Here is a 144179-nt window from a genome sequence, read left to right as displayed (position 1 = left end):
GTGGCACAACTCTAGACATAGACCGTTGAACAACTCTAGGCATGTACCGTGGCACAACTCTAGACATAGACCGTTTAACAACTCTAGGCATGTACCGTGGCACAACTCTAGACATAGACCGTTGAACAACTCTAGGCATGTACCGTGGCACAACTCTAGACATAGACCGTTGAACAACTCTAGGCATGTACCGTGGCACAACTCTAGACATAGACCGTTGAACAACTCTAGGCATGTACCGTGGCACAACTCTAGAAATAGACCGTTGAACAACTCTAGGCATGTACCGTGGCACAACTCTAGAAATAGACCGTTGAACAACTCTAGGCATGTACCGTGGCACAACTCTAGACATAGACCGTTGAACAACTCTAGGCATGCGCCGTGGCACAACTCTAGAAATAGACCGTTGAACAACTCCAGGCATGTACCGTGGCACAACTCTAGACATAGACCGTTGAACAACTCTAGACATGTACCGTGGCACAACTCTAGACATAGACCGTTGAACAACTCTAGGCATGAACCGTGGCATACTTCTAGGCATGCACCGTGGCACAACTCTAGAAATAGACCGTTGAACAACTCTAGGCATGTACCGTGGCACAACTCTAGAAATAGACCGTTGAACAACTCTAGGCATGCGCCGTGGCACAACTCTAGAAATAGACCGTTGAACAACTCTAGGCATGTACCGTGGCACAACTCTAGGCATGTACCGTTGAACAACTCTAGAAATAGACCGTTGAACAACTCTAGGCATGCGCCGTGGCACAACTCTAGGCATGCACCATGGCACAACTCTAGACATAGACCGTTGAACAACTCTAGGCATTTACCGTGGCACAACTCTAGACATAGACCGCTGAACAACTCTAGGCATGTACCGTGGCCCAACTCTAGGCATGTACCGTGGCACAACTCTAGACATAGACCGTTGAACAACTCTAGGCATGTACCGTGGCACAACTCTAGAAATAGACCATTGAACAACTCTATGCATGTACCGTGGCACAACTCTAGACATAGACCGTTGAACAACTCTAGGCATGTACCGTGGCACAACTCTAGACATAGACCGTTTAACAACTCTAGGCATGTACCGTGGCACAACTCTAGACATAGACCGTTGAACAACTCTAGGCATGTACCGTGGCACAACTCTAGACATAGACCGTTGAACAACTCTAGGCATGTACCGTGGCACAACTCTAGACATAGACCGTTGAACAACTCTAGGCATGTACCGTGGCACAACTCTAGAAATAGACCGTTGAACAACTCTAGGCATGTACCGTGGCACAACTCTAGAAATAGACCGTTGAACAACTCTAGGCATGTACCGTGGCACAACTCTAGACATAGACCGTTGAACAACTCTAGGCATGCGCCGTGGCACAACTCTAGAAATAGACCGTTGAACAACTCCAGGCATGTACCGTGGCACAACTCTAGACATAGACCGTTGAACAACTCTAGACATGTACCGTGGCACAACTCTAGACATAGACCGTTGAACAACTCTAGGCATGAACCGTGGCATACTTCTAGGCATGCACCGTGGCACAACTCTAGAAATAGACCGTTGAACAACTCTAGGCATGTACCGTGGCACAACTCTAGAAATAGACCGTTGAACAACTCTAGGCATGCGCCGTGGCACAACTCTAGAAATAGACCGTTGAACAACTCTAGGCATGTACCGTGGCACAACTCTAGGCATGTACCGTTGAACAACTCTAGAAATAGACCGTTGAACAACTCTAGGCATGTGCCGTGGCACAACTCTAGGCATGTACCGTGGCACAACTCTAGAAAAAAACCGTTGAACAACTCTAGGCATGCGCCGTGGCACAACTCTAGGACTGTACCGTGGCACAACTCTAGACATAGACCGTTGAACAACTCTAGGCATGCGCCGTGGCACAACTCTAGGCATGCGCCGTGGCACAACTCTAGGCATGTGCCGTTGCACAAATGTAGGCATGAGCCGTGGCACAACTCTAGGCATGTACCGTGGCACAAATGTAGGCATAAGCCGTGGCACAACTCTAGGCATGTACCGTGGCACAACTCTAGACATAGACCGTTGAACAACTCTAGGCATGCGCCGTGGCACAACTCTAGGCATGTGCCGTGGCATAAATGTAGGCATAAGCCGTGGCACAACTCTAGGCATGTACCGTGGCACAACTCTAGAAATAGACCGTTGAACAACTCTAGGCATGTACCGTGGCACAACTCTAGGCATGTGCCGTGGCACAAATGTAGGCATGAGCCGTGGCACAACTCTAGGCATATGCCGTGGCACAACTCTAGGCATGTGCCGTGGCACAAATGTAGGCATGAGCCGTGGCACAACTCTAGGCATGTGCCGTGGCACAACTCTAGAAATAGACCGTTGAACAACTCTAGGCATGCGCCGTGGCACAACTCTAGGTATATACCGTGGCACAACTCTAGAAATAGACCGTTGAACAACTCTAGGCATGCGCCGTGGCACAACTCTAGGCATGTACCTTTACAACTCTAGAAAAAAACCGTTGAACAACTCTAGGCATGCGCCGTGGCACAACTCTAGGCATGCACCGTGGCACAACTCTAGAAAAAAACCGTTGAACAACTCTAGGCATGCGCCGTGGCACAACTCTAGGCATGTACCGTGGCACAACTCTAGGCATGTACCGTGGCACAACTCTAGGCATGTACCGTGGCACAACTCTAGAAATAGACCGTTGAACAACTCTAGGCATGCGCCGTGGCACAACTCTAGGCATGCACCGTGGCACAACTCTAGAAAAAAACCGTTGAAAAACTCTAGGCATGCGCCGTGGCACAACTCTAGGCATGTACCGTGGCACAATTCTAGGCATGTACCGTGGCACAACTCTAGGCATGTACCGTGGCACAACTCTAGAAATAGACCGTTGAACAACTCTAGGCATGCGCCGTGGCACAACTCTAGGCATGTACCGTGGCACAACTCTAGAAAAAAACCGTTGAACAACTCTAGGCATGCGCCGTGGCACAACTCTATGCATGTACCGTGGCACAACTCTAGACATAGACCGTTGAACAACTCTAGGCATGCGGCGTGGCACAACTCTAGGCATGTACCGAGGCACAACTCTAGAAATTGACCGTTGAACAACTCTAGGCATGCGCCGTGGCACAACTCTAGGCATGTATCGTGGCACAACTCTAGAAATAGACCGTTGAACAACTCTAGGCATGCGCCGTGGCACAACTCTAGGCATGTGCCGTTGCACAAATGTAGGCATGAGCCGTGGCACAACTCAAGGCATGTACCGTGGCACAACTCTAGACATAGACCGTTGAACAACTCTAGGCATGCACCGTGGCACAACTCTAGGCATGTGCCGTGGCACAAATGTGGGCATGAGCCGTGGCACAACTCTAGGCATGTACCGTGGCACAACTCTAGAAATAGACCGTTGAACAACTCTAGGCATGCGCCGTGGCACAACTCTAGGCATGTGCCGTGGCACAAATGTAGGCATGCACCGTGGCACAACTCTAGGCATGTACCGTAGCACGACTCTAGAAATAGACCGTTGAACAACTCTAGACATGCACCGTGGCACAAATGTAGGCATGAGCCGTGGCAGAACACTAGACATGTGCCGTGGTACAACTCTAGGCATGCGCTGTGGCACAACTCTAGGCATGTGCCCTGGCACAACTCTAAGCATGCGCTGTGGCACAAATGTAGGCATGCATCGTGGCACAACTCTAGACATAGCCGTGGCACAACTCTAGGCATGTACCGTGGCACAACTCTAGGCATGTGCCGTGGCACAACTCTAGGCATGCACCGTGGCACAAATGTAGGCATTAACCGTGGCACAACTCTTGGCATGCACCGTGGCACAATTTTAGGCATGTGCTGAAGCACAACTCTAGGCATTTGCCATGGCACAACTCTAGGCATGCGCCATGGCACAACTCTAGGCATGCGCCATGGCACAACTCTAGGAATGCGCCATGGCACAACTCTAGGCATGCGCCTTGGTACAACAACTCTAGGAATGCGCCATGGCACAACTCTCGGCATGCGCCATGGCACAACTCTAGGAATGCGCCATGGCACAACTCTAGGAATGCGCCATGGCACAACTCTAGGCATGCGCCTTGGCACAACTCTAGACGTGCGCCTTGGCACAACTCTAGGCATGCGCCTTGGTACAACAACTCTAGGCATGCGCCTTGGCACAACTCTAGGCATGCGCCTTGGCACAACTCTAGGCATGCGCCATGGCACAACTCTAGGCATGCGCCTTGGTACAACTCTAAGCGTGCCGTGTTACAACTCTAGGAATGCGCCGTGGCACAACTCTAGGCATGCGCCGTGGTACAACTCTAGGCATGCGTCGTGGTACAATTGTATGCATTTGCCGTTGAACAACTCTAGGCATGCGTCGTGGTACAGTTGTATGCATTTGCCGTTGAACAACTGTAGGCATGCGCTGTTCAAAGTACAACTCTAGGCATGCGCCGTGGAGCAACTCTAGGCTTGCGCTGTGGCACAAATGTAGGAATGCGCCGTGGAACAACTCTAGGCATTCGCCGTGGAACAACTCCATGCATTCACCATATAACAACTCTAGGCATGCCCGTTGTACAACTCTAGGCATGCGCCTAGGCACAAATGTAGGCATGCGCCGTGCCATAAATGTAAGCGACTCTTGGGTTAGAGTTCACGAGTTTTGACTTCTTCAATGTTTTAATAAATAGTGTTGTTTTTTTTACGTTCGTACGGGCTCCTGTTTCAATGAAAATGAAACCAAATAAAGTTTCACTTTCTTATTTACATATATTATAATTGTGACTACGTGATCGTATATTTGTTCTATTTGATCAAGAATTCCATTCTTTAGGCTTTTTGATTTTCATATTACTAGTACTCTGGCAGATGTTATATGGGTGAATCCGTAATAAAGCCAGTAGGCACGGTATGAGATAAATCATGGCAGTTAGGTGTTAGGTATCCCTACCCGAGTGCTTGATAATTTACTGTACATGTTCATTATCCCAAAACAAGGTTTGGATACAAGTATATTCCACGACGGCCCATGGGATCCCTTTTCACTCGCCATAAATATGTAATCTTTGTACGCACTCTTTGGGCACCGACGTGCGTAGTAATACACGTCTAAACCTTGTCTGGCTCCCTGCGCTCTAATACTTCGACAACGAAAATGTATTAAGGAACTCCAGACAAGTCTAAAACAAGGTCAATTCGGAACTCCTCTTCTTTTTTCGATCGAAATCAGGCTCGTATGTATATGGACGGTTTACATATCAGAAATGTTTACAATTAACTTCTCTGCAAGTAGATCGCGTAGTAATTTCAATTTAGCAGTCAAACTGACTGTATACATGGGAATGATAACTAAGTACATGTAGTATAAAAACTTGTTCAAAACGGGTACCTTTTTATCTTTGCACGTGGGCAGGATAAGGATTTCCAGCATGGCCAAGTAGTTTAATCTTCTTTCCTCCCACCCCAAATAAAGCAAAATCTTACGCAATCGACCATGGAAAGTAGTGGGAGAAATCCAGGTCCGGAGATTGAAAATGTGTTAGTCTACCGCCCGCATCTTGGTAGCCGGACTACAATACTTGATATAATAACGCGAAAGAAAATCAAGCTGAATTTCCTTAGAAATAGTGTAGGTGTCGGCAAAGTGCTCCTTCGGAATAATAGGAAAAGAAAGGACGGATTTTAACAATGCATTTATCCACCATTCCGTTTCAATTTTAGCCTATAGACTACTAATAACACCATTGAAATGTTCCGTGAGTGTTGCAAAGAGCTTTATTTGGCTTGGGTGACGACACGCGGCTTGTGAATGCCGGTTAACAAAGCCTCATCAACGGCCCTTGTACGACACAAAATGGAACATAATGGAGTCTCTTAGAGCTACAGAATTCGCTAATGAATCTTTAGAATTTGAAGACGGAATCACAGCCTCCTTTGTGGAGAGTGAATAAGGGGTTGAAATTCAGGCTTGAGACATCTAGCCCTGTCAATTAGTCTATTATTTCCTGCCATACGTAGCCGGCGGACGTCGGGAAAGGAGTCATTCTCGACATTCCAATGTTGTTCCGGTGATTAATGAAGTCTCAAAATGACCTAAAGCTTTGTTAAACGAAGTGCTAGTGATTTTTTGTCGTATAAAACATTAGAGAATAGTATATATGTTATTTAAATCACGCTGCGTCACTCAAGTGTTTACTGTATTATTTCGTATATCTAATTATTAACATTAATATGGTAACCCTGTTACGCCGTATTTTGTTAGTTACGACTTAAATCTAAAGTAGCCCAAATTTTGGTATTTATTTATAATGATATATACTTAATATAAGAAATTTATGACAATGGAGCAAAGGAGCAAGAATACTAATAATTCTTTTTCAATTTCACAATTCTTTTGGCTAGTATGCTTCAATATCACTCGAATTTCGCGAATTAGATGGTTCCGGATCGCCCATGATGTCACCATCGCCTTAACCTTTGATCTATTGATCTAAAAATGCAAAGAGTCATCTTCCGACCATGAGCATTATGCACACAAGGTTTGAAGACTCTACACAAGTTGTTCTAAGGTTGATAGGAGGCGAAAGTGTGACGACGAGAATGACGACGGACCCGAAAATAGTAGTCCCTATTTGTCAGCCATGCTTTGCAGGCGACACACATACATCGTTTTATTAGTTTAATCATTATATAATTTACAGCGATTGTGAAGAAAAATAGGATAACTTATACCATGTCTAATTTTCTCAGTGGTTTCTGGTTTCCTTCACAACACAAGACCACACTCTCGCGCAATACTTTTCAATGAGAGTGAGTGAACGATGTTGCGCAAAAAAGCGAGTGCGCTAACCACAGCGCTTACCGGACACCCTTTCATTACAGAAGCATGCGAATGGACGCGGTGCTATATTGTAATAAATAATGATTAACTTACGTACACGAAAATTCTGATTACAATTCCAGGAATATACCAGAAATTTAAACATCTGTTCATTCATGGAACCCGTTTAAAACACATTTTCTTGATTCAGAATTTATTCAACCAAAATGACCCTGGTAAACTCGAATCATTTGGATCTTAGGCTGTGTTTTCGCTTAAGAGACGTGGTATTTAATGAATTTACGTATCAAAAAAGGGTTAAGAATCCGTCAGAAAACTAGGAACTTGAGCACTAGGGGGAACAACAGGTTACTGTTACCATATATTAAGTTATACAAATAAAGTGCATCCATATAAATATATAGACTTACGCAGGCTTTCACTAATTCACGATCATTCAAAAATCAAAATACATCTGTTATTAAGTGTAATAGAATAATCTCCGCATCTCGATGTTCCCATTATGATGCTATAAAGCACTCAACAATTTGCAGGGAATATTGCCTACTTTGCTCTGGGAAAAGAATTGGAGATGAGTATCATTTCACTGTTGCCATTCCCTAAAGGTGAACAAATCCAGTCGCCACTCCTCCTCATTGAATTTCAAGAAATGGCATTTAGGATAATTCTTTGTTCTTTGAATTATCTCTGATCAAGACTCGTACAACACGCTTGTAGATTTTAGATTATAGAATTGTATTTCAGTATCATTACGAAATATTATTTCTTTTCAGCCTGTGGGCATTGCAAAAGTAGTTACTGTATTCGAGGTTTTATAATTTGTTTGTGATATATATTAGTTTTATATTATTTCGTCTTTGTTGGTCCACAATAATGGGTTATGTATTTTACAGATTTACACGTTTCTTTCGTTTGATGTCTGTCCTTGACGTACAGTTCCAGAAATATACATTTATTTTCTCTGCTTAAATAGTATTCCCTATGGCCCCATATTACCAATACCATGTAATACATGTACATGACTTGTAGAAATTTAATGAATTCCAAAACTTGCCCATTCTCAAAGCTTATCAGCACAAACTCATTAATGAGACCACCCCGTTATTAAGACCATTTTCCCATAGGTGGTCTGAATATAGGGGTTATACTGTAGATTATTTGATTGAGATGGATGCATATCTTTTTAAAAAAGGAGAAAGCTTTTTAATATGTATTACTGTCAAGCTTGAAAAATAAAAAAAAATATAAAAAAAAACATAAAAAAGATGCATATCCGAATATGATAAAATAAACACTGTAATCGGTTACTATATAACTTATTTTATGCAGATTAGAACACGACCAATCTTTGTTCGTAATAATGTATATAAATTATATATAAACATATTTTATTGCATGACTATACATTTACACAATATATGATGATGATAACAACAAAGAAACAAAAACAGTGCAATGTAACAAAGCTTGCGTTCATATAAAAAGGACATGCAAAGGGATTGGGCCACGAGTTTTTCCAACATCAGTTACGGCCCTTTTCCAAGTGATGGCCCTTTCCGAAATATATAAAAATTATATGTATGCACACCGGGGATATTATAGCTGTTTTCACACAATTTCTTTCAGCAATTGAAAATGTCGTGCATTGCAAAAAGAAAGTAAAATTAAAAAAAAAACAAAAAAAAACAGCGGACAGTAATCGTTTTCGTGAGAGAGTAAATTTAAACAGAAATAAATTATTTTGACTTGGTTTTCACCTACCATGTTTTGTAAAAATCAAACGAATAAATATGATTTATCACCTGCCCATTCTTCAATATTTGTTTAAAGTTGTGGGCGATCCTGTCAAAATATTATCTGAATTAGTTTTCAATAAATCTTTTTATTTTTCTAATTTGATTTAAAATAGGCAAATATCAGTCGCTTATGGGCACATAAAGACGGTATAAAAGCGATTTATGTTGACTGAAATTAAGTTTTGAGTACCCAGAATTTTATTGAAACCTAATGAACAAAGCGACTTAATAAATTTGTCGTTTTATGAATTCATTTCGATTTAAAGGCCATTAATATATAAAAGGTTGTTTTATTCATACAATTGAGCCGTTGTGAGGTTTTTTTTATGGCCCACAAAAGATTGTTAAAAGTAGTGATTCTAAATGAATTTGAACAAAACGCATTCAGCGTCAATTTATAAAAAACGGAATGATTATTTGCAAAGCTGTAATATCAACAGTGAGAACTAAATTAAGGCTTATCGACCTGTCACAAGTCAGTTCTTTTTTTTCCAGCACCTTTTAGTCATTACAAAGGTGTCATCATTTGAACGGATGCAAAAAGTCAACGCTACATCGGCATTTCTGCCTGAATCAATGCATTACCGACAACCACATATCGCAAACAATAACAATATATGCAAATTATACACATATGCAACACATTAAAACTAAATGTACGTACGTACAAGTGAATGTATACGTAAATGTACGTGTAAATGTAGATGAACTTACGTGTTGATGTATACGTAAATGTACGTGTATATCTACGTGTAAATGTCATGTAAATATACGTGTAAATATACGTGTACATATATGTGTAAATGTACTTGTTATAAAGGTACGTGTAAATATACGTGTAAATATACGTGTAAATGTACGTGTAAATATACGTGTAAATATACGTGTAAGTATACGTGTAAATATACGTGTAAATGTACGTGTAAATATACGTGTAAATATACGTGTAAATGTACGTGTTAATGTATGCGTAAATATACGTGTAAGTATATGGTTAATATACGTGTAAATGTACGTGTAAATATACGTGTAAATATACGTGTAAGTATACGTGTAAATGTATGCGTAAATATATGTGTAAATGTACGTGTAAATGTACGTGTTAATGTATGCGTAAATATATGTGTAAATGTACGTGTAATAAAGGTACGTGTTAAATATACGTGTAAATATACGTGTAAATATACGTGTAAATATACGTGTATGTATACGTGTAAATATACGTGTAAATGTACGTGTAAATATACGTGTAAGTATACGTGTAAATATACGTGTAAATGTACGTGTAAATGTACGTGTAAGTATACGTGTAAATATACGTGTAAATGTACGTGTAAATATACGTGTAAATATACGTGTAAACATACGTGTAAATGTACGTGTAAATATACGTGTAAGTATACGTGTAAATATACGTGTAAATGTACGTGTAAATATACGTGTAAATATACGTGTAAATATACGTGTAAATGTACGTGTAAATATATGTGTAAATGTACGTGTTATAAAGGTACGTGTAAATATACGTGTAAATATGCGTATAAATGTACGTGTAAATATACGTGTAAATATACGTGTAAATGTACGTGTTAATGTATGCGTAAATATATGTGTAAATGTACGTGTAATAAAGGTATGTGTTAAATATACGTGTAAATATACGTGTAAATGTACGTGTTAATATACGTGTAAGTATACGTGTAAATATACGTGTAAATATACGTGTAAATGTACGTGTAAATATACGTGTAAATATACGTGTAAATGTACGTGTAAATATACGTGTAAATGTACGTGTAAATGTACGTGTAAATGTACGTGTAAATATACGTGTAAATATACGTGTAAGTATACGTGTAAATATACGTGTAAATGTACGTGTAAATATACGTGTAAGTATACGTGTAAATATACGTGTAAATGTACTTGTAAATGTACGTGTAAATATACGTGTAAATGTACGTGTAAATATACGTGTAAATGTACGTGTAAATGTACGTGTAAATGTACGTGTAAATGTACGTGTAAATATACGTGTAAATGTACGTGTAAATATACGTGTAAATGTACGTGTAAATATACGTGTAAATATACGCGTAAATGTACGTGTAAATATACGTGTAAACATACGTGTAAATGTACGTGTAAACATACGTGTACGTATACGTGTAAATATACGTGTAAATGTACGTGTAAGTAAACGTGTAAATATACGTGTAAATATACGTGTAAATGTACGTGTAAATATACGTGTAAATATATGTGTAAATGTACGTGTTATAAAGGTACGTGTAAATATACGTGTAAATATGCGTATAAATGTACGTGTAAATGTACGTGTAAACATACGTGTAAATGTACGTGTAAACATACGTGTACGTATACGTGTAAATATACGTGTAAATGTACGTGTAAGTAAACGTGTAAATATACGTGTAAATATACGTGTAAATGTACGTGTAAATATACGTGTAAATATATGTGTAAATGTACGTGTTATAAAGGTACGTGTAAATATACGTGTAAATATGCGTATAAATGTACGTGTAAATGTACGTGTAAATATACGTGTAAATATACGTGTAAATGTACGTGTTAATGTATGCGTAAATATATGTGTAAATGTACGTGTAATAAAGGTATGTGTTAAATATACGTGTAAATATACGTGTAAATGTACGTGTTAATATACGTGTAAGTATACGTGTAAATATACGTGTAAATATACGTGTAAATGTACGTGTAAATATACGTGTAAATGTACGTGTAAATGTACGTGTAAATGTACGTGTAAATATACGTGTAAATATACGTGTAAATGTACGTGTTAATGTACGCGTAAATATATGTGTAAATGTACGTGTAAATATACGTGTAAATGTACGCGTAAATATACGTGTAAATATACGTGTAAATATACGTGTAAATATACGTGTAAATATACGTGTAAATATACGTGTAAATGTACGTGTAAATATACGTGTAAATGTACGTGTAAATATACGTGTAAATATACGTGTAAATGTACGTGTAAATATACGTGTAAATGTACGTGTAAATATACGTGTAAATGTACGTGTAAACATACGTGTAAGTATACGTGTAAATATACGTGTAAATGTACGTGTAAATATACGTGTAAGTATACGTGTAAATATACGTGTAAATGTACGTGTAAATATACGTGTAAGTATACGTGTAAATATACGTGTAAATGTACGTGTAAATGTACGTGTAAATATACGTGTAAATGTACGTGTAAATATACGTGTAAATGTACGTGTAAATGTACGTGTAAATATACGTGTAAATGTACGTGTAAATATACGTGTAAATGTACGTGTAAATATACGTGTAAATATACGCGTAAATGTACGTGTAAACATACGTGTAAATATACGCGTAAATGTACGTGTAAACATACGTGTAAGTATACGTGTAAATATACGTGTAAATGTACGTGTAAATATACGTGTAAATGTACGTGTAAACATACGTGTACGTATACGTGTAAATGTACGTGTAAATGTACGTGTAAACATACGTGTACGTATACGTGTAAATATACGTGTAAATATACGTGTAAGTATACGTGTAAATATACGTGTAAATGTACGTGTAAACATACGTGTAAGTATACGTGTAAATGTACGTGTAAATGTACGTGTAAATATACGTGTAAGTATACGTGTAAATATACGTGTAAATGTACGTGTAAATATACGTGTAAATATACGTGTAAATGTACGTGTAAATATACGTGTAAGTATACGCGTAAATGTACGTGTAAATATACGTGTAAGTATACGTGTAAATATACGTGTAAATGTACGTGTAAATATACGTGTAAATATACGTGTAAATGTACGTGTAAATATACGTGTAAGTATACGTGTAAGTATACGTGTAAATATACGTGTAAATGTACGTGTAAATATACGTGTAAATATACGTGTAAATGTACGTGTAAATATACGTGTAAATATACGTGTAAGTATACGTGTAAATATACTCGTAAATGTACATGTAAATATACGTGTAAATATACGTGAAAATGTGCGTTTAAAGTGGTTTCAATATGTACGTGTATATATATACGTGTCTATATAATAATGCAATATGTACGTGTAAATATGCGCGTAATTGTACGTGTAAATGAATGTGTCAATATGTATGTGTCAATATGTAAGTGTAATTGTACGTGTAAATGTTTGTGTCAATATGTTCGTGTCAATATGCATGACTTAGTGTAATTATTAGTGTATGTAATAGTGGTTTAATTAATCGATTCCTGTTAAAATGGGGGTCCCGTGTGACAGTGCTATACACTGGTGCACGTTAAAGAACCAGTGTAGCTTTAATTAGGGCTAAATTCTGTTTGCGCACTATGCTCCCAAAACCTAAAATGACTAACAAATTTTAACGGAGCACTCGCCGAATGGTCCTTGTCCGAATGCAAGCTCAAATAAACTTACACACCATGGATGTAATGCAATACCTCAGGACCGCGCAATCTCCACATTGTCAACGAGTGTATGACCAGATATCGTCGTTAGATCAATAAATTTAGTTAAGGCTGCTTAAGGTGTAATTAGGAAAATAAACTTAGGTGTTTCTTACTTGACAAATAATACCATTTTATTTATAAATAAACAACATAACTACAGTCAAAACTCGTTGGCTCGATATCGTTTGACTCGATATCCTTTTTTTGCTCGAAATCTATTAAAGGGACCTACCTAGTTGTATTTACTAGTTCGACAAAGTGACCGTGCGATACGATAAAAGTTAATAAAAGAGTCCCAATGAGTTCATCCAGTTGCCCTTTGAAATGTTCAACGATCCGGTGAGGTAACGGTAATTGATGGTCGAATGTTTGAGCAAACACTTTATGGTCATATTCAGTACTATCACGAGTGTCTAAGAACAGGTCAGAAGAAATGAGAAGTGAACAAATCTGCGCGCGCATCAGGACGTAACGTCGATCTGCATTGATTTCAAAATAATTGTTTTATTTCCAGATAATTGTTATTGGTTAAGTCATATTGTGACACATTTTCATTAAATTATTCAGGTTTGGTTAAATTCTTATACTTTGCCAGATGGTAGATATGGCATTTTTTTGGCCAAATTGGACTGATCCTGTATTTTTTAAATCATATTCTGAACAACATGGTTTGCATGCATGCCAAGTTTCAAAATTGCAATGTTATGTGCAAATATTTTCTTCACAACATGACCTGACTTCATGGTCATACCCATTATTATCACGACTGTCTAAGGTAAACCCAGAAGAAATGATACTGTGTTGAGCAGGTTGAGAAGTAAACAAACCCAGCGGGCCTAACAGTACGTGAAATCGATCTATATTGTTTGCAAAGAAGTCTGAAGCTGTTTAATTGACAGACAATATTTTGTCAAGTAATATCATGACGAAATTTCACTAAATTGTGCACCAGGGTTAGATTATAATAGCTTGCCAGATGGTTCATACATGTATGTATGGTAAGTTGGCGTGCACATTGGATGAATTCAGAATTGGTCCTGGACTCTCCGAATAACATGTTCTACAAGTATACCAAGTTTCAAAATGTTAACCGAATATGAACATTTTTCACAATACAACCTGGACCTGTTTCAATTAACGATTTGAGTCTAAGTTTGGGACTCAGACTCAGAAAAGCAAAATCGTAATTGATTGTAAACATATTATTGCAAGAGCCAAGATGGTACAAATTGCTCTATCTGTCACAAGTAATATGTTTTACAATCAAGTAGATCTTTTGTCAAATATTGGTTACATCATAGTTATATTTTTTTTTTAAATGTTTAGTTTTCTGAGCGTGTCATAAATTCTGAGAGACACTGTCCTGAAATGATGACATCGCATGGCCCCAGGATCCCATGCCCAACTGAATATTTGAATCATGTGTATCCATTCTTTCGTAATATTTTAACGATTTTCGTGACAGTCCACATAAAAAATACACTACTTTTTATTGGAAATCCGGACCCCTGGTCAAGCACTCGCTTACACCAAGGTGACCCGGGTTCGACACCCGGCCTTGGCGCATGAGAGTTTGGTTTGTGGTGGGTTTCCTCCGGGTACTCCGGTTTCCACCACAACACAAGAGCACGCACTGGTGATCTTACGTAACTTCGTGCCAACGAGAGTGATTAGTATAATGTTGTAATAACTTGTTTAACAATCGTTGTAAAATTAATAAGTTTAAAATAATACGTAGGGAAACATTTTTAAGATGAAATGGTGGGTCCGTTTCGCAGTAATTCTCTACAAGGATTGCTTTGATTTGATTGTTCATTGTAAGCAGTATGTTATGGCAACAAAACCGCTACATACGACTTCCTCACAATATAGTTGTCGGCTCCATAAAGGTATAATTGTTGCTCATAAAAAACTGTATCCCTCTCATTAATGTCCTATTTGTATCTTAAACGACTCATTATACGGCGTCGCGTTTTATGCGAGTGAATGGCTTAGGCATAAAGTTGTAAATAAGTATTATATGCATTTAAGACGCACGTATTTTGTAAAAATAATTTTTTGTCACTAATTCTATCATTTTCAAAGATTTATACATCAATTTAAAAGATTCATTTTGAAAATTATGGTAATTTGCATCTATGTAAATATTTATTTTACCACATGTTTTGTGCAGGAGTTTCAAGTTATGTAATTTTGTTATGTTTTCTTTGAGTTGAATATCATTATATGTTTTACATCTATTTTATACGCCATTCTAAAGAAATGAACCCCTTAGATTGCATGGTTATCGTCTGCTGTATACGTCTATGACGATGAAAACTGTATATTGTCAATAGTAAACAAAACATTTTATTTTGTAAAGGTGATAAGCGGGTATAAAGGCAGTTAACTCTTTTGAAAATCTTTTAACCTTTTGTAGACCAAACAAACATAGCAGAAATAATTTTTTGACTTGTATTGTGAAAAAAAGGCAATTTCAGGCATTTAGAAATCATATCGTATTCACATTTTCAAAGCAAATATGACTTTCTGCTTTTTGTAATACTAATAATTTTAGCGGTGAATAGCGTAATTATTTCACTTCATAATAATCACACTCCTGTCGTGTTTCGCGCTGAATGGCCAGCCACGCCCACAACGTGAGGAGATGAATAAAATTAATAACTTTCGGAAATCTGTAGAAAACATTGATATTTTGATGTTTATTCAGTTTATTTCGATGATTATATGGTATTTTATTCAACTCACTCAAAAGTTAAATACAAATTGGCACTTTAGATTTTAAGCGTTTTGTGTTCAAAACAAAACGACTGTTTTGACACAAATAACGCCATTGTAAAACCTGTTATTAGGTAAAAAGCAATTTGAAGTCAAAGTTTTCACATTAAAGCTTTTATATTTTGACAGGAAAGGCTAATTATACAGCCGTCTAAAGGTCTACATAATAACAACAGGAAATCTGTCAGCAAATGTATTGTTAACGAACAGGACATACAGACGTGGTCGTGTTCGCTTTCAAAAGGGAGCCGGGGGTATGCCATGATATATAATTGTCAATATTGTTATTCAGGAATTGAGGAATTGAGAAGACTGTATTCAGTCTAATAGTGTTTGTAGATACAAAATAACAAACTGCATCATCACACGTATTTATTCAAATAAACCAGGTTTATGCTTGCTTTGACTGAAATATACCAGCGAGGAAAGAGGACAAAACTAAACATGTAAAAATAAACCAGTTCTGAAATAAACGCAGTATTTTTTAAGATGATTTAATTCTCAATATTGTCACAATCCTTCATGTAGTAAATGAGGGAGCTGGACAAAACATCACTTGGGGGAAACCTCCCACATAATTTTGACATGGTGGACAAAACATCCCAGATTATTTTGACTAGATGGACAAAATCTCCGACCATCCCAGAACATTTTGACGGGGTGGACAAAACATCCCATGTTTTTTTGACTAGATGGACAAAACCTCCGACATTATTTTGACATGGTGGACAAAACAACCCAGATCATTGCACATGTTACAATGACCAGGAATGTTTTGTTCTTCATGTCGAAATGTTCTGGGATGTTTTGTCCATCATGTCAAAATGATCTGGAAGCTTTTGTCCATCATGTCAAAATGACTTGGGATGTTTTGTCCACCATGTCGAAATGACCTGGGAGGTTTTGTCCACCTAGTCAAAATGACCTGGGATGTTTTGTCCACCTAGTCAAAATGATCTGGGAGGTTTTGTCCACCTAGTCAAAATGATCTGGGATGTTTTGTCCACCTAGTCGAAATGATCTGGGAGGTTTTGTCCACCTAGTCAAAATGATCTGGGAGGTTTTGTCCACCTTGTCGAAATGATCTGGGAGGTTTTGTCCACCTAGTCAAAATGACCTGGGATGTTTTGTCCACCATGTCGAAATGACCTGGGAGGTTTTGTCCACCATGTCAAAATGATCTCGGATGTTTTGTCCACCCACCATGTCGAAATGTTCTGGGATGTTTTGTCCATCATGTCAAAATGATCTGGGAGCTTTTGTCCACCATGTCAAAATGACTTGGGATGTTTTGTCTACCATGTCGAAATGATCTGGGAGGTTTGGTCCACCTAGTCAAAATGACCTGGGAGGTTTTGTCCACCATGTCGAAATGATCTGGGATGTTTTGTCCACCTAGTCGAAATGACCTGGGAGGTTTTGTCCACCTAGTCGAAATGACCTGGGAGGTTTTGTCCACCTAGTCGAAATGATCTGGGAGGTTTTGTCCACCTAGTCGAAATGATCTGGGATGTTTTGTCCACCTAGTCGAAATGGACTGGGAGGTTGTGTCCACCTATTCGTAATAAACTGGGATGTTTTGTCCAACATGTCGAAATGATCTGGGATTTTTTTTTCACCGTGTCAAAATGATCTGGCAGGTTTTGTCTACCATGTCGAAATGTTCTTGGAGGTTTTGTCAACCATGCCGAAATGATCTTGGAGGTTTTGTCCACCATGTCGAAATGATCTTGGAGGTTTTGTCCACCATGCCGAAATGTTCTTGGAGGTTTTGTCAACCATGTCGAAATGATCTTGGAGGTTTTGTCCACCATGTCGAAATGATCTTGGAGGTTTTGTCTACCATGTCGAAATGGTCTGGAATGTTTTGTTCACCATGGCAAAATGACCTGGGAGGTTTGGTTCACCATGTCGAAATGATCTGGGAGGTTTTGTCCACCTTGTCGAAATGACCTGGGAGGTTTTGTCCACCTAGTCGAAATGATCTGGGAGGTTTTGTCCACCTAGTCGAAATGATCTGGGAGGTTTTGTCCACCTAGTCGAAATGATCTGGGAGGTTTTGTCAACCTAGTCGAAATGATCTGGGAGGTTTTGTCCACCTAGTCGAAATGATCTGGGAGGTTTTGTCCACCTAGTCGAAATGATCTGGGAGGTTTTGTCCACCTAGTCGAAATGATGTGGGAGGTATTGTCAACCTAGTCGAAATGATCTGGGAGGTTTTGTCCACCTAGTCGAAATGACCTGGGAGGTTTTGTCCACCTAGTCGAAATGATCTGGGAGGTTTTGTCCACCTAGTCGAAATGATCTGGGAGGTTTTGTCAACCTAGTCGAAATGACCTGGGAGGTTTTGTCCACCTAGTCGAAATGACCTGGGAGGTTTTGTCCACCTAGTCGAAATGACCTGGGAGGTATTGTCCACCTAGTCAAAATGATCTGGGAGGTTTTGTCCACCTAGTCGAAATGATCTGGGAGGTTTTGTCCACCTAGTCGAAATGACCTGGGAGGTTTTGTCCACCTAGTCGAAATGACCTGGGAGGTTTTGTCCTCCTAGTCGAAATGATCTGGGAGGTTTTGTCCACCTAGTCGAAATGACCTGGGAGGTTTTGTCCACCTAGTCGAAATGATCTGGGAGGTTTTGTCCACCTAGTCGAAATGATCTGGGAGGTTTTGTCAACCTAGTCGAAATGATCTGGGAGGTTTTGTCCACCTAGTCGAAATGACCTGGGAGGTTTTGTCCACCTAGTCGAAATGATCTGGGAGGTTTTGTCCTCCTAGTCGAAATGATCTGGGAGGTTTTGTCCACCTAGTCGAAATGATCTGGGAGGTTTTGTCCACCTAGTCGAAATGACCTGGGAGGTTTTGTCCACCTAGTCGAAATGGACTGGGAGGTTTTGTCCACCTATTCGTAATAAACTGGGATGATTTTTTTCACCATGTCGAAATGATCTTGAGGTTTTGTCCACCTATTTGCAATAAACTGGGATGTTTTGTCCACCATGTCGAAATGATCTTGGAGGTTTTGTCCACCATGTCGAAATGATCTGGGCGGTTTTGTCAACCATGTCGAAATTATCTGGGATGTTTTGTCAACCCAGTCAAAATGACATTGTGAGTTTTGTCAATTGGATGTTTTGTCCATTGGATGTTTGTCCTACATTCAGTAAAACACAGGATGGTGATTTTGTTTTAGACAGATTTTGTATCATGCACAGTTTCTTTTTACTCTTAGACTAGTATATGCACTACGCCTGTAACATAAGTGATATATGTTTCGGCCCTTTCCATAAGATAGGATATTTTTTTAGATTCAGCATATAGGCACTTTTTGCATTAAAGATATATGCGAGCATTGCTTTGATCATATACGCCGGATGTTCTTTTTTAAATTTTCCCGAACTGACGGGTTGAAACTATCTATTAAAACAGTTGTTAAATTTGTCTTATGAAAGGTTTTGGTCCTGCATATGTAACTATTTGATTACTATATTAATCTTATCAGTAAAATTGTTGTTGATAAAATATATATGGTGTTTATCAAAGTTTACACTGAGGCCAGAATCGGGTCACAAATGTGCCTGGACACATTTAAGGAATACATTTGCATAGTTGATATCATTATCGGTGTATGAACGCAGTTGGGCGGGTTAAGTGTGTGGAGTCCGAAATGCATCGTCACACCTTCTTGACTAGCTTATATTATACATGTACATTTTAAGAAGCAACTGCAGCATGTATAAAACGTTAAAATGTCCAACACCAGCCAGAAAGGTAAGTCCCCCGTCATAAGGCATATAGGGGGACACGAAAACTGCAACAAGTTTAAGCACTTAGTGGTCTACACTATATTCCCCCCTAAGAAGGCAATATTTTTCGAGTTCACTATGATTTCAGTTAATCAGCGATCAGCGATTTGAATCAGATGAAGCGGTAGTAATTACCAGTGGCTGGTCCAGTAGGTGGGAGTTAATATGCGTTGCATTAAAATATTCATTTTGGTAAGTCCATACTTAATATTTGGAAATTACTATCATACTTTTTCTGAATAGTTTTTGTTTTGCTTATATTTCACATCGCTTATGTTCTAGTTAAAATACAATTAGCTCATTTAAAGAAACTTGAAACAATGCTTGTCAAAATGCATGCAGCTCAGATGCCCAAACGAGGTTAAACTGTTATCAGCACACATTAGGTGGTTAAACCAAGACAATTTTACCATGAAAGTTTTATATAGCAAAGAAAGCGTCAGGAAATTAAAATACCACATTTGAATAATGCTGAAGAAGAAGCCATTGCAAAAAGGTGTGTATTTTGAGCAAAAATTACCCCAAAATCTCGCTTCCACATTTGGAATTGTCATCGGAATTGTCGAAGGATTTCCTTCAATAACTTTTTTATTCCGCTCTCTTATAACTTGAAATAAAAAGCCGACAAAAACACGAACATTGTAGAGCCGAATGCGCCTCATGATAAATTTTAAATAAAGAATTATACAACTTACCAGAAAAAACAGGTTCCAAAAATCCTATTTTTTAACGTTTCGCCGCCATCTTGCAGCTCATATTCAAAACCCTCACTTAAACCGCTGCAGATTCAAAATACGTGTACCTACCTGTTACAAGTAGCTAGTGTTTAACATGGAACAAATGACAAATTATTAAAACAGTACAGATACTTAGATTTCAACACAACATTATACTTATACATCGATCAATTTAACGTAATATAATTAAACACAATTCTAATAGACTACTATATAACTACAAAAACGGGAATACTAGGAAGTTGAATAAAAGTTAAGGTGTTACTAAAAAGCCAGCCATAAAATAATAATTATCATTTAAAGGGGTACACTATAGGTTTACATTTGATTTGTGTTTTTTTTATTATACTTTAAATATGCACTCTTACTCAAAAATAAGATGTACTACAATAAATACAATTGTTTTAATTTACCAGAAAGGATGAATAAATATCGAAAACAATGGTTCTTATGAAGGATACCGAGTTTAATTTGATAGAACGGTACAGAAAACACGATATTTATACCTAATGCCACAACAGTAGATCACAGTAAATCTTTTAGCACTCACCAATCTTTCAATATTTTTGCGGTTTCAGCTATAAAATACACGGTTACAATCTTGTTATCAGTAATCAATATTTTTCATAGATGCTTTATTTAGTAAGTAGTTAAAGGTTTATTACTCAACATGTATGCTTGTTATAAATATGTATGTATTCATTTGGAATAAGAGTGTCACTTTAAATGTTATGATCAAAACAAAAAGCATAAAGTTGTGTGCAAAATAGCCTTTGTAAAAAGGATTTTCAATACAAAAAACTACATGGCCTCAAAATCCACAGTTTAAAAGCGCCAAAATATAGTTCATATTGTTTATCTCGCTTATATACGTTTATCTCGCGTATATTCGTGTATCTCGCTTATATTCGTTTTACTGTAAATATGGCCACACATTATAATTTTTGTTATGATCATAAAAGTCAAATGAATAAAACATGAACATCATAAAGATTAAATAAAAGTTAAAGTGTTCCCCTTTATTCATAAATAAAGACTAGGAAATACAAATTAAAGTTTTACTGAAGAACCAGTCCCCAATTTCTCGAAACTTTTTAAGTCACAGGATTAAGCTTAGCTCACTATTTTTGTAATCAAAATTTGCGAAATATTTACCTCTTTGATAGTGTGTATGCTTTAGATAGAACAAATAATTATGATTATCACAATACACCGTTTTTCATTTATCAAAATCCAATTAAATTATGTATTTTGGCTAATTGAAATAAGCAGTTTAAGCCGGTTAGTTAGAAATTGGGGCCAGCCAAACATATGTTTGTACCGTTTAAGGGCTAAAAAAAACAACGTGGTGGAAATGGATAAAATAGTACTATATACTTAGTTAGAGAAATAGAAAGCTTTTATTTTTATTTTTCTTCTCCCGAGATAAATTAAAACCCAATCTTCTAAGCATGCGGTTTAAGCCGATTTGTCAGAATCCCCGCATGCATGCTGAGCCTTTTGTAATTTTATTAAATATTCAGGAGATTGAATAAATGCCATCAATGGCCGCAAAATAGGATAAAATGAGATTTTATTACATTAATAGTGAAACTAGAAGCTTGTAAACACGTCTAATGATTTTGTACAGAGGCATTTACAAAGGCGTTTTACAAACCTAAAACCTCGAGTGTAACTTCTATTATGCTTCTTTTGTACCGGATTTCAATAAAGGCAAATTACTTATAAAGCGCCCCATAGAATTCTCAATGAAATTATCCCTCGTTTTTACACCTTAATTCTTTCGTGTTTTCAAACACAGCGTGACTTTTGTGCCCGTTAAATGAAACCTTCCTTATCCGTATTGTAGAGTGACAAAACCTTATTTGAAGCTATGCTTTCACCTATAATGCGTCTTTTATCCGAGGACACAAGGGTCCAAAAACTGCAGCTGAGCTCTATTTTCCTCATTCCCCAGTCAAACAGTGTTTACCACGGTGCTTTTATGTTGTTTCTATACATTAGAAGATTTTTCAACCCAAAGAGAATAATAAGACAAGAAGTTAATATCGAATGACTTTTTTCTTTCCGCTCAATAGGGAGTCACTTTTGGTGCTGTCGTTTCTTTAGGCTGATTTGCCGTGGAGGTCATAACCTCGTCAAGAGCAGATAATTCAAACCAATTTACAGCAAACAGCGCGAAATGATATGTGTCTGCAACAATAGGCACAGTGAATGGCCATCTTTGATCAAATTGCAATCCAGTGAAAGGCAGTATGATAACTTTAACGGTATGGGGCCTGCGAGAGCATTTCGTCTGACAAAAGGCCATTTTCAGAGGATGAAAGACGGGATGTGGGATGCATTGACGGTCTCACCATGGTTGTGTTTGTTCTCAACAGTACTGAGAAGGTTGGTTTGACTGTGAAATAATAAAACATTCGCAGGTGTGCAAATAGCTTTGCCCAAACAAGAGGTTTGTGAGTTTAACTCTGATTTCTTTTCTTGCACCAAAGTCGTTTAAGTCCTTAATGATCCTGAACAATTTAGGTTATTCCTACGTCAAAAATATTTTCTTTTTTTTTGAACTTTTTGTCTGTATATTGATCATCAGTCCACTTAAATTTGTTATTAGTGACACTCGTATTTAAAATCAATATATACACATGTATGGTAAACATAATTTTTGAGTGAAAACACTTTTAACTATTTCCTAATTCATGCATCTAAGCAAAATAATAATCACTGATAAAAAAAATTGTAACTGTATAATTAATAGCTGAAAACGCACAAATATTAAATGACTGGTGGGTCCTAAAATTGTTACAGTGATCAACAACCGTCTCATAAGGTAGGCATACCGTGTTTTCAGCACCTTTCGTTCAAATTAAACACGGTATCCTTCATAAGAACCATCATGATTGTTTTCTATATTATTCATCCTTTTCGGTAAATTAAAACAATTGTATATATTATTAACTGTGGTACTTCTTATTTGGAGTAAGAGTGCATCTTAAAGGAAGTTTCTTGTTGACTTAAAATTGCCTCTGTTAACTTCATATTTTGTGCAAATGTGTCATATAGATTTGAATGAGTGTGAATTTAGTTAGACCGATTGAATTACACTATAAAATTTAAATGTCTTCCTTATAGGTATCTTTTTTGTTCCTATAACAATACCTTGATTATTTTCTACGTGAAATAGACGAGTTTGATACGAGAAAACCAGCAAAAGATTATTTTATGCGTTTAACATCCATCAAGGATTTTCGGCAGATATTTTTCACTCGAAAAATTATCAAAATTTGCTGAGATATGTGAAATGTAGAAAAATATTAGATCTACTTTTAATTATGAATGTTGATGCTGTGGTCCTTTATACTAAAATTATTTGCCGGCGGACATCATTGATTGCTTTCCCTTTCCTCAACTATGTCTTCAGCTTCAAGAACAAAATTGCCAAGAACCGAGTGCTTGACACTAAAATAATTTCATCTTTGGTTTGAGGGATTTGTTGGTATAAGTAAGTTGGCCTAATTCGGAACACCTCGGCCAGTTTCCATCGGAAACAACCTCCAGCCTGCCAGCGTAGCCTTTGACTAGCATGGTCTTGTGAATACATGGGGAAAACTTAGCATGTCCGACACTTTAACAGTCCACACATCTTAGACCCCTCTTCACTCAATTCGGAACACCTCGGCCATTTTCTAATGAAAACAACTTCGGATGTATACCGGTTCATCAGTAGAAGTAGTTCGTAAAATTTTGAATAATAACTTTATCTAATTGTAGTGTTTCAACGTGTATTTTATATAATTTAGTTTAAATTGATTGCCAATGATGTGAATTATTATATAAATAATTAAGATTTCCAAGAAAAAGTTACTAAGTTTGGCTGCTAAATTGAAATTACCATGCGCTCTACTTGCAGCGGATATACATGTAAAGATTTCTGACATTGTAAAACGTCCATAATTATGCATAAACATCAGAAGTTGTACTCGATGGAAAATGTCCGAGGGGTTCCGAATACCCCCTCGTTTGCCAAAATAAAATAAAAAAAAGTACGATGCGGGCAGTTCTTAACAAATCTCACTGTGGTGGAATGGGGAGGCGAGCGATCTGAAATATGAGTGTAAAAATTGTTGCTATTAGTAAGCTGGTCTCGTCGTTTGCCCGAATAGTGTAAAAATGTACGATGCAGGCAGTTTTAAAATGACAAATCTCATTGTGTAGGAATGAGGAGGCGTTCCATCTGCATTATAAGATTCCGTGTTACGGTATTACGTTTTTATGAGATGGCATGTGTCATAGCTTTTCAAAACAAAAACAAAAAAATTACCCACACGGTAAAGTGCTTTAGACATCCAATAAAGCTAAAATCATCGCCTAGAAATGATCTAAATAATCGTTAATATTGATACAATTACTTTCTCTATCCGAGATTCTACTTTGGTGGCTTTTGAGCCGCCATATTACCGGAAGTTGATCCGTTCTCTCAAAATGTCACTTTTTGATTGGTGTTCAATAAGCCAATGAAATACACTTCCGGTGTCGGGGTCATCTCTTTTGATTCCATTAGCAACATATTCGGATTTAAAACGACATTGCAGATTATTGTTTATAGCATAATACCTGATTCATTTCAGCGCTAAAGGCTTTATTCTACTAGCGGAAATTCAATATCAATGAGTGAGCTTAGACAATGCGTTGCACTGAATGTTTCTATTGATGATCATACGCAAATCTAAATCCGATTGTGAAATATAAATTATATCATGATTGAGAAATTAGAATCAGATTGACACACGTGTCCATGCTTAACTAGTATTAAATTGCCCAACACCATCCCTTGTCTCAGACCCTTTTGATGGCTGAAATCAAGTTAAGCTCTGTAAGCCTTTGGGTGAGCTAATGTTTAATGGCGGATTATTATATCACACGATTTGATGTACTTACTAGCATCGATGGAAAAGGACCCCTTTTACCTTATTATTCCATGTAATGATTACGATTAAAGATGGCTACAGGGGCAGTGCCAGGATATGAGATTGCGAGGGGGAGGGGTACGGATTTGAGGTGGGGTTCGCTGTAACTTACAAGAAGGGTACGAAGTAACTGAACCCAAATTTCGCTGTAATTAATAAGGGAAAGAAGCAACTAATTATAAGAGTTCGCGGTAAGTTTTCATAAGGGTTTGCAGTAACTTACAATAAGTCTACGAAGAAGTAAATTATATTTAGTTCGCATCAACTTATCATAAGGGTTAGCGGCAGCTAAATATAAGAGTTTGCGAAAGCTTATCATAAGGGTTCGGGGTAGCTTATCATAAGTGTTCGGGGTAGCTTATCATAAGGGTTCGGGGTAGCTTATAAGGATTCTGGGTAGGCTATCATAAGGGTTCTGGGTAGCTTATCATAAGGGTTCGGGGTAGGCTATCATAAGGGTTCGGGGTAGCTTATCATACGGGTTTCCGGTAGCTTATCATAAGGGTTCGGGGTAGCTTATCATAAGGGTTCGGGGTAGCTTATTATTAAGGTTCGGGGTAGCTTATCATTAGGGTTCGGGGAAGTTTATCATGAGGGTGGTTCGCGGTAGCTTATCATAAGGGTTCGGGGTAGCTAATCATAAGGGTTCGGGGTAGCTTATCATAAGGGTTCGGGGTAGCTAATCATAAGGGTTCGGGGTAGCTAATCATAAGGGTTCGGGGTAGCTTATCATAAGGGTTCGCGGTAGCTTATCATAAGGGTTCGGGCTAGCTTAAGCTTATCATGAGGGTTCGGGGTAGCTTATCACAAGGGTTCGCGGTAGCTTATCATAAGGGTTCGCGGTAGCTTATCATAAGGGTTCGCGGTAGCTTATCAGAAGGGTTCGGGCAGCTTATCATAAGGGTTCGGGGTAGCTTATCATAAGGGTTCGCGGTAGCTTATCATAAGGGTTCGCGGAAGCTTATCATAAGGGTTCGTGGTAGCTTATCATAAGGGTTCGCGGTAGCTTATCATAAGGGTTCAGGGTAGCTTATCATAAGGGTACGTGTTAGCCTATCATAAGGATTTGCGGTAGCTTATCATGAGGGTTCGGGGTAGCTTTTCTTAAAGGTTCGGGGTAGCTTATCATAGGGGTTCGCGATAGCTTATTTAAGGGTTCGGAGTAGCTTATCATAAGGGTTCGTGGTAGCTTATCATAAGGGTTCGAGGTAGCTAATCATAAGGGTTCGGTGTAGCTTTTCATAAAGGTTCGGGGTAGCTTATCATAAGGGTTCGCGATAGCTTATTTAAGGGTTCGGAGTAGCTTATCATAGGGGTTCGCGGTAGCTTATCATAAGGGTTCGGGGTAGTTATCATAAGGGTTCGGGGTAGCTTATCATAAAGGTTCGGGGTGGCTTATCATAAGGGTTCGCGATAGCTTTTTTAATGGTTCGGAGTAGCTTATCATAGGGGTTCGCGGTAGCTTATCATAAGGGTTCGTGGTAGTTTATCATAAGGGTCGGGGTAGCTTATCATAAGGGTTCGGGGCAGTTTATCATAAGGGTTCGGGGCAGCTTATCATAAGGGTTCGGGGTAGGCTATCATAAGGGTTCGGGGTAGCTTATCATACGGGTTTCCGGTAGCTTATCATAAGGGTTCGGGGTAGCTTATCATAAGGGTTCGGGGTAGCTTATTATTAAGGTTCGGGGTAGCTTATCATTAGGGTTCGGGGAAGTTTATCATGAGGGTGGTTCGCGGTAGCTTATCATAAGGGTTCGGGGTAGCTAATCATAAGGGTTCGGGGTAGCTTATCATAAGGGTTCGGGGTAGCTAATCATAAGGGTTCGGGGTAGCTAATCATAAGGGTTCGGGGTAGCTTATCATAAGGGTTCGCGGTAGCTTATCATAAGGGTTCGGGCTAGCTTAAGCTTATCATGAGGGTTCGGGGTAGCTTATCACAAGGGTTCGCGGTAGCTTATCATAAGGGTTCGGGGTAGCTTATCATAAGGGTTCGCGGTAGCTTATCAGAAGGGTTCGGGCAGTTTTTCATAGGAGTTCGGGGTAGCTTATCATAAAGGTTCGGGGTAGCTTATCATAAGGGTTCGGGGTAGCTTATCATAAAGGTTCGGAGTAGCTTATCATAAGGGTTCGGGGTAGCTTATCATAAAGGTTCGGAGTAGCTTATCATAAGGGTTCGGGGTAGCCTATCATAAGGATTTGCGGTAGCTTATCATGAGGGTTCGGGGTACCTTTTCTTAAAGGTTCGGGGTAGCTTATCATAGGGGTTCGCGGTAGTTTATCATAAAGGTTCGGGGTAGCTTATCATAAGGGTTAGCGGTAGTTTATCATAAGGGTTCGAGGTAGCTAATCATAAGGGTTCGGTGTAGCTTTTCATAAAGGTTCGGGGTAGCTTATCATAAGGGTTCGGGGTAGCTTATCATAAGGGTTAGCGGTAGCTTATCATAGGGGTTCGCGGTAGCTTATCATAAGGGTTCGGGGTAGTTATCATAAGGGTTCGGGGTAGCTTATCATAAAGGTTCGGGGTGGCTTATCATAAGGGTTCGCGATAGCTTTTTTAATGGTTCGGAGTAGCTTATCATAGGGGTTCGCGGTAGCTTATCATAAGGGTTCGTGGTAGTTTATCATAAGGGTCGGGGTAGCTTATCATAAGGGTTCGGGGCAGTTTATCATAAGGGTTCGGGGCAGCTTATCATAAAGGTTCGGGGTAGTTTATCATAAGGGTTCGGGATAGCTTATCATAAGGGTTCGGGATAGTTTGTCATAAGGGTTCGAGGTAGCTTATCATAAGGGTTCGGGGTAGTTTATCATAAGGGTTTGGGGTAGCTTATCATAAGGGTTCGGGGTAGCTTATCATAAGGGTTCGGGGTAGCTTATCATAAGGGTTCGGGGTAGTTTATCATAAGGGTTCGGGGTAGTTTATCATAAGGGTTCGGGGTAGCTTATCATAAGGTTTCGGGGTAGCTTATCATAAGGGTTCGGGGTAGCTTATCATAAGGGTTCGGGGTAGCTTATCATAAGGGTTTGGGGTAGTTTATCATAAGGGTTCGGGGTAGCTTATCATAAGGGTTCGGGGTAGTTTATCATAAGGGTTCGGGGTAGCTTATCATAAGGGTTCGGGGTAGTTTATCATAAGGGTTCGGGGTAGTTTTTCATAGGAGTTCGGGGTAGCTTATCATAAAGGTTCGGGGTAGCTTATCATAAGGGTTCGGGGTAGCTTATCATAAAGGTTCGGAGTAGCTTATCATAAGGGTTCGGGGTAGCTTATCATAAAGGTTCGGGGTAGCTTATCATAAGGGTTCGGGGTAGCTTATCATAAAGGTTCGGGGTAGCTTATCATAAGGGTTCGCGATAGCTTTTTTAATGGTTCGGAGTAGCTTATCATAGGGGTTCGCGGTAGTTTATCATAAAGGTTCGGGGTAGCTTATCATAAGGGTTAGCGGTAGTTTATCATAAGGGTTCGGGGCAGCTTATCATAAGGGTTCGGGGTAGTTTATCATAAGGGTTAGAGGTAGCTTATCATGAGGGTTCGGGGTAGCTTATCATAAGGGTTAGCGGTAGCTTATCATAAGGGTTCGGGGTAGCTTATCATAAGGGTTAGCGGTAGCTTATCATAAGGGTTCGGGGCAGCTTATCATAAGGGTTCGGGGTAGCTTGTCATAAGGGTTCGGGGTAGCTTATCATAAGGGTTAGCGGTAGCTAAATATTCGGGTTTGGGGTAGCTAATCATAAGGACCTTGTGCGCATAGTTCTCAAGCACCCATAGATGAATAAAATAAATAAATAAATAAATAATAGTAATGGGCCAATAAAGATGGCAATAGAGTTTTTTGGGTTGCCCAAATGAAATTGTTGGATAGTTTAGTTCACAAACGTGCATTTTTAATGTAAAAGTGCTTATTGGTTCTACCATATTCAAATGAAAAGTTTACTTGGACAATTAAAGGAGGTGGTGTAGGGGTGCTGGATCTGAAAACTCGATCATTTGACTGACAGAAAAAGGATATGATGAATTTCATACCTTAAATTTCATAATACCGTTTGTATAATTTGTTAAACATCTTCGAGGCATCCACACGTGAAAAGGGCACCGCTTTCTTGTTGTGAAAACACATAATGACTATAATCTTATTGAATAATTGTATGACAATTTTTCTAGCCTTTTGCCTCGAGATTCTTTGAACTCGACGTGTTTGTGATCAGAGGGGAGAAAAATAATTGGAATAAATATTCAAGTAAGTGACAAGAATTATTTTGGGCTCAAGTGACTTTCACTTCTCGAACAAAACCAGTAATTTCACTCTTAAGGTATAATTTCGAATGTTTAAGCTAACGTAGTTAAGGAATGACTTGCCCCAAAGAAACACGAGTAAAATTAGTATTCCAAAAAAGACAACACTTTCATTTATTGAATTACAAGGCATTTATTGGCAGTTTTGAGACATTCGCCTCAAGAGATCTTCCGCTCAATTGATTCAAATTGCGACTCCACTCGCCGTAATTCTATCCAATCAGGAAAAAGTGCGTTCTATTATTTGGCATTCTTCGGCTTTCTTGCTAAATGGCTATCTAGCTGTCATTTCTTTTTTACGTTTAATTTTCCAGTTCATTTTATTCACCATCTTAAGACGGGGAACGTTGTTGATAGAAGAAAAGCGATAGTTATTATACAAAGACTGAGTACATGAGTCAATATATTTGCTTTTGCAACAGTACACAGTACAGGCAATTATTATACCATTTTACTCATTTTACTAGTATATCAATAAAATCATCGCCATCAAATATGTTACATATTTTATGTTTTTATCACAATAAATTGACCCTAAAATATGTTGAAAAAATCCTTTCTGAAGACGCCGTTTCCATGATGTCTTTTATGTACTAGTATTTCTAGCCTGGCGAATTTCTGTCATAAAAAGATCACGCCAAAGGGCAATAATCTGTAGCAGCTCATAATGTTATTTCTACAGATTTTATTTCCGCACAACTTGTGCCTGTGTCCATGTAGCACAGTGTTAGGTTAAACAGACATTGACCGGGTCTCTGTGTTTTCTTTGACAAGAGACAATGCGGTTACCAACGATTTGTTTTATCACTGATAATTTATACATGTGATTCATAATATGTTACACATACATGTGTGTCCTCTTTGTCCTAATACCACGTTTATTGTTGACCACTCTACGTTGGTCGGTGTCCGAAAACATGTTGCGATAAATGTGGGGTTAAATGTCCAAAAGGTATCAAGTTAACTAACCGTTAAAAGGAGGTTACAACTTCTTAAAATATACAAATTGTTGCATTAATGTGAAATGCTTTTACTGACAGTTTCAATACTCTTACAAATAAATCTATAAATGTACAAATTGTTGCATTTTTAAAGCGATTTTATTGACCGTTCCGAGGCGCTTACAAAAATGTATTTTATTATGAGTAATATCTATAGAATTACAAATGGTTTCATTCGTGTGATTATATTCACCGAGATATTATTATATTGCCAGTAATTGAAATTATGGCGTCATTTTAATAAATACATCGTCGGATACCCCCGATATTAAAACACTTCGCTGTTTCGTTGTGTATTAAGTATAACAGAAGAAAGTACCGTGGTTGCCGACGATGGATTATAAGTATCTTCCATGGCCGAGAGTGTAAGATAGGTTCATTCCGACCCGAGCGTAGGGTGTTTTGCGGAAACGAGGTTTACCGAGCACCATGCGCGAGGGTCGGAATGAACCTATCTTACACGAGCGGCTATGGTAGATGCTTTTTCTCCCACTTCAGTTAAACAAAATTAAGTAAAAATGTTGTTTTTTTGGCTGGAACTCTTTTGTGCTTAGTGAAAATAATTGCGTACGGATATGCGATAATTCGCGGTTGTCATGGATATTCGCGCAGTGATTCAGAGTATGTAAATGGTCTGATCGGTCTTTCACTTGTTCACCTCTTTTGCTTATTGTAATGATTTCACCGTTTTTATTTGTTTAGCTATTACTGCATAAAGAACACATCCATATTATTACGCCTTTTTTTCTATTTTGCCCACCATCTTGGCGCCAGGTTATTTCCAGCTATTTTTGCAATGAAAACAATGAAAGATTTATAAGTAAATATAACAAATCATCAAAACAATAACCTTTATAAAGAAAATTCTGATAAGGCCAAAAAAAATTGTTTGTTTAGGGTAACCTTCCCAAAATTTCTAGGTAGGGTAGGTAGGGATTTTTTTTCAAAATCTGTCGTAAGTTTAGAGTGTTTTCTTGCACATGGCAGTCTTTCCTACATTACTGTCATTGCCTGACTTTGTTTTATCATATAAACAATAATTCTGATTTAAATCTGCATTTATCCGCCCTTCGTAACTCTCTATTCGCTAACGAATATTTTTTTGCTCAGAAACGGAAAAAATAGTTAGGGTCGGCGCATTTTATAGGTAGGGTCGGGTTACCCGAAACAGACATATTTTTTTTAGGCCTAAGTTACATCTGAGGTTATCATTTTGATTTGTTGGCTTTAATGCCTCATCAACACATAAATGCAATATTTTTTTTATTATATTAAAGCCTTTGTGTGGTACAGAGCGTTTTCCGGAACTACTTTCATTATGATTATTATAACAATTGATCTCAATTTCTCCATTTTTAATTTGAGCGAACGTGAGTTTTGTTTAAACCAAAACCTTTCACCCCCAGGTTTTCAAAGGATTTATAATTTCCCTTTCAAGTTTTAACAATTGTAGTATTTTCAACAAAACCTGCCGTAACATTTTTTCAAAATATCTGAACAAAAATTATTTAAGTTTATTGCTTTTATATATCTTTTTTTGAACACCTGTTTGAATTAAACATGAATTACCATCTTTGAGTGACATTACAATTGCTTTTATGTATTTTAACTCAAACCTCATTCAACTAAAATGATTTCATATTTTGCAATAAAAAACCTAATAGTGGTATCATCTTTTGAGAAAAAAAATCACTTTAACAATGGATTTCTTTTATCGACCAAAACTGAAAATTGTTCCAGGTGTAATACCAATTGTTCAGACTATAAAGTTAAAGTATAATTCATATTATTTAACTGAAATATAATAACATAGGATGGACCAATTCATTGCTTCGGTACATTCAAATAGGGAGCTTTGAACCATTTTTGATATGCGTGTAGGCGAGGCGTGTGTAGATGTTTTGTCATCGAACACATGCATGATGTGTTCATTTGTGACACTCGGGTTAAATATCATTTATGAATAAACTGTTTATGATGTTAAATGTCTATCATACAGAAACGATATCTCAATCGGAGTATCTCGGCCATTTTCCATAGAAAACAAAATCGGATGTATTTCCTGGGCATTAGTAGAAGTAGTTCATACATGATAATGTATATTATTCATAGTTAATTCATCATCATCATCATCATCATCATCATCATCATCATCATCATCATCATCATAACAATAAAAACAACAACAACAACAACAACAACAACAATAATAATGATAATAATAATAATTAATAATATTGGTAAAATAATAATAATAATAATAATAATAATAATAATAATGATGATGATGATCATGATGATGATGATGATGATGATGATGATAATAATAATAATAATAATAATAATAATAATAATAATGATAATAATCATAATTAATTGTAACTTAATTTGTATTAATGCTATATTATATATTGTATTATCATTGTTATTAATGTGTATTACTTACGACCGTAATTTTCAGTCGATTCCCCTTCCAAATCAATACCGCCTTATAAGTAACCTCTTGTATTCATTTCTACTTTTTGGGGGGTGGGGGTGTTTTTGAATAATTTCTGAAAAAAGCTATATATATATATATATATCAAAATACTACAGAAATCATTTAACACACATTATAATGTATTTAAGTATGTATTGCTTTATTGTCTGTATGTGTATTTTATATTTGTATTTTTTATATTTGTTTAATGTAACGATGCTCTGTTTATGCTTAAGTCAAAATATTTTTTAAGTCATATTCTATTCTGTTCTGTTCTATTACAAACGCAATATACGTTCTGGTACTAATTACTTAATTAGTCCCAAGAATGACATGAATATGGGTACGAACATGCATAGTTATTCAAATAATTATCGTAGTTTAATAATACTCTTTTAGTGAAACATTAATAATTGATTTTGTAAACTGACGCTTCAGTCTTTGGACAACAACTGCCGCGGTACGACACATTTTTATCTCACCCCTCATTCGAAATCCTTAGGCCTGATTTAATTATATCAATACTTTTGACAAAAATAAAAAAAATAAAAAAATATTATTAACATATCTAAATAAAGCTAATTTTAATATCAAGTCAATTACATTTTACGATATCAGCTCATTTGTATTACTGGACCATAGAAAGTAAACATTATTTCCATTACCATTTTTACATTCTGCTTAATACATAACAAAAGCGTAAATCTGTTTTTAACGATTACAATATTATTAATGACAATGATAATCTAAGATAATAAATTAATGTCTAAAATATGACGCAAATTAATAAATTATAAAAAAAAAACTGAAGCCTGCACGTCGAAGCCATACAAATTATACATCCATCGACTTTTCGTTGCATTGTTAAGTGCATTTTGCACATGATATCTGAAGTAATAATTTAATAGGTGTCATGCAATTTCATAAACCAATTAATTATGTTTTAACTTACCTTGTCTTGGTGTATTTGAAGCGGAGACAAATGTGCCATAGTTTCCATTAAATTTGCCGTGGAGGTACCCTCTATACTTGGAAGAAAAAGGTCACGTCGTTTTAGACGTGGGATCAAGGTCGCGTGTTAACAGTGTTTTGTGAACAATTATGCATTCCATATGCATTGAATAATTACCATATATAATATGTAAAAAAATAAGTAGGCGTAATGATTTTTGTTTGTGCCCTACGTTCGTCCAACCAGTGGGTGAAAAAGACTTAAGTTTGTTGCACTGTGACGTAATAACAGACGTTATTAAAGAATACGGTTATCAACGATGGACCAAAGACATCAACGGTATCAACGATGGACCAATGCATCAACGGTATCAATGATGGACCAAGGGCATCAACGATGGACCAAGGGCATCAACGGGCACCAACGTTGGACCAAGGGTACCAACGATGGATCGAGGGCATCAACGACACCAACGATGGATCTAGGGCATCAACAACACCAATGATGGACAAAGGGTATCAACGACACCAATGATGGACAAAGGGTATCAACGGGCACCAACGATGGACAAAGGGCATCAACGGGCACCAATGATGGACAAAGGGCATTAGCGGGCACCACTGATGGACAAAAGGCATCAACATGCACCAACGATGGACAAAGGGCATCGATGGTTATAAACAATGGACAAAGGGCATCAACGGGCACCAACGATGGACAAAGGGCATCAACGACACAAATGATGGACAAAGGGCATCAACGGGCACCAAATGATGGACAAAGGGCATCAACGGGCACCAATGATGTACAAAGGGCATCAACGGGCACCAACGATGGATAAAGGGCATCAATGGCACCAATTATGGACAAAGGGCATCAACGAAACCAAAGATGGACAAAGGGTATCAACGACACCAATGATGGACAAAGGGCATCAAATGGCACCAACGATGGACAAAGGGCATCAACGGGCACCAACGATGGACAAAGGGCATCAACGACACCAATGATGGACCAAGGGCATCAACGAAACCGATGATTGACAAAGGGCATCAATGGCACCAATGATGGACCAAGTGCATCGATGGCACCAACGATAAAAAAGGGCATCAACGGGCATCAACGATGGACCAATGGCATCAGCTGGCATCTGCTGGTATCAGCGGCACACCGAGGTTAACAAAGGGCTTTAACGTTGAACTAAGTGCAAAAAAAGGCATCAACGGCGGACCTGGGCATCGACGGGCGTCAACGGACATCAACGATGGATCTAGGGCATCAACTGGTATCAACAATGTACCAAAGGCATCGACGGGTACCAACGATGTATCATGGGCATCGACTGGTATCAACGATGTACCAAAGGCATCGACGGCTACCAACGATGTATCAAGGGCATCAACTGCTATCAACGATGTACCGAAGGCTTCGACGGCTACCAACGATGTATCAAGGGCATCAACTGGTATCAACGATGTACCGAAGGCTTCGACGGCTACCAACGATGTATCAAGGGCATCAACTGCTATCAACGATGTACCGAAGGCTTCGACGGGTACCAACAATGTATCAAGGAATCAACGGGTATCAACGATGGACAAAGGGCATCAACGGGTTTCAACGACGGACCAAGGACACCAACGGGTACCTATGATGGACAATGGGAATCAACGGGTATCATCGATGGACGAAGGGCATCAACTGTTATCAACGATAGACCAAGGGCATCAACGGGTACCAATCATGAACAATGGTCATCAACAGGAACCAACGATGGACAAAGGGCATCGACGTTTATTAACGTTGGACCAAGGGCATTAACGGGTACCAGCGATGAACAAAGGGCCTCAACGGGTACCAACGATGGATCAAGGGGCTCAACGAATATAAACGATGGATCAAGGGCACCAACGGGTATCAATGATGGATAAATGGCCTCAACTGGTATCAACGATGGATCAATGGCCTCAACGGGTATCAACGATGGATCCAGGGCCTCAACGGGTATCAACGACGGACCAAATGTGTTTAAATGTATCTTTATTATTACATGTCGGGGTAACCGACTTAGTACGGTCATCGAAACACGAAAAGCTTATTTAGGATAAATCCAACCTCACATTGTTCCATCATTTTCCCACAAGCTTCGCGTATTGTGTTCTATAATGTCCCACTTATCATCTTTCTACGGGGAAATTATATTATATTACATTATGTAAATGCTTAATAAAAGTGCGTTTTTCTTTCAGTTAGTATAATTCATTATCATTTATAGAAATTCCATTTTTAACGATGTCTGATGGCTGATGCTTCCGCACGACTTGCTCTAACCTCTCTAGCTTATAAGCCTCACATCATTCACTCCGTGTGGGACCTCCTTGCCTTACGCCTTCACAGCCGGTCTTATGTCTGCGCACTGCTGTATGAAAAGGTATCTGAAGTGCGCTATTCAACGATTGAAATGACTTTGACAAATACGAATTTTAATAACTTCTGAAAGATGAATTGTGAACAACAATAGGAGTTATTTACGCCAGCCTATTTTAGATCATCTTGAAAGGAACTGATACACGGCGTTCTGATCTGGTGTCATGTCACCTTTCATTCAAATATCTAAACATTTATATTCAACTAGACGCAACTATTCAATCCATTATGAAACGTTTATTAATTTTTTGATAAAGGGAAATAAAAGAGTTCTTCAAATATCAATAAGTGAGATAAAGCTCTATTATTTAAGTATTACCATACAATATTGTCGAAAACTTAAAGACAGCTTTTTGTGAAAGATGACAAGTTATTTGACTGTATATGACCTTCGACTCACGCGGATAAATTTGATTGCTGTTTAACAAGTAAACACCCAAATTATTGTTGAGTATTGTGCAACATATAATGATGATATGGTTAACGTTTTTTTCTTAGCTGTTTATTCGCACCTGAATGCAACTTGACATATACCCTTTGTAAAAAGTAGTTATTATGATAGCGTTTGATGGTTCTGTATCGTGGTTTTGTATTCACACAATGCAATGGTTTGTTATGGCTGTAATTATACGCTTTAGAAATCACACGTAGAATGCAGCGCCATCCCGATAACATCTTAAATGCAGTTCATTTCGCTAATGATGTAAAACGCTTGTCAAACTCATTCTTGATGCGTCCAATTCGTTCTTGATACGTCCAATTTTCATTGTATCTAGCAATCTGAATCTACATTCGGGTGTGCATATATACTTCACCACAAATCATCCGGTGAACAACAGAAATTGGTCTCAGTTAACATTTTTGAACCAAAGTAAGTTTTTATATGTCTTTATCAATTTTGATGAAATATGGCGCGGCCTACAACACACTCCCAGTCTCTACCAAAGTTTGATATTTGAGCTAGTTTCTTCGAACACTTTGACGAAGAGAAGACAAAAATCAGCGTGGCATGTTTGTACTTTTATTTTAGATGTCAACTTTTTGCATTTTCTGTTTGTCGAGTTCTTCTCTTGTGGTATTAAGATTGTCAAAATATGATCGTGTTTAAATCAGACAAATGGCAGTATTCATAAACGTTTTGATCCCGAGTTTGACACACAGATTCGTGAATTCATTTTTTAAATGTATTAAAGATCAATCTGGAACAGTTAACACTGGTTTGTTTCAATTTTTGACAAGTAAAGGAAATTATCGTCCCTTTCATAGGTTGTTACACTTTCACAACGAAATACAAATCTGCCCTTTACTGTCTCTACTTATGGGATTTCATTCTTTACCTCAGACTCGGGGCATGAGCGAATATTCATCATGGAAAAGTCTCTACTTATGGGACTTCATTCTTTACCTCAGACTCGGGGCATGAGCGAATGTTCATCTTGGGAAAGTCTCTACTTATGCACTTCATTCTTTACCTCAGACTCCGGGCATGAGCGAATATTCATTTTGGGAAAGTCTCTACTTATGCACATTATTCTTTACCTCAGACTCCGGGCATGAGCGAATATTCATCTTGGGAAAGTCTCTCTTATTGGCCTTCATTCTTTACCTCAGACCCCGGTAATGAGAGAATATTCATCTTGGGAAAGTCTCTACTTATGCACTTCATTTTTTACCTCAGACTCCGGGCATGAGCGAATATTGATCTTGGGAAAGTCTCTACTTATTGGCCTTCAATCTTTACCTCAGGCCCCGGCAATGAGCGAATATTCATCTTGGGAAAGTCTCTACTTATGGACTTCATTCTTTACCTCAGACTCCGGGCAATGAGCGAATATTCATCTTGGGAAAGTCTCTACTTATGCACTTCATTCTTTACCTCAGACTCCGGGCATGAGCGAATATTCATCTTGGGAAAGTCTCTACTTATTGGCCTTCATTCTTTACCTCAGATTCCGGGCATGAGCGAATATTCATCTTGGGAAAGTCTCTACTTATTGGCCTTCATTCTTTACCTCAGACTCCGGGCATGAGCGAATATTCATCTTTGGAAAGTCTCTACTTATTGGCCTTCATTCTTTACCTAAGACTCCGGGCATGAGCGAATATTCATCTTGGGGAAGTCTCTACTTATGCACTTCATTCTTTACCTCAGACTCCGGGCATGAGCGAATATTCATCTTGGGAAAGTCTCTACTTATGCACTTCATTCTTTACCTCAGACTCCGGGCATGAGCGAATATTCATCTTGGGAAAGTCTCTACTTATTGGCCTTCATTCTTTACCTCAGACTCCGGGCATGAGCGAATATTCATCTTGGGAAAGTCTCTACTTATGCACTTCATTCTTTACCTCAGACTCCGGGCATGAGCTAATATTCATCTTGGGAAAGTCTCTACTTATTGGCCTTCATTCTTTACCTAAGACTCCGGGCATGAGCGAATATTCATCTTGGGAAAGTCTCTACTTATTGGCCTTCATTCTTTACCTCAGACTCCGGGCATGAGCGAATATTCATCTTGGGAAAGTCTCTACTTATGCACTTCATTCTTTACCTCAGACTCCGGGCATGAGCGAATATTCATCTTGGGAAAGTCTCTACTTATGCACTTCATTCTTTACCTCAGACTCCGGGCATGAGCGAATATTCATCTTGGGAAAGTCTCTACTTATGGACTTCATTCTTTACCTCAGACCCCGGCAATGAGCGAATTTTCATCTTGGGAAAGTCTCTACTTATTGGCCTTCATTCTTTGCCAGACTCGGGGCATGAGCGAATATTACCCTTGGGAATATCTCTACTTATGAGACGTCATTTTTTACCTCAGACTAGGGGCATGGGCGAATATTCACCCTGGGAATATCTCTACTTATGGGACTTCATTCTTTACCTCAAACTCGGGGTATGAGCGAATATTCAACCTGGAAAGGTGTCTACTTATGAAACTTCATTCTAAACCTCTGTCTACTGTCTTCAGTCAATACCTCTTCCTCGGGGCATGAGCGAATATTCACACTGGGAACGTGTCTACTATTGAGTCTTCAGTCAATACCTCTTCCTCGGGGCATGAGCGAATATTCACACTGGGAAGGTCTCTACTATTGAGTCTTCGTTCTTAACATCTGCCTCGGAGCATGAGCGAATATTCACACTGGGGAGGTCTCTACTATTGAGTCTTCGTTCTTAACATCTGCCTCGGGGCATGAGCGAATATTCACGCTGGGAAGGTCTCTACTATTGAGTCTTCAGTCTATACCTCAGACTCGGGGCATAAGCGAATATTCACACTGGGAAGGTCTCTACTATTGAGTCTTCGTTTTTAACATCTGCCTTGGGGCATGAGAGAATATTCACACTGGGAAGGTCTCTACTATTAAGTCTTCAGTCTATACCTCAGACTCGGGGCATGAGCGAATATTCACACTGGGAAGGTGTCTACTATTGAGTCTTCGTTCTTTACATCTGCCTTGGGGCATGAGCGAATATTCACACTGGGAAAGGCTCTACTATTGAGTCTTCGTTCTTAACATCTGCCTTGGGGCATGAGCGAATATTCACACTGGGAAAGGCTCTACTATTGAGTCTTCGTTCTTAACACCTACCTCGGGGCATGAGCGAATATTCACGCTGGGAAGGTTTCTACTATTGAGTCTTCAGTCTAAACCTCAGACTCAGGGCATGAGCGGATATTCACACTGGGAAGGTCTCTTCTATTGAGTCTCCAGTCTATACTCTGCCTCGGAGCATGAGCGAATATTCACACTGGGAATGTGTCTACTATTGAGTCTTCGTTTTTAACATCTGCCTTGGGGCATGAGCGAATATTCACACTGGTAAGGTCTCTACTATTGAGTCTTCAGTCTATAATTTACCTCGGGGCATGAGCTAATGTTCACCTTGGGAAGGTCTCTATGTTTGAGGCTTCAGTCTAAATACACGAACATGAATATATAACCTGTGAAAGTAATGTGTCTGTCAATGCATAGTGTGTGTAAATCAAATAAACTAAATCTGCATCACGTTTGGAAGATGTTATACGTTAACAAAACATGCTTGAAGGGCAACTTGTCGGCTCATTGTAAAAACTGGCACACGGTAATAAGGAGTCCATACTGTTGTGGCATTTCGAAGGTGGTGTGAGAGAGAAGAGAGGTTTCAACTATCCTGTAACACACATATCTACTTACATTCACGTTCTAATCTACTTCTGGTGGGGTGGGGGGAGTGTTGAATTGGGTTCCCGTGAGACATTGCTATACAGTGCTGAACCAGCGTCCGTGCAGCATTACCTCCTTTACAGAACAGCAAATCACTGCCACCAAGCTTATCACATGATAAGGATAGATATTCAACTTGAATAATAGAAATGTTATAAAACTATCGAAAACATCTGAATTCCAGCTATACTCGCTCATGGTGGCAGAGATCTATTCTGGTTGTCAGGGGAGATCACTGCGTAGATTTGTCGTTTACGTGACAGTAACAGGAACCCTCTAACCAGGGTAAGGGTATATCAATGCACAACTTAACAACAAGACCGATACTTTTACACGGAGTAAGAAGATCATGGATAGGCCAGTGACGGCGTTCAATAAATGTACACACCGAGCTCCCCGAGCTCCAACTACATACACACGCACGCACGCACGCAAGCCAGCACACACGCACACACATATCAACTGGATACAGGTATAGCTACATGAGCTTCTGTAGTCTGGATTTTGACCCATGGTTCAAAACTGATGACAATATGTATGGACTTTCTTTCTATAAATTACAGAACAAAAATAATGTACTCCATGCTAACTTATGTACGTGTAGCTTTTGTTAATTTTCGACGACCCTTTCGCTCATTAATAACTGAGACTTTAATATTCAATGGTTAAGTGATTAATCCATTTCACCACCCCATTGTTAGCAAACACGTTTTCAGCACAATAGTCACATTTTGTAGAGATGTACGACACGTCTTATGCTCGGCGTCGTTAAAAATATTAATAATAGATTCAATAGCAGCATTTTCATGCCAGTAGCACAACGTTATGGCACGTTATATTCCCTGTGAGCCCACATGTCAAATCAACTATGCCCGTGCAAACCCCGTAACGCACCTGATTTGATTAACTTAAATAACATTGAGTGCGAATAATGATTCAGACGACAATGAACTCACTTACCAGTATTGTTGGGAAATCACCAGAATCTAACCGTGATAGAGCGGAGATACCCGAATACTCGACGGACCGGCTGTATTGACAAAACAGGTAACGTGCCAATTATCCGCAATCTTCTTCATCCTAGCGTCACTCAACCGTGACGTCAAGTGAGCGAATAAGAGCGAATAGAGCGATGCAGGCGAAAATGTACTATCTGAGTCTATATTTAATATAAATTATACACTTTTTGCTTTCGTCCCGCGAATGATGTTAGCTTATCTGCGCAGGAAAGATATGATAGTGAAAGGCAGTGGCCCACACACATATACATGTAACTATTCTGGAAAGTTCTAGCAACCTGTTAGCACCTATTGTAGGTACATTCGGTACTTCTTTCAAAGGGTAAGGACAAACTGGTGAACTTTTCCATCAAAGGAAACAAAATACGAGTATAGGTTCCGATAACTCTGTGGTAGAACCTTTTCCGTTTTTGTGGTGGGTGATCCAAGGTTCAGTCCGCGACCGCGTCATACTCAAGGCGATTATTTAAATGGTACTCCAGTCGAAACCTGTTGGCTCGATATGGCTTGGCTCGATTTCCTCCTTTGCTCGAACTGGGTGTTATAGACCGATTTTGTTTCACTCAGCATTTCCGCTTGGCTCGATATTCGCGAGACTCGAAGTATTTTGCTCGCTACATGGTATGTCAAGCCAACGGGTTTCGACTGTAGTGGCTCCATCGCCTGGTGCTCAACTGAGGATAGTGCCCAGAAATGTTGTCTCCCGTGTATTGGTGCTTTACACTTTTATCACTTCCGCTCTGCTGTCTCTTCAGTAAAATGAGATTCCAAGATCTGAAAACTAAGTACCTACAAGGTTATGACGTACTATTTGGGTCGAAAGTCTATTAAAATCGACAATATAGCCGAAACAGTCGGGCACATTAAAAAGTTTAATAAAAGAGCTGCACCTCTATTCAAATTGAAGATGCATCTCCATTAAAGAATTAGCTCCTCCACTTTAAGTATGAAGTAGAGATGAACCTTCATCTTTAAACCTGTTTTCCCCTTATTTTTGACGTCTTTGATCGATAAAAAGTGGTTCAAAGGTAAAGAAAATCAGCAGCTTCTAATATGGTAGAAATAAGAAGCTATTTTTTGTTTCAATATAAGATCGTAATATATAAGAATATAAGCACCAAAAATAAGTCTTGTTAAAGGTTAATCGTTATTTTTTTCTGTCGCTTTTCTTAAAATGAATGAGTAGGGAGGATGGATTGTTTTTTATGTTACTTTTTACATTTTTAATATTCATGCATGCCAAAACGTATTCATTTCTTTATAAGTTGCCACCGTGTTAAAAGTTAAGTTACACTTTCTGAACTGCCAGTCTATTTAATATATTATCATTTTTCTTTCTTCGAAAGTATTCAATTTTCAATAAATTGTCACTGTGTTAAAAGTTAAGTTCCACTTTCTGAACTGCCAGTCTATTTAATAAATTTATCTTTCTTCTTTCGTCGAAAGTATTCAATTATTAATAAACTGCCACCTTCATAGGATGCTAAAAGCATTAAAAATGTTTAAAAACTAACCTACACTTTCTGAAATACCATTCTAATAATTAAATTTAATCATTTATATTTCTTTCGCCAATAGAATTCATTTACTAATAAACTGCCACCTTCATGATATGTCAAAATCACTTGAAATGTTATAAAACTTATCTGAACTGCCACTCTAATAAATAAGTTGATCATGAAATACGGAACAATTCCAGTCTGACCACTGTCACTATCCTGACCACTGTCACTATCCTGACCATTGTCACTATCCTGACCACTGTCACTATCCTGACCACTGTCACTATCCTGACCACTGTCACTATCCTGACCACTGTCACTGTCCTGACCACTGTCACTATCCTGACCACTGTCACTGTCCTGACCACTGTCACTATCCTGACCACTGTCACTATCCTGACCACTGTCTGACCACTGTCGCTATCCTGACCACTGTCTGACCACTGTCACTATCCTGACCACTGTCACTGTCCTGACCACTGTCACTATCCTGACCACTGTCACTATCCTGACCACTGTCACTGTCCTGACCACTGTCACTATCCTGACCACTGTCACTGTCCTGACCACTGACACTATCCTGACCACTGTCACTGTCCTGACCACTGACACTATCCTGACCACTGTCACTGTCCTGACCACTGTCACTATCCTGGCCACTGTCACTGTCCTGACCACTGTCACTATCCTGACCACTGTCACTATCCTGACCACTGTCACTGTCCTGACCACTGTCACTATCCTGACCACTGTCACTGTCCTGACCACTGTCACTATCCTGACCACTGTCACTGTCCTGACCACTGTCACTGTCCTGACCACTGTCACTATCCTGACCACTGTCACTGTCCTGACCACTGTCACTATCCTGACCACTGTCACTATCCTGACCACTGTCACTATCCTGGCCACTGTCACTATCCTGACCACTGTCACTATCCTGACCACTGTCACTATCCTGACCACTCTCACTATCCTGACCACTGTCACTATCCTGACTTTCACACTCATAATTATACAGTCAAACCACTGGCGCCGGATTTTCATACTCAATTATTTCTAAAAAAAATTAAGAAAGTCTTAGAATTGCAAACTTAAATTATGTTGCCCAAACTGTGAAAAAAAACATTGACAAATTTTCTTTTTTATAAATATGTTTTTTTTTAATGATTGAGTTAGAAAATCCGGTGCCAGTGCGCCGAACCCCGTTGGCTCGCACTCCAAGGGGACGGCGAGCCTTGAGCCTCGAAAACTTCGAGCCAGGCGGGAATTATTTATTCAGTGCAGATGAAACTGTCCTTAAAATTCATTTCGAGCCAATGAGAAATCGAGTCAAACGAGTTCGAGCCAACAGGGTTAGAGTGTACTTTTTTTGTCTCCACACCTTCTTTATCTCTTTCAAATGTATATCTTTCTTAACCACTCTTCTTCCCGCTCAAGTTAATCAAAATGCATTAAAAAGGTAAACAACTATGTTTAGACACAGGGTAGCTACTCACCCGGTTTTAATTTTTTGTCCCCGTATTTTACAGCTGAGATGTTTTCTCCAATTTCATAATGCATTTTACATTCTAATATCTTTAGAAACGCAAACAGCACGTGTAAATTGACCTCACCCGTTTGATGTTGAAAAGGAGTCTAGTAATTCTGGCAATTCTGGCGTAACGGTGTTTGTTTTACCATGTCGAGAGTTAACTTATCCTGCAGGACTCGTAAGTTAACATTATTCCTAGGAATAAGGGTGCGTGAATAGAATCAATTGGATTCGGAACACCTCGGCTATTTCCGATCGAAGAAAACCTCGGGTGTATGCCGGTACATATGCAAAAGTTGTTCTTAAAAAATAAGTAATAGTATTAATTAATTTTAGTGTTTCAACGTGTATTTTGTATATCATAGTTTAAATTTATAGCTTGTAACAGAAGTGTGAAATGTGAACAAAATGTTGGTAGCACAAAACGGTTAATTGTGAACAATAAGCTAGTAGCAATGATAGAACATCTATAAAATTGTGAAATGTGAACTATATGTTTGTAACAATGATAAAACAGCTGAAAATCACTCGCTTCTCGGCCATTATCAATCGAAAACAACCTTAGATGTCTGCCGGTACATCAGTAGAAGTTATGAAGTTCGTAAAATTTAAATGATAGTATCATTTAGCTGTAGTGTTTTCACGTGTATTTTGTATATCTAAGTTTAAATTGATTGCCAGTTAGGTGTATTATTGCATAAATAATAAAGATTTCCATGAGTAAAGAAATTAAGTTTAATTGATAAATTGAAATTACTACGCGATCTACTTGCAGCGTAGTTAAAGGTAAAGGTTTCTGACATTGTAAACCGTCCATATACATCCGAGGTTGTTTTCGATGTAAAATAGCCGAGGAGTTCCGAGTGTGCGTTTATAGTGTAGATTAGTGTACATTTCACTCGAGGCCTCTAATTACAAGCCTTTTATCTTTTGTACAACAATGACAATGGGAGGTACTCAACCTTCGGGAACGAGCTCCAGTATGTGGGGTGACTGTCTTTAACTCAATCAATGGACAATATTTATAAAGGTAATTGTGTGTTTTTACACAGAAACACTGCTAAACAACTACAAAAAGTAACCATCCTATTCCCACTTGTAACATAATGGTAACAAAACATATCTTTGCTACGTCAATACACGTCTGAATTAGCCATTGTTATTAAGCTAATTTGAAATTCACACTACCATTGATAAAAGTTTCATCTTGAAATGTTGAGAAAATTAAATGTAAATAGTGAACTTGAGTGTTCAGAATAGATATTGACAGCGTTTATTCTTTTCACTAGAGTTCAATTACATTTCAATAAGCGAAAAGTAATCTTCTTTTCAGGACTGAAAAAAGGTTTTTCAGATTAAACGAGGCCGTAACAGCTTGTTCCATATATGTTAAGTGCCCAGATAATTCCTTTCATGTTTTGAAACTGTTCACAATAAAGTGAATATTTTGTAAATTAGATGAATTCTCGAGGAACATCAAGTGAATGTTTTCAATAGCAACAAGGTATTATTACAACCTGACCCTACGACACTGGAGCAAAGCCATCCCGCTGTCAAGATGCTAAATTTGCTCCCCGAGTGATTGTGCTTCAATTGGAAGATCCTTCAACCATACTGAGGTCTTTCAAAAGTTTGGCTATCATTTTCCTCTTCACTTGTGCTTCTTTTGTGTAACTTTAGACACGTAAAAAGATAGATTTGCCTCTTGTAAACATTATAACACAATGGGCCTTTTTGCCCCTGTCCATTCGACATTTTTGCAGTTTCAATGTCCTTCTCGGTTGAAGTAAAATTTGATGCGCGCAAAAGGTCTAGGGATGTTTTACATGTTGATATTTTGTCTCAGCTTGAAAAATCCTTTTAAGATAAAAATTTACGATGTGCAAGTGTGTGAAAAAATATATCCAAAGGCTTACGATTAATAGTATTAAATCATTTTAAAATAAACACAATTTTTATCCTTGTTGTCCTATTTCTTCTTCTTCTTTTGCTTCTTTTTTGCTTATTGCTTACTCCTTCTTTTGCTCCTTCTGTCGCTCCCTTTTTGCTCCTTCTTTTCTCCTTCTTTTGCTCCTTATTTTGCCCCTTCCTTTGCTCCTTCCTTTTCTCCATCTTTTGCTCATTCTTTTTCTCCTTCCTCTTCTCCTTCTTTCTCCTTCTTTTTCACCTTCTTCTTCTTCTTCTTCTTCTTCTTCTTCTTCTTCTTCTTCTTCTTCTTCTTCTTCTTCTTCTTCTTCTTCTTTTTCTCCTTCTTTTGCTCCAACATTTGCTCCTTCTTGGCCACTTTGAGGCAAACAAAATAACAAGAATAAAAACATTTATCACAAGCAAAAGAGATCTGGGGTGGTATTCAATATTTTCATTCATTGAGAATTGGTGTAGCTAATCGGATTGCGTTGTATAAAAAAAATTCCACCATTACACAGAATGAAATTGTATGACCATAAGATTGATTTATGTTGCATATTGAATACAAACCAAGTATTTTAATACATTTTACCAATAAATGGCAACCCAAACACAGATCCGAAAAGAAACACATAACTGCATCATCGGCAGAATTCTGTTTGGATAAAACAGTAATTTAAGTTGCGGTTACCATATTCCTACGAAAACAGCTTTTTAGCTTGCGGTAAGCCAAGTCGTACGATTGAAACAAAATTGACGTGAAAAGCATTTCATAGAAGCCATACCTATCAGTTTCTTTCAAAGACTTTGAATGGGCGTGAAGCGATGTTATTATATTCCCATCAAGATTACTCATTATTCTGTCAAGTCTCAGAAAGGCTTGACTATCCTTTTAACAATTTATTGCTGTTGATAAGTTTTGTATTTCTCCTTAAGTATGTGAAAGGAGAAGTAATTCGTATGTCACATTTCATTGTGTTTGCTATTTATTATAATGCTATATGCATCAAAATATGTTAAAATATATCTTTGAAGCAGATTTTATAAAGAAGTAATATAATATCATGAAGTTTCAGTATTTAATTTGAATACTATTCAATGACATTATCTTATGAGTAATGGTTAAAAACTAAACCTAATTATAATTTAACGAATACTATTATGTCAAGCTGTTCAGGGGTTATCGTTTGGGGAATTTTGCATCTAAAGCAAGTGGATTGGTCAATATTACTTATGGGATACAGAACAGAACAGAACATTTTTATTACACGTTAACATTTTTTGTGATATATTCACATATTAACATTTCAACTGCAGTCGAACCCCGTTTGCTCGAACTCGCTTGGCTCGAATTCCTCGTTTGCTCGAACTCGCTTGGCTCGAATTCCTCGTTTGCTCGAACTCGCTTGGCTCGGATTCCTCATTGGCTCGAACTCGCTTGGCTCGAATTCCTCGCTTGGCTCGAACTCGCTTGGCTCGAATTCCTCGTTGGCTCGAACTCGCTTGGCTCGAATTTCTCATTGGCTCGAACTCGCTTGGCTCGAATTCCTCGTTGGCTCGAACTGTATGTAAACGACCGATTTCTGAATTCTGAAGGTAATACATCCCGCTTGGATATAATTTTTGGAGGCTCGAGGAATTTTCACTGGTCCCTCAAAGTTCGAGCATCGGGTTTCGACTCATATGCAGTGCGCGACTTATATTATTGAAATATAAAGGATACATATTGACTAAGCAATAAAGATTTTGGCTCACTTTAACAAACATTTATTTGAAAACTAAAGAAACAAGTCTAGTAGTCGATCGTTAAAACGTAAACCCCGTTTAATGGCACAGGGTCAACGACAATAACATAGAACAATAAAACAAACAATCACAAACCAGAAACATGGAACAACAACACAAAACTCCACGGACACCACACTACATATATAACACTAGGTGTGTTTATAAAGGATTGTTACGTACCGCATTGGAACAGTCAGTAAAATGTAAATTTATTGGAGGTTGCAACCAGTTTGTGCACACAGCCTCACTATCATCTCAACAATCCCGAATGAGGTACACAAAAACGTAAATGGCAAATCTTATCAAAGTAAGCATCAATTTGAGAAACTTAAGAATAAACCAATACTTAAGAAATAATCAGTTTTATACAATTAGAGAGAGTGGACTAAGTTGTGATATCAGGAGCTGGTCCCAGTATCGGGAACATACTTAAGCCATTTCTCAATCTCAAGCCTAGTTCATTTGTTTTTCAAGTTACAGTAAACATAGTATGGTGTGTTTTCAAAATCACTTATGATTATTCACTTTTAAACAGCATATATTCTCTTCTTTATTATGTTGATAAACATCCTTGCTCAATTATACAAATTTTGTATTTAAATTTAAAAATGTACTTGAATAATAACTAAAATATAAAAAGTCGGACTCAAGAACCAGTTTTATTCTAGATTTCTTTCCATAAGATATTTAACAAAATATTTTGATCTATGAGAAAATGCACTTTAAAATCAGTAAAACATAAAGTTTTACATCATGCTATGCGGTTAAGTGGTAAAATAAGTTGAAATTGAGATGGGGAATTGACTTCAAGTACTCAATAAGCCCGGTCATTGGAGTAATTGCGAGTTTGTATTGCATTATCATGTTTAACTCATTTGGCTTTGGTGATAAAAGCAAAAAACTCATATGATTTAGGCACAGATAAAAAGTATTAGCCTTTATAAATGATTGGTTTTAATAAATTGCTACTTGGCCACAACTATACATAGTAAAAAAAGCGCCAATATATCGCTATTTTTATCTGTACCAGAAACATTTGCGTTTTTGTTTTTGTTTTGATCTTTAGATCGTTTAACACAATAATGCATGAAAATGATAGACATCTCAGGTTGTATTCAATATTGGTATTCATCAGATGTCAGATTGGTGTAGCTAAGCGGATGTCCAATTAAGACTGACATAATAAAGTTTTTTTGGTTGTTTTTTTTTGCATTTAGCTATATCACGCCCCCAACATAAATGGCGCAACGCCATTGGTCCAGGACTGGTCTAAATGGAAAAAATGGGGTCACCAAATTTATATCGAACCAAAATGGCGCCTATTTTCCGACTCCGATGAATATTCCGATGAATAAGTGGAACATTTAAAGATGTAAACAGGTTGTCGACGTGAAATATACGTTACGGGGTTAGTAGGTGACCCTGTATGATATAAACGGGGCGCAGGAAACTATATTTGGGTATGGTTTCCTTCGCCCCGTATATCCCATATCGGGTCATCTACTAACCCCGTAACTTAAAATATTGTGCGCCTATAAATGAATGATACTGTTTGTTTTTGTACAACGTGTCTATTGTTTGTCTCCCTTAACGCTTTTCGTGAGTATCAGATCTGCTTTTTGAAAATAAATATGAAATAGAAACTACACGTAATCAGACAAACTGAGTAACCAACACCTACTAGACTCTAGTTCAATATCGCACAATCAGAAATCCTCGACCATTTTTCATAGAAAACAACCGCTGATGAATGCCTGTACATCAGTAGAAGTAGTTCGTACCATTAAAAGTAATACTTCTTTATGGATGGTAGGGTGTTAAGGTGTAATTTGTATTACCTTGTTAAAATTGATTCCCAGTGAAGTATATAATTGCATTAATAAATAAGATTCCTACTTTAAACTCCTGTGGTAACTTCTAATTTGAAATTACTACGCGATCTACTTACAGCGTAGTTAAATGTACATCATTCTGATATAGTAAACTGTCCATATACACCCGAGGTTGTTTTCGATAAAAAAATGGCTTATGAGTTCCGATTGAATACCGCATTGATCAAAAGAAAAGACGAATATAGAAACAAACACACACGACAGTGTCTAAAATCCTCTATTGATCACCAACTCTGACGCAAAGGTTCCTGTCTAAATATCAGTATCATCATCTTATCAAACGTGGGAGTAGTTAACAATATGATTTTTTCGAAAGTATGCGTTTTCTTTTACAAATGAGATCTACTGTACCATAGGTGATTAAAGAGCGGTTTCGAAAACAATACATGTATGTGTACGTGTACGTGTTGGTACTTTTGTTGCACTACGTCATCCAGGTTCGTGAACATGTAGGCTACTTTTGTGCACTATGTCATCCAGGTACGTATACGTGAGGGTACTTTTTGTGCACTATGTCATACATGTACGTGTACGTGTGGGTACCTTTTTGTGCACTATGTCATCCCGGTACGTGTACGTTGTAACTACTTTGCACTACGTCATCCAGGTATGTGAAGTTGTGTGCTACTTTATACCACTACGTCACCCAGGTACGTGCATGTAAAGGTTACTCTTGTGCACTACGTCACCCAGTTACGTGTTTAGTAGCCATCTTTTTTGTGCACTACGTCATCCAGGTACGTGTACGGAAAGGCTATATTTTGTGCACTTCGTCGCCCAGTTACGTGTTCTAGAATGCTTCTTTTTGTGTACTACGTCAACCAGGTATGTGTACATTGTTCAAGTTTACAATGCCATGTACAACAGCACGAGGAAAGTGATTAAAGTGAGTAGCAGCGAGCCTACAAGTACAGAGTTTTGCAGACGACTTTTAAAACAAACTGCAACCTTTATAATATACGTTTTATAGCTAAAGAAACAAGTACACGTGTACGTCGTGTTTCGGAAACTCGCTTTTGTTTACGTGTTCTTCAAGAACATTATATGTATACAATAAGCGTCACACAAACTGTGGTTAAAAGTTTGTATCAGAGTGTATTTTCCGTCTGTTTGCACGGTCTGAAAGTTATTGAACTAAAAAGTAGACAAATAATTATAAAATAATCTGTTTGTGAAAGAAGCTTGAAAGAAACACTATTGAATGCGGAAGTTTAAAGTTGTTTTCTGTTCATCCTCACCTTAATTGATCGTATTTCCTATTTGCATATACTAATATTTCATATTTGGTATTATTTGTTCGTTCACCATTTTTATGATTTTGCATGTGGTTACGAAGACATTGTATATATTGTAAAGTCTTGATAAACAATCTGTTGTAAAAGTCTTGATAAACAATCTGTTTTGTTCAGTGTTTGTTTTGATATTTGTTTCGTTAATGAAAAGTAAACAGGATATACCGCAAGTAAAGGTGTTTGCATACGTTGGTAAAAACCGCCTACGTCCGACCTTATATACATTATTTCACATAAATAACCCGACCCTAATTCATATCACCTCTTTTTGTTCACTAATGTAACACTACCCTTTAATTCTCCTCTGCACTCAGTGCCCGAACACAATGGAGCCCACACCGGTCCAGTGGACACACATCAGCTATATAACACGAGCCCATTCTTCCCGAAGCCCATATTTACTTCCAGCATCAAGAGCCCATTGTGTGAATAGTAATTAACACCGTTTGCCATTGTTATTCAATTGTTAGTCAACAATGGCAAGGAAACGCTGACTTTGTTTATTGGGTAACCTGAGCCCAAATTTAAATATAATGTAACGAAATCGCCCGTAAATGCCATGATGTTGTTTTTTTGGCTTCAGGCCGCGGAAAGTGTCCTGTTGCAGGCTGGGTAATGTATGTGATGGAAAGGGGGTGAAATATACCTGGTCCCCGTGCAGTGACCAATGGCACTCTATAAAAAACACTTATTATTTGGAACAACTCGGCGATTTTCCATCGAAAACGACTTTGGATGTATATGGTCAGAAATCTTTATATTTTACTACACTGCAATCGGATCGCGATGTAATTTCAATCAAGCAGATAAACTTAATGACATTACTTCTAGTAATTTTAATCATTTATGCAATAATTCACTTCATTGGCAATAAATTTAAATTTAGTAACACAAAATACAAGTAAAACACTACACTTTATTAATATATATTTATTTTAATAACGAACTACTTCTGCTGATGTACCGGTATACATCCGCGGTTGTGTTTGATTGAAAATGGCCGAGGTGTTCCAAATGCCTTGTGCATTGACCCATGAAACACGATGGATGTCACTTATTTGACAGGTATTTTGTTATTTGACACTGCAATTACACAGCAATTGTTGCCATGAAAACAATGGGTACCACAATCTTTTTTTTTTGCAAGTGTGCTTTCGTATGGCCACAAATATTTTCATTCGGCTTACCCAAACAAGCATATGTTGGTTAATGGGTGCATTGCTATTTCATGTAAACAATGGTATACGATGACGTTTAAAAGGATTTTAAGGTCGCACGTTGAAGAAGCGGGTATATACATTTGAATAGTGTTGTTTGCCCGGGGGTCCGGCCGTCAGGTCAGCTTGGGACATGTGGCTTATGTAAAGGCTTCGAACGGTATACGGCCAGTCTGGGGATCGAACATGTCCACTGCTCCATCTTGGTCCTGCCAAATCTCTCCTTGCTTGCACGTGAGTTGCATCAACCGGATAACACATACTGTCGAACCCCGTTGGCTCGAACTCCCAGGGACCGGCGAATTAACATTGAGCCTCTGGAAATTCGAGATAAGCGTGAAAGCTTCCATTCAGTTGAAAACAAATCGATCTTTTAAATCCAGTTCGAGCCAAGCAATTTCGCCTTAAGCGAGTTCGAGCCAACGTAGTTCCGGACTCTAGTTCCTGATCAGTGTAAATAACCATGATACCATTCAAAAGCACACACGGAAAGTTTATCCTTTCACGAATTAAAGGACAATGAGCGAGACTTAAGGTATTCGAGGTACAATTAAGTGAATGTCTGGTGACCCCATATTATTTTGGCATTATTTGAAAGGGTTTAATGAGTAGAGAAAGAACCATTTTATTGTTTTGGCATTCATATACTGCAAAGTGAAAATACATTCACGTCCTATTTCATGTGAAATGGGGAATAAAAATACGAACTGCAATAACTTCATCTTTAAATTTTTGTTCGAGAAATTTTCTTTAAAAGAATACCAATACTGTATGTACTCAACAGGCATGCAAATTTAGCATTATTGCCAATGAGTAAATACAATGTCAAGGTCATTTGAAAGCCGGATACCTATTCTGTCCCATATTCCCGTTAGTAAAAGGTCAGTCGTTGAACATATGGTCAGAGTTGTCGGCCTTGATTTAGTGAAAACGGGGTTTTCAATTTATCATAAAATAGTTGACTTAGTTTCATGAAACATTTCAAGAATATTGTCCAGCCTGTTATCATGTGCACCTATGAGGTTTTGCGTTGACTTGTACTCAATAAAGCCCGAGTCATTTCCATTAACCTGCAAATCAGGGCGCCGATCTGAAAACGGTATTATCACGCTGCTACTAATCGCTAGGAATGTTGATCGGCATGTTAAACTGTGAAGCTTCGTCAGATGTCACACAGATGGACACTTATTGGCATGTTATGCTCATAAATAAGGTAAATACACCTTATAGGGGCACACTATTAATTGATGCAAAAAATGGAATAAGCGATATTTTTTTTCTTTTTTGACTTGCGATTTTTGGGCCACGTTGCTTTTTATTAAACAAACAAATGTAAAGTCTAAAACAATTTTAAACAAATTATACTATGTTTTTTTCTGATCATTGAGTTCAATTTAGTTAAAAATAAATGCATAAATTATAAAAAAAAAATGAAACATTGTTTCATCAACCTCTATTATGTCCCTTTAAAAATCACCTTAAGCTATTACTAACTTTTTCAATTTAGAATTGACTTTTTATAAATAGAGGACTGGCCATACTGGCGCAACGCTTAACTAAATTCTTACCGAATAACTGGAATTTTACCACACTGGCATTTGAATACAATAACTTGATAATGCCAAGGACCACAAATCAAGAACGACTGAGTTATGAAATTTAAATGGTTGGCTTATTTTTAGTCTAAAAGCAAGGTTTACCCGGAATCTTGCGTCAGATTTCACTCAGTATGTATATTCTTTGAGTTGGTGAAAAAAGGAACGAAAGGGACATACACAATATTTTTCAAAACACTTAACCTTCTCTCATGAAACGTTGCAGGGTTATTGATCAGCGCATGCATTTGTGCACTCGCTGACGATATGTGTCTTGGTTGTTAAGAGTTATTGCCCATGACTTACTTGATAATCGAATGAACGTCTTACCAGCTTGTATGTCCAGTTACTCATAAGTATTTTCATATATGTTTACAAATGACAAGCCTTTATATGAACACTATTGTAAGCAATTGCCCTTTGCTGTATAAATAAAAATATATTTTGATATTGAACACACTCTGCATTCGCCATGTTTGGTTTCTGAAAAGTCCCTGTTATTTAATTTGAGTAAGATGGTTGTGTTTACCATACTATTACTTCTAATTCTAAATGCGAGTTTAGTGTTAATGAAAATGCATGAAATTAAAAGAAAATGCCAAGTCTTTATTATACGTAAACATCTAATTTAAACATGAATTTCTTCACATATTGGAATAATATATGACTTTATACGTCTTTACCGTTTAGTTATATAATTGTAACCGGGTATACGATGTATATAGCGGCACTTATACTGTCTCGTTATTGAGCTAGCTTTTATAGCGACGCGGTAGAGTGTCCGCCTACAGAGCGAGAGGTTGTGGGTTCGAACCCCGACAGGAGCACATAGCAATTTGTGCAGTCTGTTACATTTGGCGCCCAACAAGGGACCCGTGGTATACGATATGCCTCAAAGTCATTGCGAATTGACCTTAGTCTCCGAAATTCGAGGACGAATTTCAAAATGGAGGGGGAATGTGTAACCGGGTATACGATGTATATAGCGGCACTTATACTGTCTCGTTATTGAGCTAGCTTTTATAGCGACGCGGTAGAGTGTCCGCCTACAGAGCGAGAGGTCGTGGGTTCGAACCCCGACAGGAGCACATAGCAATTTGTGCAGTCTGTTACATAATGCTACCTTATGTTCTGTTATGTTCTGTTCTATGTTGAAGTTGGTGCATCAATTATAACTACACTGAATTTCCTTAAACTTGCACTATACTAAGATGAGAAATACTTAGAGGTTTATCCATTTCTGATTACAATAACATTTGTTTATTTCTTGGTGGGAGATTTCTATACAACCTCTTTTTGCGGCTAATTATATCTGTTTTTCATCCTACCAAAGTTTTTCTTTGCGGCATATTTTGTTTTGATGTGTGAGCGATACATAATTATATGCATCAGTGCGTTTCTTCAGAATAGTACCAAAGCGAAATCAAGCCGAGACCCTTGATTTTCTATGAAGTATACATATGAAATGTAAACGTATTAATTCTAAGAAAAACATCTTTATAATTGAAAACTCCCTCCTTAAAAGATGCTAGAATGTTGTTAAGAAGATCTTCGTCAAAAGTAAGAAACACCTGGCTCATTCAGGACATGCAGTTTTATGATTATCCATTTGGGTGAAAACTCGCCTTTCATTAGTTGCTTTTCATTAAAATGAGGTGCACGCTAAATTGAGAGGTACGCCTCTAATATCAAACCATAAAATAGAGGTGCACCTTAGTTACAAAAGTACATCCGACGTTTTTGTTTAGAGAGAAGCCTCTTTTTTCAGGCATAACATTGAGGTGCGCCGTTAAATTCAGAGGTGCACCTCATTCTCATAAATAGAAAATCACCTCTATTAAAGACCTGCTCCTCTTTTGTCCGATAAGTGCACATCTAAGGTAATGCACCAGTCAATTTTAACTACGCCCCCCCCCCCCCGTCCTGGCCAGGAATTGGAGGGGGCTTTGACTTTCGGTCCAGCCAAGCCCGGGTAAAACTCCCGCGCACCCATTGACTCAGTACATTATCTCTGTATAAAATGGATGAATATATGTCAATTAAGGCAAAATGAGTACTTTTGCATGTTTTAAGTTCGTTTCAGAATTATAGTTATGTACCATATAAAACATTTTTCAAAGTATTTGATGCAAAAATCATGCCAATTATGTTATATGGCTCAGAGTTGTGGGGACTTAAAATATGGTTTGCATTGATAATGTACATATGTTGGGATGCAAGAGGTTCTTGAATGTTCAACAAAACGCTTGTAATGATGTGGTTTTAGGTGACTTGGGACGTTTTCCTATGTATATATATTCATCTAAACGTTGTATTAAATACTAGACTCGCCTTCTTAATATGCCGAAAACTAGATACCCTAAATTATGTTATAATATGCTTTTATATTATGATAGCATCGGCTTTTGTAATTGGGTGTCTACTGTAAGAGATGATCTATATAGTAACGGCTTTGGCTACATTTGGGAAAGCCAACATGTGGATAATGTTACGTTGTTTTTATTCCAGTATACTAATAGGTTAAAATATCAGTATTTGTAAATATGGAGAGCCAGATGTATAGAGTACAGAAAGTTATCATTATATTCTCAATATAAAACAAATTTAACACTTGAAACATATGTTTATGTTTTTGATGAAGCTAAATTTCGTAAATGTTTTGCATCATTCAGATGTTCTGTACATAATCTTTCTATAGAAAACGGTAGACATTTTGGGATACAGAGAGAAGAACGCACTTGCCCATACTGCGAATGTTATATTGAAGATGAATTCCATTTTTTTGTTGATATGTACTTTATATAATGTTTTAAGGAATGTTTATATTGCAGAATACTATCGAGAAAGTCCTACTATTGATAAATTTTATGATTTAATGTCAAGTACAAATGCTTTGAATATACGTAATTTAGCAATGTTTATTTATTATGCATTTGAAGAAAGAAAATATTTTATAGACATCTGAGTTTGATATCATAACATGTCATTATCACTATCTATCATGAGTGTTTGATATATGTATGTTATTGTGTTTGTGTATGGGCCGGAGGCCTTTTGAACAATAAACTTTGAACTTTGAACTTTGACCCTAGGTAAGGCCCATTACCAGCTATATTTGGCGCGAAGACAAAACCATCGCATTTACCCAGCACTGCGGGTCCACCTGGAAGGTAAAAAAAGGCCCATTTCCCCGGCTATCCCTGGTCTACCCCCGGACCTGGGGCCGTGGTTACAATTGACTGGTGCATAAATCGTATCCGACTTAAAACGATACTTTAAATTCGAAAGAAGATAACTCCTGTCCCGAAAAAGGGGACGTAGCACTTACCACTGATATTTTGCATGACTGCTCTTCGTCCAGCCGCTATGTTTGAATGTTGCAAAGCCTCTAAATTATAAACTCATTATTTGAGACTCAGACTTTGGATTCAAACTTTTGACTCAGAAACTTTAGTGAATATCGTTTTAACAGCCCCTAGTCTGATAATTAAGTCCTAGGTCCACATTTCAGGCTAAGCCATGACCGTGAATACAGCCACTGCTCGAATGCTCTACGGTCGAGTTTTGTCCTTAATACCGGTACGTCATAAATTTTGTTGTAACAATTGTTTCCCTTACAGCTTTAGTTAAAACAGGAAAACAAGTCAACGTTAATGAATATATGACGTATGACTATGGACACATTATAGACAATCCATTCTAAATACCAGCTCAATGGCTCAATTCCCGGTAAAAGAAGTGTAGATCAGGAACTGTAGATTGGTAAAATCTGGCGGAGGCTTATTGTTAGCGAATTTCTCCAAATCGACCATGTTTCGAATTGAAAACCTATCGAACTATTCAATTTGCAGTTACTTGTACATGTATTTGATATCTTAATGACGTAACCGGTGTAAAGCTTCGCGAAATTGTTCAGGGCGCAAATTCGCGAAACAATGACCCTCCCGAAATTAATACAATCTACAGTAGCCAATGTCGGATAAATCTCGAGGTTCCTTAGCAGTTTAGGAGGGGAATAAGTTGGTATTGTTAGGCTCGTGACGTGATGACTGGGACAAATCTCGGGCTGTATTCTCCGAACTGCCATAGTCTCTATGTCCTTTGTCAAACACCCTAATGAAATCAACATACGATGCAATTGAGTTGATGCTTCTTTTGTACTCGCAAAATTGAAAATCATTCACTTCTATAGAACTCGGCTTGGAGTCTGACTGGAGATCAAAGGACTCCGACACTGCCGTATAAGGGATCTTTTACACTCGAACAAGTATCAAAATAGCGGATTCATGTCCATTGTGCGGCTTTATATCAGTCTATTGTTCACCAGTTCTATGGGCTTTGCAGGAAAAGTTGCGGCTGTGATTTACAAGATCCAGACAGCTATTGTATGAGCTATAGTTTTCAGAAAAACACTCATTTACTGGCCATGTTATGACTTAAGACTTGAAAGAGAAAATGCGTGTGAGTTGAATAGAGCCATTTTAAGCGATAATTGAAGAAGTGATGCGAAGAATTTATTTAATAAGTGTGCGAAAGGCTGCTTTATTTCTAAGGCATTGGAGCGCAAGTGTACGTTATAACCTATCGATATTGTGGGTAATAGGCGCACTGCGCTGGGTAACAGGTTGAGCTAGGGTAACCAGGTGTATAGCGCTTAGTTTCGAATTCATCAAAATATTAGTTTCGAATTAATTAGTAATTAATAACTAATTAGTTATTTGTTAATACAACATCGTTCCTGGGTATGAAAGTGTTGACTGTACAGGTTAATTTGTGTTTCATATGAGTAATTGGATACATAAAGCAGAAGTTTATTTCAGTAAATTTAGATATTTAAAGGTACTTCATTGTAAATAGTCACACTTTCAAATATGTAAATATTGAAGCATACCTCCCAGTAAAGGAATGGCGTCACCATTACGTCATATGTACTTCCGTTGTGTACTTCCGTTGTGTGGAAAATTATCAATAAAAAAAATGTTCTTATGATTGATAGACATGTTTTCACATGCTCATTACACTGTAAATCAAAAATATCAATATTCCTGAAACTTTTATACCTTAAGTATCTATTCTTGCTTGATTTATCATTTAGAGTAGAGATTAAAGCATTAACCGCTGCCCTATAGTTGAAAGGTCATTTGGGAAGAACTGTCATGGCGGACGGTGCAATTTTTAGAGTTTGTTTTTCAAGTGGAGTGATTTTTCTTAGGAATAACTTGACCCGCCTTATTATTGGCTTAAAAGGTTATTTAAAGCTTATACTTTAAGAATATATGTGGTTATCATAGCCTGCATTCGCTCGAAATGCCTTTAAATGTTGTCTGAAAATTATAATTTTACATTGAATTATATGAGGAATAACAATGGTGGTGTGTAACCTAAATAGCTACTAGTATGAAAAGTTCAAAAGTACAAAAATCGGTATTTTATCTTGCTTTTCATCTGGAAATGAAACATTTAAAACACTTAACAGGGGAAGAGTTTAACCATAAAGTTTACTCTTGAAAAAATCAACCTTTTATAACAACAAAACCACAACAACAACAACAACAACAACAACAACAACATTGGCCATATCACAGATGTAATGAAACACTTAACAGAATTGATAGCGATATATTCCGGATGTTTTCATATGTACGTAATGTGTGAGCTAGTTGCGTTGTGACGTTGTTTGACCCTCGGGGCCATTACCCAACAACGTTCTGAGTCAATCAAAAGTGTAAATCTTAAACCTGCTGTAAACTCGCTACTTCAAAATCATTGATGGTGGAAATTGCTGTTCATGTGAGACACGGCATGTTTTACTATTAATGACACATCTTTTAACATAAGAACTTTTTACAAACAGAACATTTGGCATTTGAAATAATGTGCATTGGTAAGTCTGAGTCTCAAATTCAGAATCAAATCGATAGTGAATCATAATTATATACTGTTTATGGCTGCTGGACTTATCCACGGCAGTTTGATGAACTCATGCTTTGGTGTCATATGACCTGTACAAATTTTAGTGATATTTAACCTAAAAATGTTTTTTTTCTTAAAATCTCGAAATGCCTTCATTTCTGACATTGTTAAACTGCAGTAATTCATAGTGATTTTATGCTAGATCGTTGGTAGGAGTGACCCCTTTGATCAATCTGAAGAAAAATATTAATATTTTAGGTTAAACGTCACTAAATTTTCATCAGGTTATATGACACCAAAGTAGGAGTTCTTTCCCATCAAAATACTGTGGACTTAATCATTTGATTTCCTTTGCAATACCATTTTATCAAATAAGGACTCAATGTTCAAACGAGAACTCTGTTTTCGATCTGTACCTACCACCTGTGACATTGTAATAACACATGACCACACAGGGAAAATACATCCTATTAACTAATGCTGTTCATGCCCTACCTCATTTCAAACACATACCACCCTATTTGCAAATGTTACAATTAAGCTGAATAGTGACGTTTTCCTTTCCTTTCTTTGATTTCCATGAATAATTATATCAAGTTCTCAAGTGTGAAATCCGACAATAACTGAATGCAAAGAACATATGGGGACGGTCTTAGAAATAATCGTGTTCATAGCCGTTCTTATGATTTTTCGCTCCATATCACTTGCTCCTTGGCATATTTTAAGTTACGGGGTTAGTAGGTGGCCCGATATGAGATATATACGGGGCAAATGAAACCATATCGGATAAGAGCAAAGCTCAAACTGGAATACGGTTTCCTGCGCCCCATATATCCCATATCGGGTCACTTACTAACCCCGTAACGTATATATCACGTCGACAATCTTTTAACATGTTTAAATGTTTCATTTATTCATAGAAATATTTATCGAAATCGGAAAATATACCCCATTTTGATACGTAATGAATTTGGTGATATGGAAAACTATAGGTCACCGCGTGACCAGTCCTGGACCAATGGCGTTGCGTCATTTATGAGGCGTGATATTTCTCCTTCTAGGGCAAGCGCAGAGTAGTTCTCAGCTGCAATACAGGTCGCTTCGTGCAATATTTGTGTAAACAATGTGTTGATTGTTCTGAATTTTGTGAAAGTTAACAACGTTGTTAACGATATCGTTGTTAACTTTTAAATCTGAACTGTTCTAAGATTTGAAGGATATACTTGTGATCTGAATTGCCCCTAACAAGATTTGAGACAATTGTTTCACTTCTACTTGGTTTATATTAATAAATATTTAATCACGTCAGCGAATAAATCACGTTTATTGTTAACAACAATGTCGTATATCACATTGCTAATTTCAACAAAGTCCTGAACAATCAGGCCATATTATATAAATAATAATGTTTGTGTGGTCTGATATTTTATTCAGAGAGAATAACTGAACCTTGGAACTTAATGCCTTCTGTATTCCTCAATAATTTATAGTATCAAAATCTACGATACCTAAACACTGATGCGAATATGGTTTAGGTTCAGTCATGGGCGTGATATAAATTGATAGCGTCCTTGAAATTCCGTTTCGTATAATCCCAACGGATAGATTGCTAGTGGAGTTATAGTGGGGTGCGCACCAATTCTACATCTATTTTGTTAGTTTACGTTTCATATCATTAGGTACACATTCCACAATACATATATAGTTAGGACTAACTAAGGCAAACCTATCTTAAGGGAGATCCCCCCAAACGCACGCACGCAGATGATTTTCATTTGTTAATAATAAGGGGCGCGCTTTCTTAAAACTCGTAAAAATTGTTCTGATATTGCACCTTTATGTTCTGATTCTGCACCTCAATGTTCTGATAATGCACCTCTATGTTCTGATAGTGCACCTCCATGTTCTGATATTGCACCTCCATGTTCTGATAGTGAACCTCAATGTTCTGATATTGCACCTACATGTTTTGACATTGCACCTCCATGTTTTGATATTGCACCTCTATGTTCTGATAGTGCACCTCCATGTTCTGATATTGCACCTCCATGTTCTGATAGTGAACCTCAATGTTCTGATATTGCACCTCCATGTTTTGATATTGCTCCACTTTATTCTAATATTGCACTTCCATGGTTTGATATTGTACCTCAATGTTCTGATAGTGCACCTCAATGTTTTGACATTGCTTATTAATATTTTGATACTGCACCTCTATGTTCTGATATTACACCTATTTGTTCTGATACAACACCTCTTTGTTATTGCACCTCTATGTTCTGATATTGCACATTAATGTTCTGATACTGCACCTCTATGTTTTGACATTGCTTATTAATATTCTGATACTGCACCTCTATGTTCTGATAGTGCACCTCAATGTTTTGACATTGCTTATTAATATTCTGATACTGCACCTCTATGTTCTGATATTGTACCTCAATGTTCTGATAGTGCACCTCAATGTTTTGATATTGCACCTCCATGTTTTGATATTGCACCTCCATGTTTTGATATTGCACCTCTATGTTCTGATAGTGCACCTCCATGTTCTGATATTGCACCTCCATGTTCTGATAGTGAACCTCAATGTTCTGATATTGCACCTCCATGTTTTGATATTGCTCCACTTTATTCTAATATTGCACTTCCATGGTTTGATATTGTACCTCAATGTTCTGATAGTGCACCTCAATGTTTTGAAATTGCTTATTAATATTCTGATACTGCACTTCTATGTTCTGATATCACACCTCTATGTTCTGATACTACACCTCTATGTTCTGATACTGCACCTCTATGTTTTGATATTGTACCTCAATGTTCTGATAGTGCACCTTAATGTTTTGACATTGCTTATTAATATTCTGATACTGCACCTCTATGTTCTGATATTACACCTCTATGTTCTGATACTACATCTCTTTGTTTTTGCACCTCTATGTTCTGATATTGCACATTAATGTTCTGATACTGCACCTCTATGTTCTGATATTACACCTCAATGTTCTAATACTGCACCTCCATGTTCTGATATTGCACCTCAATGTTCTGATATTGCACCTCCGTGTTCTGATATTACACCTCTATGTTCTGACATTGCACCCCTATGTTCTGATAGTGCACCTCCATGTTCTGATATTGCACATCCATGTTCTGATATTGCAACTCCATGTTCTAATATTGCACCTCAATGTTCTGATATTGCACCTCTATGTTCTGATAGTTCACCTCTATGTTCTGATACTGCACCTCCATGTTCTGACATTGCACCTCCATGTTATGACATTGTACCTCCATGTTATGACATTGCACCTCTATGTTCTGATAGTTCACCTCTATGTTCTGACATTGCACCTCCATGTTCTGACATTGCACCTCTAGTTCTGATATTGCATCTTAATGTTCTGATATTGCACCTCTATGTTCTGACATTGCACCCCTATGTTCTGACATTGCACCTACATGTTATGATATTGTACCTCAATGTTCTGGTTTTGCACCTCTGTTCTGATTGTTCACGTCTATGTTCTGACATTGCACCGCCTTGGTCTGATATTACGCATATTGTTCGGATATTTCTTATCTACGGTTTGATATTTTACCTCTGTTCTAACATTGTAACTTTTAGAATGTCCCTTTTAACCCGGAAGATACGTGATAAAATGGTTCGTCATAAAATCATCATTCCAACTAAGGTTCAAACTCTCATATATATGTTTGTGAACAGAACAGCACAAGGATACAGACGACATGTCTTTGAAAAAAGTCATTTTAGAATGTACTCGACATGATTTGTATAATTTTCTTACGGACAGTATGTCAGTTGACAGTTGCATAAAGCAGATTTTGTTTTTACTTTTGAATATTATTATCGAAGGATGAAAATGCAACTCGTGGCCTGACTTCCACGAGTATCAACGAGGTTGGTCCGCCGTCCTGTTAAAGTAATTAAATTCACGTCTGTTTATTCGAATCAAACAACGCGCGGGGTTTTCTTTAACAGGCGAGAGTTAACTTCATATTTTCTTTCTTTTACTTTGAGCGCGCCTTGGTCGAATACAAACCAAGATTCGCTTTTCAACAATTCCGTTAATGTGTTTCATATAAAAACGTATAAATGATATTAACATTGAGCAAACATCGTCAGGAACTATATCGCACGTGCGGTTTGTACGCAGCCGACACGGGTGATTTGGCGGGAAAGACATCAGACGAGAGGGGAGGTCAGGCGACCCGCAGTGCTCACCGGAAGAAAGGAATGCAGTGAATGTTACAGGTGGTTACTGTTTTTTTATTCACTCCATGTTCACCAATTGCGGGAACGCTTGATTCTATTTTTTTTTAAGAAAACACATTCGGAACTCTTCCGCCATTTTCCAGTAAAAGTAGTTCGTAAAATTCTAAATAATATTATTAATAAATTGGTGGTGGAGGTATTTTAAAGTGTATTTTATATAAATTAGTTTAAATGATTGTCAGTGAAGTGTTTTATTGCATCACAAGAGTAAAGTCATTAAGTTATTTTCTGGTAAACTGAAACTACTACGCGATCTTCTTGCAGCGTAGTTTAATGAAAAGATTTCTGGCACTGTAAATGAACAAAGCAAGCAATGACGCAAGAACATAAGATGGCATTGAAATATGTGTTTGTGTTACTAGTATGCGGATTTAAAAATGGACATCTACGTGAGACGACATTTGACGGCCATAGATTTCTCTCTGTGTTTCCCCTTCCCCCCTTGTTTATCACCAAATACATACTCTCGTTTTTTATGTAATGGTTAAAGATTATTGGTTCGTACTTACAAAAATAATTTTGTTGATGCGACGCAGTCGCATAACCATAAACTATTTGTAAGTACAAATTATCTATATATTAATGGTCTACATTATAGTGTGTAAACAACTCACTAACTACACTTTCGCTGTTGATATTTACCGATTCACCTGATTAAATTCTATTAACTGAAATAAATTTATTGAAAATCTTGAGAAAAATCTGCCTTCTCATTCGACAAAATACAATGTTGACCCCTAATAACGTATTGTATAAGAATGGCAGCTGTATTGTATCCTACATAATCACAAATCTTTTGTTTCAAAGTGTTCGTAATTGCTTTGCGATGTTAATTGTTCATTTTATCAGATTGTTGAATGTTTTATCAAATAAGATAGTGTCCCGATGAGGCATTAGACCTGTTCGATAAACAAATGGACCAAATGACGCCATTCATATTGCATTATTCTCATAACAATATAAATCGTCAGGCATCATAATATCGTCTTATGAATAAATAAAACCGTCGCTCTTTGAACCATTAGTCCCTACAGATTAACGCTGGTTGTTATTTTCTGTTGTCCATTTTATTGAGAATGTATGTCAGGTGTTTATATGATCTTTGTTTCTGAAGCAAAGCGGATTACGGCTAGTCAACAATAGTTAACATTTGATCAAAGACTTAAGGTATCATACTGATTATTGGTGTTCATTATTTATCGTTCGACCACAAAACTGATAGCAATCAACTGCTTTAGTGTTCGCCAGGAGAACACTCGTTAAACATTATATGTGTGACCTTTTTGAGTCTTCTGTTATTGACAACAATTTGTTTAAAGTCGAATGAACTCGTGTTAAGGCGTATTGTCCTTTCCGATAACTTGGTTACTTCCCCTGATTTCTAAGGGAGGCTACTCCATTTCCTACTTCCGGGGAATACATTTTGCAAGATGGCCGACGTAGACAATGAGATCACTGGGGCGTGTATGAATAACAATGAGTTGACACCATTTAAGGTCGTCGATTTGAAAAGATACCTTGCGAACCGGAAATTGAATGTATCAGGTCTTAAATGTGAATTGATTGAGAGGATAAAAGGCGCATATAGACTTTCTATAACTGACAAACGCGTGCTGGAGGAGAGAGATCGGGAAGAAAGAGAGAGAAGAGCAACCGAACGCTTTATCCTCCCATGTGGCGAGGGTCTTCCACCGCCATCAACACTGAAGGCATGGAAGTCCACTATTGATCTGTTTCCTGCTGTAGAGGAAAAGGATATATACAACTACATTGTACTGAAAAGAGACTCGAAACGTCAATTGAAGGCGAGGACTTATTATGTGGACGGACATGTACAGAAAGTTGAGGTATGTCAAATAGTGAGTTTATAATAAGTCTGAGGCTGTTTTTTCTGCCATGTTTACTTCATCTAGTTATATAATTAGCTCAAGGGGACTATTTTGACTTGGACATAAAAATAATTTGGTGTGAAAAATGTACTCAACATTTTTATGTAGGCGGGGCTAGCCACAATTAAGGGGGGTGTGGTGGATGCAAGCACATGTATGTGTCGAACCACACTGACTATATACTTATCTTAATTTTAAAAAAAATAATGTATTTTGTACAATTTTCATATGTTCTATGATGTATGTTGTTTATTTATTGTCATTTAAATTAAAATATTATTTATAATTTATTCTTCAGGTCCATCTCATAAGCGAAGAGTGCAGCCACTGTTATGTTCAAGCTTCCGTGCTGCCATCATTTCCAACTGCAGACAAAAGAAAGTCACCAGAGTACCAACCCTGGATCCTTCTGTCGAAAGTGACTGGCTGCATACACTCCGCGTTCTGCAACTGTCCAGCTGGGTAAGTTGAATTAATTTGTGATAAATCAAAGTCTCTGATCTGCATTGATGAAAGGTGTCAAACCCACACACGCTAGGCTATTTTGTCAGTATTATCAAATACTTAAACTTGGGGCATTCTTCAAACTATTTCATATCTTCTTATCAAACTTGGTACACTTGTTACAAGAGACAAAAAAGCACATGTTATAACTGTCATAATTTTGGCTTTCATGGTTAGCTGAGTTTTGCTATTTTTTTCTGAATGAAAGAACAGGCGAGCTTATGTATTGATTCAATGAACTCCCTTCACCGTGTTGGTGTTTACTTATGGCACTGTTTGTGTTTTGTATGTTCATGGCCTACCAGGAAATACTAAGTGTAAAATACTGTGTATTCACCTCCATTTTCAAACTTTAATGTTTTGGAATATACATGTAAGTATAACAAGTAAAAAGGCACACATGTAAATGAATTTTTTTATTTTCATCTAGTGAAGGTGAATGCTGCAACCATATTGGTGCCCTGCTGTATGGACTTGAAGACCTGACGCGTAAAAAAACCCTTGCTCCAACATCCAAACCCTGTGCCTGGAACAACTTCAGCATGCTGTCTGCACCACGGAAACGTAAGCTGTCGCCTAGGAAATCTGAAGATCTTATGTTCTCAAAGAAGAAACTGTACAACGTGTCAGTACGTAAAGTTTCTGTAAACAAAAACCATGAACTGAACTCTATCAATGGATGCACTGTTAACATTGACAGATTTAGGCAGAAACTGGTTGGTTCGAAGTTGAATGTAGGCTGGTTAAAAAACTTTGAAATTGAAACAACTGAAAATGAACCAGATCTCCCTGTGTTACATTCTGTGCCATTCAACTACCATGATAGTGTAAACTTGAGGGACAGTTCTAGTAAGACAGTGTTTTTGGATCATTTTGACTCTTTGAAGCAAAGCGCTGAAGAAATTCAATTAACTGAAATCTTAACAAGGGGCCAAAAAAGTGGGAAATGGCAAGAGGCCAGAAAAGAACGCCTAACAGCTTCAAACTTTGGCAGCATCTGTCGTAGGAAAGAATCAACTGAACCTGACGGACTCCTGCGGCAGATGTTGTATTCCAATTTCACAAGCAAGTACACAGAATATGGAATTAAACATGAGAAGGCTGCAAAGAGAATGTATGCGAAAGCAATGCAAACTGACCACAAAGGACTAGCAGTTAAAGACAGTGGTCTAGTTGTATGTGCCGACAGACCCTACCTTGGTGCCAGTCCAGATGGGCTTGTGTTCTGTTCACATTGTACAGAAAGTGTTGGTCTGGTTGAGATTAAGTGTCCTGCCTCTAAGAAATGGAGGATGCAAACGCCTGAGGAATGCTGTGAAGACAATGATTTTTTTTGTCAGTTAGAGAATGGCAAGGTGTTACTCAAGGAAACACACAAATATTACTACCAGGTCCAAGGGCAGATGGGAATCACCGGGAGGAAATGGTGTGATTTTGTAGTTTGGACATGTGTAGGTCTTTCTATACAGAGAATTGCATTTTGTGAATCATTTTGGCTGAAAATGTTGTGTCAACTTGACAGATTTTGCCTTGAATCATACATTCCTGAACTGTACGCACAACGTGTTAAAAGGGGAATGAGTCTGTTCAATTGATTTGTACATCGTCTAGTTATGTGTTGTTTATACATGTACATTTGAATGATCAATAATGGCAATTTATGTGAATATCTTGTTTGCTTTCAGTTATTTTCATAACTATATTCAAAATGAAACTCCAAAATGACTGTATTGTTACTATAATTTGAAACCATGAATAAAAAAGTTGTAAATCTAAATTTTGGGCAGTATTTTGAAAGTATGTGTACTTTTGTCAACATATTGTGATTATGCGATGCTGTAAATCTACTTTAATTATTTCCTTGTTTTATGTTTGACCTTTTCTACTTTTCCTTTCCATTTATCTAGTTTTCAGGGATGTATTTCTGAGCTTAATAAATGGACATATGTTTAACCTTTCAAGTGTGTTATTATTGCATTTTGTGTGCAGGATAGTGATAGCGTTTATATTGCCATTGTTTAAAGAAGTAGCTGAGTTTTACTCTAAAACAATTGAAGATGTTCAATTGAATATTGGTTTGCATGTAGCTACTGCACGGCCCATAACTCAAGACTGTCGAGTTGTTCTCCTTTTCTGACTTGCTAATTAAAAACAACAAATGAGTGTTACTTTCTTATGTTTGCAGGGTGCAAAACTTAAAGGGGCTATACACCGTGTGATGAAATATCGAAAAAAAAAAGAAACTTGTCAAAAACTGACATAAACTTGGTATCAATGTGTACAATGCATTGAAACTAACTAACTGAAGTACCACATACCGTAGTATACAATTAATTTATTTTCGCATTATTTTTTCCATATTTCTCCATTAATTTTTTTTTACTGGGTATGTATACCTAGTAGAATTCATTCTTATGCGTGATTTGCTAGTTGATGATATCATGGGATATAACCAAGTAAGGTATATTAGCTTAAGCATTCATATGGTTTCGGATAAGCCTTCGTAGCAAAGTGGATACAACACTGGACAGCTATTTTGGTGACACTAGTTCAATCCATAGCTCAATTTTCTTTTACATTTTGGTATTTCTTTACCATTATCATATCAGAAGAGTAAAACATTTTATTAAATAATTTGTCCTGAGATTTGTTACAGAAAAAAACTTTATTGGTGCCAATCTGGTGTACAGTCCCTTTAAACATTGGGACATATTTAGCATGGGGCTAGTTTTTTTAATCTAATGTATCTTAAAGTTAACATTTGTCGGGCATTTCAGTTTGATCTATGGCACTCTTGCCTATTCTTATTTCCACTTAGTTCAATTATGAAACTGATATGAAAATGGTTCATACTGAAAAATCCTTTAAGCAATTCAATACTAATGATTTGAAGTACGTGGTAGATCAATTACACATGGCAAATAAAAAAAAACTCATTTCAGAGCCAAACTTAATAAGTGATCTTTGACTTTTATTCTTAGAAATGTTACAAATAATAAAACCACAAAATACAAAGCAGATGTTTCACAAACAAAAAATTATATCAATAAATTGATCAGTTAATGCATACATGTTTCAAATCAAATCTTGAAATCCATTCACATGAGCATATTTCCTTATCCATTTTTGTCAAACCTGAATCAAATGTGTAATCTCATATGTTATCATATAACTTGCTCGAAAAAATGATTTTAAAACAAAATTGTAATTTCATTGTTCTAGTTAGAAGTATACAAGTTTTTATCCCTAAATCTAATGCTTGATATATACAAACGCTTTCATTGACACATGAGTTATTATTGAACAAGTGGTGGCCATAGATTTGTCAAATATGTGCATATTTTGAACACTTTAGAAATTCTCCTTGACTGTGTTATAGGAATATTGCCATGCAATATTCGAAAGTTCTTGATTCTCTCCATTTGCCTTTCAACATGTATTCGTAAACTTGCAATATCTTTTGTAAGGAGAACCTCACGTTTAGAGAATTGTTTTCCTTTCTGTTTAAATGGTGGAATAATGAGATGAATGCCTCTTGGAGTAGTAAGGTCTGTAATAGTGAAACCCTTATCAACCATTATGGCGTCTCCTTCTTCAAGCAAGTCCAAGAGTCCACATTTTTCTGTGAGTTTCTTGTCACTGGTACAGCCCACCCAACAGTCAGAAACAAAAGTTACAACACCATTTGGGCTTATACCCACCAAAATCTTATGAGTCATGTGAGACTTGTAATCACTGTACATTAAACTTTTCAAAGAAAGAGAACTGGATGTTTCACTGTAAATTTCAGTGCAGTCGATAATAATTCTAGTGTTAGAATATTTCTCTTTAAATTGTTCAGGCATGTTATTTTTCACTACCTCACGAGATGGCCATTGAACAAGAAAGGATAATTGTACATGTAAATAGTTGATCCATCTTTCAACAATGTCACTACATTGTGAAGTGGATATGCAAAACCTAGTACCTAGATCTTCAAATAACAGACCTAGACGTAGGCGCATCAGCACCATGAAAAATTCATCCAGAACACTTAGAGTTCTTGGCCGTCCTCCATCTGAATCTTTATAGTTAAGTTTCCGCCTTGATGTCCGCACTTCAGCTTCATCCTTGATTTCATCAAACAAAGCTTCAAACACAACTCGATTAGGGATTCCGGTGTAAAAACTGACCAAATCGTCATTGTATTTTACGTCATCATATGTGAGCATAGGTAGCTGACATTGTACACCAAAGTCTCTAGTAGAATGTTCTGTTTGTGAACTGAAGTCTGCTGTTTTTCCCAGGAAACTTTCTTCAGTTTGTACTTCCATCACTGCACAGTTGTTCTCAGTCTGTGTGTCACAACATCTGAAACATATACAAATTGATCATGTACCCATTTACCACATCTTACATGTACAGTCTGGTAACCCTAACCAAATGTTTGTTTTTTTGGCCTTAAACATTTACAAACACTTAAATTTTCCTATTTTTGTTAAAGAATGAAGAAAAATGATCAGAAGTAATTAACTTATCAGATCGATTTCATAGCACAAGAAGCAATATATATATATATTGAACAATACCTAAAGGACTGATTCTGTGGCTGTAGTACTGGTCCCATGCAGTAATCATGCAGGTGGACAGAGGTATCAATGGCATGCCCGGAAGGGGATACAAATGACAGTTGTGGCTGTATACTATCATCATTTGACAGTTCTAGGTCTAAATCGTCATTGACCGTATCACCATCATCATCATCACCTACGTCTTCATCAAGGAGCTGAAATTGCAAATGAAACTGTATAAGATAAATGTTTTAGTACAAAATCTGCCAGGCTATATGGTACACATTTTTCCAGGCTGTATTTGAAAACAATTCTTTAATCATTTCTTAAATTACAAAATTTACAAATAAGTGCTGTGACATTGTTTTTAAGCACCGTTGATATAACATAATTCATTTTGAGGTGCATGTAAGGAAGAACTTAAACTAATATAAGAAATAAAAAATACCGTTGGCTGGAAGGTTTTGGTAGCACCAGTCTCAGTTGGAAACATAGATGGAAGTGTATGCTGGAATGAAGGTCCTCTGAAGCCAACAAAATGCTCACTACACAATCGTCTGTGTTCATTCCACTGGAACGATCTCATGACCGTTTTACATCGCTGCACCCACACACGTTTTAAACGTTTGTTCTGAGGAAAACGGTGCAATGACACTTTTCTCCCATCAATAACCTTTCCTCTGTAAATTCCTTTACAAATACAACAGTACTTAGGGGTTTTCCTGCCCGTTTTCTTTATTAGTTTTGAATCTTTACTTTCCATTTTCACTTGTTGCTGTTTACTTCCTGGTTTGTGTAGTCCCCGGAAGTAAATTTCCGCTTTTTGCGCATGCCCACTTGAAGAGTATTCAGGGAAAGATAATCGAGTTATCGGAAAGGACAATATAAAAAAATATCCGTTTTTCTGACCTTCCCTTTTTTCCACCAGATCCTAGACCTTTCTATTGCATAAAGAAATAATATTTTTTTATCATTTGTTTGATTTCTTCTCACCTTTGAAAGTGTTTTTTTGGTTTTAAATTTATTGTAAAGGTGTTCTTAAAGATGCATAAACGTTGTTTTTTGTTAACAAAATATCTTAAACAAACAATTTGCTTAATAAAAAAAAAAATAAACAACCAGATTTTCTGACTTTATTATTATTTTTTTTTTTTTCTCGTAGCGTAGTTAAATGTAGAGATTTCTGACATTGAAAATCGTCCGTGATCATACATCCGAGGTTGTTTTCGATGGAAACGGCCGAGAAATCTTAACAATTAACTATGCTGCAATCTTGAAAAGGCCAGATGACAAATGAAAAAATATAATACAAGCTTCTTACACACTTCTTCCCTAACTGGTTCCCGTTTCGCTAAGACTGATGCTTTTAACCTTAGCACATTCTTGGCCCAATTTCTGCTTCAGTTGATAATTTGAGAATATGTAGCATTCTTTTTTTCATTTAATCCTACTTTACATTTGAGATTAATTTGTAATCTATGAATGAAGTGATAAAAATATCGTAATTTTAAAATTAAACACTTTACTAAATAGTTTAAATACATTTGTATCTCGTTTCGGTGGCCATTTTGAAAAGCTCGTGTGCAAATTTGTATGATATATGACGTCATGACTATTAATGGTAACTATTCAGCATAAAAAAGCTCTTTTAGTAATGATAAACACTACACTCAACTATTAACTTGTTTAAAGCCATACGTATTAACACGTTTTATACTCCAGCCATAGTGCCGTTTTGGCCGTAACATTTCGGTATATTGTAAAACATAGTCGAACGTGGCTACAAGGTGGCGACAGGGAAGCTAGAGCGTGGCTACAACGTGGCTACAACGTGGCAACAGCGTTGCGACAGTATTGCTACTACGTGACACAACGTGGCACAATGTGGCTTCAACGTGGCTACGACGTGGCTTTAACGTGGCACCAGCGTGGCTACAATGTGGCACCAGCGTGGCTACAACATGGTTCAACGTAGCTCCAGCGTGAAACAACGTGGCTACAATGTGGCACCAGCGTGGCTACAACGTGACGACAGTATGGCAACAACATGACACAACGTGGCTACAACGTGGCACAATGTGGCTACAAAGTGGCACAACGTGGCTACAAAGTGGCGACAGCATGGATACAACGTGACACAATGTGGCCACAACGTGACACAACGTGGCGACAGCATGGCTACAACGTGACACAACGTGGCTACGACGTGGCTACAACGTGGCACCAGCTTGGCTACAACGTGGTACCTGCAGCGTGGCTTCAACGTGGCACAACATAGCACCCGACTGAAATTTGGCAAAATCACGTAGTCTGGAGTTCAATGGGGCATGTCTGTATCTTCTATTCTGTTAACAGGAGTCAGAGAACCAGATATCATAGGGACATCCACCATTTATACTGCTATATGAATTATTTCATTTTGTGGAATGAAGCTTGTTTTCAAAGCAATATAACAGTGCATCTTTATCGTAAATTACGTTGACGATGACTTTTTTGAACCTCGTCTAGACGGTGAAACAACGCATTCGGCCGTATGAACAGTTTTAATAATTTTAAGTCTGTCAGGGAACCGGTTAGTGATGAAGTTTGAATGACAAATTCCCTTGCAATATACATAACCCTAAATTCTGCTTTAGAAAGCACCAAAGGGTGCGTTTCCGACTGCCACATTACTAACTTATAAGTTTACAATATGCAGTGAGTGTTAAAGACGCATCGATAATTACAACATTGTTTTAAGACACCCAAAGGATGTTTGAAAAGATTACAAAGCATAACAAGCTATTATCGACTTAATGGTAAAAACAACGTAACGCCTGATCCGCTTCCTACTGTCGATGACGGGGTGCACTTAGAGATTGGTATCTTAAAAATTGTCATTAGTGAGTGTTTTAATATGAAAGTGGAGTCTAATGCATAATGAAAAGCCAATTATTTTAAAGGTAACAACAATGCTCTTTTATTAGACAGTTTTTGCTAGAACGCTATCAACTTATCAACGACACGTACCGAGGATATCCGCTTCACGTGAGCAAGCGCAATGTGACAGGTGAGAAATGCGCGTGCGCAAGAGTTTTCGAAACTACGGCTGTTTATTTAAATCGTTATCTTCTAGTAATCTCTAATTTTAGGCACAAGTAAAAATTATCGGTAATAATGAGAGTTGTCGTCAATTGTTTCTTAAAAGCTTCTTATTATAATGATCATCGTTAAATGCAGACTTTAAGACCTGGTGATAATATCAGCCAGGGAGCTGCAATTTGAAAGATGCAAAGACTGAAAATTTTAAAAGGAAAATATCTTAAGGTTCACTGCGCAAGTTCGTTCAAACAGATTTAAAAATAATATTCATTTACTGTTTAATCGAATAATTTAAAATGCCTTTAAGTGACCGCCGCGTAAATTAGACAGACACAATTTTGACAAATGAGCAGTGATAAAAAGAGATGTAATTTAGTCAAGAAGAACCTTAAATTAGACAGGAAGTGCCTTTGATGAGCCTTTTGGGATTGGATTCTACCAGCAATTGTATTATGCCTTATTTTGATCAGGCTAAAGTTGTGGAAATTCGATGTGGCTTGAATAACATCTTACTTCCGGTGGCTGAAAAGCGGGATTGCGTTTTCATCAGCTATAGATTATTTTAACATTTTGAACACAACAACCCATTAAAAGGCCTGTTTTACGCTTTGTTAACGTTCACAATCGAGAATAATGTGCTAAACGAATAGACATTGTTCAAAAATAAATAAAAATGTTTGTTCAATAAACGTTGAACAATAAAATCCTGATGCTGTTTAGTAATCTTAGCCTGTTAAACGATTTTAGATATAACCGATCTATTGTTACTGTATTGATACTTTGTTAACTTCTTTTAACAGCTGCCGAAGCAGGGGTAAAAACAAATAGATCAAGCGGGGCCAAACAAATACCCATTTGAGAAGCCCATTCAGTGGCAATTGTTACTGTAAATACAAAGCCCCTGATATTGTTTCCGATAGTTTTTGTGACACATTTTGATGGCAGCCACAATGGCCCTAATGACTCATTTGTTATGGGCTACTGTTGTGTTACAAAACGGGTATTGTTCCTGTGACCCGAGTTGGTTTTCGTTGTCAGCGTTCTGAAAGGAAATATCGTTAGACTTGAATCAGCCAGTGTAAAAGAAGTCGAGATAAGAGCCCATGAGACTGGTAAAAGATACTCAGATTAGATGTTCATGATTTATAGAATATATTGTTTTTTTTGGTTTATTTTGTTCGTTTTTTGTGTTAAATGTAAACAGTTCTTGTATGGATGTCAAACCGTTAAATTATCAATGTAACGACATTTGGCGCAAAGGTAACGCCAAATCTTGTGGACAAACAGAGACGTTTAACATCTTTAGATTATTTAAGGCACTTAAGCCAGGAATTCCAAGTCAGTCATAAGTAGGTCAGACTGATAAGTGATGAATAAAAAGTAAAGAAAAGCAATTTTTAAAAAAAACACGTAAAATTATATAGAATTGTACATTGTATATTCAAACTGTTTATTTAATGTGTCCGGTTAGCGCAGTGGTTAGCGCATTCGCTTCTCACCTAGGCGATCCGGGTTCGATTCCCGGCCGGGAGCATGTGAGTTTGGTTGTGGTCACCAAGCTGGACAAGTGGGTTTCCTCCGGGTTCTCCGGTTTCCCCCACAATACAAGACCACATTCTCGCGCAAAATCGTGCCAACGAGAGTGATTAATATAATGTTGTTACAACTTGTTTCACAGTCGTTGTAAAACAAATAAGTTTAAATACATTAAAATTTAAGTAGAGTAAACATATTGCATCTGTCAAGCTATTTTAATGAGTGTGTGGTCGGTTTGTGGTGTTTGCATTTGGGTATGTGGTGTTTGTATTTGGGTTTGTGGTATTTGTATTTGTGTATGTGATGTTTGTTTTTGGGTTTGTGATGTTTGTATTTGTGTTTGTGGTGTTTGTATTTGGGTTTGTGGTGTTTGTATTTGTGTTTGTGACCTTTGTATTTGGGTATGTGGTGTTTGTATTTGGGCTTGTGGTGTTTGTTTTGGGGTATGTGGTGTTTGTATTTGGGTATGTGGTGTTTGTATTTGGGTTTGTGGTGTTTGTATTTGGGTATGTGGTGTTTGTATTTGGGTATGTGGTGTTTGTATTTGGGTATGTGGTGTTTGTATTTGGGTATGTGGTGTTTGTACGTTCGTGTCTCAAATTCAAAGTCATTTTGTTATATTATATTATATACATGTTTCTAATTATATGATATGACAGAAAGTTAAACGTACATGTATAAACAATCATCGTGAACAGTTTAAATGATTTACAGTCGAACCCCGTTGGCTCGGACTAATAAGGACCGTCGAAAATACCTCGAGCCTCGGAAAAAAATAAAAATAGAAACTGTGGCCAAGCTTTATAGTAGGAACTGTGGCCAAGCTCAGGGGTAGATCTGTTGTAGAAACTGTGGCTAAGCTCTGTAGTAGAAACTGTGGCCAAGCTCTGTAGTAGAAACTCTGACCAAGCTCTGTTGTAGAAACTGTGGCCAAGCTCTGTAGTAGAAACTCTGACCAAGCTCTATTGTAGAAACTCTGACCAAGCTTTATAGTAAAAACTCTGACCAAGCTCTGTTATAGAAACTGTGGCCAAGCTCTGTAGCAGAAACTCTGACCAAGCTATGTTGTAGAAACTGTGGCCAAGCTCTGTAGTAGAAACTTTGACCAAGCTCTATTGTAGAAACTCTGACCAAGCTTTATAGTAGAAACTGTGGCCAAGCTCTGTAGTAGAAACTGTAGCCAAGCTCTATAGAAGAAGCTATAACCAAGCTTTATAGTAGAAACTGTGACCAAGCTCTATAGTAGAAGCTATAACCAAGCTTTATAGTAGGAACTATGACCAAGCTCTGAAGTAGAAACTCGGACCAAGCTCTGTAATAGAAACTGTGGTTAAACTATGTAGCAAAAACTTTGACCAAGCTCTATAGTAGAACTATGACCAAGCTTTATAGTAGAAACTATTACCAAGATCTATAGAAGAAACTATGACCAAGCTCTATAGTAGAAACTATGACCAAGCTTTATAGTAGAAACTGTGGCTAAGCTCTGTAGTAGAAACTGTGGCCAAGCTCTGTAGTAGAAACTTTGACCAAGCTCTTAAGTAGAAAGTGTGACCAAGCTTTGTTGTAAAAACTTTGACCAAGCTGTGTAAGAGAAACTTCAACCAAGCTTTGAAGTAGAATCTGTGATCAAGCTCTGTAGAAGAAACTCTGACCAAGCTCTGTAGTAGAAACTCTGACCAAGCTTTGTGGTAAAACTCTGACCAAGCTCTGTAGATGAAACTTTGACCAAGGTCTGTAGTAGAAACTTTGACCAAGGTCTGTTGTAGAAACTTTGACCAAGGTCTGTTGTTGAAACTTTGACCAAGCTCTGTAGTTGAAACTTTGACCAAGGTCTGTTGTAGAAACTCTGGCCAAGCTCTGTAGTTGAAACTTTGACCAAGGCCTGTTGTAGAAACTTTAACCAAGCTATGTAGTTGAAACTTTGACCAACCTCTATAGTAGAAACTGTGACCAAGCTCTATAGAAGAAGCTATGGCCAAGCTCTGTAGTGGAAACTGTGATCAAGCGCTATAGTAGAAACTATGACCAGGCTCTGTAGTAGAAACTGTGGCCAAACTATATAGTAGAAACTATGGCCAAGCTCTGTAGTGGTAACTGTGATCAAGCTCTGTAGTAGAAACTATGGCCAAGCTCTGTAGTAGAAACTGTGACCAAGCTCTGTAGTAGAAACTATGGCCAAGCTCTGTAGTGGAAACTATGACCATGCTTTATAGTAGAAACTGTGGCCAAGCTCTGTAGTAGAAACTGTGGCCAAGCTCTGTAGTAGAAACTTTGACCAAGCTCTGTAGTAGAAAGTGTGGCCAAGCTCTGTAGTAGAAACTTTGACCAAGCTCTTTAGTAGAACGTGTGACCAATCTTTGTTGTAAAAACTTTGACCAAGCTGTGTAAGAGAAACTTTAACCAAGCTCTGAAGTAGAATCTGTGACCAAGCTCTGTAGAAGAAACTCTGACCAAGCTCTGTAGTAGAAACTTTGACCAAGCTCTGAAGTTGAAACTGTGACCAGGCTCTGTAGTAGAAACTATGGCCAAGCTATGTAGTAGAAACTATGACCAAGCTCTGTAGTAGTTACTATGACCAAGCTTTGTAGTAGAAACTGTAACCAAGCTCTGTAGTAGAAACTTTTATTAAGCTCTGAAGTAGAAACTGTAACCAACCTGTGCAGTAGAAACTCTGACCAAGCTCTAAAGTAGAAACCATGACCAAGCTCTGTAGTAGAAACTGTAACCAAGCTCTGTTGTAGAATTTTTACCAAGCTCTGAAGTAGAAACTGTGACCAAGCTTTGTAGTAGAAACTGTAACCATGCTTTGTAGTAGAAACTCTGACCAAGCGCTAAAGTAGAAACCATGACAAAGCTCTTTAGTAGAAACTATGAACAAGCTCTGTAGTACAAACTCTGACCTCTGTAGTAGAAACATTCACCAAGCTTTGTAGTAGAAACTTTGAACAAGCTTTGAAGTAGCAACTTGGCCACGCTCTGTTAAAGAAACAGCGACCAAGCGCTGTAACAGAAACCTTGGAGAAGCTGTGTAATAGGAACTTTGACCAAGCTCTGTTATAGTGACATTGGAGCCAGGAAGATATTTCAATGAGGGCAAGACTCGTCAACATGTGCAAGTGTTGTATGTGTCAATCGATACATGAAGGCTAGAGCTTAAAAATGACAAAATTCATCATTAGTATACAAATGCTAATCTTGATGATAATGCCACCAGGAACATTATCATGTTTCCCAGGTTCAAGCTTTTAAAATTTTATTCGCAAATCGGCATATTTTACAAATGAAGTAAGGCCTAAAAAATAGGTTTGTTTTTCGGTTTCATGCCCCACAGAAAAGGGTAGGTAGGTCGGAAAATATCTCTCTTTTTTCGGGGATTTTCCAATGTATGTATACATGTATATATTTGTATTATGTTTTCACAAATTATAGGTTTAATGCTTAGGAAACAATACACTCAGAATTAGCATCGCTGTAATTGTAAAAAGCCGAAAACACTTCAGTTTTATCTTTTAAAAGATAATATTGAAATAAATGAAAATATATATTTCTTTAGGCAATAAAACGTGTAGGTCGGGGCAAAAATATAGGGTAGGTCTGGGGACCGGAAACACACATTTTTAATACGCCTAAACAGTTATCAACGCCTCATTTAACCAGCTTAATTGGTATGGTAGTTTTAAGAATATGATAAGTCATATTCAAGACTAGTCTAAAATAATAGACGTGTTATACGGGATTCTTTCAATCCCTAACGTCTAAACGGCTTTGTGCAAAAACCGGGTGGGTTTGAAAAATATTGAAATTGCATTTAGTTAAGTATTTTATGTTTGAAATGGATAATAAAGGTTTATATTCATATTTTACCATGTAAGTGCAAAGCTATTTTGCACACAACAAGCATTAAATGCATTAAAACACATGATTTACCTTTCCAATAAAACGAAACTTGACTGACACAGACAACAATTATGCCAAGCTGAATAACACGACCTAATCGTAATAACTCGGCCACCTCCGACAAGCTTCGAGATAGACCTCGTAAATACAATCGTAACTGTTCGGCCATGGCCGAAGTGTTCCGATTGATGTAGAACTGTGAACTGCAGCCTTGCATGTGTATATCGTTATGTTTTGACAGAATGAAATGAAGAAAAACCCATCAAACTCATAATTACTCGTTGGATATTTATGTTTTTGTGTACGGAACTAATATAAAATAACATTATCTGGTAATATTTCTTGTTTTTATGATATTTTATAGACGCAATATGCTTTAACCCGGAATCCCGATCGGAATAACTACCTACTTTTGGTACAAGTTGTACGTGAAGGATTTGCCATATCAAAAATCGTAAAAAAAATCCGTCAACGTACAATTATTTGGACTAATTCAAGACCCGAAGACTGTATTACTTCTCCATTTGTAGAAGTGTTTTCAAAAACTAAACTCTCAATCAAACTCTGGTAAAATACCGAAGGCGGAGCTCTGTAATCGGCGTAGACTGCGCTATGCTTCATTTAAAATGCTGAAGAAATAGTAACGTTATCTTTGTTTAAAGTCTTCATTTAAAGCAAAATATTGCCTTCCGACGTAGCATTTATGACGCAATATATCCCGTGGGGTACTACATATCAAAGTCGACAACCAGACATGTAACCGGTAAATTATATAAAAGTTTTAGGTGAATCGACAAAGAATCAGGAAGAATATTTAAATTTGGAAGGCATGACGAAAATCCAAACAATTTCGAGCTACTTTTCCGAAGCCGGACGGAAAATGCCGAGGAGTGCCGATTGCGCCTTACAACAATATTTCATGGAAGTGTCTAATATCGAGTTAGCGGTGAGATAATGAGTCGGGAACGCCCTCTTGTTATTTTTGTGTGACACAAATTGACACTCAATGGTTATAACGGCTATAGCAGGCACCACGCGCCTGTGGCCACACCATTGTTTTTAAATTGAGGACCGACGAAGCGAAAAAATATTAAAACGGTGTTGCTTCAAAATCATATGGTTTTCTTAGTAAATAATCAAGAAAACGCGCTGTGGAGGAATAATTATTTCTGAAATGTTTTCTTATGATTATGGTTGCTTTCCAATTTTCACTTCAAATGACACATGGTAGCTGGCGTTTTACAACACTAGGATAATGCATGCTGTGCAAAACAGGTATTTAAAATATATTTGCAAAGCATTTAATGAATTCATATATCACTTCAAGCAATGGACGGCTTTCCTTTGATCTGTCATTCTTATAGAGGGAAAAGTTCTATTTAACAATAAAAATTCGTTTTGCTAATACAATAATGCTTAACCTCTTTGTACATATTCGCCTTCCACGTAGCTAAACCAACTAAATAGGAGTTTAATTTAACTGTATATCACTTACAAAAACAGTTTTTGTTTTTATCGGGCCAATATTCACTCAAATCTGAATACATTAGATTACACAATAAATTCAATTTTCAAAAGAAAGACAAGTGCCCAAGCAATGGAAACGTACGATGGTGTATTTGTGCGACTGAAAAATTAGATAATGGCCCATAAATTTTGTGCACATCCCAAGCTTAAACAAATATTTAACTGAAATGCAAGATCATTGTTTTAAATCTTGTCATGCTTACGTTTCAATAGCATAAATCTTGTTAATCCGACTACATTCAGACAAGAAAGTCACACGAACAATGAAGAAACCATTTCTGGCTTTAAGGACTTTTAAGATAACGTTTTAAATGAATTGTTTCTCTTATTTTTTTATCAATTATACATTTTTCATTTAGTTTGATATAATTTTTGTAATGCGTGCCATAATGCTCGTCGTCGTCGTCGTCGTCTTCATCATAATCATCATCATCATCATCATCATCATCATCATCATCATCATCATCATCATCATCATCATCATCATCATCATCATCATCATCATCATCATCATCATCAAAATCATCATCATCATCATCATCATCATCATCATCATCATCATCATCATCATCATCATCATCATCATCATCATCATTGTCGTCGTCTATTATTATATCATTTATATATGGAGCTAAATGTGAACGTACTAAGAAAATAGCATAAACTTTCATTTTATTAAGTCCAGTGTTAAACCTTTTCACTTATAAAATGTTCTCCATCTTTGAAAATGTAAACGAATGCTTGAACAATACCATGTTAAGCTTATTATATAATCCAAAGCCACATTCCGTTTCACGTACTTCAGGACGATTTGTTTACGATGTTTGATATTGACACTAAACAAACGATGTTTGGCCTTGACATTGATCACACGATATAAGTAAGACCTTGACATTGATCAAAATATATTTGACGTTGGCATAAATCATACACAATTTGACCTTGAAATTAATCCTTCCATGTTTGACCTTGATATTGACCATACTGTGTTTGACCTTGACATTCATCGCAAACTGTTTGACGTTGAATTCATCGCAAACTGTTGGATCTTGACATCTATCGCAAACTGTTTGACCTCAACTTTAATTTAATCATACTGACCTTGATATTGATGATTCTATTTTTGAGCTTGACATTTATCGCAAACTGTTCGACCTTGACATTTATCGCAAACTATTTGACCTTGACATTTATCGTAAACTGTTTGACCTTGACATTTATCGCAAAGTGTATGAACTCAAATTTAATTTAACCATATTGACCTTGATATTGATCATACTACGCTTGACCTTTATATTAACCATAGGATGTTTGATCTTGACATTATCCATATGTACATGTAGGTCAACACGGTTTAATATCAGTATTATAAGGGATACCCTCGTGTTTATGACATCAACAGACGTTATAAAGGAGAGAGGGCTTTACATGGGAGCGCACCTCGAGTTAAATGGCCGTCCCCCCCCCCCCCCGGAGATATGACGCTCCGACGCTCGAAGTTTTTTCGCCGGTCCCTGGGAGATCTCTGAACAACATTTGAGCTAATATATATATATATTTAATATGATGCATTTTTTATGTATTGTATGAGTAAATTTTCTACGATATTGTAACAATAAAATCATTTATCTTCTTGATGTTTTGTAACGATGATAAATGAACGTTATGGTACTGTACGCTTACACGCTGACTCAATTCAAAACGTTTCTAGTTTATTTAATAATGTAACGTCCTTCCCTGATAGAATCATGTCTTTAATCAATTTCCAATTTTAATCAAACAGCGAGTAGCAATGTATGTATAAATTATTGCATTTTGTGCCTATTCAAGACGTGCCAAATAAAATGTGGGCCATTTTATGGTCTTACAGATATCAAAAGTAAATTTAGTGAATTTTTTTATGTCTCTTGACCCCAAAATAATTTGGTATCATTTTAAGGTGTTATTTTTTGTTTAGAGAAATACTATAGAAAACACATATACCGAAACATTTTTTTAAAATCAGCTCTTTTTTCAACATATATGCCAAATCACATCTTAATTCAGTTAAAAGAAAAAATAGATATTCTAGACGCATGATGTTTTGTTTTAACATAATTATACTATGTAAGTCTCTTACCCTTTCAAAATTGTTATGGGGTCACGAAGATTCAAAATACGACATAATCGTCAATGACTTGATAAATGTACCTTGTTAGATTTTGTTAGCTTTATTTAGATACCTTACAGCCTGGTTGAATACCAAATTTGTTCTATATTACAAATGTTATTTGTTTTATATGTATTTACCTCTTTTCACATACTGTATGTGATGAGTGTATAATAAAAGTGTAAACTGATAAATCACGCCTACTAAACGCAAGCTGCACAACTTATCGCTGGTGCAAAGAAAATGAGCTGTTAAAACTTCATGGTGCAGCTGTGCATTTTGTTCATTTTTTTCGTATGTGAGTATGACTTATATTTTTTCACGTAGTTTTATTAAATGGATATGTTTCGAGAATGTGGTACCTCATCTGAACACTTTTTATATAGATTGGGTACGATTCCGTTTCAATAAAGTACAAATTGTGGTGCCGGATCCGGTCAAACAAACGGCACGGGTGCACCCTGGGTGTGTTGACAGCTCATTTTCTTTGCACCGCTGATAAGTGGTGGAGCTAGCGTTTAGTAGGCGTGTAAATATACAAGTTTATTCGTACATCGAATACCATCAAATCTTATATTTTCCCTTTTCATCATATTTGACAGATTTTATTACTATTTTATTTCCAGGGAAGAAAGACTACGCTGAATGCATACTTAATTAATCTACAGAAACTGATTTTTATTAAAAGTTGATTTTTGTATTGTTTTTGTATTGTTCTTTTCCATTTTCAGATAATTATTTCTGCAAGAATTACAACATTGCAAAAACAACCACTTGAGATAAAAAATTATTAGAATTTGTTCAAATAAAACCACGAACATGCTTGTAAAATGCACTTTTTTATAATAAAATAAATAAAGTGTGGCAAATCGTTAATATTGTTTAAACTAAGACACTGACAGCTGCAACCTCAAAGCATATTTTGATATTTGTTTAAATATCGTCTTTACTTTGTTTGAAAACCACAATTTCAATAGCGTTGTTGATTGAAATTAGATCACGTGATGTTATCAATGACTTGTTAAAAGGTTTAAATATCAAATAAAACTATTCTCGTGACTTAGTGGTTAAGCGTCGGTTTTCTCTTATTTTTCTTGACTTTGCCGTTGTTGGTTAAGATGCATAGCCGGGATAACTTATCTTTGGTCCAAAAAATGAGCGAATCGATTTAAGTTACTGCTTAAATACGGTCATTGCTCTTTACGGACAGGCCTCGGAAAGAGATGATGACGTAAGCAAGTCACATGACACATGGTATCGTCATTAGAATTGAATTTATTTCTTACATGTATATATACAAATCATAACAACAGTAATAAACACTCAAAGTAAAAAAATCTCTCACAAATCAACAAACATAAATGCACCAATAAACGAAAATCCATTTCACATAAAACGATGCTAATGTCGTTTTGTCAATGCGCTCTAATGTAACACCAATATCAAATAACATATTTAAGGAATCAGACCCACAAATATGCTTGTTTTCTTGGGTGGTATTCAATATGCAGCTGAAGTTAATCTTAGGGTCATACATTATTGACTTCATTCCTTCGATTGGTCAGTTATCAACAATATGTATTCCAATTAGCTACACCGTTCTCAAATCAAACTTAAGGTAAACATATTGAAATCATTCCCTCTATTGGTCAGTTATTAATAACAGGTATTCCGATTAGCTACATCGTTCTTAAATCCAAATAAGACCAATGTTAAATACCAACCCAGATAGCTTTATTAACCGTTATTTTAATTTTGAAGCCCATGGGCTGTATTCAATATACAATTTAAGTTGATCTTATGGTCATACATTATTGACTTTATTTACCGTAACGGTTCATTATTTATATCTAGCAATCCGATTAGCTATACCGTTCCAAGACCAAATTAGGACCAATATTGAATACCACCCCTGGTGACCCTAAATATAGTTTTGGTATCATTTGAAAGGTATTTGCTTACTGAATAATGATGTATGATATAAATGGCCACATTATTTCATTAAGTTACTACTGTTTAAATGATTGCTCTTTATTACCACTCAAATTGGATATGATTTATCTATTTTTGCAATGTTTTAAGTACATTTTTATTATATACTTATTTTGTAATCGTTTAACGTTTTCATATATTTTTTCACACAAAACCTTTTCAAATGTTATCAAAAAAAATAAAGGCTCACAATGCATAAAAAATTCACTATATTGTGGGTCATATACCTTAACACACTTTTCATGATTATTCCAATGAATTGAACGGCTTTTGCAGGAATTACCTGCCATAAAATAAAAAGTGACAATGCCGTAATTGTTTAACAAATTATGAAATATGACAAACCTCGGTATTGAGGATTTGATAATGTCTTTTTCAGAATAATCGAAATCTCGATTCGTAGGATCTAGGTTATAAATTCTCTAACACTTTTCTCACCTTCGTGGTAAATCTTTCGTTTTACTTTCTGAGATCAACAATCACTAAATCTCGTTAACAGCAGGAAAATCGTCAATGTCGACAACATCATAATGAATATTACAATGTAATTAAGAACTAGTGTCAATTTAGTAAAAGTTTCCAATATACTATATAACAGACGAATGGCGATAATGATCTTCCGGTTTAACCAGAACGTAAGCTAGGGGCCGGTGGACGTCAGAGCTGGAGGGTAGGTAGGAGGGCGGGCAGCAGGGAACCAGATACTGTCCCGGATGCCCCGTGTGCGCGGGCGATGGAAGGGAGCTCAGCGCCGCGCTTTGAGCTTGAAGATATTGGGAGTACAATGATGACGTCATTTGTGACGCCATGTGTTCTGGCAACGATGTCCGTAGTTGGAAACTGGACGGGTCTAATTTGCTAGCGAGCGAGGATGATTCCAAATGAGACAGCAGAGGGTGGGAAGCAATACTTGACGGTGGCAGACTCGTTGGAGGTTGGAACGCACGCATTTTCTCGCTCAATAAGGTCTGACCCATGGCGGTTTCAGCGGGGCTGCCAGAGAAAGTCGGGTAGCCGCCCGGAAATCCACTAAAAGGGTTAAACCCGGGAACGAGCGGCATTGGGAAGGCGTACTTGTCCTTCTTCATGAGCGACTTAGGCTTCCGGCGGGGGCGGTACTTGTAGTCTGGATGTTCCTTCATGTGCAGCGCCCTGGAATATAGGAGGGGTAACATTGTCATTATAAGTCTCATTTGTATTTAACAAACTGTATCTTTGCTCAAACAGTCACTCCAGTCCCTAAAACTCTTGAAATGCTATGGGGTCAGAATGTTTCGGGTCTATAAATTATAGAGATTCGAGTATAGTGTCCAGTGCCCATAGGTGCCAATATCGATTAGGTATAATTAAATTTATTTTACAACGAATAAATATGAAGTAATTATTTTTAATAACAATATAAGATTACTATGTAAACCGTTCCTAACTATTACTGCCACAAAAATAATGACCATTACCTAACGATACCGAATTTGCCAAAAAAAAATATGCATTTTGTTGAATAGCATTATTAACTCTGTTCAAAATCGTTGTATTGACAGACAATATTTGAGCATTTATCAATATGTGTTGAAGGGTTCCAGCCGTCAGTATCCTAGTTTTAACACTCCTAATAATTTCCCCCAGTTTTTGTCATAAAAAAGTGCATTTTACAAAACATGAGCAAGGTCCCTTTAACTCATAAGAAACGTAAATAGTCGTATTTAAAAAGATATACAACATAATATTGTTAACTTCAACCATTCTATGAATTTAATTATGAAAAGTAAATTGCAATTAATACGGTAAGCGTCTGAATAGGCATCTTTCAAAGAAGATTTTAATGATATTTCGTTTAGTTGTTATACTTGTTCATTTAATAGCAGTATAAGTTTTATGTAGATATACACACATATCATCACACTCTCATTCGATCTGGCCACAAAAATGAATGAAGTTATTGCAGAAATGAATCTCTTTTTAGAATTACTCAAGCTATCTTTTAAATGTTGTCTTGACTTTAGTGGTCAACATTATATTTTGTCCAATGAGAATGCAGCGTTTCTACAGTGTTCCAATACATTAATTTCAGTCAATCAGCAGTCAGTCGCATGTGAAACGATATAAAAAAAGCAGTTGGTAGTTTACATAATAGTATGTAGACCACTAAAAATAAAAACTGTTAGAATGTTCTAACTCAAATTAAATGGTTATGTGCCTGTGTCGCAACAAACTATTTGTTTTTGTTAAGTACATATTAAAAACCTTTAATTAAACCTAAATATATTACTTATATCAGAAGTTATGAAATATTGAAATGAATTTACTTATACTTTTTACTTGTACTTGTTGCGTAGCTTAATTGAATGTATTATATCTATCATTTAATGTGGAACACTTTGTGTTCAAGTTACTTAATAAATAAGTTGAATCTTGAATCATGTGAACGGTACCGATGAAAGAATAATGATTAATTTCGAACATTACTTATTTTACGTGTAAGGTTTGTTTTCTGATTCTGAATTTCACGGATGAACTTGTTTATATTTAAGAAATTTAAATTCTAATTAAATCTGGCGTCCGTGCGTGTACTGTTCGATTCACAAATGTCAAAATAAACATCAAATTAAGCATCCAATTACAACTTCTATTCTGTATGCCGTATTACAAATCACTTATAGTTTTTGTCGTCGATAAAATATAAATAAACGACCTATAGTGTAATATAATAGGACATTTCAAATTTCATTTCAGCTTGTTTAAACGATCTATTTTCGTTGTTAAATATCTTTTAACAGTATGATAATATTTTGGAAACGTTTTCTTTTGAAGCGAGTAATAATTTATTTAATGTAATAGCTACCATTCAGATAAAACCACACATTGAATAAAAGGTCATTTGATTTCGTCTGTCCGCTTATTAAATAAGGTAAACTTTCTTTTTCAAATATTGTGTTAACTTGAAACACCTTGAGTAAAGATTTTGTCGAAATAAACAAAACTAACAATCAATTCTTTTTGTATTTACAACTATACACAGAGGGTTCAAGACGGACAGTCGTCCAGGAAGATTGTCCATAAATAAGATATTATATAATTTTGTTTTGTAATACACATCTTTTTAATCAGTATATTTGAAAGCACTTTAGTATTGAAAAGGTAAAATATTATAGACAGCTCAAAATATGAATATTATATCTGGTCATGAAATATCATTACATCATGAAAGCTGCACGCTCACATTTTTTTTATTTGCTGTCTTAGATTGAGCCCATTTTTGCGTAAATGTCTGGAAACCAGTGATATAGGACTGGTGACTAAAGAGCAGATACTACTTTTCATATTTACGTTCGAAAATTGATGTTTTATGGCTAAAAGAGTTTCTAACGCTTTAAGGAAAATGATATTTTCTGCAATTTTTCAAAGAATTAAGAACTGTTCTATTGTGAGTTATCTTTTATAAATAAATTGAAGGCATTGGCACTAAAAGTAGCTGATTCTGAGACAGAAACTAAAAAAGGATAATCAAACTGTGAGGGTGCAGCTTTAAGGCAGTCAATCCCATTAAAAAATATGTAAATTAAGAAGATCATATGCGACGGAAGATTATAATGTATCACTTAAATACAAAACAAAATATCAAGGAAAGAATCAGGCCAAAGGGTACCAATACGCCAATAAAAGAAATGAGGGTTTTAAATTTCTGGCTATGATCGAAATCACCTATTTTAAAATATATATGGTACTAGTGAATGTTATAAATATTTATGTAGTTTGTCCATTCTTAAAATAGAAATGGCCTTTCCATTAAGGGTTAAACTTGAAGTTTATCGATAATTCGTGTTTTAATAGGTTCATAGGAGTATATTTAAGCTTGGCTGCATTTAAGCTATTTCCTGATTAGTTTTCACAAACTACTTTATACCAGACCGTATTTACATTGTAGTTTGGTGTCATCTGATTTTACACATTTGTATTTCTTATCAGCACACTGCTTAAAACGATACTAGAATTCTATGGGCTGCACGTCATAATGGAAACGATATAAACCATAGGTGGCAGTGTCAGACAGAGTAAAAATATCACCATATCCTGACTGATATTACTTCCTATGCTCATCATTAGCTAATACGTGTCCGCTGCCTTTATTAAAATGGTTTGTAAGAGTTGCTGAAACATTTCATGAAGATGATGCGGATCAAGTTTAGGGCACAAAGTTTCATCTTTTACATATATACTCAACTATTTAAGGGCGAGCGCTGTGCTAGAATCGAACCGTTTATAGATATTCATGTATAAACATTATTATAAATTGAAGTTCATATGAAAATAACACAAAATATTGAACATAAAATATCAAAGAAAATGGATTTTAGTCATGTTCTTCATAGATAAGATTAATGTACCAACAAGTTGTCAATAATATTGACGCAATTTCGCCCTTCTATCCGATCTTTTTAATTATATTTGCCGGTTTCCTCTAAATGGCTTTCACTATAGGTTAAAATGCATTTATTTCAAATTAAACTTATTTCCTCACTGGAGCGAACGCGATATCTTTTCTTGAAAACGACCCGGATCACTTGCGGTTTTAAAGAAATATTAAACACGTTTCGGTTACCATAGGTACTCTAGACAGGGCATGCATTTATTTTAAGATTTTTTGTAAATTATATCGTCTTCCTGCTATTACACTTAATCGCTTCAATCCAGCCAATAAGAACCATGTGGTTTTTGCACTCTTTTTCGTTGTTTTGCGTACGCGGTGGATTCGATTTATTGATTGGTCCGTGATGTCTTATCTTACGAACTTCTAACCAGAGTCTGAACGGTAAACTCAGGTAAGCCAATCTCAGGTATGTAGCATTGAAAAAAATCGTATATTTTTGTTATACATGAACTATGAATTTCATATCAACGAAACCAAAGTCTTAAACAAGTAACATTATATTATGTCAGAATAATTATTCTTTTGTTGGTAATGTAATTCAATGTGTGTTTTCGTATACCCTCACACTTCTTGAACAATTCGAAGGTTAAGTGTGCGTTGTACAGTTAACTTCCGACCCATGACCGTCACGGATGCTATCGTTTTTCTTCTTAAATGATATGCCAGTATACTGTCAACTCATAAAATGGCTTTTTGCAATGATGTTAAATATACTTTCAAAAATAAATCAAAACATCACAAGATCTGTTTAAGTATTTTGTGCCTATCAAATTTGCATCGTATATATATTCTGACATTACGATGTACGTTTCCATTTGGTTTAGCCTGTTAAACCAACTTTTGAAAGCTCTCTCTGGTTTTAACTAACTTTGATTAAATTGAATTGAATTGAATTCAATGATTTCCACATCGTAATAAATCTAACTTTGAAATCAATGGGATATGCCCATCATCAAATTAATCAGCATACATGTAGTTTTGTACACAAGAAAAATGTGACCCTTCTGTGTATTATGTATATACTTATATGCCTCACTATACCTGATTGTACTGGGGCATTAAGGCTGTTGTTTGTTTAAGTCTTGGGTCTGTTTGAGAATCAGACAGACTTCGAAAAGCAAAATCTTCATTTTGTTGTTTTAACTCTATAATAAGAGCAAGGATGCTAAAATTGTTTTATCTGTTGCAAAAATCTTTTTCAACAACCCAACACACATCTTTTTTTGTAAAATGTTTTGTATTATAGATAATTTGAAACAAAATTTCAATTCCCTCAGTCTCAAACTCCTGAGACTCCAGTCAATACGTTTGTGGATACAGCCCCAGGTATTTCTTGTTCGATCTTCATCAACGCCACTTTCTCAGGGTCTGTCCACTCAGATTATACACCAGTACTGTTTCACCTCTGTCGGGATTGTATTTATCCTTTTACCTTTCGTCCAAATGGAGCCAATTCAAACATGAAAATAAATAAATAAAATACTAGTACATGTAAGACACCCACCTTAGTCGCTTAGCTTCATCTATAAAGGGTCGCTTTTCCTCTTCTGTCAGCAGCTTCCAGTCCGCCCCTAGGCGCTTGCTGATCTCAGAGTTGTGCATCTTTGGGTTCTCCTGTGCCATCTTCCGGCGCTGCCCCCGGGACCAAACCATGAAGGCGTTCATGGGACGCTTCACGTGGTCGCCGCAATGTTTAGCCGCTCCTTGCTCCCCGTCCGAGAGACTTCCGTTATGGGAGAGGTCGTCCGCCATGTCCATAGGTGAACTCATTATGAAAATGGTTTTGTGTGGCCTACTATTGACCAGTTGGTAGACAATTTGGAGTCCTACCTTGTAAAAATGTTCAAATGCAATGTATTTGCAAGAAATTTCAAAAGTTTCTTACAACTCTATATCATAAACAGCAAACAATAGTTCATAAAATTTAATTTTGCACTGACCGTTATGTTATTCTCCAAGCAAAACTGAGTGAAACACTGTAGCAAATGCACATGCAATGTATTAAAATTATCCCGCCAAAGTTCCGTGCACGAGAAAGTGTTTATATGCAAATACATACACGCACTTATTTACTGGTGATAGTTTTTCTCACGGTTTTCATTTTCAATAGTTAATAAATGTTTTCCGATGAAATAATCAATCTAAATCGACTTTTATTGTGAATATACTTATATCGAATATTGTGTCACGATATTTTACAAATATAGCTATCAAAATCACTTTCAAACACTTTCCAAGTAATTTACTGATTATCTCCTATGCATTTAATTCAAAAAAGCACAATCACTTGTTATGAAAATGGAAACTCGTTGAAATATTTCTTCCAAATGTTCTCTTCTCTTTTCACAACTGTCAAGCTCTCTTTCAGCTAACAAGTGGTGATACCCTTATAAAACACGTGTAGTCTTCAATAAAATCATCCACAAATGGACGAAAGAGCCTCCTCAATTGAGTGTTAAAGTTTGTATTCATTTGCCATTTTCTACGGTTTGAATGACACTTTTTCAGTCAAAATTACCACAAGAAACTGATCGCTACTGTTTATCCGATAACCCGATGCGAAGCGGGCGACCTGATTGGTTGCCGTGAGGAGTTTTTGATTGGCGGATTAACTCATGGGCGGGGACTTACCGCCTCGAAGAGAATAATGCGATTTTCAGATTTTCCGCTACGAAAGATGCTTTTTCTTGTATAAACATTATTTCTGAAGGATTTTAGGATTTTAACTCTTTCATACTGAGAGATATTAACAAGTTTACGAATATCAATGCAAGTTTAGTAATGTTTTAATATGCATTATTAAAAAGAACAAAAATATTTCTTCACGAAATTGGAAATGAGAATTAAATACAAAAAAAAATTCTTGTGTAATAAACTAATTTAAAAACGGAGTAATCGAGACATCGGAAAATTTAAATTAAATTTATTCTGACACACATTTTATAACAAACATTTCTGAAAGAATGCATTTGGTCATAAAATTCCACAATTGTGTAAAATGTGCTTTAATCTGTGTGGTTTTAGCACGCATTTTCACAAAAAAAAGTATGAAACTTAATCACTTGTTACTTTTTCACAATTGTGATAAATGTGATTTGTGAAATATCCGCCCTAACATAAGTATAAAGATAATCGAAGAATTTAACATGTTTACATATCGTTGAGAAATTTAATTAATTTTGAACACAATATATATATATTTTATAAAATTAACAATTAAAATAAAATGATGCTAAGAAGTACCCGTAAAATGAAAATGAAGCGCGACTTACGACCCTGTGTTCTTACTATTTTTTTGTTTTTGCAAGCATTATTCTTTTTCATAAAATGAGAATTGCCTATTCTTTTGGGAACTATTTTCAAGTTTTTTAAACTTAACTGATTCAGTTTAACTGGCACGAGTAGTCGAATGTAGTAATATACAGATACCACAGATTCTAAGTAACCTGCATGTTTGTTTTTTTGGTGTTTTTTTTTTATTAATTTTGTCCTTGTCTAATTATGTCATTTAGTTTACTCAGCTCACGATGTGCCAATAATAACCATATTTTTCTTATAAATTTATGATACATAACTTTACGTAATTTTCGCTATATTATATTTATATATATGACATTCAAAGACATTCAATACATTTTTCTAACTGCGCTTTTCATTTTAACACAAAATGATAGTGTATACATGCTAAAAAAGCAAGAGACTCTTAAGATCAAAATTGTAAATTCAAAATTTTCTGTACGCTTATAAATAATTATATTTCTCAATTTAATAAGAACGTTTTTAGAACTAAAATACACGAGTTTTTAACTGGCCAATAGAACATTTATTTTCGATATATATATTATATATTATGTGACTTCTAGGAATATCGTTCCGTTGACATTAAAGCTGGTGTTAAAGTCTAAAACAAAAATCCGAATAGATTATACTAGTATTCTGAAGCTAAACTCAACCCCAAAAGGAAATCATTTCTATTTTGTCAATCAGTTTAAATAAAGCTTGTGAGTAAAATACAAAAAAAACGCCAACAAAGACGTTTTAAGTATCGTAGACATAGCAGCAAACAGTCTGCGCGTATAAGAGGCAACACTCTTATTATTCAATATACTATTCGTATGGAACTTGGTCTCGTTTCTTTAAAAACGCCTTTGCCAGAAAAGGTTCGCAATTTTTAAATGAGATCACATTGAATTAAAACTCAGAGTAATATTTGCAACCTAAATATTAACTCATGTATCTGTACTTGTTCTTTCTCACAGAATGGATTGGTTGTCATTTTTTGTGATATTCCTTCTTTCAGGCAATACCTCCGCTACCAAAGTTTTCAATGATGAAATCCCCTCTTGAAACTGAATACTGTCTGTTTTGTGTCGTCTTTCAAATGCCGTTTTAGGCCAAAAACTTCCCTGTTAGAGAGGAAGTGTTTCCCTGCATGGATATATACGGTTATATGTGTTTCCCCCGACGGTGATAGATAGTGTAGCTGAGTTATAAGGATGATGATAATGATAATGTTGATGATGATAGTGTTGTTGTTGTTGTTGTTGTTGTTGTTGTTGATGATGATGATGATGATGATGATGATGATGATGATGATGATGATGATGATGGATGATGATGATGATGATGCTGATGCTGTTGATGCTGTTGCTGCTGCTGATGATAATGATTATGATGATGATTAAGATGATTCTGCTGCTGCTGCTGATGATGATGATGATGATGATGATGACGACGAGGACATTGACAATGTTGCTGAAATACGGCGCTATTACAAAGTTGCATTATTGTAAAGTTTAATCATGACGTCGAACATAAGTCTAGAATGTCAACACGTTCAATTCTGTGACTCTCGAATACCATGTGTCCCTTTTTACGGCTCCTTCAGGAGTGAACAATGTTGATGATGATGATGATGATGATGATGATGATGATGATGATGATGATGATGATGATGGTGATGATGATGATGATGGTGATGGTGATAATGATGATGATGATGATGATGATGATGATGATGATGATGATGATGATGATGATGATGATGATAATGATGATGGAGGATGATGATGATTTTGTTGTTGTTGTTGTTGTTGTTGTTGTAAATGATGATGTTTCCCTTGATATATACTGTTTTAAGTGTTTCCTCCAACGGTAAAAGATAGTGTTGTTGTTGTTGTTGATGATGGTGATTTTGTGACTCCTGGATACCACGTGTCCATTTTACGGCCCCTTGAGGAGTGAACTTGACTTTTATTCATCACGTTCCCATCATTTCCTTTGATAAAACGTAAGTGTACAAAACCAATAAAGTTAAAAAAAAACCATGACTTAAAACTGTTATTGTTCATCCTTTTATTAACTTAAAGGATTAAAACGGCTATTGAAACTACAGAACATTAGCAACCATTATAAAAACAATAAGATTTTATCAAAGCTCTATAAATCCATCCGCTCCTGTCTTCATGGCCCTCAAGGGAGATAAATCCGTTACCATTCTTCAATAGTTCATTGTCTTTCTTCGAGTTTCCAAGAAAGCCACTATCAATGCCATTGAAATGCGTTTGAAAGAGAGGCAATTTTGTGTAATCAAAGTTCTTTTGTAACCATAGAAACAGTATTCTCTTTAAATGAACCATTAACCATTGTAGTTTAAGAAATATGCAGCATATATATTGAAATTTAATACAAATACCAATTGTGAGAGTTATTTGTCCAAATAAAGCATCTTTAATGTCTGTTTATTGTTGCGATTGTCGGAATACATTCAATCCCATTAGAGCATTATGTTTTTTAAGAACCATGAAATTTTATTTCTGCAATGACCATTAATAATAACAATAGAAGCAGTGAAACCACAGAATTTCGGTGAATACAAACAGTAATGTCTCATTAAGTTTCTAAGCAAAGAGAGATAAACAACATTACTTTTAACAGTAAATGCAATGGATACTATTAACCGTCTGTAATCGTAGGAGTTTCTGTTTTTATTTGTATGAATGTTATTTAACAAGAATCTGAGTAACTACATTCACTTTATAGTTGTTATCTTTGCTGCGTCGCTAGCATATTGTTAAAAGGATTCGCTCTCGTGTTTGTTAAATGCACTTCATTTTTGAATTACGAACTTTAAGAGTGTGGCAATCATTAGGAGTGTTAAAACTATGATACTGACGGCTGGAACTCTTCAAAAATGTTGATATATGCTCAAATATTGTCTTAGAAGTCCACAACTTAGCGTTAGTAACGCGATTCAACAAAAGGCTTAATAATGGTTAAATTATTCTTATGTTTGTATATGAGTCCTAGTGGGCTCAAAGTCTTGCTGTAGGTTTCTTTTTTTCCTTAGCTATACCGACTTGGGTTCGCACCCCACTAAAACCAAAATATTTGTTTAAACTTTAAAGCTGCTTTCTCACAAATTTACCATTTTTACAACTCTTTTATTTTTTGTCTTGGAAAGAGCATTTGTTTTTGCGTAAATATCTGCAAACCAATGATATAAGATTGCTGACAAAAGATCTGATCACAGACTTTCATATTTCCTTTAAAAAAACAATGTTTTATGGATTAAACCGTTACAAAAGGTTTTAGAAAAATGCATAAAACATCAATTTTTGAACTTAAATACCAAAATCAGCGATGTGATTTTGAGTCAGCAGTTTTATATAACAGGTTTCCATGGATTTTCGCCAAAATTGGCTCGTTCCAAGACAAAAAATAAAATTAAGTTGTCAAAACGTTCAATCTGTGAGAGTGCAGCTTTAAGTGTATTTTTCTGGAATTGCAATACCTGAAAGTAAAATTGTTATAATATAAGTGTTTTCAGGTGCATAACAGGGAAAATTTGGGTGCCAAAAAAATGAACGAGTCCTTTTAAACTAGTACGAACGCTAACGCTTATTTTCTTCAGTCGAGCAAGGGGCGTAACTGTGCATAGTTAAAAAAGCAAAATTCGTGGCCTTATTGAACACGTGCGTTTTGTCTCTGGAAACATGTGTACCAAGTTTCATTAAAATATCTTGAACGGTTTTGAATGATGGAAGATTACAGTTTTTGCACTTCTACGACGACGACGATGACGACGACGATGATGACAACGCCGACGACAAGTATGACGACGCCGACGATACCAAGGCTTTCAAAATACCTAGCCAACAGACGATATATAAAAAACACCTTTAATATACGAAATAGGAATACAGACCAACATATACGTGTGTCTTTCGAGAGACCAGGCCCCAATTTCTCAAAACTTCTTAAGCTTAACAGGCTTAAATCGCTTATTTCAATTAGCCAAAATTCATACTTATAATGGATGTTGATAAATGAAAAATGGTTGCCTCTAATTAGCATACAGATTTTTCTTATATAATTTATAAAAACTCTTAAAGAAGTAAATATAACGCCTATTATAGAACAACAAAAATAGTGAGTTTAGCTTAATCCTGTTATAAGGGACTTAAGAAGTTTCGAGAAGTTGGGGCCAGCAGTCAATGGTATAAAACAGGTTAAGATTCTGGTTTCGTTGAGTTATCCAACATGAATATTGATTGGTCGAGGTTTATCCTATGATAACTACCTACATGTACATATCAAATCGTTTTAATGAGCGAACTATCCAATACATAGTCTGTTGACAAAATGTTATACAATAGGTTGCGGTTCTCAGCAAAGAATATATTTGTTTATGCATTTACAAATGATAAAATAATGATTAAACTATCCACAAAAGCTTACTTATATTAAATAATTGTTGCATTTTCAACCAATACTCTATTATTGCAATTATTCAAATTCATGAATCAGATGGCTTTTTATACGAAACAACTACATAACTGCATAATTATACACTGAGTATACATCACTTGGCATACAATCACCCAAATGGGTATTACCATAGTTGATGATTTAACAAAAGCGGGTCCTCAAATGCTATGGAAAACGTGCCAAAAATAGAAGGAGGGTGCACCAATGCTATCGAAAATGTGCCAAAATAGAAGGATGGTCCTCCAATGCCATGGAGAATGTGCCCAAAATAGAAGGATGGTCCTCCAATGCCATGGAGAATGTGCCAAAAATAGGAGAGGGCCCTCCATTGCCATGGAGAATGTGCAAAAAATACAAGGAGGTTACTTTTAAGCTTTTGAGGATGTGCCAAACACAAAAGGTTGTTGCTCTTAAGCTATATTGGATGTGCCAAACATATAAGGAGGTTGCTCTTAAGCTTTGGACGATGTGCCAAACATTAAAGGAGGTTGTACTTCAGCTATGGAGGATGTGCCAAACATAAAAGGAGGGTGTACTTAAGCTATGGAGGATGTGCCAAACATAAAAGGAGGGTGCTCTTAAGCTTTGGAGGATGTGCCAAATATTAAAGGAGGTTGTACTTAAGCTATGGGGGATGTGCAAAAAATGAAAGAGGGTGCACTTAAACTATGGAGGATGTGCCAAACATAAAAGGAGGGTGTACTTAAGCTATGGAGGATGTGCCAAACATAAAAGGAGGGTGCTCTTAAGCTTTTGGAGGATGTGCCAAACATAAAAGGAGGGTGCACTTAAGCTATTGAGGATGTGCCAAACATAAAAGGAGGGTGTACTTAATAAACTATGGGGGATGTGCCAAACACAAAAGGCGGTTGTTTTTAAGCTATATTGGATGTACCAAACCTAAAAAGAGGTTGCACTTAGACTATGGAGGATGTGCCAAACACAAAAGGAGGGTGTACTTAATAAGCTATGGGGATTGTGTCAAACACAAAAGGAGGGTGCTCTTAAGCTTTGGAGGATGTGCCAAAAACAAAAAAGGAGTTTGTTCTTAAGCTTTGGAGGATGTGCCAAAAACAAAAAAGAGGTTGTTCTTAAGCTTTGAAGGATGCGCCAAAAACAAAAAGGAGGTTGTTTTTAAGCTTTGGAGGATGCGCTAAAAACAAAAAAGGAGGTTGTTCTGAATCTTTGGAGGATGTGCCAAAACAAAAAGGAGATTGTTCTGAAGCTTTGGAGGATGTGCAAAACATAAAAGGAGGTGGCTCTTAAGCTTTGAAGGATGTGCCAAACATGAAAGGAGGTGGCTTTTAAGCTTTGGAGGATGTGCCAAACATAAAAGGAGGGTGCACTTAAGCTTTGGAGGATGTGCCAAAAACAGAAAAGGAGTTCGTTCTTAAGCTTTTGAGGATGTGCCAAACAAAAAAGAGGTTGTTCTTCAGCTTTGGAGGATGTGCCAAAAACAAAAAAAGAGGTTTTTCTTAAGCTTTAGAGGATGTGCCAAAAGCAAAGAGGAGGTTGTTCTTAAGCTTTGGAGGATGTGCCAAAAACAAAAAGGAGGTTGTTCTGAAGCTTTGGAGAATGTGCCAAAACAAAAAGGAGATTGTTCTTAAGCTTTGGAGGATGTGCAAAACATAAAAGGAGGTGGCTCTTAAGCTTTGGAGGATGTGCCAAACATGAAAGGAGGTGGCTTTTAAGCTTTGAAGGATGTGCCAAACATAAAAGGAGGGTGCACTTAAGCTTTGGAGGATGTGCCAAAAACAAAAAAGGAGTTTGTTCTTAAGCTTTGGAGGATGTGCCAAAAACAAAAAAGAGGTTGTTCTTAAGCTTTGGAGGATGTGCCAAAAACAAAAAAGAGGTTGTTCTTAAGCCTTGGAGGATGTGCCAAAAGTAAAAAGGAGGTTGTTCTTAAGCTTTGGGGGATGTGCCAAAAACAAAAAAGGAGGTTGTTCTTAAGCTTTGGAGGATGTGCCAAATACAAAAAATGAGGTTGTTCTTAAGCTATGGAGGATGTGCCAAAAAACAAAAAAGAGGTTGTTCGTAAGCTTTGAAGGATGCGCCAAAAACAAAAAGGAGGTTGTTCTTAAGCTTTGGAGGATGTGCCAAAAACAAAAAAGGAGGTTGTTCTGAAGCTTTGGAGGATGTGCCAAAACAAAAAGGAGATTGTTCTTAAGCTTTGGAGGATTTGCAAAACATAAAAGGTGTTTGTTTTTAAGCTATATTGGATGTCCCAAGCATGAAAGGGGGGTGCACTTAAGCTTTGGGGGATGTGCCAAACATTAAAGGAGGTTGCTCCTAAGCTTTGGAGGATGTGTCAAACATAAAAGGTGGTTGCTGTTAAGGTATATTAATTGTGCCAATCATGAAAGGAGGTTGCTTTTAAGCTATATTAGATGTGCCAAACATGAAAGGAGGGTGCACTTAAGCTATGGAGAATGTGCCAAACATAAAAGGAGGTTGCTTTTAAGCTATATTAGATGTGCCAAACATGAAAGGAGGGTGCACTTAAGCTATTGAGGATGTGCCAAACAGAAGGGGGTCGGTCCAACAGCACTTCTTTACTAGTGATATACAAGAAATCTATGGTGACTACTTTCATTGAGTGTTCTGATACGAGTATGCATTGGTTATTGGGAAATGAACGATGTCTTTTTTATAACACAAGATTTGTGACGATCCAATACATATGTACACTTTACGTCAAATAATTAACATAAGGTTCCTAGTACGCAAGTTGTCCAGGAACAACATGTGACTATTGTTAACACAGGCAAGATATTACGCGCTAATTCGTCGATTTAGTTTAAACTTTTTATTTTACAACGATTATGAAACAAGTTATTACAACATTATGTTAATTACTCTCGGCGGCACGACGTTACGCGTGAGAGTTGTCTTGTGTTGTGGGGCAAACAGGAGTACCCAGAAAAAAACACTTGACCTGTTTGGTGACCACCGACTAAACTCATGCGCTGCAGGCCGGGAATCGAACCCGGGTCGCCTAGGTGAAAAGCGAGTGCGCCACTGCGCTTACCGGACAATCTTGTCGATAATGTGAATATATATGAACATCATTACCCTTATTCAAATAAAGTACAATCCAGATACAACTTTGTAAGTAACTTAGTCTGACACTTATATGGTTGATAGTAAATAAAAAGCAGGCGATTGAACCCCGCTAAAGAACGGTTCAAGGGAAGAACTTACTTCTCAACTATCTCCTCAATTATTACCAAATTATCTAAGTACCCCATTTATCTTTTGTCGACTGACTACCTACAATATTAAACTGTCACATCGATGATGGCGTTTATTTGAGCAATGGAGGCTGATTTGCATCTCGATTTCATGCTTTGTAGCTCTACATAATAGCGACTTTGTTAATTTGAAAAGAACCCCAAATAATGAACACTGCTAGAACGTGTAATGCTTTTTACATTTCATAAAAGGCGAAAGAAAGGAGATCTTATCAGCTGAAATGGGTTCTATCATTTGGCAAAAGGAGTTAGAGTTTTTACAATTATTATTATAATACCGGCGTAGCATCCATTTAATTCACCAATTTTGTAATAAATCTCCATAAAAATTGAAGATGTTTAGAAATATAAGATAACAACTGTTGATGGTTATTCTTTCGAGACGAAAAACTCTAGTTTTACTGGTATGTACCAAAAACATTGAGATATTTAAATGTGAATATTAACTGGTAGTTTTGATTTCAATATCTTTATTATCAACTGAATGTGTTTTTGTACTCATAGTCTCATCATTACTTTCATTTAAAAGTTATATCTCAATTATTTGGAAGTACTAAAATTTAAGGTCGGTAATACTCTACAATGAAATTAAAATTATTTCAGTTTATTACCTTTCATTTTATTTTACAATCAATCATTATACGAATAAAATCTAATGAATAACTTCAAAACTAAATTTTAAGATTCCAAACAGATAAGTTTTACTTTTTTTCTTTAATTGTTATCTCGTTAATATTGGGGTTTAATTGAACCACTATTTCTCAAAAATCATATAACCATTTTTCTGAAATTTTTTAAGGAAGTTTTGATTATTGCGAAATATTTAATCGACATTTTAAGTTTGAAAGTGTTTTGTGATATATTTTTTTATAGATTACACTCCCTAAAACTTGTTGCTTTAAACAATATTTACTGCAAAAGTTTACAGACAATAGGTACAAAACATGAACATGATAATGGATTAGAAAACAAGTTAAATAACTTATATTTATTCCTTTCCATGAAAAAGATATTTACAATATAATATAATTTACAACAGGTTACAGGATGGGAACATGACATTCAGGTTGACTTACATGCATTTAAGTTCAAACATTTTCATTTAATCAAAATAAATTACAAGCTTTTAAGGCGAAACAAGAATGTCTCTTTAGAAATATTATTTGTATTTAGGAAATACTATGTAGACAAAGGTACATAGATGACACTCCGTCGTTAAAACAGAGTTGTAGTTTTCATACACTAAGGTAATATATCTAAAGACAGGGGACGCATATATGCTTGTTGTTGACAGGTATAGTAGTTACAAGTTCTAATGCACCAGACAATTGTAACCACGGCCCCCAAGGTCCGGGTGTATACCGGGGATAGCCGGGGAAATGGGCCATAATTTTACAACCCCGGTGGCCCCGAGGTGCCGGGTAAATGCGGTGGTTTTGTATTTGCGCTAAATATAGCGGGGAATGTGCCTTTCTTAGGGTCCGTGGGGTGCGGGTGCATTTGGCTTGGAGTTTACCATCAGTTCGTCCCCGCAGGGCGGGGGTTTTACCCGGGCTTGGCTAGACCGAAAGTCAAAGTCCCTGCCATTCCCCGGACCTGGGGGGGGGGGGCGTGGTTACAATTGACTGGTGCATAATCATGAATATATACTATGTTATACATATGTCGTTGAAACTGAATACCACTTCATATTATGCTGTCTACTTTACTCTGGTTCACGTTAGCAAAACCATATTTTCAAATGAATGAATGCAATATAAATGTGTATTATTTAATTAAAAGTATAAATGTACTTGACAATGGGCCGAGTGGTCAGAACTTTGTTAAATTTAACACCGTTTTAAATGTCGTCGTTGTTAACTTTCAAATCATTATTTCTCTGTAAGTTTTACAGATACACTTATGCTATGCAGTATTCCTAACAAGATTTGAGACAAATGTTTCAGCTGTACTTGCTTTATTTAAATATATGAACACATTGTCGAATATTCCAGCCTTAAAAGTTAACAACGATGTCGTCAGTCCCGTTGTTAACTTTAACAAAGTTCTGAACAATCGAGCCAATGTTTGTCTGAATAAATTATATAATGCTTTTGTAGGATGGTTCAAACGACGTTGTATTTTGAATATGTTCTCATCTGAGATTTGATCCATCATTTGTGACCTTTGCATTTTGCAATCAACGTATCCATATGTTTTGTTAAAGACCAGAGCCTCATCAATTGCAAAAGTGCTAATAAAACATGAAACCTATGAATCGGTAAATCCTAAAATATGAGTTTTTACAAACTCCATCACATGCACTTTTAAACGATACATTTGTTAAGTTTGCAATGGAAATCAAGATCTTCGCATATAGGATTACATTTAACAATTAATCCAAGCCTGGCATAAAACGATGGTATCATGAACAATCCCAACTCAAATTGCCACGTTTAAATTACGTATCAAAACTCTAAATAATAGTATTGTTATAAAGGTGGCGCTTCCTGGAGATCCCTTTCTTTTTTAAATTAACGAAATTCAAAAGAGATGTGCTGAATTTATCATATATCGCTTAGTTATGATCAATGTGACAAAGTACGCCTTTGGCTTGGCGAAAGCTCGTTGACGCCCCATGGATATTTCATTAACAAAGTTAAAAGCGGGTTGTCCGGTTAGCGCAGAGGTTAGCGCACTCACTTCTCACCAAGGCGACCCGGGTTCGATTCACGGCCTGGGCGCATGTGAGTTTGGTTTGAGATCACAAGCCGGACAAGTGGGTTTTCTTCGGATACTCCGGTTTCCCCCACAACAGAAGACCACACTCTCGCGCAACATCGTGCCAATGAGAATGACTTAGTATAAGCTTTCTTCACAATCGTTGTAAAATATATAATCGTTAAAGTAAAGTTATACAGAAAAAATCTTCTTTGTTAAATATGGTACGTTTGCTTTTAGAATACTTTTTTGTTGATCTGGGTAATCAAATTGATTTTGGATGACTTACGTTAAGGAAATATAGTTTAGTTAGTGGTCACCAAGCCGGACAATTGGGTTTTCTCCGGGAACTGCGGTTTACCCCACAACACAAGACCACACTCTCGTGTAGCATGGTGCCAACGAGAGTGATTGATAATATGTTGTAATAGCTTGTTTCACAATCGTTGTAAAATTAAATAAGTTTAAACTAAGGAAATAAGGAAGGAGGTATTCTGACATAAGAAACACATATATAGATAAATACTACTGAAAAATACCAAATATACCAAAGTTTGTTAAATTAAAGCAAACCGAAAATGTTTGAGTGAATACGAAAATAACCATGTACAGTCGAACCCCGTTGGCTCGAACTCGCATGACTCGAATTCCTCGTTGGCTCGAACTAGATGTATAGGACCGATTTCTTTATACAGAAGGTAAACAATTGCGTTTGGCTCGAATTTTCCGAAGCTCGAGGTAATCGCCGGCCACTGTGAGTTCGAGCCAACGGTTCGACTGTATATAAATTATTCATTTAATTTTAAGAAATACGTTTCATTGCTAAATATTATGAAAAAAAATAATTAAATTTTAATGCACGCTGATCTCTCGCTGTCACATACTTGATATATCAACATGTTTTGTATTTTCTATATCTCTTTTATAATACTCTTTATATGCATTTTACTCATGCTGCAATAAGCTATTGATTGCTTATATATATTTACATCTTCATCACAAATGTATAGTCGTTGACATTATTCCTTTACGTATTTCTAAATCAGACTATACGCTGCAATGCGATTGCGGGCATGAGACAATGTACAATGAACACACATAGACCCAAAGTACTACTTATATATATTTATATATTTTCACAAAATATTATGACTACATGTATTTCTTAATAAAATTACAATGCGGTTGCGGGGATGTAGGCAACCTGGGACGTTTCGAAGAAGGTGTAAACAATGAACAAACATAAACTAACTGTTTAAAACTTTACGGGAATGTAAAAGCTATTTTATAATTGTCTGCGTGAGTCTACGTCGTTTATAGCAAGTCAGGTACGTATATACAAAACCACAACGGTTGTATACCCAAAAGCATCCTAAATTACAGGTTCTAATTTCATTTTGCTCGTCTCAGATTTCCTTTTCCATTTATAATAGCGAGTACGATTGAAAGTTTATCCCTTTTAACGCACTTTTGAGATAACAAGTACACAATGGATGGAGAAATAGGGGTCAGATTCCTGATGCGTTTCATTGTTCGGGTAACAAAAGGCTCGTCCCAGCATCGCCCGTTTACAGATGTCTTATACCAAATTTGATGGTACGCGGGACATAATAGACACAATGGAAATTTACATTTAATGTGAAAAAATATAATGCTGCTATTCGGTTACATATCCTGAGTGTGACATGTTTATTGTAGGATGTTTAGTCGAGCCTGCGAGGTCTTTTACCTTATTGTTCCACTGAATAATTGATATTATACCGAAAAAGGTTACAAGACACCAAAATTGATTTATTCTTTGTAATAAATATAAATGTTATTTTTGTTATTCATGAAGAGTAACCAAAGAACCTCGTAAATGTGATTCGTGTCACATTAAAGAACTATTGTGCTTTTGTGTTGCTTGACTCGATTTTCTTAAACATATTGTCATTGTTGCAAGCGGCTATAGAAGCGACTGGGGTATCATGTGACTAAATGACATGCGCGGTACAACACTAAATCTCGATAATTAATGACTTAAGCGGCCCTAATGCGAGTCAAATAAGCAATGGCTTCTTATTTTATCGTTAAAATCAAATAAAACAGTAAATGAAACTAATATGCAACTCAAGAACTTGCATATCTCTGGTTATAATCAGCGGAATGTCAAAATTGTAGGTTATTCGGTGTATTATTCATCTCAGTCGTTTGTAAAAAAAAAATGCACATCCACTGTAACCACAAGTTGGTATACAAAGAGTTGCTCTTCATCCCTTTCATATGCAGTATTACATGTTTTTTGGGAAGCATCTTGTCAAACAATTTCAGATTCAATTTTTGTTTAAACATGTGCTCGTAAATACAGCATCTATTAAATTTATAAACACCTGCAGCATGCCATGTAACGAAGACATAAGTTGCAGTGTGCGATGTGTCAATGGAAAGTGTTGTTTTTTTGTTTCGCAATATATTCAGAGTAAACGTTGCAGTTATCATCTATCGGCGACAAGAGTCGTGGCTTGCAATTTATTTAGACAAGATGAGCAGCTTGCTATGTACATGTATTGTAAATTAGAGTTACAGCCGCCTTTTATCGTGTACGAGAGTTACAGCCGTCATGTATCGAGGACACTAGTTACAGCCGCCATGTATCGTGGACGAGGGTAACAGCCACCATTTATCGTGGACGAGAGTTACAGTCGCCATGTATCGTGGACGAGAGTTACAGCCGCCATGTATCGTGGACGAGAGTTACAGCCGCCATGTATCGAGGACAAGAGACGCAGCCGCCATTTATCGTGGACGAGAGTTACAGCCACCATGTTTCGAGGACAAGAGACGCAGTCGCCATTTATCGTGGACGGGAGTTACAGCCGCCATGTATCGAGGACAAGAGACGCAGCCGCCATTTATCGTGGACCAGAGTTACAGCCGCCATGTTTCGGGGACAAGAGCGCAGCCGACATTTATCGTGGACCAGAGTTACAGTCGCCATGTATCGAGGACAAGAGACGCAGCCGCCATTTATCGTGGACCAGAGTTACAGCCGCCATGTTTCGAGGACAAGAGTAACAGTTGCCTTGTATCGTGGAAAAGAATAGCAGCTAAAATGATCGATGACAAAGAGTTACAGCCGCAATGTAGCGAGGTAAAGAGTTGCAGTAAACGATGTATCGTGGGCCAGAGATTAAGCTCGCCATATAGCGTGGCAAAGAGTTGCAGTTTATAATGAAGCAAGGTCAAGGGTAGCTTCTGCAATGTATCGAGCAAAAGAGTAACAACCAGCATGTATCGAGGGCAATAGTTAAATCCGCCATAAATCGAGAACAAGAGTGACAGCCGCCATGTACCATAGGCAATAGTTGCAGCCATCATGTACCGAGGACAAGAGTTACAGCCGCTCTCAATCGAGGACAAGAGTAGCAGCCGCCATGTACCATAGGCAATAGTTGCAGCCATCATGTACCGAGGACAAGAGTTACAGCCGCTATTAATCGAGGACAAGAGTAGCAGCCGCCATGTACCATAGGCAACAGTTGCAGCCATCATGTACCGAGGACAAAAGTTACAGTCGCCATTAATCGAAGACAAGAGAAGCAGCCGCCATGTACCGTAAGCAAGAGTTGCAGCCACATGTATTAAGGGCCAGAGTACCAGCTAGTCATTAATGCAAGATACATGTTGGAGATCACCCTGTATCGCGGACCAGAGTTGCAGCACGCCATGTATGGAGGACCAGAGTTGCAGCTCGTCATGTAAAAGTTGCTAGTCTCCGTGTTTCGAAAAGTTGCATACCATGTTTTAAGACCAAGAGTTGCAGCACTCCATGTTTCAAGACCAACAAATGCAGCTCGCCACGTTTCAAAACCAACAGTTGCAACTTGCCATGTTTCATGACCAACAGTTGCAACTTTCAAGACCAAGAATTGAAATTTGCCATGTATCAAAAGCTTAGTTTGCAACTTGCCATCAATCAAGACGAAGGTGTAGCAACTTTGTTATTAGACCAAGAGTCACAATTAGCCATGTATCAAACTTGACTTGTTTCAAAAACAAAAGCACGCTATTAAGAGTTGACGCTCAAGTTTATGGACAGATTGTAAAACAAGTATATGCTGGCGTCGTGTGTTTCCAACGATCACATGTTTTCGACGGCTCCAAAAACAAAATGAAAATTGCAGTTCTCGTGAGAATTGTGCCCAGATGTAAACATGACCTAGGTTTTTTTTTATAAGAATAACAAAGGGACATACGAATATTTAGCAATTTATGTCAACCACACCAGTATAATTATGTTGACCTATCTTTGCCCTTAAAGTTGGGACACCCTGAAGACCTACTTTCATACAAAAACAAACTATAATGTCTTTCAAAGCTATGCTTAAGCCGCGACAAATACAAATTTTACTAACTGTAAATGCATTAACACACAGTCAATTCAATACCTCATACAGACCGGCACGGTCAATTGTTCTCTTGAGTCTTATAAATTATAGTTGATGTAACAATGTTGTATGGTATTTAAAACATGTTGAAAGGTGGTTTTATGTTGAATCTCATTCCTTATTTATGTTTATATGCTATAAAAGTGTCAACATATCACTCCAATTACAGCTTTGTACTGTGTCACATAGATATGGAGCAGTACCATGTGACCGTCAAAAACAGATGACGTAATACACATTAATGTAATATACGCTGTTTGCATGTTCTTGAAATATTTTTCCAGCAAAATACCATACGCATTTGTTTTTATGTTATTTATTACTAGTAAGAACTTATTCTTGAAGCAAAGTTTTTTTAAGGCCAATGAAGTTACTCCGTCGAAATAGGAAGACTGCAGTATGGAGGTTTTGCATAGGTGTAACATTTTGTTTTTGAATTAGAAAAATGGCCTGACCATGTTTTGGTTTCTCCTAATGACTCAATCAGTGTGTGTATACAACGTGATAAATTGCATCCTAAATGCTACGTCGGAAGGCAACATTTTACTTTGAATGAAGACTTTCGGAACAAAGATAACTTCACTATTTCCTCACAATTTTAATGAATCATAGCGCAGTCTACGCCGATTACGGAGCCCCGCCTTCGGGCTTTTACCAGAGTTTACTGAGAGTTTAGTTTCTTAAAACTCTTCGACAAACCTTTGCACAAAACAGCCGTGTGACGGAGCACTGTCAAAACATTACTTTTGAGACATGTTTGTCGAAGTGTTTGATGAAACTAATCACCTTATCAAACTCCGGAAATAAAACGAAGGCGGGGCTCTTTAAGCGGCATAGACTGCCCTTTGTTTCATTTAATATGGTGTGGTATATGAAAAGTAATCTTTGTTTTTAGTCCTCATTTTAAGCAAAATGCTGCCTTCCGACGAAACATATATGATGTAATTTATCACGTGGTAAACACACACTGGCAATGGTAGCATTCAGTTTGAAGTACAATGTAGTGTAATACCTCAACAGGGGGTCTGACATCGCCTTTTATCGAAACGCAGGAGTGTAATGAACCATACGCCCCGTGCTATTGGAGCAAATTGTTCCTTACAGTATAACCAACAATCAGAAATATTGCTGGTTTTTGGAAAGAATCAATTGCTGAAAACTTGTCTAAGAACTCGACTTATGCTTGATTTGAGATGCTTGCTGACTTGGAAATGTTCGTGAATGTGAAATGAATGAGGTTAAATAGGCATGATGTCTTGTTTAACGTATTAATAGAAATTGTGAAAATGGGTTGTTTTGTTGATTAGGTAATGGATTGTCAATAATGGTTGATTTTCCAAAGTTAGAGGATTTTCTGTGTATCTGTGAGTTTTATGAAAATTACATTAAATATGTACTTTAGATTCATGGTTGTTTTCAGCTAACGAATTGTATAAAATTTATAACTTTTTCAACAAGCAAATTTCGTTAATAAAATTAATTCTATAAGACATCTTCGTTCAGATCTTTATCAAGATCGGCTGAAAGTACATGTACAATACACTACAAAGCTGTACAATAATATTTTTAAACTTCACAAAGGTTTGGATTTTCTTGTGACGTCACAACGTCACGCACAAACCTTAATTAAGTTGCCTGTAATTATAATGAAAAACTAACGTAAAAATCACATTCTTATGGTACATGAGTTCAATGAACTTAGTTCTCTCTTGTGGTCCAAAATTGTGAATTCTTAAAAAAAATTGGAATATATTATCAAAATCAATATAATACCCCCCCCCCCCTTCTTAAATCTAGCAAATAATTTGATATACATGCACACATGTTTAACTGGAAATGGAATGGTACAGTGGGAACTTGTTACATCGACGTTGTCGACGAGCCCTCAAGAAAAAAATATTGAGATAACGAACATTCGATATATCCGACAAAAAATGGGACTTCTTTTTTTAATGGAAAGCTTTCTTAGAAACTTCTACTACATTGCACAGTGCACATGTTTGGCAAAACAATTGAATGAAACTGGATAACGAAACTTGTTTTCCACTTTTTTGTGTTTCTGTGTATAGATACACTTTAGTCAACTTAAAGTGACACTTTTATTCAAAATCAATGCATACACATGTATAACGAATACAAATTTTGAGAGATAAACCTTCAACTACTAACTAAATAATGCATTTAAGGAAAATATTAATAACTGATAACAACTTTATAACCGTGCATTTAATAGATGAACATGCAACAATATTAAATGATTGGTGAATGCTAAAAGATTTACTGCGGTCTACTATCGTCTCATAAGGTAAATATATCGTGTTTTCTGCACCTTTCTTTCAAATTAAACGCAATATCGTTCATAAAAAAACAATTTTCGACATTTGTTAATCCTTTTTGGTTAATGAAAACAATTGTATCAAATATGGAAAAAAATATTTGGGAGTAATAGTGCATCTTTAAAATGTCCTGTGACTGTAATGCCTTTGTGCGTCCTTTTCTTAAATTATCAAAATGTAGCAATTTCAAATTCTATTCAACAATAACTTTTTTTCCCATCAAATAAAATTGAAATAAAATCCCGGCCCTTAAAAGGCAATATTATTCTTTGAAGGGTAAAATTTTCAACTAGAGAATAGCATCATAGTAATAAACATCAATTCGCTGAACATACCTTTCAACTTCGCGGCATATTATCATAATAAACGTTTTGTCAGCAATCAAAAGATGGGATAGTAAAGGCTATTCGAATGATAAAATACCATTAACCGAGCACAAAAGCACAGCCACTGAAAGTAATAAAGAATCCAAAAAGCTGCGCGTTTATTTCATATTTTGATTTTTTTTATCAATTTCATGCATCAATGAACCGGGAAATTATTATAAAGAACATTTGCTCTTCTCTTTCACATATTGTTTATAGAGACAATCGAATCATGAATGTTTTATGAGAAAGATGTATTAAATAAGTTTAAATTCCTTTCCACACCTGGCCATATTACAATTTTAATATTTAATTGCGCTTCCAGAGTTTTATGGGGACAATTTTGTGTACTGTCTTGTTTGCGCAAACAAAAACTTGTGAACTATGACGCTTTGAAATATTAAATGCATCTTGGCATAATGCACACAACTTGATGAGACCCTTGTCAGGTGCCTAATGAGCTTGCATCAATAGCCAAATACAATGAAAGAAAGATCATACCTTGAACCCGCTCAAAGATCGTGCCCTTCTAGAGCGGTAGTTTTTTCGGGTTCAATCCTCGACCATTATTTTAGCTGTCCTTAATTCATATCTGTTTTTCTTTTGTTTTATAATTTAAGTTTGAGGAGTTAAACATAATAATGCTTTAAAGCTGCACTCTCACAGATTTACCGTTTTTTTCAACTTTTGTCTTTGTCAAATTTTTGCGTAACTATCAGCAAACCAGTGATAATATTAGATCGTATATTTTCATATTTCCCTTCGAAAATTAATGTTTTATGGCTAAAAGCGTTACTAACGGTTAAAGAAAAATGCATAAAACATCAATTTTTACCTAAATATAAAAATCTGCGATCTACTTTTTTGTCAGCAGTATTAAATAACTGGTTTCCACGCATAAATTGGCTCGTCCCAATACAAAAAATATAAAAAAGTTGTTAAAACGTTCAATCTGTGAGAGCGCAGCTTTAAAATTGGACAAAAACACATAATTTTGCATCAAATTTAATCAGTCCGGGTCAATACATAATTGTTCGAGGAAAACTCTCTTCTTTTTTAAAAAGCCATTTATAAGTCCATAGCAAATGATCATACTTTCGCAAAATAAGGCATCAGTCCCAAGACCCAAACAACCCCACCCTTCCCCAAGTCTAAAGAAATACACGTGTCAAGGGAAGATATAGATATTTTTCAAGATTTGGTGATTTACAAACTGCAGATGTAGACCATTTCAATATGAGAATTTCAATGGATTACTCTTCTTGTTAGATGAAAACAAAAATATTACATTACGCTAAGGGATAAAACTCTGAATATCTAATATTTTACCTGTAAAAGTATTTACCGATCTTTGCTCCTGTTAAACAAACAACTGTCCATCTTTAAAACGAGAATAGTTTTATAATTAAGTCAAAACTTAGCAAGAAAGCTGCCTTTATGAAGCTAACATTACATTTAAAAAGATAAGAAGCATAATAATTATTTTAGATTAAGTAATGAGTGAACCTGGGTGTTTATATTAATGTTCTACATTGCCGTACATTGGTGCATGCATCTTAAAGATGTCGAAGAAAGGCGAGTTTCTATGCTGTATCTACATCAAAGGGTAAAATTAAGATGAGTCTCCAAGAGGTTGAATTAAGGTGAGTTGATTTGCTGTATATCCCTCAAAGAGGTTGAATTAAGGGGTGTTACTATGAGGTATCTACCTCAGAGAATGAATTAGGGTGGGTGCTATGCTGTATGTACCTCAAAGAGGTTGACTTATGGTGAGTTGCTACGCTGTATGTACCTCAAAGAGGTTGAATTATGGTGAGTTGCTACGCTGTATGTACCTCAAAGAGGTTGAATTATGGTGAGTTGCTATGTTGTATGTACCTCAAATAGGTTGAATTAAGGTGAGCTGATATGTTGTATGTACCTCAAATAGGTTGACTTATGGTGAGTTGCTACGCTGTATGTACCTCAAAGAGGTTGACTTATGGTGAGTTGCTATGTTGTATGTACCTCAAACAGGTTGAATTATGGTGAGCTGATATGTTGTATGTACCTCAAAGAGGTTGAATTATGGTGAGTTGCTATGTTGTATGTACCACAAAGAGGTTGAATTATGGTGAGCTGCTATGCTGTTTGTACCTCAAAGCGGTTGAATTATGGTGAGCTGATATGTTGTATGTACCTCAAAGAGGTTGAATTATGGTGAGTTGCTATGTTGTATGTACCACAAAGAGGTTAAATCAAGGTGAGCTGATATGTTGTATGTACCTCAAAGAGGTTGAATTATGGTGAGTTGCTATGTTGTATGTACATCAAAGAGGTTAAATTAAGGTGAGCTGATATGTTGTGTTTCATACTAAAGAGGTTAAATTATGTTAAGTTGCTATGCTGTTTGTACCTCAAATGGTTGGGCTGAATAAAGGTGTTTTGATTTGATCAATGTACTCCAAAGATATTGAATAGATTTGATTTGCCATGCTCTATGCGCCTTTAAAGGTTAGTTTTCGACTGTAATTGGAACTTGAATGTAAATTTCGGTTTTAAGTTAGCCGTTAATGTAATAATTATATACCGACCTCCTTAGTTATTGATAACAAATACGTGTGTGTCAGCGCGAGTGTATAATTCTAATCAAGATGGTATTGGGTAAAGTGACTCTTTTGTGCAATGTTGCCAAGGGCAACGTTCAATAAATAGCGAACGTTTAAGTGAATAGTGTTGTAGTTATCCGCACGATAGTTATTACACAGTTAAGTTCTGCATTCTTATAATCGTACCAATACACAAACACAAAGACAACACGTAAACATGGTAAAAATATCAAAAACCCAAAGGATGGAGAACTGTAGAAACACACAGTCGATGTTAAACCACACAAATAGGATTCATTTAACATGGTGTAATTGTTTGATATCCAATTTATAACCAAGAAGCTTACAAAGTTGCAAATGAAAAACGAATAAAGCCACAGATATTAGAACTCCTGAACTGTAAACGTAATTAGAATAAATACTTTATCCTGTTGTTATTTCCATTTTATAATCTTTTATCTGTAGCCTAATAAGATGACTGTTCGGGGTCTCAATACCGGGTTGTTTATACGACAAAGGCTCTACTGAAGAAGCAAGGATTCCTTTCTCGTAAAACTCCGCTTCGTGAAGACCTACAAAGGAGATTAAGGTTAAAATCCGTAATTAATTTCCAAGAACACAGTCTGATAGTTTATTCGTGAATAAAAGAAAAGGATATTAAAGATTTCTTTTATTTCCGCTGTGATAACACGAACTGTAAGTAAGTTTGCCTAATAAATGAGACTTACACCTGAGGCTTAGTGCAACTAATACTATAATTTGTTTAGAATATAACCTTAGATTTAGGTAAATGAAGTCGCAGATAAGCATTTATTCAGTTCTAGGATTAATCATTAAGAATTTGACCTTTTCCGTGTGTCCACCTACTGCTACACATTACACACACCCTGCGTCAGATGTTTTGTTGACAGTGTGTCAACCAATGAGGTTGTATTCTTAGTCAGTTAGATGATTGAAGTAATTTCTGAATGAATAAGAAGGGCTCGTTCGCTAAGTCAGGTACGCTACGCCTGCCCCGCCCATTCTTTATCATGAAGAATTTACTTCATGCCATATAACTATAAGATAAAAAAAACAACAAAAAACTGAATTATGAACAGATACAAACTATCAGCGATTTTGGCTCTTTGGAGATGTTGTGACCACATAGCTTTTAATTAAAAAAAAACAATTTACAGTGTGTGTATACCACGTGATAAATAACGTCATATCTGCTACGTCGGACGGCAATATTTTGCTCAAAAAGAAGACTTAAAACAAAGATAACTTTTGATTTACTTCACCATTTTTAATGAAACTTTACCGGAGTTTGATAAGGCGATTAGTTTCAAAACACTTTGACAAACCGGTTTCCAAAATAATGTTTTGACAGGGCTCCGTCAAACGGCCGTATTGTGAAAACGTTTGTCGAAGTGTTTAAGGAAACTAAACTCTCAATCAAGCTCTGGTAAAAGACCGAAGGCGTGGCTCCGTAAGCGGCGTAGACCGCGCTATGTTTCATTTAAAATGGTGAAGAAATAGTGAAGTTATCTTTGATTTTAAGCCTTAATTCGAAGCAAAACATTGCCTTCCGACGTAGCATTTATAACGCAATTTTTCAAGTGGCATACACAAACTGATTTAAAAGGGGTAATATTCTTTTCTAAATTAAAATCAAAATGATTATTTTGTGCATGTATCAAGTCTTATTAACCTATATTGTGTCCCGTAAAACCAATATCTCTGCTAGGGACAAAAGAGAAAACAGCCGGCTAGTCCACACGGCCAACGGGCCTTAAACACAAGTGGTGGATATGTTGACCTGTTAATGATACATTGATGACATCAAGTGATAATGTCAATCAACCAATAACACAACACCACAGCGTTATTAATTTTTAATCGCGTTGTTTACGCTTGTGAAAATTGCGGTCTTCAACGACTTTTTTTAATTACAAATAAAGTCTTTTAAACCATAAGGAGTGTTAAAACAAAATTCCAAAAGCTGGAACCCTTCAGCAAATGTTTATATTTGCTGATGGGTTCCAGCTTTTGGTATCTTTGTTTTTACACTCCTTATGGTTTGCAAAACTTCATTTTGTAATTTAAACAGTGTATTTTACAAACAATGAGCTAGTCACTTTAACATCCATTTCTCAGACCAAATAGTATGGCACCCAGTGTCCACCAAAAGCAGCTAGATTTGAATCTAGCGTGTTTTATTTTCATGGAAAAAACATATCAATGTATAACAAGATTATCTTGTGAAATATATGTGCATATTGTTTCACTTGAATACCAAAAGTGTTTTTTGTATTGCTGAGGTTTAGTTTTTGCACAAATTTCTTACTCATAATATGGCAGAGATACACTATTTGCTAAACATGTGCGTAATTACTCTGGCAGGGTTTGTGCAAAGCTTCATTCCAATATATAGTTTATAGTTGAAGCGAAATATTTGCACACTTATATAAACATCAAGGCAATTATATCATTATGATAAAAAGCATATAAGATTTGTTGTTATTGAATCTAGAGAGTCAAAAATGATATTTTAGAATCAACCACAGCTAGTTTAAATACTTTACGGTTTATTTTCATGACTTTTGGGTTAAACAGTACTAAAGTTTAATTTCTCTCTTCTTCTGTTTAAATGTGGACACTAATGTTTTATAATTGAACAAACAGGCAACCATTACAGAATAGAATACAACCTTTTGTAACATTTATATCAAATAAAATTACAGATAGGCAATCAATAAGAATTTCAACCTCCGCGGGTGTATAAAGGTGCCAGAATTTAAAGCTTTACTGCCACTTATCCGATACACACTCCAGTCAATATTTATCACCCCCCACCCCCATGAAATTTTCGGCAGTTTTGTGATCTGTTCTTTAGTGAGTTATCTTATATGACTGAATTGAAGGCATTGTAACCAAAATCAGCTGATTCTGGACACAAATAATATAAAACTCGAAACTGTCAATCTGCGAGAGTGCAGATTTAAGTAAATCACTCATCCTATTTATCAGACAGTTGCTATGGCCTCTTCTCATTCAGTCGACGAGTGTATTGAAACCTTATACTGAAATGAGGATAGGTGCAGTTAAACCAGTCTTTTGAACATGGTAGAATGCACACACCTTAGAACGAGATGTATTTTGCACACGAGTCACGACGAATGTTTTAAAGGGACATTTGCTCTCATAGTCTGCATTTACCTCTTGTCGGTTATTCCGGGGGATTTTCAACATTTTTTCCAAAATGTCGTTCAAGCAGTTTAGCGGCCTAGCGGTGTGTAGTTAGTAGCCTGGCGGCCTAGCGACCTAAAATGGTATCCTATTTCAAAGCATGTATACATGTCTTTTCTTCTATAACAATGATATATAAACTGTCTATTAAATAGAAGAAAGTGAATGTATACTTTGAAATAGGATACCATTTTAGGGCGCTAGGCCGCTAGACCACCAGGCCGCTAACTTCACGCCGCTATGCCGCTGAAGTGTTTGATCGACTTTGTTGAGAAACGTATCAGAGTGATGATTTGTGCTTAAAACAGTAGATATATCATTGTTTTAGATGAAGAGGCATGTTTCATGCTTTGAAATAGCTGACTGCTTGATTGACTTTTTTGGAAAAAAACAGTTAATATATCATTATTATTTTTAAGAAAAGGCATGTATACATGCTTTTAAATAGGATACCATTTTAGGCCGCTAGGCCGCAAGGCCGCCAGGCCGCTAACTTTACGCCGCTATACCGCTGAACTGCTTGAACGACATTTTGGAAAATAATGTTGAAAATCGCTTCAAAATGATATTTTGTGCATAAAAACAGGTAATATATCATTGTCATAGAAGAAAAGACATGTATACATGCTTTGAAATAGGATACCATTTTAGGCCGCTAGGTCGCCAGGCCGCTAACTTCACGCCACTAGGCCGCTAGGCCGCTAGTCCGCTGAACTGCTTGAACGACTTTTTGGGGAAATGTTGATAATCGCTTGAGATTGATAATTTGTGCATTAAAACAGTTAATTTAATTATGAGGAGTGTCAAGAAACTATTTACATGTTTACGACAATAAACAACTCTGTATGTCTGTCTGTCTGTTAAAACAAAAATTCCAAAAGCTGGAACCCTTCCGCAAATATTGATATTTGATCAAATATCGTCTTTGAAGTACACAATTTTCAATCGCGTTATTGAACATTAATTACGGCTGTGGTGTTACGTGAGTGGTTGATTGCCATTATCACCTGATATTATCAATGTATTCTTAACACGTCAAAATATCCACCATGTTCGTTAAAATCCCGGTGGCCGTGTGGACAAGTCGGCTGTGTTCTAATTTGTTTCGTGACTTTACAGGCGTGGGTTCGAACCCAACTAAAACCAGAATGCTTTTTTATGTTTAACTGTACTTTTTTTCTGCAATTTCAATTTCATTGAGTAAAATAATGATGAAAATAAGTGTACAGGATGCATTACCGGGAAGACTAATTTTTGGTCCAAAAACATGAGCGAGTCCTCTTAAACTTTGCTGTAACTAATACTTTTATAAGTTGTGATTGCATGATGACGATATGAATCCATCGTAACTGTTTGAAGTGTCCCCCTCCCCTGTTTAAAATGAAAATAAATGGAAGAGCTTCCTGTATTCGTGTTACGTATTATGTATACTTTATATCGGTTTCACGAACTGTGCATTTGTTGTTACAGTTTCAAATAAAACCAAAACCAGTTTTATCGTTTTTTTAACGAAAACCGAAACCGGTTTTATCGTTTTTTTAACGAAAACCGAAACCGGTTTTATCGTTTTTTTAACGAAAACCAAAACCAGTTTTATCGTTTCTTTAACGAAAACCAAAACCAGTTTTATCGTTTTTTTTAACGAAAACCGAAACCGGTTTTCGAAACTATCTAAACCCCTACCGAAGGCGATTTCATCGGTTCGTTCTATCCGAAAACTAGTTAACTTTGAAACCAACATGGCGGAAAGTGATCAATCACCTTTGTTAAAACTCAATCCTTTTGAAAACAATGCCTTACAATGGGCAAATGAGCAAGATATATATACTTAACGCTGCTTACAGGCAGAATCTATGCGAAAAAAATCGGTATTTTTAAAAGCTTATAATGGGAAAACTCCTCGTACCTACGATCTTAAGCCTATCTTTATTTAAACCTGAAAGAGGGCCTGAAATCTTTTAAATTAGTTTAAACTCACATTGTTCAACAAACACTGCTTATGAAAGAAAAAAACAAGCGCCACACTAGAAATACGATGGTAATTTATTAGCTGTGTTTAATCTCCAGGTTATTCTCCACCTGACGGAGATCTGCCGGCTCGGACGGCGTCTGTGTACACTGTGTAAAACTATGAGGGTGTGCTGCAGAATTGCGCCTAACAACGACGATGATGGCAGTTGCGGGAAAGGGGTCATGATTTGCTTTGTGATCAGCCTGTTTTTTTGTTGTTGCGTTTATAATTTTATTTGTGTTTGAAATATTGTACATCTTTTGTGAGCCAGTTTCTGGATAGATTAGAGAACGTTTACAAAAAAATAATAATTTAATATTACATATTGAGTCCGCTTATATTTAAATTGATAAAAATAAATGTTAAATATATCGCGTGCTGGTAAGATTTCAAACTTCTTCTAGTCTCTGTAATGTCAAAACGTTGTAACGTAACGAGAACTTTAACGTAACTTTTATGAAATAAATTGCTTTTTATTAAATGTTTATTGTCATACATGTTCGGATACTCAATACGTTTTATTATTGTGGATTATATTTGATTGATATGTAATTGTTCACATACGCGATGTAGTTGACAGCTGATTGTGTACACATATGGAGAAATATCTAAAGCCCTACTTTTACAGACAACCTAAAATTTACAAACTAGAGAAACTCTTGAATACCTTGAATAAAATACAGATTTTTAACTTAATACTTTTTGTTAAAGTAATTTTATTGAAAACAATATATTTGTATTACATGCCTGTTGACATATTCAAAATACAAGTCATATTGCTTTATGGATATTAACAACCCATTTATTTATATATGTATGTGACAAGAATTTAACCAAATTGATAACATTAGCAATATAATATTTATGAAATATACCATCATAAAATTGTAATATAAGTAATCAAATTTATATATGTAAGCATTTCACTCGTTTGCCTGTTTGATATTATCTTATAATATTACCTCACTGATCCATATATGTATATCTATTGGAATGAGTGAAATAAAGGAAACTTGACAAGACTTACAAATGCACAGTTATGAATAAGTTGTCGACATGTATATTACAAATAAGTGTGGGCTTGGGTTGTTAAAAGTTGACACAGTTGCTCGAATAATATTGGTATATATTGAGATCATTTATCTTAGTTAGTAGTTAGGTAGTCGCCCTCCTTATTCATAAAACATGTACATATTACGTACAGCTATGATTTACTGTCCCTAAGGGCCTGATGTTGAACAACTGTTACCACGCATCTTTAAGGAATTTCATGAAACTTTACTCGTTTAGTACGTTTGGGTCCAAATGACCTGTATGTTTAAAGAGTAATAATAGTGTCTCAGTTTCGAGCTTTAGCGTTTCGATGCAATTCTCGTAGAAGCACTGCCGGCGATACCTTATACAGTACAGTATCTCTTTTAGCGCTATAAAATCATTTTTCATGACTGTACGAGTACAGTCGAACTCCGTTGGCTCGAACTCCCAGGGACCGGCGAAAATACATCGAGCCTCGGTAAATTCGAGCCAAGCTTGAATGCTACTTTTCAGTAGAAAAAAAAATCGGTCCTTTACATACAGTTCGACATAAAGAGGAAGTCGAGTAAAGCGAGTTCGAGCCGACACGCAAATCGAGCCAAGCGAGTTCGAGCAAACAAAGAAATCGATCCAATCGAGTTCAAGCAAACGGGGTTCGATTGTAATCGTATTTTACTGTCGGTGCTCATGTTGCTCATTCCATATCTTGTTATTCTATTTAGCGAGGGGACGGAAATTTATAATGCTTTAAAAGATTCATCACTTGTGTCAAGCACACATGAATTTCAACATTTCAAAAAGGTACCGTATATAATCGCCATGTGTACTTGATAAAACAATAGCACTGTGTTGTTACACAAACTAGACATTATGGCGGCATGCATGTGGCAATATACGGTCAATGAATTGTCGCGATTTTGTCACTTGCATGAAAAACGTTTGATCTAAATACATGCTTGCACGGATGTTTAACTATATTTCTGGGCCAAAATTACGAGACTCGACCTAAGTACATAGTTTCCTCGATAAAGATGTTCGCGTAAACGTGTGTTTTGTGGTATGAAATACAAAAGGTTTAACCGAGAGTTTCGTTTGACGATATGCACATTCGGAAAACCTCGACCATGTTCACCAGTTCGATTAAAGGTCAATGTCACACTTAAAGGCCAAATGCCATATGACTATATGCCATGTTTAATGTTCACCATATCGAGGCGATGTACAGAGTGTATGTAGCAACAAGCTAGGTTCAAGTTCAAAGGCACACTTAAAGGCCAAAGGTAATGTGTCTATATTTCATGTCCAATGTTCACCATATTGTGACAATGTGTAGAGAGCATGTAACAACCAGCTCAGATCAAGTTCAAGGCCACACAAAGAGGTCAAAGGTCAAATGACTTCTATATGACTATAATTCGTGTCCGATGTTCACCATATTGTGACGACATGCAGAGCACATGCAAAAACCAGCTCGGTTCAAGTTCAAGGTCATTCTTTGAGGTCACGGTTTTGACTACATTTCCTGTCAACTTTATATCCCTTGAACCATGAGACGGATTTTGAAAAAAACTCGCCACAAATGTTCACTATATTGAGAGGATGTGCAGAACGCATATAGCCATCCGCTCGGTTCAAGTTCAAGGTCATTCTTTGAGGTCAAGGTTTTGACTGCATTTCCTGTCAACTCCATATCTCTTGAACCACTTGAAGGTTTTTGAAATAACTCGCCACAAATGTTTACCATATTGAAAGGATGTATAGAGTGCATGTAACAGTTCTTATGTTGACACCTGCAACAAGTTCTACCAAATACGGTACATTTCGTGTATGCCACAAATAAGTAAGTATGTCTTGTTTTATTATATTGCTTTTTAATGGACATTTAAGCAATTCTTTGTTACATTTACAACTCCTATAACGATAAATAGTGTTTTACCAAATTCTTCTTGAACAGAGGAGTGTAACGTTTCTTTCCTAGCTAGCTCTGCCACGCTCCCTTAAATTAAACTATAAACATATTCTCGGACTGCATTGTCCCAAAATTAAGTATGAAATCAGTATTATATACACGCGATTAACAATGATTGCTGTCAAACCCAACTGATTATAAATAATTCATATGGTTCAAGAATCAATGCTATAAATTTCCAAAACCAAGAACGCACAAACAGAAACACTACGACACCTATGCTGTATCTTCGTGACGCCATCACGACTTGAATAGTGTTTAAATGCCACAAGTGACATGAGATAGAAGTGACGGTAATTCGCTGTCAAATTCAGACGGTATGACGCGGCCCGGGATCGAACCCACGACCTCCCGCTCGACCTAGACGGACGCCTTAACAACTAGGCCACGGAGACGGTTCTACGTTTCTATAGTTCTACTAACTATTTCTATGCCTTTCGCTGCTTTTATACCCTAACATCACGTGACCAAAATGGAATGATCCATTTTAACAAACCCTATGGGTGAAAACATTATATATAACTTACATTACAGGCTAGGGGTGTCAAATTCATTAATCTTAAGAAAAAGTAGAATCCATTAAGAATATAACTTCTTTCGTACCAATCTGATACTAAAACCATGACTAATATTAAATACACAAAACATCCTTAAGTAGTGTCTCGACAATGTTTAATGCTTCGGACCCTTGGAATTTCTCGTATGCCTATCGATCAAGGGGGTACAGCGTAGTACGCCGATAAAAGTCGGGTTAAAATCCGTCCGGCGACCCACTTGTTTCATTTCGATTTCGAGAAGTCGGTGTCGTCGTTTATCGGGTGGAAGGAGATCGCCAAACGATGAGCGTTAGCTATACAGCTAGACTACTTCACTTGTTTCGCAAAAGGTCAAGTGACGGCGTCAATGGAAATTGTAAACAGACGAATATTTATATTCACATCTACCTGTTGGTTTTTTTCAAAGTATACTTCAAAACCGTTCAACCTTCACGTTATTTTATCAACCCCCTTAATAAGGTTGTTGCTATGACCTCACTACTCAAGGAATGTACACATACCGTTCCAGGTTTGGGAATCACGTGACTTGAAGGGGTTCTCACATGGGTCAACACGGATCAAAACCGATCTAAACAAACTATCAAGAGACGTTAATTTCTATATGACTGTTTGACAGAAAAAAAACATTATGAAAATATGTCTTAGCCAATATAAGACAATGCTGTGTCTGCTTCTTCGCGTGTGAAATAAAGTTATTTAGAATTTTACGCGTGTTTGTTTACATCGGTTGTGACCCGTGGTGACCCATGTGAGAACTCCTTTAAGTCATTTGATATCCCACCCCTGCGTACACTGATATAATATAGGAAAAGTCCGAACGCCATGTTTTATCACGATCCTATCTCTTACAATCATTAATGAACTTACATTTTTCGTAAAAGATGAACGGCGTACGGTTGCTACAACATTTACCCCAATGTCGATTTTTTGTCAGGCAGATGCCGTAGCTTATAGGTATTTCTCCACCGCTTAGCAACCTAATGAGGACGAGCGACCAAAACTTTAATTCTATTTTTGAAAGGCAAACTATTAGTCATACTGTGATATTACTTAAAGTTGAACAAACCTATTGAGCAAAGTAGGATAAAATGTATTTTGCACATTCAATTATGTAAATGAGTATGACTTGTGATGTAATAAAACAGCTTAAGCGGCTAAATATATAATCAATTGAAGGCAGCTTTCCGTATGCAAGTTTCATCGCAAGATGTGGACCAATGTTTATAGCAAACGATTATTTAGAAAAAAGATGTAAATAAATGTGGATTTAGAAAACACAATGGGCTTTGTTGGAAAAATTATATTGAAGATAGTGACGATAGTTCTAATTATACTGGATATAGCCGTTGGTTGGTTCAAATTCTACCAAACATTTTATGAAATCACAACGAAAGATGTTTTCTGTGAACGTTCGGACCTTTACTGGCAGTTGTTCGCAGTCTTTGAAGGCAGCGGAACAATTTTAGCAGTGGCGGAAATCTACTACATCGTTCGAGAGATCAAGAAGGACCGATGCTGTCACGACGAATGTTTCGGACGGACGTTTATTCTCATAGTCCTCATTTACCTCTTGTCGGTTATTCCGGGGTCGATTTTGGAGATCATCTTCCGGGAGCTGTGCGTCTGCTCAGGGTCATTTAGCGTGGAAGGATGGCGGCGAAACACGCGCGATGTGGCGAAAGGCTTCCTCAGCGGCATTAGCGTTATCCTTATGCAGGTTAACCACAACCATTTTTATAATAATTAGGTTACAGAAAACAAATTAATGGTTAATTGGTGATGATGATATATAACAGTCGAACCTCGTTGGCTCGAACTCCCAGGGACCGGCGAAAGTACCTCGAGCATCGAAAAATTCGACCCAAGCGGGAATGCTTTAATTCAGTTAAAAGAAATCGGTCCTTTTAACCAGTTTGAGCCAACAAGGAATTCGAGTCAAAGGAGTTCGAGCCAACGAGGTCCGACTGTTTTAAAAAAAAATCAAATACGTCAACATGGTGTTATAAACTAGAGAAAATTGTCAGATCATTGTTAATGTGTTATGTAGGAAGGTTTAAAGACAGTGTATTTTCACATAAGAATAATAATATTTAAATATGTTTAAGTAATGTTTGCTGTCTTGTGGCGTTGTGTGTTTCTTGTGTTCATTTGCTTGTCCCTGCAGTGTCAATTGTTGTTGTTGTTGTTGTTGTTGTTGTTATTATTATAATTGACGTATCTTTTTCATAAATTGTCATTGATGATGATTTTGAAAAAAAAAACTTGCCAAGGGGACAATTCTACCTAGAATTCTGCGAAGCAGCTTGAAATGCCCACTTGTTTAAATTAAAGCTGCACTCTTAGAGGTTGACTGTTTGACAACTTTTTTCACTTTGTTTGTCTTAAAATGAGTTATGTTTTGTGTTAATGTCTGGAAACCAGTGATATGAGACTGCTGACAAAAACTCAGATCGCAGTTTTACATATTTACGTTCGAAAAAAGATACGTAATGCCGAAAACAACAACGTGAGTTACGCTTTTAGCCAAAAAAAACATCTTGACAATTTTCGAAGATGAATATTAAAAACTGCGATCTGATATTTTCACATCAGTCTTAGATTACCGATTTTCAGATATTTACGCAAATATTGTTTCATTCCAATACAAAAACAGTTGTCAAAACGGTCAATCTGTGAGAGAGCAGCTTTAATTGAAACTTTAATACTGGCCAACTAACCTGTATACGGATACCGCCAGAGCAATGTGTACCATTAAACTTGATAAAGGTAGTTTAGAATCACGTTATGCAACATACATCTAGAAATATACATACATTAGAAACAATGACATCAGGCTATGGAACTAGTTTATCAAACTATCATAAACTTTATTTCATATAAACCTATACACTTTGCTAACTTGTAAGTTTGCTTACCGGTATTACTCTAACAGAGTTAAGAGAGCGATTGACTTTACTAGTTGTGTTTAACCTCCAGGTTATCCTCCACCTGACGGAGATCTACTACCGCGGACGGCGTCTGTGGACACTTTGTACAACTATGGCGATGTGCTGCAGATTTGCGCCAAAGGACAACGATGGTGAGGGCGGTAAAAACACAAATGTAAAAAATGCCAGCGAGTGTAGTTGTGATGATAGCACCAGCGCTGACGACGACGACGATGATGATGACGGTTGTTGTAAAGGGGTCATGATGTGCTTTGTGATCAGCCTGATTCTCGTTTTTGTGTTTATAGCTTTATACGTGGTGGAAATATTGTACATCTTTTGTGAGCCAGTCTCTGGATAGCTCAGAGAAAGTCAAAAAAAGAAAAATGCTTTTTGAATTGCAAATTGAAACCGCTTACATATAAATTGATAAATATAAATGTTAAATAAATTATAACGTGTGCTTGAAAGAATTCATAGTTCTGCTAGTTGGAACGAACTGTTTTATCGAGCGTTCTAGTTACAGAGAGCTCTAGTTAACTAGATGGTACGTACTGTGTTACAGAGCGCTCTAGTTAACTAGATGGTACGTACTGTGTTACAGAGCGCTCTAATTATCTAGATAAAACGTACTGCTATCTCATAGAGCGCTCTAGTTAACTAGATGGTACGTTTTGTTTCAATAGAGCGCTCTAGTTAACCAGATGGTATGTACTATATTATAGAGCGCTCTAGTTAACTAGATTGTATGTACTATATTATAGAGCGTTATAGTTAACTTGATGGAACGAACTATATTATAGGGCGCTCTAGTTAACTAGATGGTACGTACTGTTTTATAGAGCGCTCTAGTTAACTTAGTCTAGATGAAACGTACTACTGTGTTTACAGAGCGCTCTAGTTAACTAGATGGAACGTACTACTATTTTATAGAGCGCTCATGTTTGAACGTTCTGTTTTATAGAGTGCTCTAGTTAACTAGATAAAACGTACTACTATTTTATAGAGCGTTCTTGTTAACTTTATGGTACGTACTGTTTTAAAGAGCGCCCCAGTTCACTATAAGGTAAGTATTGTTTTGTAGATCGCTCTAGTCCACTAGTTGTATTGTACTGTTTTATAGAGTGCTCTAGTTTACTAGATGGGCCATACATTGTTTTATATAGCGCTCTAGTGCACTAGTTGGAATGTACTGTTTTATAGAGTGCTCTAGTTAACTAGATGGACCATACACTGTTTTATATAGCGCTCTAGTTACTAGATGGTATGTACTGTTTTATAGAGCGCTCTAGATAACTAGATGGACCATACACTGTTTTATATAGCGCTCTAGTTACTAGATGGTATGTACTGTTTTATAGAGCGCTCTAGATAACTAGATGGACCATACACTGTTTTATATAGCGCTCTAGTTACTAGATGGTATGTTTTAATTTATAGAGCGCTCTAGATAACTAGATGGACCATACACTGTTTTATATAGCGTTCTTGTTACTAGATGGTATGTACAGTTTTATAGAGCGCTCTAGATAATTAGATGGCGACGGTTTCAAGTGTGGTAATAAACTTAGAAGCATTTCACCTTCAAAATACCGACTTACCGACCTATTTTATTTGATAGAAAAGAAAAAAAAAACCAATTAATTCGTTTTGGTCTATCTAGAAGTATCCAATGGGGCAGTCCGAAAACTACAGAAGTCTGTCACTATGCTTGTAGACAAACTCGATCAATCGAAGAAATTGTGTCCGTATAAAAGCGTCCGCAGTTGTGCCACTCTAAGAACACCACCTCTAACTCCATCCCCTGGCCGCCCCTGACATTAGTGAAATATCACAGGTAGCCGAAAATGATGTAATTCAGAAGTCAATATGTGCTTATAAAATAAATATTCCGCTCTTCGCCTTCCTTATTCATTAAGTGTGTACACATCACGTTAGAAAATGACTTAATGTTTCGACGAGCCTGATGTTCAACGACTGATAATACGAAAAACTATCTATTATGACTTTTTTAAGAAATTTCACTTAATATATAGTATGTTTCGAGCCAAACTGGGTACGATTTCTTGTCACAAAGGTGGTGGCTGTTTGTTCTTTTCAGCCAGTTTTATAGGAAATATAGATTAACGATACTTTGACTATCTATACAACATGCTTCTTGTAGTATTATTTTCTGAGTGCAAGTTTCATTGAAAAAGAAACATATACGCAGATATTGCTTCAAATAAGTGTCATTTTAATAGGTTAAGACAGGCGTGTAGCTGCCTTTACGCGAGTATGCGACTGAATCCACATGGTTCTGACTTTTTTTTTAAATCAGCCAAAGTTGCACTATGCGTACTTGACTACATGATCCTAAAACTGTCCATTTTCCAGTACTAAATAAAGCACCCCAAGAACGCCCACATTGCACCAAAGTTTTCCGAGGAGGCATGCCCCCGAACACGGCCCTTAGCACAATTATGAATCCACATCTACGACTCTGGTTAAGATAGTGACAGAAGACTGTGACAACATTAAATCTTAACGTTTTCACAACGTCTTTGCCACCCTGAAGAAACCTTCATGGCGCCTTGATATTTTTTTCTGGTGAAAGAACTGTGGTAGATTTCGATTTTGAATACAGTATACATTGAACTTTGAATTGTAAAGCAGTATATACACGAACCGGCCATTTAAGTAAAACTCGAATCAAATACTTGAAAAATAGAATGAATTTGATTATGAATCATTAAGTATGAGAGAGACTTTCGCATCAGTACGCGGATTGCTTGGATGACTTAAAGAGAAAAAAATTAATTGTAACCACGGCCCCCAGGTCCGGGGTATACAGGGGATAGCCCGGGAAATGGGCCGTGTTTTTACCGTTCAGGTGGCCCCGCAGTGCCGGGTGAATGCGGTGGTTTTGTCTTCGCGCTAAATATAGCGGGGAAAGGGCCTTACCTAGGGTCCCTGGGGTGCAGGGGCATTTGGCGGGGATTTTACCATCAGTTCGTCCCCGTCAGGGCGGGGATTTTACCCGGGGTTGGCTGGACCGAAAGTCAAAGTCCCCACTATTCCCCGCGTGATTACAATTGGCTGGTGCATAACTCTGCTTTGAGTTAGTGGATCGTTCTTTAGTATTCCCTCTGCATTTAGAAAATATCATTTGTAGAAGTTTCTCCAAGCAGTGAACATATATGAAACATTGTTTCATAATTGGATTCTAACACGATCACATCAAATCACTTTCTTTGACAAATGTATCGAACTCTTTGTATGGCTTATACATGTATTTTTTTTACTTTCAAACAGTTAGGAACTGTATAACAGCAGCTGTTGCTTAGCAACATTTCCAATACATAAAATATTCTCAACATTAGAAATATACCATTACGTGTTACTCGTTAAGAACCGCTCGATATTCTGCTTAAAAAATAATGCTTGATTCTCCAACGAACAAGCAATTAATTGGATGATATTAACTCAGATGATGTTTTGTTTTATTGGAAGATACATTGCACATTTTATTTTCTGATATATAAACACATAAGCAGAGCGGAATAATGCGTGCGTTGCTCATTGTTGTTGGTTTTTTCGAAGTGATAAATATACACGTTAAAGATGACAATATTATGGATTACTCATATTAACAGAAAAAAATGTATTAAACAGCAAAAACGAAAACAAAGTCAATTGAACAACAAACTTGATTCAATGTGAAAAGTGAATAGAGATCTACAAATTTAATATATAAACATGTATATTGTGCTGAACACATCATAAAACAACGCCCATGGCTACACCTTGCTACATTCGACGCGTGAGCATATGTGACCAACAGTTATGTACAAACATGACACATTCAAATAGTCAAACCAAGCATGTTTATGTATGTCAAAATATCAACGTTTAATTTCACCGTATGGTGAATGTTAATTACGCGTATTTTTTGTGTAAAGGAAAGGAGTCGACCAAGTACTGGACGCGAACTATGGATTCTTTTTGCTGTGGATATTGCAATTCGGGAAAACATACAAAAAGGGTATGCACCTAATAAGTCGAGATAAAAAAGGATAAATTGGTGTGTGATTGGTTAATGTGTATTAAGCCTAATTTGAAACGTGAATGAATATTGTTTTCGAAATAACAACACGACGTCTGCTGTTGTGGCATCCTTGATGCTCTGTAAAAGCCCTTATTTGAACTGGTTTTGGAATGCTCGATGCGAATTGAAGTTAAAGAAGTAAGACCATGGAATCTAACATATCAATAATTGTGCTGATATAGCGTTCGACCAACAGTATTGGAAGATATTTAAACCACATACCATTTACATTGTAACATGAGATACAAAAACCGAAGATTTACGGTGTTTAGAAGATAACAGATGAAAATAAAACCCTGAACAGATGGTTTTTGCTTAGTGGCTGCATATATCTGTATATTTTTTTCTAAAGTATGATTTAGGCTTCACTGAACTGTACTAGAAGATTAACTATACAGTTTTGCTTTGGACGACCATTGGATTGTGGATTGTTTAATCAACTGGCCCAAATTCCTCCTCGAAACTTCTTAAACTTAACAGACTTAGGTAGCTTATATCAATAAGGCAAAATACTTTCTTAAATTTAATTTTGATAGTTAAATTGGCGTATTGTGATTATCTTAAAGATAATTCCTATTTGAAGTCTAAAATCTCTAAAATAAATGAAGTTGGTAATTGAAAGAAAGCAACAAAAATAGTAATCTTAGCCTATTTTTTTATAAGAAACTTCAGAAGATTTGAGATACTGGAACCAGTGCTGTGTTGACCGCCCGCTTGTTGCCTAACGGGGTTTTCATCCATGTTTTATTTCTTCTCAATACACCGTTTTTAATTTAATCCAGTGGGTTGAATAGCCGACAAGAAAGTGAGTCGCATTCTTTGTCTGCCCCATGTGCGTGTTCTGCGTTTTCTGCACAACAAGACAATGAAGCGGTAAAGGCAGGTAACCCATTGCTAGACGGATTTTAGGATAAGCTTGTGGCTATTGTATACAGAACCAGGCGTTGATTTAAAGAACCAGTCTGAAGGATGACAGCTGCTTCGACGTGTAAGCTGGTGTGGAAGTGGGTTACCCTGGTACTCGTGTTTGTGGACGTGGCAGTGAGCTGGGTGAACGTGTACGAGATGTACATGGAGATTGAAGAGGATGAAGGACTTAAGAAGAATAAAAAGTCCCTGCATTGTGACAACCCCTGGTTCTTTTGGCAAATGGGTATTGTGTTTGAGGGCATGGGTACCCTCTTGGCGCTAGCTGAGATTTATTACATCGCTAGGGAAATCCAGCAAGATAACCGAATGAATAAAGAAACATATTTGAGCGTATTCGTGCTTGTGATTTGCGTGTACTTATTTACAGTATACCCAACAGGGGTAATTGAGATTTTCTACAGAGACCGATGCGTATGTACAGGGTCCATATCTTTAAAGGAAACTAAGAAACGATGGCGAAAGGACGCTAGAGAATTGACGAAAGGTCTTGTTAAGGGTGTGAGTGTAATGTTTCTACAGTTGTTTCTGCATATGTCACAGGGCTATGCTCTCGTGCGAAATACTTGTTCCATGTTTGAGTCCATGTGTCAATGTTGTGAAGTAAGAAGTTCGCAGGTCGGCACAACAAACGAGCCAGCGACACCAACAAGACGCCAAGAAACCTGTGATTTAAGGCATACGAAGGTTGACGCGACGAACGAGCCAGCGACAACAACAAAACGTCAAGAAACCTGTGATTCAAGGAGTTCAAAGGTCGGCGCAACGAACGAACCAGCGACAATAACAAGAAGTAAAGAACCGACCGCACTTGCAACAACGACTTTGACGGTGAATGACCTCAGTACTAGTGTGTTCAGAGAACCGTCCGCGAGTGGTGGTGTAAGGGGTGCCTGCCTTGCCATTAGTGTGCTCATGTCTCTCGCATATGTGGCTGTATTTACGATAGAAATATTATACATGTTTTGTAAACAAAAGTAAACTTTTTAATGTTTCTATACTCGATGTTAATCATTTGCCCACATTTTTACACGTACACATAAATTAAGCGTTGTTTATTCATCGTAAAATGTTTGATCACTTTTTATCGCAAGATTGGGCCAAAAAAATGATTGGTAAGGGTTATATCCTTTAAAAAAAAAAGGTAGTGTAGGAAGGGTTTTTATTAAGCTATATGTAAGACCGCTATTGTCATTGGAAAATTGCGGTTTAGTATTATTCTGTATAAAGCTTTAAAGGTTTTAAACTACATATTGAAACACACACTTAAAAAAAGACAGAAATAAAAAAATACTACCTGACTATAAAAAGGGTAAAAAGGGTAGGGTATGCGCATATTTCGTAAGCAGGGTCGGGTAACCCGAACCAAATGAATTTTATGCCTCGCGTAATCTTGTTTGACTATGATATACATGTATGTATTTCCTTTTACGACATAACACATACTGAATAAAGCATATGGTGCAGTGTGATCAAACAGAAAGATCGCTTATACTAAATTAAGAATACGTTGCTGTTGTTTCTGATATACTGCATATTTCACTAAGCAAGACTATCAAAAAATAGAGATTTAGTTCTGTACTCATCGCCATGAATGAAACATTTTTTTCTCTTTTTTTTATAAGATGCAGCCCTAATTTCCCGAAATATCTTAAAGATAAACTCTTACTCACAATTAAGATGTACCACGATTGATACAATTGTTTTGATATCTCAAAATACCAATAGAAGATCGAAGTATATATTTTAGCATTCACCATTCATTTAATATTTTGGCGTTTTTAGCTATTAAATACACGATTGCAATCTTGTTATCATTAATTAAAATTTTCCATAAATGCATTATTAAGTAAGTAGTTAAGTTTAGCACTCAAAGTTTATGTTTGTTATACATTCGTATGTATTAATTTTGAATAAGAGTGTCACATTATTAAAGTACTATCATATTTAATAAAGCCAATTTTATAGCTTAAACATGGTTTTATAATCCAAAACATAATCATATTTATTTTGAATATAATTCCTTTAAAAGTCTCAAAACTCTTTATAAGGAAAAAAAATAACACAATTTATATCCCAAAAAGGGAGATTAGTTTGTTATAAGGGACTTATGACGAAATAGTGGAGTCAGCTAAATAGATCCTCCAATTTGTTGTTTTGGTTTCCGCTGGCTTTTTCGTATGGCTAATAATAATGCATGGGCAACAGTTATCACCATTCATGCAGTCATATTCACCTAAATGTAATAGAAAGCATACAGTTTGACAATAACAATTGTTATGTATTGACAAACACTCACAAATTAAAGTTTGTGTTTAACGTCATTTTGTCGAAAAGCGTCAATAGCGCAAACTGATATAAGATTTCTACTTCCGAGTCGCTAAAAAGAGCGAGACAAGAAATTTGGTTAAACCTGTCAAATTTTAGATACATACATAAATTAATTTTACTCACGCCACCAGTAGCATGTAAACATTCAGAAACGTGGTAATCAAAGAAACATGAAGATAAGCACGAAGCAGAAATATATCTAGACAACTAGTTGTTTGCCAGTTTAAAGATCATGAATTGTAACATAATCATACACATGAGCAGCTCGCCAATACAAACAAGAAGGCAAATTCGCGCCATCAATATTAATAGCGATTGACTCACGATCTTCCCTCAGTTCTGCATTTCTTTTTATAATGATCGTCATAAAATCCTGCGAACATTCTCTTTTGTTAAAATGGCCGCGTTGCGTCTTGTCTTCTGGAAATGACGATTTGTTTATACACGTAAAATAGTACCGTTTATGTTTGTTATTTTTTTGTGCCGTGGAATTTAATTATTGTTTCGTATTAGCAATTTGTTTATTTTGCTGAATATAAAACATTTTCTTCTTATTTTGCTCAATAAATTGAATTCTGTAGCGCCTGACTTGTTTCGCTGGAGTTGCCTCCCTTGACTCCAATACACAAAAGTACGGAACATATTCAGACGTGCAAGCAAATTTCATATTTGGACATTTGACAGATAGCGGTTAATTCAAAACAAATTGAAATCGAAAAGTAAAAAATTGATAAATAGTACGTGCGGTCTCGACGGAAACGTGTTTACACACCGAACTCGACGTGATACGGGTCACCAGAAAAGCGTCCTATCATAATATCCCCAATATATCACGCCTCCAACATGAATGACGCAACGCCATTGGTCTATGACTGGTCACGCGTTGACTTCATATGTTTCCCAAATTGGTTCACTCATCTTTAATGGCGTTCATTTTCAGATTCCGATGAATACATTAAAAATAATGTGATGGTGTTGACGTCTTGATTGTCGACGTGATATATACGTTACGGGGTAAGTAGGTGACCCGATATGGTGCATCTGGCGCGCAGGAAACCATATTGAGTTTGAGCTTCGCTTTCATCCGATATGCTTTCCATATGTACCATATCGGGTCACCAAACACCGTAGATTTATATTAAAGGGACTCGCTCACGGTTTGAAGAAAAAAAAACATTTTTCGTGGAAATTTGTTTACGAAACATTAACAAAATAAAGTGTCAATTCATCAGGAGAGTATCAACTAAGATGCTGACGGCTTGAACGCCTAAATGATTGTTACTATATGCTCAAATATTGTCTTTAAGTCCATGGTTACCATCACCGTTGCTAACGCAATTCAGCAAAAGGCTGTAGCGTGATTAATTTATTGACATTATCACGTGATGCTTTTAATGAATTTATATTCTTAAAATATTCATAATTTTGTGTAAGAGTCCCTTTGGCCGAGTGGATAAGCAATCGGTTTACATTCTTTTTAACTGTACCAGCTCGGGTTCGATCCCGTCTAACACCAGATGTTTTTTATACTTAAATTGTATCTTTTCTCTGCAATTTTGGTATCAAAGAGTAAAATAATTATAAAAGAAGTGTTTTCAGATGTATGACCGGGAAAAATAATGTTTGGTAAAAATAACATGAGCGAGTCCCTTTAAGGCCTTATGGGGCTTACATTTTTAATCTTGTAATTACTTATAAATGTTGGGACAAGTATGGGGTAATGGCCGTACAAACTGCATTGGCTTAAATTTTGAAACTTTGTACATAGAATATATGTTTTTTATTGAAAAAAGAAGCTCAGGACCCACTCTGGATTCATTCAAAATGGCTGCCAAAATTCAAGATGGCGGCTATTACCATAATTGTGTTAATTTATTGTTGTGGTGCTTTCTGTGAGCTGAACTAATGCATTGTTGAGTCATATTTGATGATTATTTAGATCTTGAACAATTTAAAAATCCATACATATACTCCTCGAAACAACATTTTGTGTTGGCAATCAAAACATCATTGAGAATGATTAATTAACCAATTTTAACGACAAAGAACCCTACGCTTTTCCTAAGCTGATGCCTATGGGAACGGCGATCTGCTTGAAAAGTAATATCCATATAAGGTGGTGCATTGTTACAGATTTTTTTGAACTTTATTTTCATCTAACTTATTTATGCTAAGGACCAAAACAAATCAACGAAAACAAAATCAAGATGACCTTTAAGATGGCCGCCATAAATATCTGATTGAGTATTTTCTATCTCGAAATATGGCACACATTTAAATGAATAAAACTTTTTATTTCAATGTATATTGCTCTTGTCCCAAGTGCGCCATAAATCTGTACCAGGTATGATTACCAAGGTCAAGGGAAAATGCCACAACATTTGATATTTCCTGTAAAGTTTACTCGCTGTTTTTTATGCAAGTGTTATTTGTGTGTATCCAATTTGGGATGACATAAATGTAAATTGAATATTTTTTTCTTTTAGATCAGCTTAATTTTAATGTTTATATTATTTAGGTTACTACTTATGGTTAGGATAAGGACCCTCTCAGGATATATCCAATATGTCCACCAAATCCAATATGGCAAACAACTGGCATTGACTACGTGTCTTAACAATAGATCTGCCATTGGTTTGGTTTGCTTTAAATGGGCTTTAAGGTTGCCAAGAAGTGTTATGTTTTGCACTGAAAAGACCTTATTTGAAATGCACATTTCTCAGAATGGGCTAAATTTCTGCCAACATGTGGTCAGAACATAGGAACTGAAAATGCTTAATAACAGCTGCACATGAGCTTTTTTTGGGCGTTAAATTGGCTATATGGTTGCCAAAATGTAGACAAATAAGCACTCAACTTATGAGAACTGCACATATATTTGTTTGGCACTGAATGGGGCCAAAATTATGCGATCTATAAGTCTTTGGTCTGTTGTGCTCTGATGGCTTTATGGTTGCCAACGTTTGTTATTTGGCATTGAGTATCCTTGATAACGGTTACGCGTGTGTCTGTTTGGCCCTGAATGGGGTTTATTGTTGTCAAAATGTGGCGGGTTCAGAACTGAGTAAGCTTTATCAGAAATGCACATATTATTATTATTATTATTATTATTATTACTTTTATTATTATTATTATTATTATTATTATTATTATTATTATTATTATTATTGATCTTATTATAATTATTATTATTATTATTATTATTATTATTATTATTATTATTATTATTATTATTATTACTATTATTATTATTATTATTATTATTATTATTATTATTATTATTATTGATCTTATTATTATTATTATTATTATTATTATTATTATTATTATTATTATTATCATTATTATTATTATTATTAAAACGGCTTCATGGTTTCCAAAATGTGGTTTGCTTTACACTGAATAGGCTTTTCTCCCACCTCAGATAAGTAGATCCAATAATTTAACCATGCTAGAAATTCTTATCTTGCCCACGGGCGAAGATAAAATGCCCGTATGGAACTCCTTTTTAAATGTCGCCACGTTGTAATTACCTCCCTTGTTGGAGACTGTCGTCTGTAGCTTCATAGAAACCTTGTCGTGTGGCAATATTTAGAATGCTATTTAACTATTTCTCGCTTCAAATGTCACCATCAAAAGGTTTTCACGCATATTTCAAGAAATAATGCTCCACTCTCCTCCGAACTATTTAAAGACCGATTTGACTAGTAACATAACCTGAATCACTGCGAGCATATCCATGACAACCACGAATTATCAAATATCCATACGCATTTATTTTCACTACGCACAAAAGAGTTCCAGCAACAATACATTTTTACATAATTTTGTTTAACTGAGGTGGGAGAAAAAGCATCTACCATAGTCGCTCGTGAAAGATAGGTTCTTCCCGACCCTCGCGCAGGGTGTTTTGCGGAAACTCGGTAAACCTCGTTTCCGCAAACACCCTACGCTCGGGTCGGGATGAACCTATCTTACACTCTCTGCCATGGAAGATACTTATAATCTTGAGCTGCATATGATGTATGGTTTGGTTTCTTTACAGACGTTTTTGCTCCCATCAAATGAATTGGTACTGAGGATGCTTAATTAGAGCATCATAATGGTTTACTCCAAATCGGGCTTATGTATGCTAAATGTAATCCTTTTGTCACTGAAAATGCTTTATTAGAAATACACAGTTTGTTTCGCTCTGAACCTGCTTAATTTGTCACTGTGGAGCTACACGTGTGTTGGTTTTTCACTGAGCGTGCTTTATTGTAGTCAACATTAAAACGATAAAGCACTGGACTGACTTAAGTGTAGAACATCTGAGGTATGTGTATATATGGAATTGCTTTACTGTACAATCACTTTATGAATTGTCAACAATGGAAGGGTTTGACAAAAAATATATGACAGCCTTAATTGTAACTTCATTTGTGTTTATTTGGAACTGAGATGGATGTAGAAAGGCCATTTTGTGGTATGTTTGACACTAGATAAAAGAAAATACAGCAGATTAACTGGGCACTGAATTGACTTGAGAACGTATATAGGATTTATTTACACTTAATGGTCTCAAGTAAAGCAGAAAATCTTAAGTTTATTTGGCACTTGATTCGGCTTCAAAGCCTCTTTTTTGTAAATTTGGCACATTATGGACTTGCAGACGTTTCTTGTAAACACAACTTAAAAACAGTCAGTGTATGGTGGGTGAAAGGCATATTTGGGTAGATGGTAGCCAAATTGTGGTTAATCAAGCTCTGGCTTGACTTTTGCAATCCCCGGCTGATGCTTATTTGATAATGATACGGCTTAACTTTAACCGCAATAGGGATACAGAGGGCTACTGGGGACCTATTGTGTCTACAAGAGATAATTTGAAATTTGAGGCACTCAGTGGAAATAGAAAAACACATTTTGGCTTTCTAAATACTGATAAAACCTGGGAAAGATGCTGATTAAGGGTTCTTTGTTACTGGAATAATAACAGTATAGCAGGTTGGTAAAGCACTGGATAAATTTTTAAAGAGATACTCCCGGCTTGTTAGGACTACAGGAAACTCACACAGATATTTTATATGAAGTTTGTTAAGCATTGGATGCGCTAAAGTAGGGATATTGTATGGTTAGATTGACTTTAAATAATGGAAAAGAGATGAAATACAATTCAAAATATTGACTTATGTTTTATTGTTGTTTTTCAAAAAAAAATATAATAGCGCTGTCAATAGGGTCATATTTGCATTTTGACATTCAAAAGATTTTGAACTTGATTTTAAAATGCATTAGAGCATCATAAAGCAGTTATATCATATATCCATAAAGATATATGGGGTTTTAATGCGATGTGTGTAAATTTGCACCTAGTGTATTATGTTGACGCTTTCAAATGGTAATTTAGAACATTAAATTAAAAAAAAATCGTTTGTGAAAAGAACATTTGACAAAGATGAAGCTAATATTACTAACGTAAGATATCAATTTCTGTATTGAATAAAACCGTTATTCGCTGAGGGATATTATGTTGCAGTTATTTAAGGAAATTAAAAAAAGATATTTGTCTTTCAGAAATGTCATATTGTCAGAAAACCTATTAACTGCACGTATTCACGTTTATTTCATAATAAAAACAGGAATCCAGAGCGTTAACTTCTAAATTATCAGCTGAAAGAGGAGTGTGGTCAGTTTTAATAATCAAATTTATTTGAAAAATTAGCGTTTCATTTTGATAGTATATGAGTCTCCAAGAAAGACCAAATATCTAAACTTGAAAACAAAATATTTGAATAAAAAAATGACATCATATTTAAAACATTTCAGTCCTTTTAGGAAACATTATTCTGAGAAATTTCAAAAAGTTTTTACAGAATAAATTAAGTTGTATTAATAGCAATTTTCTTTCTTTACTTTTTTAACTATAAAAACCTGACAGATTAAAAAATACCCCGAAATCAATTGTCGCGCTAAATTGAGATGAAATACCCCTGGGTAAAATTTACACCATCTCCCGCTTTGGGGAAGGTTTGTACCGATGGGTAAATTTACCCCCGTGGGTATTTGCGTTAATATGAACATATTTGCACCTAGGGTTAATTTGCCCCTTGGGGGTGAATCTCGTTATATAAACGTAACAATATACATGACAGTCAAACAGTATAAAATTTAAACCTCTTGGAAACAGAACTTTTTTCGTGACTGCCTTGGGTAGCATTTATTTAGTAATACTAAGTTGTTTTCATTAAGTTTTAAAAACATTTCATTGAAAAGTAACCGAATATGGAAACTAATAGAGAAGTTGATAAATTGCCAGTTTCTTCAGACCCTTGTGTAAGCAAATAAACAATAAAAAAAGTTGTTTGCCTTTTTAGTATTGACCTTGACCTTGATATTTAAGAGGTCAGTTATTTATGTTAATGTGAATAACAGTATGAACTAGATATCCGTCATTCATTTAGATATGCTTTTAATTGACACTAGCACAATTTTCCATAAGACTCTTTCAAAAGAAGATCTGAAAACTTTACCGTTAATTAATTTAAATTGAAGAAAAATAATATTTTCAAATTACTACGTTTTGACAACAACTAAAAATAGATTAATTTGAAAAGAAAAAAAAATATAATATTATGCGAAAAATTTGCGTACTTTTTATACTCTGACCTTGAAATAACAATTACCTTGACCTTAGTGTGGTCAATCTTGTATGTAAATGTGAAGTACAATATAAGAAAAAAATATCCTTGCGAATATTCATCTGTTCTAAGTCAAGAAAGTTGCAACATTCAAACATATTTATTTTTTGCTGAATCAAAATTTCATTTTGACGTCATCTTGGATTAGTCGATACACACAACACTTTGGAAATTTATGTCACATACATACTTTCATACAACATACTTTGCCGAACATGTTGATATATAACATTACATGTCACCTACTCCTTGAATCAGCCATTTTTGATATGAGTGTCACTCCATTATTATGGGAAGTCATTTTAAATAATTATCACAAGCATGACATGAAAGAAACTTTTTGTTGCTATTGTAATCGTTTCAAAATTCTTTTCTACAACAAAGACTTTAAAGAATATTGACAACATATTATGTTTACATATTTACAAAACAAATTTACAAAAAAATTATGAAGTTCAAGAGGAAAACTGGTATTTAGTCCATAACACCAGTGAACAAATCTTTTTTAGGTAGAAAATGACTGCCATGGCAACAAAAAGTTTATTCTTTAAAATAAATATTTGAATTGTATAGGGTTTCTTTGTAAGATTTTAACAAATGAGTAAATTTAACATAAATAACTTATTTGCTGAGGTAATAAAACAATTTAATTATGACTGTTCCTCTTTATAATATTAAGGTGAGTGATGACGGCCATCTTGGATTTTGGCGTTCATCTTGGACGAAATTTAGGTTGGTCTTGAGTCTTTTTTAACTTTAACATGCATATATGTCGTCGGGCAACATTTCATAATTTAACCCAAAGGGCATAATCATTTGTAAATTTTTGTCACGATATGACTTGACTTCTTTGCAGGAATATTTTTTTACGATGTATACTATCATTTTACTAAATTCGAATTCAAATATATTTTCAAAGACACAATTTACTTATGTGTTAGTATAACAATTACCTCAACGATATATACAATGAAATGTATATTTGCTAGGGCCATAGTGAGGACCAAACAGTTTGTTCTATTCTTTAAACAGTTACAAACGCACGCACAGCAATTTTTATGTTCTTGGTCGTAGGCAGCAACGTCGATAAATTCTCCGCATAGGCGACAATTACTGCTCGAAGATCTATCTGCAACGGTTTTTGTTTTGTCTGTGGGCGGATGGTCATTATCATCGCATCCGGCACTTCGTACAGTTTCGTTCGTAACCCCACTTGTTGCAGAAACTCCAGATTCTACGCAAGTTGAACAGACCTGTTGATATTTGGTTGGTAAAACCTTCTCCTGGATCACTCTCATGGGTTTAATTGCGTTTCGTTTGATCTTTTCTTCCGCTGTTTGTATTTTCTTGTTTAAATTCATTTGAGCAGCTTCAATCTTGTCAAAAGCTTTCCGTCCGGTATTCATTGCATGCTTTAACCTTTTAACTGTTCTCGATTCCGAATCTTTTTTCGCTTCTGTTGTGTATTTGCTGCTTTTCGTGTTCACAGGACCAACTTTTCGGGGACAGGCTCCTGCTAACTGGAATACTTTCACAATAGTTGGTCCAAAGAGTACAAGTTCAAACAAAATATTTGAAATCAGTCGTAACAGTCCATCAAAAACATCAATCAAAACGTTCTTCAAACATCTCGGTCTGATGTTTTGTAGGTTGTTGACAATACAATTTGGGCAATACAGCAAGGCCGTATACAATTATGGTCAATACGAAACAACAGTGGAAACAGTTATTGTACATATATTTGGCCTCGCACAGTTCTCGAACTAAACAATATACTTGCGTCAACTTCAAAATTGGAGATATTATTTCAGCAATCACAGTTGGTATGAACGCAACGTCGCAGAACGTTTTTATATCTTTTAACCTTTTTAACACATCACCAAGGTTTTTAAAAACTTGGAATAGCTGCGTGTATTCTATACCCATATTTATTAGGATAATCACAATTGTTACAAATGACAACACTCGTAGTAGTTTTTCCATAATTGATATATTCTCTTAAATCTCCAAAGCTGGTATCAAATAAATGTGATGATCGATACTGTAGTGCATCATGACATTTTTACTTATTTAATATGCGATTCAGTTGAAAGCAATCGATAAGTTTATTTACGGCACATTTTGTAAATTTGATCTTCCCTGTTTTAATTGAATATCAATAATAATGACGAGAACCATACAGAGAATAGAGACACTCTTATTCAAAATAAATACATACACATGTATAACAAACATCAACGTTGACTTATAAACCTTTATCTTATTTCTAAATAATGCATTTATGGAAAAGTTTAATTACTGATAACAAGATTGTAACCGTGCATTTAATAACAGATTGTGCAAATATATTAAATGATTAATGAATGTTAAAAGATTTACTTTGGTTTACTTTAGTCTCAAAAGGTAGAAATACCGTGTTTTATGCTCATTTCTTTCAAATTAAACTCGATATCCTTCATAAGAACTTATTTTCTTCATTTATTCATCCTTTTTAAATATTATACAAAATTATTAATTGTGGTACATCATATTTTGGAGGAAAAGTGCATATTTAATTGTTGTTTTATTCATTTCCAACGATAATGTAGTGATTTGTGTAGATTTGTAACAACTAAAGATCACCATGCATTTAGATTTGTCAGGATTGATTAACATATTGTTGTTAGAGCACCAAGAAACGACTGTATCCAAATCATTCTGTAAATATTGTCGAATTTCGGTCACACCGTATCAAGATGCAAACAAAGTGGAATCATCAGCAAAGAGACCCTTGTGTAAGCAAATAAACAAAAAAGTCTTCGTTGTTTACGCTTTTTATGGACATTGTCTTTGATATTGAAATAGTCAGCTTGTTAACATGAACAACAGTATGAAATAAACATCTGCCATACATTTAGATATAGTTCTAACTCAAACTAGCACAACTTTCCATACGACCCTAATAGCAATGTTGTGCCAGCCTATGACATGCTGTAATGCTTTAAAACGTTGGCTTATTAAAAAAATCTGAAAACTTTACCATCAGTATAATTTTAATTAAAGGATTATACTAGTTTCATATCACGACTTTTTGACAAAAAATAAAGAAAGTAGAAAAGAAAAAGGGATAATGAGAAAAATTGTGGCGGTATATCTCATACTCTGACAATGAATTGACAACTACTTTCACCTGATAGTGATCAACATTGTATGTAATTTTGAAGTACAATATCAGAGAAATAATAACCATGTTAATATTCATCCTTATCGAAGTCAAGAAAGTTGCCATATGTATAAACTTGTACTTTTTACTGAATTGAAATTGTATGGTAGTCGTTTTGACGCCATATTAGATAAGTCGATCCAAACCGTGCGTTGGAAATCTAAGCCACATACATACTTTCATACAACATACATTGCCGAACATGTTGATACACAACATTGCTTGTCACCTACTTCTTTATTCAGTCAATTTAACATTATTGTCACTCCATTATTATGTATAGTCACTTCAAATAATGATTACAAGCATGCGATGAAAAAGCTTCTTGTTGCTATTAGAATCGTTTCAAAATTCTTTTCTACAACAACGACTAAAACGAATATTGCCAACATATAATTCATACATGTTTACAACACAAATCTAAAAAAAATATAACTCCAAGAAGAAAAAAGGTGTTGGATCCATGACATTCGCAAACAAATCTTTTTTAGATGGAAAATGGCTGCCATGGCAACAAAAAAGTTATTCTATAAAATAAATATTTGAATTGTATAGGGTTTATTTGTAAGATATCAACATAAAAGTATATTTAACATAAACAATGTATTTACTAAGGTAATATATCAATTATTTATGACTGTTTCTCAATATATTATGTCACTAAGTTTCAATTCGAATATAATTTCAGAGACGCAATTTAGAAATGAGTTAGTATTAAAATTACCTCAACGATATATACAATGGAATGGATATTTGCTAGGGTAATGGTGATAACCAAACAGTTTGTTCTATTCTTTAAACAGTTACAAACACAAGGACAGCAGTTTTTATGTTCTTGGTCGGTAGCAGCACCGTCCATAAATTCTCCACATATTTGACAATTACTTTCGTTCGAACTCCCACCTGTTGCAGTAATTCCACTTTCTACGCAAGTTAAACAGATCTGTTGTTGTTGTTGTTTGGCTGGTAAAACCTTCTTCTGGATTACTCCCATAGGTTTTATAGCGTTTCGTTTGATCTTTTTTTCCGCTGCTTGTATTTTCTTGTTTAAATTCTTTTGAGCAGTTTCAATCTTGTCAAAAGCTTTCCGTCCGGTATTCATCGCATGCTTTAACCTTTTAACTGTTCTCGATTCCGAATCTCCTTTCGCTTCTGTTGTGTCTTTGTTGCTTTTCGGGATCACAGGACCAACTTTTCGGGGACAAGCTCCTGCTAACTGGAATACTTTCACAATGATTGGTCCGAACAGCACAATTTGGAACAAAATATTTGAAACCAGTCGTAACAGTCCATCAAAAATATCAATCAACACGTTCTTCCACGACCTCTCTCTGATGTTCAGTACGTTGTTGACAATATTGACCGCTGTTTTTGGCAACACAGCAAGGCTGTATACAATTATGGTCAATACGAAAC

General features: G+C 36.4%; 5 protein-coding genes across 5 annotated transcripts; 2 read left to right on the top strand and 3 right to left on the bottom strand.

Moving 5' to 3' along the window:
- Positions 1–45196: 45196 nt before the first annotated feature.
- LOC128220658 (uncharacterized) lies at positions 45197–47499 on the bottom strand. The gene is made up of 2 exons (XM_052929140.1): positions 47411–47499; positions 45197–47193 (listed from the first exon to the last, which is right to left on the bottom strand). The coding sequence occupies exons 1-2, from the start codon at positions 47461–47463 to the stop codon at positions 46920–46922; spliced, it is 327 nt and encodes a 108-aa protein (XP_052785100.1). The 5' UTR covers positions 47464–47499; the 3' UTR covers positions 45197–46919.
- An 18746-nt stretch (positions 47500–66245) lies between these two features.
- On the top strand, positions 66246–68975 carry LOC128219181 (uncharacterized). Its single transcript, XM_052926994.1, has 3 exons — positions 66246–66662; positions 67003–67166; positions 67639–68975. Exons 1-3 carry the CDS (start codon positions 66246–66248, stop codon positions 68801–68803), a joined length of 1746 nt encoding a protein of 581 aa, XP_052782954.1. The 3' UTR covers positions 68804–68975.
- Positions 68976–70324: 1349 nt separating this feature from the next.
- LOC128219179 (uncharacterized) lies at positions 70325–72527 on the bottom strand. The gene is made up of 4 exons (XM_052926993.1): positions 72207–72527; positions 71777–71973; positions 70635–71558; positions 70325–70343 (listed from the first exon to the last, which is right to left on the bottom strand). Exons 1-4 carry the CDS (start codon positions 72519–72521, stop codon positions 70325–70327), a joined length of 1455 nt encoding a protein of 484 aa, XP_052782953.1. The 5' UTR covers positions 72522–72527.
- Positions 72528–85206: 12679 nt separating this feature from the next.
- Positions 85207–92865, bottom strand: LOC128220536 (transcription factor Sox-14-like). Its single transcript, XM_052928969.1, has 2 exons — positions 91877–92865; positions 85207–87095 (listed from the first exon to the last, which is right to left on the bottom strand). The coding sequence occupies exons 1-2, from the start codon at positions 92140–92142 to the stop codon at positions 86531–86533; spliced, it is 831 nt and encodes a 276-aa protein (XP_052784929.1). The 5' UTR covers positions 92143–92865; the 3' UTR covers positions 85207–86530.
- Positions 92866–123797: 30932 nt separating this feature from the next.
- LOC128220695 (uncharacterized) lies at positions 123798–127438 on the top strand. Its single transcript, XM_052929193.1, has 2 exons — positions 123798–124329; positions 125589–127438. Exons 1-2 carry the CDS (start codon positions 123892–123894, stop codon positions 125898–125900), a joined length of 750 nt encoding a protein of 249 aa, XP_052785153.1. The 5' UTR covers positions 123798–123891; the 3' UTR covers positions 125901–127438.
- Positions 127439–144179: the final 16741 nt, after the last annotated feature.

Source organism: Mya arenaria, chromosome 15 (assembly GCF_026914265.1).
Source record: "Mya arenaria isolate MELC-2E11 chromosome 15, ASM2691426v1".
Lineage (NCBI taxonomy): Eukaryota > Metazoa > Mollusca > Bivalvia > Myida > Myidae > Mya > Mya arenaria.
Note: the sequence above shows the minus strand (reverse complement) of the source record. Positions and strands in the feature narration are given on the sequence as shown.

Excerpts from the sequence above, each read along its gene's own strand:
- LOC128220658 (XM_052929140.1), bottom strand. The coding sequence starts at position 47,463 with ATGATGCAGTTATGTGTTTCTTTTCGGATCTGTGTTTGGGTTGCCATT. Across the intron at positions 47,194-47,410 it reads GTTTGGGTTGCCATTTATTG|TGGCCAAGAAGGAGCAAATG; the intron begins GTAAAATGTATT and ends TTTGCCTCAAAG.
- LOC128219181 (XM_052926994.1), top strand. The coding sequence starts at position 66,246 with ATGGCCGACGTAGACAATGAGATCACTGGGGCGTGTATGAATAACAAT. Across the intron at positions 66,663-67,002 it reads GACATGTACAGAAAGTTGAG|GTCCATCTCATAAGCGAAGA; the intron begins GTATGTCAAATA and ends TTTATTCTTCAG. Across the intron at positions 67,167-67,638 it reads TTCTGCAACTGTCCAGCTGG|TGAAGGTGAATGCTGCAACC; the intron begins GTAAGTTGAATT and ends ATTTTCATCTAG.
- LOC128219179 (XM_052926993.1), bottom strand. The coding sequence starts at position 72,521 with ATGGAAAGTAAAGATTCAAAACTAATAAAGAAAACGGGCAGGAAAACC. Across the intron at positions 71,974-72,206 it reads CCAAAACCTTCCAGCCAACG|CTCCTTGATGAAGACGTAGG; the intron begins GTATTTTTTATT and ends TTGCAATTTCAG. Across the intron at positions 71,559-71,776 it reads CCACAGAATCAGTCCTTTAG|ATGTTGTGACACACAGACTG; the intron begins GTATTGTTCAAT and ends TATATGTTTCAG.
- LOC128220536 (XM_052928969.1), bottom strand. The coding sequence starts at position 92,142 with ATGAGTTCACCTATGGACATGGCGGACGACCTCTCCCATAACGGAAGT. Across the intron at positions 87,096-91,876 it reads GATGAAGCTAAGCGACTAAG|GGCGCTGCACATGAAGGAAC; the intron begins GTGGGTGTCTTA and ends CCTATATTCCAG.
- LOC128220695 (XM_052929193.1), top strand. The coding sequence starts at position 123,892 with ATGGGCTTTGTTGGAAAAATTATATTGAAGATAGTGACGATAGTTCTA. Across the intron at positions 124,330-125,588 it reads TTAGCGTTATCCTTATGCAG|GTTATCCTCCACCTGACGGA; the intron begins GTTAACCACAAC and ends TTTAACCTCCAG.